Source organism: Dipodomys spectabilis, unplaced genomic scaffold (genome assembly GCF_019054845.1).
Source record: "Dipodomys spectabilis isolate Male_0828 unplaced genomic scaffold, ASM1905484v1 ptg000007l, whole genome shotgun sequence".
NCBI lineage: Eukaryota > Metazoa > Chordata > Mammalia > Rodentia > Heteromyidae > Dipodomys > Dipodomys spectabilis.
Window position 1 is genome coordinate 1511666 of NW_024870684.1, and position 144179 is coordinate 1655844.

Sequence of the window (144179 nt, forward strand, 5' to 3'; positions counted from 1 at the left end):
CCCTTCAACCACCGCCTGGACTTTTCCAACGATTTTGGGGGGTTGAGAGAGGAGAGGGAAAGCGGAGGGGCCCAACGGGGAAAAGCGAAGAACACCAGCGTCTGCGATCGGAAACAGGCAACGCGGCTGCACCCGAGCCCCGCCACCCCGCCGCCCCGCCACCCCGCCGCCCCGCCACCCCGCCACCCCGCCACGGTCCCGGGCCGCGGCGGCCGGGCGCGACTCGGGCGCGTGAGTGCTGCGCGTGTGCGTGTGTGGCGATCGCGGTCTCGGGGCGTTCTTCGCGGGGCCCGGAGGCTCGCGCCGCAGCCAGCGCCATGCAGAACTACAAGTACGACAAGGCGATCGTCCCCGAGAGCAAGAACGGCGGCAGCCCCGCGCTCAACAACAACCCCAGGAAGAGCGGCAGCAAGCGCGTGCTGCTCATCTGCCTCGACCTCTTCTGCCTCTTCATGGGTGAGCCTCGGCCCCCTGGTCCCCCCGGCCTCTTGGTCTCCGATCGCTCCCCAACTTTGTCCCGGCCCGGAGTCCCTGCGGCGGGGCTCGCGCTACGCTGTCAACTCGGGTTCTTCCTCCTCCCCCCCCCCCCTCCCCGGCCCCGAAATCTTCCTTCCCTGCGGCTCTGGACACGGGGTCCCCGCCCCCTTTCTCCTCGGACCCCCAACTTCCCCCTTAGCTTCCCTGCCCCTACGGCGAGTGTGTGTTTGGACGCGTTCGCGGGCAGCTGGAAACCAGCTTCCACGCCGAGATCCCTGGCACAACCCCGCGCAAGGGGTGGGTTCCATCTTTGAGGACCCCCCCTCCTTCCTTGCACACACACACACGCACACACACACCCGATCTGGAAGCAGAGTGTAACCTGGCCGTCCTGCTGCGCTTGCAGGTCCACTGGGTGATGGTGGGGATCTCGTCCCGGAGCCCAGCTGCCTTGGCCCGGCGGCTGCACGTAAACATCCAGCCCTTCCGCCACGGCAGCCCGGCCCGGGCCAGGCCGGACTCGCAAGCTGTCTTTTCTGTACTTGCTGCTCTCGGATCCTGTCCCCCATTCTCCCATCTTCCCTCCCCCCTCCCCCCTCCCCCGCAACACACACACACACCCCTAACTTTGGGACAGTGTTCTTCCCGGCTGGAGTGCTGGGTACCACCGAGTCAGCAAGCACTTCTTAGGCGCCTACTGTGTGCCAAGGTGGGAGGTGGCTTCACGGGCGTCTGGATTTGACTAGCCCTCTCGCCAAGCCTGTGCAGGATGAGGATGAGGAGCCCCAGTGTGTGTGTGTGCGTGTGTGTGTGTGTGTGTGTGTGTGTGTACCTGAGGACACTGAAGAAAAGCTGCGATTGTGCCTGATGACCACAATTGAATTGCACGCCCCCAGAAAGTTCTTGCCAGAGCCCACTTCTGTCCAGCAAAGTAGTGAGAAGCCTGGAAAGGCAGTGGGAGTTGGAGTGGGAGGGTGAGGATTTATTGAATTCGGGGAGGGCCAGGGGAAACTATAGACGCCAATCTACAGGACTTCAAAGCTGAAGTCCTGTGGAAGTCGCATATTATTATTATTATTTTTTAAAGTGGAGCATGGTGTCATGGAAAGCACACAAACTTGTCACCAGAACACAGGACACTCTGCCACTTGGTGGGTGTCCCGCAGGAGTGTCTCTGTGGCCTCAGTCTCCTCCTCAGTTGAGTGAGTGGGTTCAAGTAGATGCTCTCCAAAGGCCCCTTCCTGCATTAAGAACTCGGATTTGGTCCAGGAGCTGTTCTGCCAACTCTGCTAACTGAAGAAACATCTGTGTTCCTAGTTCAGTGGCCTTAAAATAGAACTCCTGCTTGGAAAGACTTAAGTCCCTTTGAAATGGATTTGTCCATGCAGATTGTGCAGACCTGAGACTCAGGCTGGAGTTACACTTGCCTGGGTGGAAGACTCCTCCTTAAGCAATGTCCACAGTGATGCAGGGTGAACTGTCCTTCGCCTGACTGCCCACTGAAAAGTTTGAGAACCAGAGAAAGATGGGCTTCTTAAAGAGTCTAAGAATGGCACCCTTCAGATAAGGAGAGGCCACTGAAGGTGAAGTCCTGGAAGGGAAGAAAGAATGGATCCTATTCCCTGCTGTCTTAATATGAATTCAACTTTAGGATGCTATGTAAAAGAATTGTCACTGGGGGGCCTGCCTTCCTGGTGGTGACTTACTTATCAAGCACAGTAGGGTAGATTCGTGCTTGAGGTCTTGTAATGAAGCTGTTGAATTTTTTAAAGACCCCCGCTTCCACTTTCTCAAGTCCTGGGGGAGACTACAAGAAAACATAAACAAGTGGAAGCTATTTGCTATGAACTTGCCTGAGCTCCCCAGTGCTTACTTAGGTGAATTGCTGGAGGGAGGGGTTAGAGGGCCAAGCTCTTTCTAGGCTGCTAGTGTAGACTACCTCCTGCCTCCTACTCGATTCATGCAGCAGTTAGGGCATGCCTGACAGCTTTGGTACAAATTCATTGTTCTCCCTTTTACTTACCCTCCTGATTTCAAAGATGGTGTGTTCCTTTTTTTTTTTTTTTTTTTAATAAGGTGTGAAAGAATTTTCAAAGGGACATAACCATCAGCTATAGTTAAGTCAAGGACATAGCAAACTCAGAGTATTCTGTTTTACATTCAAGGTGAAAGCCAGGTGTGTGTGTATATGTGTGTGTGTGGGGGGGGGGGGGAATTGTACCTAGGCTTTTCATTTGCTCCAACTATTCCCATGTGTCTCCAGATCTAACCTCCTAACCTGTTGATTGTGCTTGTTCATTGTTGGTCTTATATTTGAACCCATGATTTTGTTTTCCTCAAAAATCAGATACCAAGACCGTAAGAGGCCCATGACTACCTTGCATAAGGAGTATCTGTCTTGCCATTAATATTGCAACATCGAGGTCATTTTCAAAGTCACGTATGGACTGGTGTCTCCCTTAAGCACAAAACCACATTATGGTATCACTAATTATGTGCCTCCTAATAACTTTAATAGAGAAAACTATCTGTAAGATAAACAGATACCTTAGAATAATTATGTAACCGAAGTCCATTTGCTTTCCAAATGAAGAATTACTAACACAACATATGATTTTAATATTCTACACACTACAGTTCCCCCCCAAAATGTTTCTACTTGGTTCACTTTTTGCCTAAGATTGTTATCATCATTTAATTTTTATATAACTTATTGATCATAGGGTCTGGATTATAGACTACTAATACATTAAGAAGGAAGACAGTTTTCTGTTTATGTCCCCACAAAAATATATACCAAGCTTCATCTCCTAGATTCTGGAAAAAGTAAAAGCTGGTGTGCTATCTAAGTTTTATGTAGATGGAAACAGGCAAGTAGTGTAACTTGTTTCACATACTTGTGGCATGTTAAAGTCTAGGAAAAACTAAAAATTAAAATTCCACCCTTGTTTGAAGGCCAAATGAATCTGACATCAGAGCACACCATTGGTTACTTAACCTCTAATTAAATAGCTATCTTTGTCAGTTGATTGCTTTTACATTAAAAATGATAAATCTTTGCATGGTAATTTTTTCCAGATTTTTTTCTTATTTTGTGTTTAAATCAAATGTCCATACTCCTTATCCCCTCTTGTTCTTTCTGTTTGTTCTGGTGTGGTATGTGTGGTTTTTGTGAGAGAGACAGAGACAGTCCCAAGGCTGAAATAGAGAACCACTTGCTCTGTTAGCATTTTCAGAAAAAAATTAATTTATATATTTTTCATTTTAACTCTATGAAGATATCTCCGTCTGATAGGCCAGAAAACTAAGTCTCAAGGAATTGAAGAGTAGATCACATTAAAACAGTATGAAGTTTATTTCTAATTCTCAGTCTTGTGTAGTAGAGTCCTTTTTCTCATCTGAAGAATCTTGAAACTCACATCCTCCTCAGACAATTCTGAAGCTCAGTTAGCAGAGCATTCTGCCTCTCCACAAGATTGGTGTGCAGAAAGTTTGGCCTGTCCACATTTCTCAGTTATCTAGTCATGCCAACGCAGGTAGATAAAGTAAATCAGACTCTTCTGACCAGTGATCACAGAATTTGGGTGGTTATCTGACACGCTGTTTAATTTTGTTGTTCTAGAATGTTTGGGGATATTTGTTTTTTGACTAGCAATCAAATAGATAAGAATGTGTTTTAGTACTGGTTGCATATATGAGATACATAGGAGTCACTGTGTACTAATGTTAACTATTTAATCATGAGCGTGAGAGTAATATGATGATAGACAAGAGAATGGGATACTAGGGAGTTAGAAGCTTCAGATTCCAGATTAAACAATGTCATGGTTTCATGGTTGTGGACAAGTTAGTGTTCTGTGAGTTTCTGTTTCTCCACCAGCAAAATGGCTAGTTGAGTAGGATTATATGCAAAATCTCAGGCAAGCAAAAAGCAGGTATTGAAGCAAAGCCAGGTATAGAAGAAGTATATATGTCTCTTAAGCACGTAGCTTGCTGAATTCTTCACTGTACATTAGCTCTGGGGACCATCTCAAAAAAGGAGTCCAGAGGTATGAGTTCTAAATCTTGTGTTGATGTGTTAGGGCTATGTGATTTGGAAAAAATTCACTTGACCTTCCTGAGCTTTGACTTTTTTTTTCATTGCCATTGAGAGGGACTCAATTGGCTCTGACTCCTAACTCTGACTTCTTTGTGAGTCTATACTGATAGGTTTCATGATGTAGAGGCTCAGTCATTGCTTCTTTGAGACCATTTGTCATTAATCAAATTGTTATATGTTTGACCAAAGAATTAATGTTAATTAGCCTAAGTTGGTGTTAATTCTGGTGGGAAGGTAAGCATTGTTTTCATAAGAGTTAATCCAATATACTTAGGAACTGGCCAGATTTCCCTGGCCAGATGTGTCTTTTCACTCACTTCTGAAATTGGTAGTAATCTTATAAGCAAACATGTAAGCAAGCAAAACAGGTGGCTCCCTACCCCCACTTTTTTTTGTCAGTTATTTCCTTCATTAAGTATATGTTTTAAATAACCCAATAAAACAGTTTTGGTCTTGATTAAGTAAAGTAACATTAAACCACAGAATATAGAAACAGATTTTCATTAATCAGTTAATAAACATGAAAGCAATGTGCATTTAATAGATAAGCTCTGCTGACTTTTCTGGAGTAGTAGAGAACCTTTATTTCTCCATTGTACAAATTACTAGATTTTTATTATTGTTATTATTATTCCTGTATCTTACAGTGATTGGAATAAATATGAAGGCAATTTGAATTTAATGGATATACTCTGCTGGCTTTTCTTTTTTTTTTTTGTCAGCCATGGGGCTTGAACTCTGGGCCTGGGTGTTGTCCCTCAGCTCTTCAGCTCAAGGCTAGGGCTCAGCCACTTGAATCAAAGAACCACTTCCGGTTTTTTGGTTGTTTATTGCAAATAAGAGTCTCTAAGACTTTCCTGCCGGGGCTGGTTTTGCTCTCAGCCTCTTGAGTAGCTAGGATTACAAGTGTGAGCTACCAGGCCTCTTGTGGTTTTTCTAGGGTGGTGAAAAACCTCTTTCCACATTATATGAATTACTAGGTTGTTTATTGTTGTTGTTATTATTATTATCCCTCCCCAGTTTTTTTCTTCCTTAACAATTTTTTATCTGCAGCTATATTTAAACTATTTAACTATTTGCCTTTGTGAAAGACTGCTAAGGCCAGAGATGAAGGGCCTTTCTATGGGCCTTTCAACTTCTTGCCCTTTTAAATTCTTTCTTTACCCCTTCCTGTGCAGTTGTTTGGTCTGGCCATCCCAGTTGGTGACAGCATGATGCTAATGAATCATAATGAAGGACTCAACCCCAGGTAGCCATATATGTTTATGGAGGAACCCCATCTTGTGGGTCAACTCAGGACGCATTATTTGAAGGAGTAATCACTAATTTGTAGAGGGAAGCATGTCTATTATGTCAGTATTTCATGAGCTGACTTGATAAGGAAACCATCTGGTATGAAATACAGATTTTCAGACTCCCTCCTCGGAAATTCAGGTTGCATAGGCTTTGGACTAGGACCTAGGATTCTGTATTTTATAGAATCTTGGCTGATTCTTATCAGTCTAATTTTACAATCACTGTATTGTTTTAACAGCTGATATCTTAAGGGCAATTGAATTATGTTGTGGGCTTTTTGTCCCTGCACTGAATGTTCTAGCACTTTCTTTATTGTTGTTTGTGGCCAGTGTAGTTGCCTTTTTTGAGTGACATTGAAATTTGTGCATAAGAGAAAGGTGAAATCAGTAAACTATATTCCTAGGTAGAATCTTCAGTAGTTCTCAGTTAGGTTGGCAAAGTATGGTAGGAACAATCTGAGATTTGGATTTACTTATATCTGCATTTGCCTGTTGATATAAAGTACACACTCCACAGGAACAATTTAGACAAAAATCATTCACCTTTCCAAGGTTCAGTCTCCTAAACACACTGAGAGCAGCTCTATGCTGCAAAACTGACATGAAAGACTGAATCCAAAGCACTTTCAGAAGTTCCAAAGAACTTTGTTATCACCAGGCAGTATTATTATTCATAATGATCATCTTTTCCATGCCTTTCTAGTTTCCTTGACCCCACACTTCTGTGAAATCTCTTCCCTTTGCTAGCCAGAGAGTTTCCGGAAATATATTAAAAGGTAAAAATCTTCGGAGAAGCCAAAGAAGAAAAGCAGGCAGAGTGGACACAAATGTTTTCTGTTAGCTGGAGAAACAAGGACAGGTTCTGACCCCATGTGGGAAGGTCAGAGGGCAGGAGCCACAGTGCCCTTTGGTGGCTGTAATTCTCCTTTAAAAGGAAATGGGCCATATTGTCTTAAGAGCAAGACTGGCCATATTGTCTTAAGAGGAAGACATATCTACCTTAGGAAGGGTAGGGAGAAGTTGGACAAATGGTCTGTTTTAGGGCCAGCTCTTACAAGTGTTTTGTGACAGCCAGGAGAAAGATCTGACTACCTAAAAGACAACAATATTTGGAAATGATCAACATGCTTCTTATGCAGGACATTTTCCATGTTTGCTTAGAAAAGGAACTATACTTCTTGTCCTGTTTATTTACTCAGGCCAGGCCAGTCAGATGCTATAGGCTCTAGGTATGTGTGTGTGTGTGTGTGTGTGTGTGTGTGTGTGTGTGTGTGTGTCTGTCTGTCTGTGCCAGTATTGGGCCTTGAACTCAGGGCCTGGGCTCTATTCCTGAGATTTTTTTTTGCTCAAGGCTGGTATTCTACCACTAAAGCCGTAGCTCTACTTCTAAGTTTTGGAGATAATAATCTCATAGACTTCCTTGCCTGGGCTGGCTTTGAACAATGATCTTCAGAATCAGCCTCCTGAATAACTAAGATTACAGATGTGAGCCAGTAGTACCCAGCTAAGATGCCTTTTATAAAATGGGTACTAGAGTTCAACGAGGTTAAGTAACTTGCACAAAGGAACCTAGTTAGTAATTAGGCATCACCAGAGCTCATGAAGTTTACCTTGCTGTCCACTGTTCATTGCTATCAATATGAAATTTCACCCCTTTTTATTTCATTCAATTTCATTTCAGTTTTATTGGGTCCAAATATATATATTATATTAGTATGCTAATATATATTTATATATACACATATCTATCCTATATGTAGATACTAATAAATATATAGAACATATACATAGATAAGACACAATATAGGATGCAGATAGCACTCTTCAAGATCATATTGGCCAGTGGAGTTGACTGAATTCTACAGAAATAAGTGTGATGATTAAGCCTCTCTGTGAACATAATACAGAAAATACCACTGGGTTAATTCTTCATTGCTTGGATTTGGAGAATTTATACAATTTTTATTATCAAAAATATAAAGTTAATTTTTTCAGACAGGCGCTAGTGGCTCACACCTGGAATCCTAGTTACATAGGAGGCCGAGCGAGGTCTGTGGATAACAGCTCAAAGCCAACTCAGACAGAAAAGTTGGGAAGACTGTATGTCTAATTAACGAACAAAAAAATCTAGACTGGAGAGGTGCCTCAAGTTGTAGAGCATCAGCTGTCGGTGAAAAAGCTGAAAGTAGGAGGGCCCGAGTTCAATGCATCACACACAGAGAAAAAAATTATACCAAAGTTTCGTGTTTGCTTACATTCCAGCGAGGAAAATAAGCTTTTTGTGAATGAGCAAAGAAAGGGGGAAAGTTTAAGAGGAAAAGAACAGGCTCTGCCAGGAGGGGATAGAGTGTGCTCACCATTACCATTTGTGACTCAGGATGATAGATGCACGGTGACCGTGAGGACAGGCCTGGTATAGTGCATGGCACAAGACCCTCAACTAGTGGCCATTACTGTTATCTTCATCATCATCATCATCATCATCATCATCATCATCATCATGTTCTGACCAGTGAATGCCCTTGTTCACAGATGAGGACTCAATGTCCAGATTGGTTAGCACTTGTCCCTTGATAGTGACGGAGCAGGATCTAGAACCAAGGCCTTGCTTTATGTCACTTGCTTTTCTGATGTCTGCTTGTGGGTTAGAAGTTTCCTATCATTGATGAGGTGCAGCTCCCTGGAGAGCTGTCTTCTCTTTCTTTGTCAGAGGAAAGAGGAACAAGACCAGTTTTCATTTTAATCCACATCACAGGATGCTGGGTGAATGGGTGAGGCCAGTGATGCACAGGGCAAATCTGAAGGACTAGGCAGATTTTGAAATATTCCTTTTCTCCAAATAGGCCCTTGTTCTAGAAAGTGTTTATGGCTCAAGATCTCTGATGACTCAACAGAAGAGAAAAAGAAAGAACCCGTGTCTTCAGATTTTGCATTTTAAAAGCTTTTCAACCACTCCAGGTAGACATTATTCTCTTCAGCTGAGGACAAAACTGAGTCCAGGATGAAATCATTTTTGTTGTTGTTGTTGTTTAAATCAAGATTATGCACTATATGTCTTGCTAGGGAAGGAAGATTCTAGAAGGTTCTTGTGACATTATTCTTTCCTCAGTTCCAAGTGAAATTATAAATCGTGATCTACATGAAAATCCCCAACCACCCACAACATAGGTTGGAAACCTTTGAAAAAGCTTGTTGATTTCTGTGATCTCTCAAAGTATATATTGCAGTCAGAGTTCTGGTGGTGTGTTCCTGAGGTTTGTCACAAATTAACCAAATTATATAGCTAGAGAGTTTTGCCGAGAAATGCAGATCAGCATAAGCACCTCATCATAATGAGTAGTGTGCTTTGGTTCCTGTTTATGTATCCCTGAAGGGCATAATACATATGACTACATTGATACGAAGGAAGCCATTCTCGTTGATGTTCTTTTTATATTGTATATCTGGACCTCCAAATTAGTTTGCAGTATCAATCAGTATAATTTCTAGAGAGTCTGTTTTAATGAAGTCTGGGTTTGTACCTGTCTTTCAAGGGTAAGTCTTATTTTCTGCAGATGTTCGGGCACACCTACTAATGTGCCAGGCCCTTGTCACCAGAGTTGCTTGTGAGGAATTGCTAGGCTGGTAGAATAGCCTATCAAGTCTGATTTGATACCTGAGCCTCATTGAGAGGCTTTGGCAGCACAGTGTAGGTGATCACTGGGTTTGAGGGTAGGGAACCTGGGAGCAGGGTGAGAACTAAATGTTGTATGCTGAGGACAGACATGGAGGAGAAGACCATGGGAAAGATATGGTGGATACTTGCTGATCTCCTAGGTGGGAGCCTGGGAAGAATGGTGGAACCACCCCTTCACAAACATTGTAAATGTGTGATTTGCCATTTGTAGACTTAAGAAATACGTGTTGTATATACATGTATATGTGTAGTTGTATGATGCCTCAGTAGGCAGTATTCCTCTCTGCCCTCTAGAATTAAAAAAAAATTTCTGAAATAGAAACCCTCTCAGTTTGCAGAACGTTTTTCTTGGGTTTTAATGAACATTAAAAAACAACTACATAGAGATATAATTCACACACATACACACAGTCCATCTGTTTAAGGTACAAAGTGTACTGTAGTCATTCCCCCAACTAATTTTAGAATATTTTCATCACTGCAGAAAGGAAATGTAGTTCAATGATCACTCTTCATTCCCATCTACCTCACACATCTCATAGCAACTACTGATTTTTTTTTCTTTCTAGATTTGCTTATTCTGGACATTTTAGGAAAATGTCAACCTATAATGCATGATCTGTCTTCTCTGACTGGCTTCTTATACCTAATGCTTGTGAAGTTTATTTATAGTATATGTTAGTATTTTATTCATTTTTATTGCAAAATAATATTCCATTGTATGGATATACCACATTCAGTTTATACCTTTTTCATGTAATATGATCTTTGGCTCATTACTTGTTTTGCTATTAGGAATAGGACTAGTCCAGTTATAAACATTCATGATTTTAATTTCCTTGGGCATATATATTTTGGAGTGGAATTACTAAATTATCTGATGACTCTGTTTAACTTTTTCAGAAATTGCCAAGCTATTTCCTATAGTAGTTTTACTATTTTAGAAATTATTAATTAAATTATGTAAGAACCAAAACCACAGAAGCGTCACCAAAGATCTTAAGAATTAACATATTCATGAAACCACACTAGTGTCCCTTGGTTTGTTTCTAGAAAAGTAACCAAGTTTTGAATCAGTTAACCTGTTAAAACTGAGTTTGCAGAGACGATAAGCTGACTAAGACATAGAGTCTTGTGGTCAGCTAAACCTGCTCACCCACAGAGTAACTTTCCCACAGAACCACAAAGCCATGGGTGACTTGAAGACTCTCATTTCAGCAAAATGAAAAACAGGTCTTCAGTGAGCCTTAAAACTGTTCCAAGTGTAGATCTAAAGGTGGTGTCAATGGCCCACACCTGTAATACTACTTGGGAGGCTGAAATAGGGAGGATTGAAGTTCAAGGCCTGCCTGGGCAGAAAAGTTTGTGAGACCCTAGACACTGGTTGCGTGTTCCTGTCATCCCAGCATCATGAGAATTGTAAATAGGTGGATTGAGGTCTAGTCCTGGGCCTGGACAGGAAGGGAGAGCCTATCTAAGAAAACATCAGGCCAAAAAAGGCCTGGAGATTTGGCGTAGCAGCAGAGGATCTGCATGGCACACATGAAGCCTTGAACTCAAACCCCAGTTCCAACAGAAAGCATTGCAAATACTCCAAATGTTTACTAAGGCCATGCAATAGAAACACATCTATTCAGTTTCTGTTAAGTTATTTTTTTTGGGGGGTGGGTCCGGTCGTGGGCCTGAACTCTGGGCCTGGGCGCTGTCCTTCAGCTCTTCAGCTCAAGGCTAGCACTCTACCACTTGAGCCACAGCGCCACCTCAGGCTTTTTTCTTTTTTCTTATGTGGTGCTGAGGAATCGAACCCAGGGCCTCAGGCATGCAAGGCAAGCGCTATACCACTGAGCCACCTTCCCAGCCCCAGTTTCTGTTAAGCTTGAATATATTGGTATACACCTCATATAGTTTGCATACACCATTCTTTCTCCTGGATATTTACCATACCAGAAATTAAAATCACTATGTATCCTTTAAACTCATGTGCTACATACCAGGGGTTATTAAAAAGGAAAAGACATAAGCACGAATCTTTAGAAATTAGTTGGAATATCAAGCTAAAATGCTCTAAAAATCAATTTATAAGTGTGTGAAATATTGGACTACAGCTGTTAGCGGAAATTGAAGGAAAGATACCATTATTATTAGTTGCTTTACAAGATAGCCCAGTCTTTCTAGTAGCAAAATGAGGTCAAGGATAATAACTTCATTTTGCAGTGTAGAGAGTTAAGACTGAGATTTAGACTCAAGCCTGTTCAAATGATGATAGTTATTTATATTTATTGATTTCTAGCTATGTGCCTCTCACTATTCATATATTCTCTCCTTCTCTGGTTTAATCCTCTAAGGAGTCTGTAAAGTGCTGATCATTGTTATCTCATTTGACAGAGAGAAGAGAGGTAAAAGTCACTTAATAAGTTTGGGCAGCAAGTAAGTTTGAGGGCTGGAGTCGTAAGTTGGATTAGTGAGACATTATTATTATTGTTGTTGTTGTTGTTGTTTTGTGCTGCTTCTGGGGCACTGGACCTTCCTGAGTACTGTCCCTGAACATTTGTTACTCAAGGATGGTACTTTACCAGTTTGAGCCACAGCTCTACTTTCAGCTTTTTTGCTGGTCAATTGAAGATAAGAGTCTCACAGACTTTCCTGCCAGAGGTAGCTTTGACCTGCATTCCTCAGACCTCAGCCTCATGATTAGATAGGATTACAGGTATGAGCCATAGGTACCTGGCTCGTGAGGCCATTCCTCACCTCTAGTCTGTCCTGCTTATGTCTCTTAACTGCTTTTGAAGCCCTGGCAGCATGGGAAGAGACAGTTGTTTAGACTGAGCTATACTTCTGATCCTACTCTTGAGTTCTCTGAACTGGAAAGGGTCTGTTGGGGTATTCTAAAATATCTAATGTATACTAAACTTTGAGTAATGATTAGCTGTCCAAGACCAACTCAGAATATCCATGCCAGCTAGACTAAAACTTTGGCATTCTAGATTTATGATTTGATTTATTGCAGTTTACTGAGGGTCTGGGGAGTTTTGTTTATATTAATCAAGTAATACAATTGGCATTCTCTGCTTTGTTTTAAAAAGTGGACAGATGATCTAAAAATATAGTTTACTTTGCAAGTAAAGATGTTTTCCAGAGGGCACAGTGGGGTACGAAGGTAATTAGAAGGATCTTCATTGGTGAAAAGGTTAAGACATCCTCTAATAGACAAACATCTCTGAATTCATAAGGAAGGAAGACCACTGGTCTTGGAGTCCAATGAGAAGGCTTCCTAAGGAAGGAGAGCCTTGACTAGGCCTTTAGTCACTCCCATCAGACAGCAGTAATGGGTCACTTCTGGGCTCAATCTGATGTAGTGTGGTTTGCTATGACCTTTGAGTCACATTGAGAAATGTGGTTGTGGGAGCAGCTTGCTCATTAAGTGTAGTAGCTAGAACTTCTACTAGTAACCTCTTCCCCACAAATGACCCACATTGTTGTAAAGTTAGCAACCACTGACAGGAAGTGGCAGAAATGCTTCTCAGCCACACAGCAGATTTCATTAGACACTTGCCCAAAGGAGCAGTTTTGGTCAATTTGGCCTCTGAAGGTTTCCAGGGAGGAACTGGCTATTACATTCATCTCAGGTTGCAATGGTGTCATCTTGCCCTTAATGCCTGTGTTGATTAGATGCACAGCATGTTTCTTTCGCAGTCACTGTGCATACTGTGCTGAGGAAGAGACCTCTAAATACTGAGATTTTTAAAAAGTATCTCCTACCTGGGTACCAGTGGCTCACACCTGTAATTCCTAGTTACTCAGGAGCCTCACAGCTGAAGGTGGTGGTTTGAAGCTATCCTTGGCAGGAAAGTTTGTGAGACTCTTATCTCCAATTAACCACCCCAAACCCAGAAGTGGAGGTGTTCTTCAAGTGATAGAATGCCAGCCTTGAGCAAAAAAGTTAAGGGACAGTGCCCAAACTCTGAGTTTAAGCCCCAGAACTGGCATGCACGTGCACACGCACGCACACTTCCAAAGATTTTTACCAAGTTATGACAAGTCTTTTAGTGGGTTTCTCACTGAAATCTGCTTAGGAAATACAGTCCAGTGAAACACGGAGGGGGGCTGGGCGGCTCTGACCTTTGTGCAGGAGAGCTTTGAAAGGTCTATGCTAAAGGCATTATGTGACTACAGAACTCCCAGGGACTGTTGGGAGACTGAAATAGATGTGTTGGATCAAAGTATTCAAAATCTAGGCTGGGCTCTTAATCCCAGGGGAAAATAAGCTGTCTTTGGTTTTAGGTTTAATTTTCCCAAGTCCATTGCTAGAGCGGAGGAAACTTTAATTATGATTGTTGCCTTAAACCAGTAGCTTGCAATTGTGCTTGTCCCAGCTGTGAAGCCAAGGGTTTATTGCCCACTGATAATCTCTTAAATTGAATAATTCCACCAAATGACAATGTAGGCATCCAGAAATTTGAATTTTAATGTTGTGGCTTTCCTCAGTTTTTCTTATTGTAGTCCTCCCTAGCCCCCCAGCCCTACCTCTAGACAAACAAAACACCCAAACCACCACACCCAGAATAGCGGTCTCCTCCTCATCAGCTGGAGAAACACTGGAAAGAAGACACTGCTGTATAATCAATCAGACACACTCACAAATCTCAGCAAATCTTACAAGCAGAAGGGATTATGTCCCTCTGACTGATATTGTAGATGAAGCAGTCACCTGTCAGAAAAAAATTGATTGGCTTTGGTACAGAAAAGGACATTAATCATGGACAAAATCAGACCAACACCTACATTCTTTTTCTTCAAGAATGAAGACTGGCGTCTGAATTTCCACTGAGTGTTATTTTCAATAACAAACATATGCAGAAAGCAAGCCAGCCAGACTGTTTTCCAGAGAAATGTGCAGGCCTTGTAAAAATGTTCAGGTTTGAAATGAGGTTTAAAGCCTGCTGCCCATTTCAGTATTTCCTGTGTCTTTGTAAATTCTGAAGAGTTTTACAGGTTAGACTCCAAACCTTTAGACTGGAAGAAGGGCATGAACTTTTCTGAATTCTTCTTATATGGCAGGCAGTGAGCTAAGGCGCTTCATGCATTATTAACTTACTTGAATTTCACAACAACTCTGTGAAGGAAAAGGTTAGAGTTCATTTCAGTTTTCTCCAAAAAAAAAAAAAAAAGCTTCTCAGCAGTACAGGTCTTTACTGCTATTGGTGGGTGGTGACACATTACATTAATAATTCAACTCGTTTCTAACAGAGATCATTTACTCTGTGTGGAGCTGGTCCCTGGATCCTGTGTCCACTTTTATTACAAATACGCCAAAGTGACTCTCAAGTTGAAATCAGTGAGGCCTCAGAAGGGAAGGGAAGAAGAAATAGTAAGAGAACACTGCCAGTTTCATACAGAGGTAGGATGACTTTCCTACAGAGAAACAGTGGCTTCAGACTGTGTTGTTAATCCTCCTTCTTATCAGTCTTCTCCAAAGGAGTTAAAAAGCCAGGGAATGAAACGGTTGAGTGAAGCAGTCTGCACTTTGGAATAGGGCCCTGTGTGTTTCCCAGGCTATTATTGTAGGGTTCCTATTCAGACTGGATTTCAATAGTGACGTGATTAGCATGAAACCAAGTGTATAAAGTAGCTCTTTTTCCCCCTGGTTCCTAAAAGAAGTTTTGTGGCATTTCTCTTTCTGACAGAATTGGCATGAAGCTTTGACAAACACAGACCCATGGAAAAGCTAAATAGGACTGAGAGCAGACCTATTTTGTACATATCCTTTGCGCTTAAAATGTAGAGCAGTGGAGCTGCTGTCAAGAGGCTCCTCAGACCATAGGAATCATAATAACAAGACTCTTCCTGCACTGAGGCTGTGGATGAATGGGACATACCCACAGAGCCATTGGGAAAGTGAATCCCTAGCTGTGGGCCTTTTCTCTTTTGTCAGAGAGTCATAGAGAACATTTCTGAAAGTCAGTTGTGCATCTTCTGACTCCCTCAGCGTTGACTGATATAAATCCAAAGTGCCTGCCCTCAAGCGACCGGAGAGAAGACAAGAAGGTAGATACACAAACATTCAATGGGGAAAGAAGTCATAGCCAGGTGTCTTTAGCTGATAATTAAATAGAATGATAAAAATAAAACCAAAGAGTGCACGAGACAGTTTGTTGCTGTCCTGGGCTTAGGTCCCAGATTTGCTATATTAGTTGGATGACATTGGGCAAATTGATGCCTCTTTACAAGTGATAAAAATAGGGGTGATTAGTTTCCTACCTTCCTCAAACAGCCATTGACAACAAATGTCATGGTATCCCCTCTGACTGGGAAGATATTTTGGAACCGTAAACTCCTGTTTGCCAAATGATTATACTATTTTGCATTTGACAGGTGCTTTCTTCAATCCGTTCTGCCCATTTTTTTACTCCATGTTGAATGTGAGTACTTGCTATCAGGCAGACCTGAAAAGAAATTCTTTTTTCAGATGTTATTTTTTGGCTGATAGTTTCTCCACCCCCATATAGCCTTACCCAAGAGTCATTTCCCAAAACTGAACAGGACTTCCATCTCCCCTTAGTGACCACAGAATACATGGCTGAGTATATTAAAGCCCCCTTAGAATCTGACTCCAACCAACGCTTTTATCCCCTGTCTTTTCTACTTCTCATTTTCTTGCTGCCTGTCCACTTCCTTCCCTCTCTACATACCAAAAAAAAAATTCTACTAAAAAGTATATTAGAAAGTACAGACATAAAACAGAAAGAAAAATAGAATTTTTGTTGCCCTATAATCTCATAACCTTGAGGTAGCCATTGGCACAGCAGTTCTTCTTTCTATAAATAGCTGAATTATTGTTAACTATAATTATAAAGCTTGTGCTGGGTGCTTAACACCTACTCCCTGTAACTCAGTGTGATGAAATGGAAAAAAAAAAAACTTGCTAGAGTTTGCACAGCCCATAATAAAGTATTAAGGAGATTTGGGAGTATATAACTCACTAAAGAACACCTAGGTATTTTAATTTTAATTTTGCATTACTCACATGACTTTTTTGATCTTGATCAACAAACTAAATGTTGTGTTGACTATGGTGTTTCTTTTTACCTGTTGGAAATCTCTTTTAAAATGATCTATATATGGATCTTTGGTATATTGGTGTGGTCTCACTTCTCAGCATCATGAGTGGGCCAAGGCTAAAATACCCAAGTGTTTGGTTCAGAAGAGGAAAAAAGCAAACATCATAGAATATCTGTTGTGATCCTGATGTTTTGTATGTTTTATTCAAACTCCATATGATTCCCTAGTGTAATTGGTCATGTGACTGAGGGATAAAGTGTTAACTATTAAAAATTAACCTTAGTCCTTCATTTCCTGTTTCAAAGCTCAAGTGTCATTAATATTCAGTCAAGGGCACAGCCCTCTCTAAACCATTCATTTGGGGATAACCCCAAACCTCTGCTTAATATTTCCAGTGAGAATAGATTTATTTCTTGAAAGGAGTTCTGCTCAAAAGATTACACTGACATAAAAGCAGCCATCTATAATTTTAACCTAGCATCAAGTATTTGGCATAGTGTATAAGTAGTTAATCGCATTAATGCTAATAGTATCAATCAATTTACAATTAGAAGTTCCTGAATAAGTTGTGGCATTGAGTCATTTCAAAGAACAGTCACCATATGCCTGTTCATGTGCCAGTCAGTATCCGTGCAGGTTTGGGGATCTAATGATGACATGAATGTGGTCCCTGCCCCTATTGTCTCTCTTTGGGAGCAGATTGTGGGCCGATGCATGTCTAGAAATATACCATATCTGTACAACAGCAAGTAGCAGGGTTGATGGGTTTATTAACCCTATGTTGAAGGGTGTTAGAGTCAAGGCTTCTGAAGTGAGTACCATCACAATTGTTTGAATAAACAAATAGGGAAATTGCTATTAGGTGGCACTGCCAAGAATAGGGCTGCAGTGACTAATTCATTTAAGCAGCATGCCTTTTTGGATTTTGATCAGTCCCATGTCAATGGCCACTCTTTAGACAATCTCAGGATGCAGGAATTAGAGGACCAATCATCAAGAATTTTCCCTTTTCCATCTTTATTTTGTAGATGGACAACTAGGCTCAGAGAAGTTAACTGTCTTAGGAAAATGTAGACTCCAGAAAAAATAAAACTCAAAGAGGTTTGAGTTCAAATCCAGAAAGCAAACAAAAAACTAACATACTTTGAAACACTTTCTGTGGTATAACCCAGATATTGGCCCCATGTGTAGTATAAGCCCCATTAGTAGTCTACAAAGCCTTTCAAACCTTAATATAACTTTCCAAAGCACAGATATATAGATATAGATAGATAGATAGATATAGATATACATATACATATACATATACATGTATACATATATATTTGTGTGTGTGTGTGTGTGTGTGTGTGTGTGTGTATGTGTGTGTGCACTAGTCCTGGGACTTGAACTCAAGATCTTGGTGTTGTCCCTGAACTTCTTTTGCTCAAAGCTAGCTCTCCTACTTGAGCCACAGCTCTACTAATGGCTTTTTTTTGGCGGGGGTGGGGGGGAGTGATGTTTATTGGAGATAAGAGTCTCACAGATTTTCCCTGCCTGGACTGTCTTTAATCCATGATCCTTAGATTTCATCCCCCTAAGAAGCTAGGATTACAGGTTTGAGCTACCAACATCTAGGCACAGTTTATTCTTTAATTTTTTTAAAATATGATTATTTTCAAAGGGATCAGCCCTCAGTCATCCCTTTGTATTCTACTTCTCAGACATATCTATTTTTAAGAGTTTGTGGTTCTTGCCAGTCATGTTTTGAGCGAACAGATGTTCTTTTTGACATCTACCTTATGGGAATTTGATTTCAAGATACAGAGAAGCCACATTTTAAGAGGTTGTATTAGAAAGCCAGCAACTGCAAGTGGATACATGTCCCCAGAAAACTTGCAGCCTTGAATACACTTAGTACTGTTAGGAAACTGAACCATGAGAGTGGTAAAGAAAGAACAGAAAACAATCTCAACACACCAGATCAACTCTAATGGAGAGTTGAGAAGGGACACCACGGTGACCTGAGAAAAGCCAGGAGACAAGAGGCATGACGTGATAGTGGCAGAGGTCCAGGGGGCCTAAATAGGATCATGGTCGGGGGGCAGGGTCACAGGGAGCTAAAAGTTCAAAGGTCCTTGGGAATTCATAGTATAGGTCCGGGAACCTATTGCCCAAGTCCCTGCCCCTGCTTCTAGGAATTCAGGCAGGCCTATCACCTGTAGGTGGGAGAGGGACTTCACCTCTTGAGTTTTCGGAAAGTCCCTATCATCCACCAAGATGCCAAGATGGCACCAATTAGACCCAGTATCCACATTTTACCTTCATATTGGTCTTATTGCTTTCTGGAAAGAGTGTAGAGATGTCTGAATGCTGGTCTTCATTCCTACTCTTCCACCTTCTTGTTTTTCAGTGGGAAGAAAATCATTATTAAAGGTGATTTCTGCCTATCCCACTGCCTCACCTCTTCAACTTGGGATACTTTTACCACCTGATCTCATGCCATTCAAACTCTAATGTTAGTGACCTTAAGTCACTTACACTCTATCTGGTTTACATTTCCTTACCGGAGTAAGGGGAACTTGCTTTCGATGGTCTTGAAGATGCACAATAGTGCCTCAGGGGTAAAGGAAGGCTGCACTTCTGGCTTAGTGCTTGGGTGCTGGAGGTCTTCCCTGTTGAACTGCTGAATGCTATCACAAGGTGCTGTCTAGAACAGATGATGACATTCCCATAGTGTGTATTTCCACAACAACATTAACTATAGTCATAAAAATTTTAAGCCTTAGGAGGCAGAGTGCCAGCTGGGTGTGGTGTGACAACTGTAATCTCAGCTTTGAGAGGCAGAAATCATGAATGCTAGGTCAATTTGGCCTACATATTGAGACCCTGTCTCCATTAGATAGATAGATAGATAGATAGATAGATAGATAGATAGATAGATAGATAGATAGCATTAGATAGATAGATAGATAAATAGATTGATAAGCAAAGAAATATAGGCAGTATGCCACAATGGGAGGATGTGTTTTAGACAATTCTGAGTTCAGACATGGTTCTGACATTTGAAAAGCAACTCTGGAGTCCTTCCAGAGAATCATATAGCAGCTGTGCTAGGGTAGCTACCTTTCCATCTGTGCTTGTTGAAGGTGTTTTCCAGTTGGGGGCGGGGTGGGGTGGTGAGAAGCATGTTGGAAATTGGTCTCTGCATTCCAGGGTTCTGATGCAAAACCTGTCTGAGAGATTGAGCAGAGCATATTAACCAATATCATTTAGAGTTGATTAAAACTATCATCTTAATTAAACACAAGAGAACAAGAAGTTCTCAGTCTTCTGGTAGCAATTAAAGACTAAAGAGTCGATTTGAAGTTGTTTTTGCAACTCTTAAAATAATACTCCACCCCTCCCTCCCATGAAAAGAGTTTCTTAGCTAGAGACATGGCCTCACATTGAGGTTTGTGAAAGCTGTTAAGGACCACAAACCTGCTGGCAAGTCTTCTGTGGCCTAGGCTGCACAGTTCTCAAAAGCTAAGGGTTCAAGCTCAGGATACAACTGATTGAGAAAGAGAGCCCAAACAAAGGGTCTTTTGAGGCAGGAAACTGGGCTTTGGCTTCAGCACAGAGCAGTGTGGGACTGGAAAAGTGCCCTGGGACTTGCCTGAGGAAAGAGGGACTATGCAATCCATGGAGGAAGTATAAAGTTTCTCCATATAGCGAGGGGTTATATTTCAAACCCCTCAAAAGTTGGTTTCAGAAGCTATTGTCTTCCTTCTGTCAGCCTGACCAACAAGCATATAATATGTGAACTTGACAATATTGTATGTCCTTGAGTAGAAAAGGGAAATAACCCCTGGGGTCTATAGACTTTACCTTTCTAGTAAGGATGTCTGACCTAAAGGCCAATGTTGGGTTTTTGTTTGCTTGATTATTTGTTTATTTGTATGCTTTTTGAAACAAACTCCAAAAGTACCTGTAGTAATTAGGATATTCAACTACACACATTTTTGTACAACATGTATTCAGCACTTGCTGGTGGCTAGCGTGATGTAGTTATGAAGTTAAAAAGATACAGTTCCCATTCGAGATGACTAGACAATAAGAATGACAAGTAAAACGGGCAGATTTCTGAATGAGTACTTCCCAATGTAAGTACTCATGTTCGCTTCTCCCAAGTTGGTGTTTAATTTCTGCCTTCCCTGATCTAAAATGTCTCATGTTTATCTCCACAGATGTTCTAAAGGGCAGCAAAGTGACCGGTCAAGCAGCCTAGCAGGGGATATGGAAGAAAATTCCATTATGTTACTCAATGAAGGAAAATCATTTAAATGCTGGTAGATTGTAGTCTCTCTCTCTCTCTCTCTCTTTCTCTCTCTCTCTCTACTATATATACATACACATATATATATATATATATATATATTTAATAAGCAAAAAGTACCACGATCAAAGGGGAGGAAAAAAAACCCCAAAAGAAACACTTGTCAAGTCTTTCTAAAGTTTGGAGGCCAGGGAACAATAAGAATAAGGAAGAAAAAGGGATGGGTTTGGCAGAATCATGGACAACAGAGCTTAGCCTGAACTATCTGAGCACCGAAGCAGAAGAGCAGAAGCTGTGGTCACATAATTGAAAATTAATTCCTTTGAACAGATGGGGCTTACTGCCCCCAAGTATGTATCAATAACCAGCAAGTGAAAGCGAAATACAAGCTGGGCTGTTTAAGCTGTGTCCTCACAGCTCTGCAGTACAGAAGGTTGATTAAAGAAGGGATCACTTGAGGCTTCTTGCCATGGGGTGCAGGCAGTTGACTTTGTGCACATGTGTTCCCTCTATATTCCTCTTGTGTGCACGTCTGTGTGTGCATTTCCCATTTACTAGGACATATCCAGTCATATTGGATTAGGATCTACCTTAACATCTTCACTCCACTGTTTTGTAAAGACTCTACAAATGAGTCCATTCTCTGAGGTCCTGACAGTTGGAACTTCTATATATGAGGTGGGTCAGGGGACACAATTTAACTCATAACTGCTTCTCACATATGTGAGAAAATTGGGAGTTCAAGCCTGGTAGCTTGAGATTTGAATTTAGACCTGCCTGGCTCTGCCAAGGTACATTTTACTTCACATCCTTGTTTCTTACTCACAAATTGCAAAGACCATGAGCAAGAAGGGGGGAAAAGCCCTATCTACTTTGGTTCAAGCTTGATTCATCTGAGAGAGTGTTTGATGTTTATTAGTGGTTGCATTTAGTTTGACTAGTTGAAACTTGCACCAAGATAAGTACGTAGCTAGAATGTTTTTTTTTTATTGCTATAAAGCTTAAAGCCTGGTGGCTCAGACTGTTCCATTCTTATTTGGAAGATCTTAGGTACTAGAGTGACCTATAGGCTGTTTGGCAGCCCAGTAAGTCCCTGGTAATTGGACCAACATTCCATAGCAAACTTAGTCAATGTTAGCTGTTGTTTGTTAATTTTTTCTTATTTTTGTGTCTTTATAAAATAGATGTCTTTTAGTTTTTGTTTTCTTCCTCTTGCATAAGAAAGAGACCGTGGCCAACTACATATATATTGTATGTACAAACACAACCCAGTAGCCCTAGGAGAAGCTAGAATGAAGATAAGCAATAAACAGTGAAAGTAGCCAGCTGTCCCTGCTCCTTAGGATGCCCATGTTCACGAGGTAGATGAAAGAAGATCCTGCCGGAGCTGCTGAGCATAGGTGTTGATGGTGTTGGCTCATCTTGGAGGTTTGGGAATGGCACGAGTATCAGTTCCAGCTCAGGCTGAAAGCAAAGCCTGAGAGGGATGCCCCTGGGTAAATCACCAATCCTTTCTTAGTTATATGACCTCATTTTACAGGTGGCCTTGAGAAGCATCCCACTTGCTCAGTGACAAAAGGACTAAAACAAGAAGTGGATCAGAGCCGATGCTATGTTCAATTGCACATACACACCCCAATATCAATTTTAAAAAGCTAAAGGCTTATAAACGTCCATAGTACATGTTTAGTATCTATATGTGAAGTAAATAATGAATCTTGTCCTGGGCCAAGATAACACTGGTCCCTGCCCTCACCTAAGGGACATGATCCTGTCCCATACTTATGAAAGTAACAATGCTAAGCCTTTTCTGTGTGCCACGCATTGTGCTTACAGAGCATCTTCACACTTGTCCCTGGGAGAGGTCAGGTGACTTGTTGGAGGTGAGAACCGCACCCTGGGAGCCACACCAGGCCACCATTTGCCTGCAGAGAGAGTGTCTCCTGTAGCCATTTATTTCTGATGTTGACCTAGGTATACACTGGAATCAGTGTTCAGATCACCTGTGAGAGTCTGCTTAGAGCGACTTCAGCAGTCAGGCTAGAGAAGTGAGTGAAGTCAAGACCCAGCCAGCCCTAGACACTCCTGGACAGCAGGCAGTGTTTATTTGAACTGTGCTCTCTAGAATCTGGTGTGGCTTGGTGCCCCAGAAAGGCCTTCATCCCCTTCATTCCAGGAGGATGGGGTATGTCTGAGAATGCAAGAAGCAGTTCCTTAAGCAGGTGGCAGGAGCCAGCTGACTGAAGTTCTGTGGGTACCTTCTTCCACATGGCCACCCGAGTGACCTCTCTACACATGGCCTGGGGGGCCGCCCCCTCCTCAGACATTTTCATAATTGAGTCTCCACCAAGTATGGTGTACTGCAGAGAGGGTAGCTATTAAACATTGCCCCTCCCAGCTAGGAACTCAGTCTTGCTAAAATTGCAAACTGTATATACAAAACAGATTTTTAGAACTGATTAGAGATGATTGAAGCCAGCATTTCTTGAAGAATCATCTAGATCGCTCATGTTGTACTGGGTTGTTCACCTTTCAAGTGAAAGTAGACAGTGAACTGGTTCACTGGTTTGGTGGGGGAGGATAGGGAGTTCCTGCTGAACTTGCTATAGGAAATAACTAACAAGTCCCTCTCCTCCCTTTACCAGAGAAGAAAGTTCAGAGAAAAAGGGCACTTTGTTAAGTCCATGAAGGAACTCTCCAGACAGGATTCTTCCACCTGCTCAGAGACTGGCAGCTTCACTCCTTACCCTGTCTGCAAACCAGGCATATTTTCCTCCTGTATCTAGAAGCCATGTGTTGCTCAGGCTTTTCTCTGTTCTGAGATAGGTCTCTGATGTCTGGTATCTGGAATCATCCCATTTCTTTCTTGAAAGCTTTACAAAAGCTTAGTATAACTAGGTACATGGTAGGTGCACACTAAAATACCTGTGATTCAATGTGGAAAGTTTTTTGTTTTGGCTCTTTGTGGGGTTTTGGTGCTTGGGATTAGCACATACCATTTGGTATGCCTCTATTTTGCTTGTTTGCTTTTGTTTGTTTTTGAAGTCTCACTACCTTTTCCTTGGGCTGGCCTGGAAGATTATCTTCCTTCCTCTACCTCCAAAGTACCTGGGGTTCTACCATGTACTACCATGCGTGGCTTCAGTGTATTTATTTGGGGTATGCATATGCAAATTATATGATATGTATATGATATAGTGATTTTCAAACTAGTTTTTAATTCCAAAGTGAAAATTTTTTACTTTCTAGAGCAGTTATTCTCAGATCAACTAGAAATAACATAACCTGAATGTCATTAAAAGTAAGAATTCTTGCACAGACGGTGATAGAGGTCTTGCCTAGCATGAGTAAAGCCCTGATCTCCAGAACTACAAAAGGAAAAAAAATTCTCAGTCCCTCCCTGTAAATTCTGATAGAGTGTTTGAGTAGATCTGGGCAGGACCTAGAAATTTATTTTTTTATTTACTTCCTTGATTATTTTCTTTGACTGAATTTGAGAATCATCACATAAACCATAACCTTGTTCAATCCCAATTTTACTCTTTAAGGCAGACATAAAAATAAGCACCAGCCTCAAGTCTGGAATATTAACACAAACAAACAAATAACAACAAAAACCCAGTATGCATAACAGTTGAAAGGGTCTATCTAGAGCGATTGGCTGCTGTACCCTGTGTTGGATTGTGAGAGGCAATGGAAAGAAATGATTTGCAAGCCTAATTAGACCTGCACCCCAGTTCTCAAACCTGCAGTTCTAAGCCCCCTGCTAATTGGCAGTCCCTTAATAGATTAGAATTTGGCATGAGGTTTGCATGTTATTATAAACCACACACAGAAAGACCCAGTGGCTGAGGAACTCCTGCCAAGCCCCCGGGTTTTTGTGAGGCTTTTGAAGTGCTCTGGTCTTTCAGTATTTTGTATAGTCAGGGTACTGAAAGGCATCACACAATTTCTTTAGATGGGATTTGTGAAGGGCAAGTTTGTTGAATAATTAATTCCCTGAGACCCATTCTTGATAGACAAGCAGCAGTCCACATATCCATCCTGCTCTCAGCACTACTTAGAATATGATAGAGAGATTCTTTCTTATTGATACTGTCCTGTTCCTACAACCCCCCCTTACCCTTTTGTGCTTGGTGGGGGAAGGGAAAGAGGAGGAATTGGTGTGCACCTGCTACCAGGAAATCCCTGGGGCTGCCTTTCAAGACTGCCGACCTGTTCTGCAGATGAAGCAGCTCAGGTCCTGAGAGTTCCCTAGCCAGGTGTCACACTGTCAAGACTTGGCAGGGGTGGGAGAGACTTGTATTTTGGTCTACTGATTTCACATTGCCACACAACCAAAGCAAACCAAACCTGGAAAACCATTTTTTTTTTAAATTTTTTCTCCTTGGTTCCCCAGTGATTGAAGGGATCGTGGCATGGTTTTCTTTGATTTACACTTGTTTTCATCTTTGGATAATGTACTGTAAGTTTTCCCCTCCCCATTTCACATTCTGTATCTCATTCTGAGGTAAGCAAACCAGGACAGAGTATAGCACCTTGCAGAGGGATGGCTGGAGTCCTTGGCTTTGAATGCAGTTGCAAAGGGCACACTCCGCCCCTCAGTCACGGATTCCGCATCTTTGAGCAGTTCTAGGGACCTTGTTCATCCCTCTTGTCCTGTCAATTAGGTTCCACGTGGAGATTCTCCCATTTCCTTTCAAGTTCATTCACTTCCACCGAGAGGGAGCGGTAGCAGAGTATGTTTTCACAAAACATACCAGGCAGCTCTCATGGCAATAACCATGGTGAAGGAGAATAACGTTATTTGGCGTTGTGCCCTTTAAAAAAAAAAGTGTGTGTGTGGTGGTGGTGGTGGGGTGTTGGTGGGAGGAGCAAGAACAGCAAAGAACAGTGTGGGCTTTGTAATGTGCTGCAATGGAGGGGTCACATGGGCAGGGTGGTGAGGGGAGGAGTAGAGAAGGCCTGGACACCACTCCCCCTTCTTTAGGCCGTGCTACCCTCTTTGCCTACTCTGCCTGATTCACACATCTTGAGCAGTTGTGAAAGGGAAGTTAGGGAGTTTTTATGTTTTGATTTGGAAGAATGACTAGACATTCTGTCCCTCTGTAGGGAAGCTGGCTCCTTGCTGCTTTGCCAGGATTAAGAACCTGGTTTCCAGAACCATGGGAGAAACAGCCCAGGAGGAGCTACCCTTTTTCTCTCAACAGCTGAAAAATGCATCTCAGAGCTGTGGCTTCCTGGAGAGCTTTGGCAAGAGTTTTGTTCGCCCTGGAACAATAGGGTTCCTATAGCAAGCCACCTAGGAGGTACTGTCTGCAGCCAGCTCTCCCTGGGGCATCTAAATGCTTATGTTTTGTTTGTTCCCTTCCTAATAGGGAGAGGGAGGCACTGCCAAAGCAACTGAAGGTGGCTGCAGAGCACCTGAATTGCTACCTGTCCTAGATAAGATCCTCCCCTGGTTCCAGTCAAACACCCAAAGGTATAAACCATGATGGCCATAGATGTCTGGAAAGCCAGCCTGACTCCACATTATTCCCTAATGCTGCAGGATCTTGTCTGAGCCTTAGTTCTTGCTTTTGTAAGCAGCTCCCACTGCTTCCCTGAGAAGGGCTATTGGGAGACATACAGGGGTGCCCCTTGGAGAAGTATCCACTTGGCAGGAGTACCTAGTGTTCCTTCTTGTAGCTCCTTCCCTCTATTTGTGCTGATGCCTGCTATTTTAACAGAGCCCAGAACTTTGAAAGCTGAATATAAGGTTGGGCATGTTTCTGGTGCTGTTCTTTATAAATGATCATCGTTGAATTCTGCATCTCCCCTTGTAAACTGAACAGTGATGTGCACCTCACTTGGCTAGGACTGGGGTAGGTGGTGAGACACATCTGTTTTATGCAGCAGCCCTGGAAACAAAGGCTTTTGTTTCCATACCCCTAATATTAGAAAGGTCCATGAAACACTTGATCAAACTACTTTGCTTATATTGCACATGAAGAAATGGAGACAGTGGAAGTAAAAGTGTGGCCCTGTGATCACAAGGTTGGGGGTCAGCAGAATTGAAACTATGACACACAAGATACTATTAGCAATGGCTGTTGATGATTTAATTTTTTTTTTTTTCTTGGACTGTCATGAGGCTTGAACTCAGGGCCTGGGCACTGTCCCTGAGCTTTTCTACCCAAGACTAGTACTCTACCACTTTGAGCCATATTGCCATTTCTGGTTTTCTGGTAGTTAATTGGAGACAAGAGTCATGGACTTTCCTGCCTGGGCTGGCTTTGAATTGTGATCTCAGCCTCCTGAGTAGCTAGGATTACAGGCGCAAGCCACCAGTGCTGGGCGATGATTTGATTTTTTAACAGTGTTGGCCACATAGTCCTGTAGTCAGTTGTATAATGGTATTACTATCATGCATTTCTTCCACTTGAACCAAACTCTAGCACTGAATTATTTCACTTTCTGAAATATTGTCAGAAAAGACCGTCTCAGACCCCTGGAGACTCTCACCCTCTGGAGGACCAAGGTTGACTAATTCGCTTAAACCAGATGCAAAGTGGACCAACTCTACTAGAGCTATTTGGCTCCATTTTTTTTTTTTTTCATTGCATAGTAATCTCAGCGAGGTTTAAGTAGAAACTCTTATCCCAAGTAAGGAAATTCTTCTGGACTTTAAGACAGTTTATTTAAACTCCTAGGTGATTTCCTTACTAGCAACTAATTTTTTTTTATCATCTGTGTTTTAGGAACTACATAAGCACCTTCAAACTTATCTTCTTTTCTTTCTTCTTCCTCCCATTGATAAAGACCAGGTAGGGGAGCAGTAGTTTTGTTACCTTCTTAGAAAGAATACATTTCAGTTATGGATCTTTTCCTCCTTTCTCCCCTTGATTCTCCCCCCTTCCTCTCCTATTCCCTCCCCCCCTTTTTTCCTGAGTACCTCTTTGGCATTCAGATAACAGCAAAGAAGCTTTGAGATAGATTTACTAGACTAGTCAATAAACAAGTATTGCACACCTGTTACTGCCGAGTCATGTGCCGATAGATGTGTTCATGATTCCAGTTTTGTACTGCCACTATGCAAGTTCCTGTCACCTCCTTAAAGCATTGTTCGAGGGCAGAGACCACGTCGTAATTATTTCTGAATTTACTTATTCACAGAGCCTTTTCCTCCCTCCTTCCTTGCCCACCCAGAATCGTTTTGAAAACTCAAAAGTCAGCGAGGCAAGAACCAAGCCTTCGATATCTGGAAAAGAACTTTGAGTCCTTGCTTTAATAAGGTGTTCTCTGCCATGCCATTCACTCCCTGGATACTTCTAAAATGACAATGTAACCTGTAAGTACAGCACCCAGAGAGGAAATCAACAGCAAATTAAAAAGTGATTAGTGAGCTTTTAGGCAGAGAAGGTCAAAGGGATTATTTTGGACTTCAAACTTTTCAGCTTTCAGGGCTATATTCAGTTACAAAATTACATCTCTGAATTATTTGTGCAGGTGGCAGCTGTCAGATTTGAAGAAGGTTTCTGTATTTTACAAAAGGAACATTGACAGGGCTGGGAATGGGGACTGGGCTCCTGGGGTAAGAGTTGCCTTCTCCACAGGACTCCAGCTTGCCCAGTGCAAGTCTTTGACAGTCTTTGCTGAGCTGATACAACCCTGTCCAGGTTAGTCCAGTGACCTTATTGAGGAATCCAGTTAAACCACTTGCCTTGGCATCATGTAAACAAGAGAATGGTAGATTTTTTTCCCCTTCTTCTCAGCATTGGAAGGGAGACGATCTAAGTTTTGTTAAATGTCTAACCTATGAAATTTCATCCTCGTCCCTCTTGTGAGTGGATATTGGTGTCTCTTTTAATAGTTGAGGTTCAGAGCAGTTAAGCAACTTGCTGCAGATCACATAGATTATAAGTGGCAAAACTGGTTTTTCAAATTCAGGTCTGAGTTACTTTCTTAAGATCTCTAATCTTTCTCTTACTTGGCACTTTTCTTTTGGATAGTGCTTCCCCAGAGGATCTTAGCAGATGGCTGAGGGATGCTGAAATGGATCCTTTAGCCCTCAGAGCAGCTGGATCACTGGGGGTGACTTCCTCTACCTCTCAAGAGCCCGATAGAGTATTTTTCTAATAGTTTCAATACCAGAAAAAGGCTGAGAAACTGTCAGGATGAAGGATTTTGAAGGCCATCCCAACCTAACCACCTATCCTTCATTCATGTGGCAATATGTTGTTTGGAGAGAATAGGTTAGGATATAACTGGTTAGGAGAAATAATGAGATAAACAGGTCAGTTCATAGAGGGTACCTGGTGGGGAGACAGATCTTCTGAATTCTGGGTTGTTTCCTAAACATTTGTTCAATATACCTTTGTTGAGCACCCATAGCAGCCACTATATGCTAGAAAATTTTCTTTGTGCTGGGGATACAGAGATGAATAACATGAATCCTTTCCTGAAATGACTCAGCTAGTGAGTGCAGCAGGCTTACAAGAAAGGAATAATTGCACGAAGTGATTATATCTAAGATGTCATGAGGTTTCAAACATTATATCTTATTATTGTATGAGCCTAACACCATTATAAATAAGGTTTGTGATGTCAGCAAGTAGCTGATGGGTTTTAATTCCATTCACTTGGCTTTAACTCTTTAGGATTAATGAGCTTCTAGAGGAGGAGGCGGTTTTTGTTGTTGTTGTTGTTTTTCTTTTAGGTAACTACTGCTTTTAAAAATAGAACTCAGATAATACTACTTTGTAACACCTAGACAGGTTTTAAGTTATGTCTGCCTAGGTCCTCTGAAGCATAACCTTGTAATTTGTCAGGATACATATTGTTTATCTAGCCAGTAAGCAGGAATTCCTGCTAGCCCATTCGACTCATGGGCATCTGTGCCGAAGCTTTTGTAGGTGCACAACACTTGTCTTCAGATCCTTCTTCCTGCTACTTACTGGCTGATCATGAGCAATTCATGTAGCTTCTGAGCTTCCACTTGTTCAGCTATGCCCTGCACTTCTGACTTGATGTAATCCTTAGCCTTATAATTGAAAACATAAAGGACTCATCTTTGCTTAAGAATAAGACACATACATAAACACAGCACACACAAATTCATATATCTCATGTGGCCACTACTTACTATAGAAGGTAGTGATGGGCTGGGAAGGTGGCTCAGTGGTAGAGTGCTTGCCTTGCATGCCTGAGGCCCTGGGTTCGATTCCTTAGCACCACATAAGCAAAAAAGAAAAAAGCCGGAAGTGGGGCTGTGGCTCAATTGGTAGAGCGCTAGTCTTGAGCTGAAGAGCTGAGGGACAGCACCCAAGCCCAGAGTTCAGGCCCCACGACCAGACCCTCCCCCCCCCCCCCCCAAAAAAAAAAAGTTGGCAGCTAAATGAGATGTCAGCTAATACACAGTGTCAGGGACACAATGAATATTGGTGGTCCCTGGAGAGCGTGTGTAAAGTCAGAGGAATGCAGCCATGTTCCATGGCCCTTACTATTACATGCAGTGAAGTGCGCTTAAGAAGCTAGAAATTGGGCAGGTAATGAGTGCTTGCCTAGCATGCATGAAGCCCTTGGTTTGATTCTTCAGTACCACATAAACAGAAAAGACCAGAACTGGCACTGTGGCTCAAGTGGTAGAATGCTAGACTTGAGCAAAAGAAGCTCAGGAACAGTGCCCAGGCCCTGAGTTCAAGCCCCAAGTCTGGCAGAAAAAAGAAGAAGAACAAGAAGCAGCAGCAGCAACAGCTAGAAATCTCAACCTTATTTGAGACTGCCTATTATTAAATTTAATATGGATGTTGTAGACATTACCTTGCAGAATGTCAAATGTGATGTGTACTTGAGAGCTCTGAATTGCTAGTACACATAGTAGGAGTCTTTCAGTGCCCTAGCTCCTACAGCCATACTGTGAAGGAATACTGGGTTCAGAAGAAAGACAGACGCCCAGGCTGGATCTGTGGACGTTAGGGTTAGACAGTTCCATCTGATGTCCTGTTTACTCTTATCAGTAAAGTAGACACACAGAAATTACAGCCTGCGGAACCCTTGGTTCTCAGCTATATGCTAGCAGTTAACTTAAAGGATTGTTTTGAGAATCGAATCAGTTAATACAGTCAAAGCTCTCAACATGCATTTACATTACATAAATGTAAACATATTCCCATTCGTATTTTAAGAAGCCGTTGAGAGGACAGAGGTATTGGAAAGTACTTCGCTTCACCTAAGGCAGAGGGATTGCAGTTCCTATTTGTCTGGGGGTTGGACTGCATTTTACTGGAAATAAAATACCTCATTTGCGACATATATGAGAATGACAAAAGAAGTATGTGAGGAGCTCTCTCAGTGGAAGGAAGGAATGAACCATTAATGGCTGGTCAGTTTGTTTTATTAGCAGGTAAATGTGTCAGCCCTTTAAAATCCAAGGTCAAAACACCCAGCCTTGGAGGTTTTAAGAAAGCTGTTGTTAATTAATTTAAAGAAAAAGGGGTTTGGGATCTAGCCCAGGAGCTACACAGCCCTTGACTACCATGTACAAGGCCCAGAGTTCCATCCCAGTACTGGAAAGAAAGGAAAAAGAGGGGAAGTTGGATTGGGAGGGAGAACCTAAGAGTTCCCAAATATGAGAAGTCAAATGCAGGGTAGCCACTTGCTCACCTTTGTGTTTCTATTCCTTAATTCTGGTGCCCAATAATCAATACAGATTGTTGACCTCACCTAAAGACCATGCACTTGAGATCAGGAAACACAGTCATCAAAACTAGATCTACAGTCAGTTCTTCATTTCTACTGTATAGTTGCTTTTAGTTCCAACAGTCTTTTTTTTTTTAAATGAAGAAAGGGCTTGAACTTTCTAGCATTGAAGAATGAGCATTTGTCAGGGAAAACCTCTAGACCTAGAATATTCCAGGTTCATACCAGCCAACAGCAAGTGTTTTTCATGGCAGCCTATTTGAAAGGTGAAGAAATGCCTTCATAGTAAACTTAGTTTGTCCCATCTGGATTATGTCCAGTTGAAAAATCTGGACAAATATCATAAACCAAGGAGAGTTTGCACACTTCGAAGACCAGTAGCAATTAATTACTTTAAATAGAAACACAGTCACTTACAAGCAACATAAATATTTGTATGTTGAACCTCTAAGTAACAGTTAGGTTGACCATTCTGACCTTAAGTGATTAAAAAAAAAAGCAACCTCAATTGATCATATTTTAACAAGGAATACATTTATAAAAGAAAGGGTCAGGTCAGGGAGGAAAGAGCAGACCTGGATTCAAATTCCAATGACCCATTTACTCAGTGGAGATGCTTGGTTACAGATCTTCTGGTCTCTATTTTCCATGGAGTATAAATAAAAATAATAACTTTTCATCATTACTGTGGAGATTAGATAAAATGATTTCCAAAATAGGCTCTAAACCTCCTTAAAAGTAGAACTGAAATGTCTTCTGTCTGTATTTCAGATTGTGACATTTGCTAACGGTATGTTTCAGACATGCTACTTGACATTTCCAATTCTCAGTTATCATTATTTATAAAAATAGGTAGAATGGCCCCCACTTGTGACTCTGTACAGTAATAAGATGCATGAAGTTCTTGACCCAGAGTCTTTCTAGCTTTTTTGCCATGGGCAGTTATGCTATTCCATCTACATCTGATACGTATTCTATGTCCCTTATTATTTTGTGGGTAGATATATAGGCTTTCAGTAGATGTTGCTTTCATTATTACTCTCAAAGATCCTAATCTTTGCTTATTATAAGATAACTACAGATTGGTTTAAGTGGAAAATTGGACAACTTTTGACAAAGACACTGGAAGAACTTGGTATACAGGAAAGGTGGGATACCCTGCTAGGCCACCCCTATCCCCACCATCCCATATTCTGAATTTTGGTCATGTGAACAGTGCTGTCATTTCTCCTTCATCTTCCCACTCCCACTCTCCTCACTTCACCAAGGGTTTTCCAAAAAGTACTTTGAGAGGAAGAGCCTGTGTTTAATTTTGTACAAATATGAGCCATGGCTGCAGGGAGCAGGCTTTGGGGCTAGGTCACTCTGCTAACACTTCCCACATGATTTGATCAATGGGTGGGCCACGAAAACTTATCCTGTGTTTTTTTACACCCCACCCCCAAACCACCCAACCTGCCTAACTGTTAGTTTTTCAAAGCCAGTGAAGTTTCAAAGGGCTGAACCCAACACAGGGGCCTTTCTTCTTGCTTTCATTTTTTGCCCATTAAGTGTTTGTCAGTGAGTTCGTGTTTCGCCTCCTCTGTAGCCATTTATACATCCCAAGAGGTCCCTAGAGGTTTAGGAAGTTAATTGATCCTTGATTAAAAGGAGGAGAAATGCTTAAGTCTGTACTAGAATCACTACTTTATTCTTGGCTATGTGTTGCCAAAAGCTTGTAATGCATATTTTATTATCAATAAATCTAAATTCCAGGATATTGGTTTCAGAGTTTTGATTAAATTAGATACGTGTGTATCTAATTAGCATGTGTGTGGTACATGGTGAATGTTTGGTGAACATTAGTGGCCTTGACTGTTCCAAAAGGATTCCCCCCCCACCCCTGCCCTGAGGAGTCCATGGACTTACTGAGCTTCCAATAATTTAATAATTCTCCTAGGTGCTTCATTCTCTCTGTCAAGTGATTCATTTTAGAAAACACCCAAGCTTTAAGTGTCAGGTTATTTGAACCTCATCCAAACCCACCGTTTACTTGCATAGTGACTCTAGAAAGTTACTTTAATCCCTTTGAACCAAAGCATGGCTTAACATATTAGTCTTTGTTGTTGGTAGTGGTGGTAGTTGTGGGGCTTGAACTTGGAGCTGGGTGCTGTCTCTGAGCTTTTCATTCAAGGCTAGCACTCTACTCCTTTAAGCCACACTGCACCACTTTGGGTTTTCTGGTAGTTAATTGGAGATAGGAGTCTCAGGAACTTCAATGCTTGGACTGGCTTTGAACCACAATCCTCAAATCTTTTTCCTGAGTAGCTAGGATTATAGGCATGAGCCACTGTCTGGCCGGCTAACATTAGTTCTTATGACTTTTTCTCTATGAGCATTAAGAGATAGGACTTAGTCTTTTTCATGTCAGTATCCCTCCCAGTCAATGCCTAGAACATAGTAGGTAGCCAGGTTATTGGATGGATCATAATAGTTTAGAGATCTTGACACAATTTGGGTACATAATAGTTGTTTAGTAAATGCTAGCTGTTAGTCTTTGTGTTGTTGTACCCTTTTTGCCATTCATTGCTTGGCTATCTCTTCTGTCATTGTAGCAAAATTTAACATTCATTTCTATAATAGATGTCAGCTTTGTGACCACTAGTACTGAAACCCTTAAACGGAAATGATTTTTTTTTTCATAGAGGTATATAGTCTGTGGGTCCCAGAAACTTCCCTTATTCATGGAAAGTTCAATCCAAGCCTTCTATCCCCTCCCCCCATGGGCTACCTTTAGTGTCCCTGGAAGAGTTGTCTGCTTTCATTACCCTCTGCACAAATGTCTGTTATCACAGGAGTGACATTTCAGTGTACCCGTGCTGCGACATCTGCACAACTCTGTGATCTTCAAGGCTGGGGTTATGATGTCTTTGCCTGTAGCATCTGTCTGTTGCTAGTTTTCTAGCGAGAAAATAGTAAATGTGTAGGATGGTATGTAAGATGGATCTATAAAATGGAGATCCTGCTTTGGATCTTTTTTCTCTGTGCTGTGCAGACGAAAAGCAAGGTCCTTTGTTTCTTGAGCTGCCCAGTTAGGGTAATGTTTGTGAATTTTTATGGCGGGAGGGAAATCTGAGGTTAGACTCTCCCTGGAGCAAAGTCAAAATTTGACTGGCACCCATCCTACCCCCTCCCCCACCCCTAATAATACCACAAGTTAGTAGGGAAGACAGAAAAAGCCATTGGGTTTCTAAATGCTATCTACATGCCTTTCAAGAAAATAAACAAGAGTGTTCAGATTCAATTTCTTGTCTGTTTGTGGTCATCAGCCACATAATCAGAATCGGAAACTCTCCCCAAGTCATAGGCAAAGAAAGAAGAAAAAGGATTTGGATCATTCCCAGTTTCAAGAGGGCACAGAACTGGCCAGACAGATTTTCTTTCCTAAGCCATCACTGTGGGACCTTTTTCTCTTCCCTCAGAACATTTAGTGAGTATCCACAGTGTCTCTTAGCCTCTTTTTGCCCAGTGATGCTTCCTTGAATTTCTTCCAAGCTTCAGACACTGATGGACGATTTGAGCCTTCCTGAACTGGATTATAAGCTCCTTGAGAGCAAGGCTTGGGTCATCTTTGTTTGCTTGTACTTAGAAGAATGTATTAAAGAGTGAATAATGTTTGTTGAATAAACAAATGAATAAGTATACCAAAGTCTTAGATCATCCCAACAATACTGAAATTAGGCCTCTTCTCACAGAAAGATAAGAAAGGAATCTTGGGGAGATGTGAAATGAGTTAAGTCAAATCGTTGTGGAGCAGAACTGAGATCATTAGCCAAGTTCTAACTCTAAAGCTCTTTTATATGTATTTTATTGTCCTTAGAAACATATGTTTTACAGGCCTATCCTGTGAACACTATTAAATATAGAAGCCGGAGGCCTGAGTGTTACACAAATGTCAGGCACCCAAAGTCTGTTCCTCTCCTGAGTTTATTAGCCACCCATTGGCCCCCAGTACCTCAGAGACTACAGCCCAGCTCCGACTCAAAGCTCAACAATTTTTTTTTATCACAATTCATGGAACTTTAAAAGCAGACTATTAATATCATAGAGTTTGGCTTCTCTTATACTTTTCATAGCCAACTTGGTTGCATTTTGAAATGTTTAGGCTGTGAAATTGAAGATGATTTTGGCCCAGAGGATGTCTCTTCTAGGCCCCTAACCTCAAAGATCACCAGACTTCTGTCCCTTCAAAGCAGAACCCTGATTCATGGCTTCCCTGCCCCCTCTACTCCAATGGTGGGGGCAGAGTTTCAAAAGCCAGTGGTTATTGCCTTTTAGGTCCCCTCTGTGTTTACTTTGAGAAGGTCAGGCACAATGCTGTGGTGTGTTGCTGTTCTTTCTTTTCAAAGCACCAGTATGAATTTGATAAAGTAAATTGTTGTTCTAGCAGGAAGCAGTTAGGGGGTCACAAAATAAATAGCCGTAGAATTCAAATAAATCCAAAGAATAAAACCAAATAAATCCATGTGCGTAGGAACAGTGATAGATAAATACACTTTTTAGAAAGTGAGCATTTTTATCGCTGCTGGTCTGGACCAAAGTAATTGAAAAATTGTGGAGTTCATGGTACATTTTTTTTTTTTAAGAGGCAGTCTGGGGTTTTGAGCAACGTGACATGAATTTAATTCTTTTCAAAAAACATGAAAATGGAATTTTATCTTTTATGGAAGCACTTATCTTGGTTCCCTCCCCCCCCCCCCACACACACACAAGCTAATGAATTTCATATTTGTTGGAAACCAATTTCAAAAGTGAAATGAGAGATTTAGGTACTTTCATGGAGAGAAAACTAAAAAGCCCTGAAATGAGTAAAACATTCTAAGTCTCTGTTCTTTTTCTCTTAAAGATAGGAGAGGGCTTGAATGAGCCTTTCAAACGACCTCCAAGGATTATTTCAAGACTCAATGCAAAAAAAAACATGGATAAAAATTTTAACACTTTGTTGGTTCACCAATTTTCAGATCTTTCCTGTTCTTGAGATTTAGTAAAATATCAAGTGGCATCATTGGAGCCTGTTGTTGACCTTAAATATTAGGGAAGCAAGCAGGTTAGGGAATAGCCTGAACCAGATTTCTTGAGGGCAGAGACTGCAGTGGGGGAGAGGGGGTGCAGAGGGAGGTAAACAGGGCTTGCAGCAAGCTGTAGAGGAGAGGTTCAGGTCCAGTGAGCTTCTGCAATCAGCCTTAGAGACCTCATCTTTCCCTGGGTAATGGGGAGCTGTTGAAGGCTCCTTAGCAAAGCAGTAGCAAGCTCATCCTTCAGGAAGTAAACTGGTGGATATATGCAAGAGGCCTTGGAGACTAAGAAACCTATTAGGAGGTTTTTATCGAAGTGTCTGGGCATGTGCCTTTTTTTGCTTTATGGTTCAGAGGGACATCTGGGCAGGCAATGAAATCCATTAGCCATTAGGCCTTTCGGGAGAATGGCATCTGAGCTGGCTGGGCCACTGATCACCAGCTGCAGCTGAACAGGCTGCCTGGTGCTCCCTCTGCCCTTGGGCTCCCAGCCAGGTCTGCAGGCCACAGGGCTCAGCTTGGTTCTGCTCAGTCTTGTCCATGACTGATCAGTGAAAGTGGTACTGCACTGGGTGTCTTATATGCATTCATCTAGTAACTAAGTGCCACAACTGATTTTACTATAGGGAAAGAGGATCACGGAGATGAACTGAGAAAAGGGATCATGCCACTAGGAAGTGGTGGATCCAGGATTCTACTCTGGTTATCTGACTGAAGGCCTGCCCTACTCTACTCCACGCAGCCTGGCCCAAAGATGGGCTTCTCCCAGAGAAATGCTTAGGACCTAACAAATGAGTGTCTTTGGGCTGGGAAGGTGGCTCAGTGGTAGAGGGCTTGCCTTGCATGCCTGAGGCCATGGGTTCAATTCCTCAGCACCACATAAGCAAAAAGAAAAAAGCCGGAAGTGGCGCTGTGGCTCAAGTGGTAGAGCGCTAGCCTTGAGCTGAAGAGCTGAGGGACAGCGCCCAGGCCCAGAGTTCAGGCCCCATGACCAGACCCAAAAAAAAAACCAACCAAACAAACAAACAAATGAGCGTCTTTGAAGATATAAGGGGCCATACGAGTCAGTATTCCAAACTATGACAGTTACTGGATTTTCATTTTTCCCTTCCTCTTACCTCCTGGGCAAGAATAAAGCATGATACCACTCTCCGCCCAGGCCATGGCAGGATGGAATGGCGATGCCAGCAGTAAAGGCTGTAGGTGACTACAAATGGAAGGAATTCCTCTGACTGTCAGTGTTATTTGGGGTGGTCTTTGCTGTAGGCTTTCCTTCCCTAGCTTCCTTGCATTGACGTTTTCCTGTTTCCTCTTCCCCTGGTTCCAGCGGCCCTGCCCTTCCTCATCATTGAGACCAGCACCATCAAGCCTTACCGCCGAGGGTTTTACTGCAATGACGAGAGCATCAAGTACCCTCTGAAAGTCAATGAGACCATAAATGACGCCGTGCTCTGCGCCGTGGGCATTGTCATCGCCATTCTTGCCGTAAGTGTCTGAGAGCTGCCAGACTGATCCTATCTGATTCCCTTCTGTGTTCTGAAATCTCAGCCAGCAGAGAGTGGTACCAAGTGGCCAGTAATTACTCCAAGCAGAAACCAACAAAGCAGCAGGCTTGTCCCGAGTAGAAATGGATCAGACATTATTGATTAAAACCATTTACTTACAGATAAGCAGTGCTCTTCTCAAATATCCTCACAACAATCCACTGAAGTCTAAATATTGTTCCTCTCTTTCTTCTAGAATTTAAGAAACAAGGTCCATAGGGTAAGACTATTTTTTGCCTAAGATCACTTAGTTAACAAGTTGTAGAGTTGAGATCTGAACCTCTACTGTGCTATAAAGTTGAGCCCCCAACATGAGAAATACGTTGTTAGCTCTTCCAGGTATTATCTGTGTTTTTGCCAGTCCTTGGCTGAGCTTCAATGACAATAACCATGCCACTAATGTCCTATGGCATATTGTGCTGTGCCCAGTGGCTGTGGTGGCAAAGGAAATGAGACTTGGAATCCAGAGAAATGGGTTCTAGACCTGCCCCTCCACAGGTCTTTGACACATGCCTGTCTTACTTCACAGTGTTGTAATAAAATGCAAAAGGCTCATGAATATTGAAATATGCAAAACTCTTAATTGCTCAGCAAACCACTCACATGCAGGTATAAAAGTCCAGATTGAAATGCCCAGGGCTTCCCTTCACAGGGTTCAGCCCTCACTGAGGATATTGCAAGCCTGTTCTGTGGACTTCGATGTTCAGAATTATTCTGAGCCATGGAAGCCTATTGAGAATTTGGGTGTGGCCTACCTGGGTCTTCTGTGGAAGGTCACCACCCTCTTTTAGTGTATCTATTTGAGGCACAAGAGGGGTGGGTAGTTGAAAGCTGAACTGGTCACTTATGAGCCTTCCGTTTTCACAGCTGTCCTTTCTAGCCCTACAGTATTTTCTAAGTTTGTTCACTGCCCTTAAACCCCTGCCATGTGGGTGAAAGGGCAGAGAACAAACTTAGAAAATTCTCCCTTGTAGATGTGTAGATTGCCTTTCTGTAGAGCAGTGCCTGGACATTTCTCTTTAGCCTGCATTAGGAGTAAGGCAGTTAATATTAAGAACACTAGATATGGCCAGGCTCCTACCTGGAATCCCAGTTATTTGAGAGGCATAGACAGGAAAATCATGGTTCAAGACTAGCCTAAGAAAAAAGTTAGCAAACCCTATCTCAAAGAACAAATCAGTATAGGTAGAAGAGTATAAGTAGAAGGATTGAGGTCTGAGGCTAGCACAAAAGTAAAAATCACAGGACCTTTTTCTAAGAAAATAACTAAAACCAAAAGGGCTAGAGATGTGGTCTAAGTGGTAGAGTTCTTATAAGAGGTACTGAGTTTAAACTCCAGTACTAAGAAAAACCAAACAAACAAAAATACTAAACATGAGATGTGCACTATTATCCTTATTATATAGATGGAAAAATCTAAAACACAAGGGGAATAACTGACATGCTCAGAGTGTACAGCTCATAAAAACTGGGGATCAAGCCTATGCCTGGTTTATTTCAAAACCCCCTTTTCATCTTGCAGCCTTATGTTTCAGGATGACTAACCTATCCAGATGAATTGCTCAAGGGGATAGGCAGTTAGCTTATCTTCCCTACTCTGGGCCACATCTTAGCTGAAAGTATGTGAACCACACTGCATGTAGCTATTTTTTTTCTTTTTTTCCTGACTTGCTCGCTCTGGGGGTTACTTATAAACTTTGAGACCCTCTTTGTTTTTTAATAACATCGTAAACCAGGCACACAGTCAACAGTTTGAATTTGGGGAGCTAGAAGGAGAGGTAGTAGAATTCTTTCCAACCTTTTAAAGAAAAACAGTTCATTTGGCAACTGTCGTTCTTAAAGGTGGACTAAAGAACTTTGTGTGGGGAAAAAAAAACTGAAAAGTGAAGTCTAATTTTACTATTTGCTCAAAATTGAGAGTTACAGGATTGAGTTCTCTAGGAAAAATGTTTTTTTCTAACAAAGGCATTTGTTGTGGGAGGCAAATAATTGCACAGTATCTTGTGCTAAGGTTTGGACAGGTGTTTTTGGCAGCCAGAAGATCCCTTAGTTGAATACATGAAGGAGCACAATTTAACCTAGGAGTACAGTAAGGGGAGAAGAGCCTGGGGACAAGTTGGCCATCCTCTGCTCTCTCTCCACATGGCATTATTCCTGGCTTGCCTGACAGCCTCCAGGTACAGCCTGGTGGATTAAGCACCATTCTCAAAGTGAATTTGGTGAATTGTTGGTCTCTGTAATCCTCACTTATTTCATTTGTGAAATGGGAACGGTGTTAACCATCCCACAAGGACATGGTTTGTAGGGATCAAAGTAAGTGAGGTGTGGAAACACAGGCTGCAGCAGTGAGCTACATAGAACAAGCAGATCTTAATGACAGGAGTGGTTCTGGGTCTCTCCTTTGGCACCGGGATGAGCAAAGGAAATGTTACAGGGGTTCCTTTGAGAGCTGTGCTTTTCTCCTAATCCTTCCTTCCATCAGGTGCACTCAGGGTTCAACAGCTCTGCCCGGCTGCCTATCCAGGCCAGTATGTGTCCCCTACAGAGGTGCCAGCAAATCTGTTGTTCTCAAGAGCTTAGTTCCCACCTCTTTCTGCATGTCATGTTGATGTTTTAATTAAAATGCTCCCTGAATGCTGAGGTTTTCTTGAAACAGTCGTGGGGCTGGTTAAGGAACCATGTTGCTTTTTTCCACCCATACAAGGTCAGCAAAATAGGTTTAGCTGCAGCCTTACTAATTCAGGGAATCCAGTCACAAAAATATACCACAATCTTGCAGTCTTTGAGTTGTAGGCCTGGAAATTTTGTAGACCATGTTCACCGAAATGAAAATTCCCAAGAACTCATTATTCTTACTGTCTAGGGTTAGTTTCAGATAAGAGTCATCTGCTCTGAGCTCGTCTGCTATTGACTGAGTCTCGTTCATTGAGCCTCAGTAGTCTCATCAGTTAAATGGAGAGAGTATGTCTACTTGTTAGAGCATACATATATCAACTAACTCAGCTCCTGATACAATAAATATTGATTCTTTTCGTTACAAATCAACATGAAGAGTCAAAAAAAAAAAAATTGAGTCAACTTAGCCATGACTGTATCTGACAAGAATAAAGTCAGGAAGAAACCCAGCCCCTGGCTATATGGGTGTTATTCTCTCCCCTGACATCCAAAGCCTCTTAGTTTCCTTTGCTGTAGAACTTTTACTGAAATGCAATGACAGCTAGGGGCGTGTGCTACTGAGGTTGATTAGTCTGCTCACCTGCCATAGCTACTGAGCAGACCACGAGTACTGCTTCATGGGAAAACATAAAACAGAGACCTCTCTTGGTCTCTGAATACCTCACTGGTTGCTCAATGTGTAGATGCTCTGCACTTTGCCAATCACAACATCACCATATCTCCCATTTTCCCATCTGGACTGGCTGCCGTGAAGAGCCTGGCTGCCTTCACCCAGAATCAGCAGGTGACAGAGCTGGAAATTGTATCCATTTGCTACTGGCTTCCCTGGGCTTTCTTCTGCTGAATTTCAGGGTTTTTTTCTGCTGAATTTCAGGTTCCTTTGAAATGGCAAGAGAAGCCCTTGGTCCAGTTTGGACAGTCCCCACAACAAAGAAATGGAGTGAAGGTGAAGGAGAGCAGGGCGGCTTAGAGATGCAAATCATCAAAAGTTATAGAGAAAGCAGGCACCTTTCTGTGGCAGAACTTATGGAAAAACCTGGTCATTTTGACCAGTTTTTCAGATGTATCTCAGGTTTTGGAATTATAGCATAATAGGAATTCCTTCCAAATCCACAAAGCAATGGTTCCTAGCCCTGCCTTTGCAAAGGCTTAATGACTCTAACAGCGGTGAGATTAGCAGTTTACAGTAAAATAGCCTCTCCTATCTAGGCCGCTTTTTGCTTGCACCTTGAGCTATCTTAGAAAGTGTGTTATGGGGCGAAGATTTTCATATAGCAAAAATCCCCAATATTTTTTAATAAACATAGGCTTAGTGCTTGCCTTAGCCAGATACCAAAAGGAGTTTACCAAGGTTCTTAATCTGTAGGAATTGACACATGAGCAAATCCTCTCTAGCCTTGGAGGAGCTGCTTCCCTTCCAAGACCCCACTAGAATCTACCCCTGTAATAATATTCCGAAGTGAAGAAACAGCTTAGACCTTGGCATCATCTGACTCAAGTTCATGTCCCAGCTTCTGTGCTCCCTTGTTTTTATTTCTTTTTTAACGTGTCCTAGCAAACCACTAAACCCTTAAGAGCTACAGTTTCTTGTTTAAACTGGTGGCCATGGGCTTGTGCTATTCTTCAGATAAAGTGATAATTATGTCTGTGATTCGTGAGAGTCATGCTGGTCATCTGTGTGATGATGTTGCCTCATTCAGAGAGTGACCTTTTTAGGTACCTTCTCCTATGTGTCCCTGGGAGTCATCCTTGGGAGGCGGACTGTGAGAAATGAGAGACCTCTGGGGTTCAAGGAAATTCAGAGATTCTCCCAGAACTGGCAAGTCCAGATCAGAGGTCCTCTGATTCTGAAACCAAGGTTGTTTTTTTTTTAGTAACGGTAACTCTGCAGTCTGACTTCCTTCCATAGCTACTTATCAGGCAGCCCTGGGATGCCAGCTGTGGGGGACACAACAATGATCCCAGGCCAACGGACTCTTCCTCCTCTGGTGCAGTGAACTACCAACACCTGCTCCATCTCAAGTGGGCAAGTTGGCACCTTTAACACACACTGCCTTGTAATGGGGATCCTGTCCAGGTTTTGTCTCCCCAGCTAAAAGGCAAGTTCCTAGGAGACAGAGGCCAAGTTTTCTCCCCTGACACATGGTAGATATTAATTACACACCAAGAAGACATCTTCAGGAAGCTTTTCTTGGATGCTTTCTCTCCCCATCTTCCAAAGGTCCCTAAGAACTCTGGGCCCACCTCTGTCCTTGAGATTCCCATGCTGATGATCTTGCTGTTTATTTGTCTGTTTCACACCTGTCCTGTTAGCTGTACAGGGTAGGAATAGATCTGATTCAATTTGTTATTGCTGTGTCAAACATATTTTGGCCATGGTGCCGAATATATGTTTGTTAAAATCACCAGAGAGGCCTTATGCTATAGGCATAAAATCAAACTCACGAAGGCCAGAAGATGTTCAAGAATCTACAGACCAGGAAAAAGTATCGTATTTGTGTCTCTAAAATCATAACTATTCTCCATGTGGTACATGGGAACACACTCTGTACCACATGCAAATTTCTTGCTGGAGAGACAAGAAGAAGAGCTCAATACCTCCAGGACTTGTTTATTCAGTATCAGGCTTCAGTTTGCCCACATCTGGACTTCATTAGTTCTCCCCCCATCGACTCCTACCCCCATCTCTCTTTATCTACAAGAGCTCTGCCAAGAAAACAAGGTTCCCCAACATTGCTCCTCATTAAAGGTTAGTCAAGTTTTCAACTCCGCAAAAAAGTGAAGCCATGCTGGCCCAGCAGTGCGTTAGTGGGAGACCCAGTCCCTGAGTTTACAATCCGCTCCATCTGTGCAATTACCAAGACCACCAACAGAGAGGGGCCACATTAATCCTTCAGTTATGCTGTCCTCTGATCAGATGGCTGCAGAGTTCTTCAGAGACCTTTCTGTCTCTGGGGGATGGAGGCAGGGGGCATTCATTTGTGATTTCACAAACATGTGCTGCTGTGTGCTATCTAGGATTTTATTTATTCTCTGTCCCCATCATTCTGTAATCCCCAGAAGACAAGACTGACAGCAGGTGTTTTCTAATTACAGCCCTTAGGGTCCATGATTATGCAAAATGTATGTACCACAAAGGTGACAATAGTCTCCATCTTGAGAGGTAATTTTCAGGTGGCTGAGGAATCCATCTGTGCTTCACAGTGTGTACCAGGGATGAGTAGAGAACTTATAGGAACTATCTGATGGAGAAGAAGCGTATTAGTCTTATCTTCACTCCTCTTCTGCAGCTGCTGGAGGTAGACATTTACAGGGCAAGCAACTCACCAAAGCAAAGTGATTAGTCCAAGGTTACTATGTTGAATGCAGTGGAAAGCAGTAATGGAAACTCAGGTCTGTCCAGCTTTTAAAAACCCAGCGTTTTAATGGACATTTATTAAAAGCCTACAATGGGCTCAGTGTTATGTGGAGTGATCTTTATTTAGCTAGCTATAAAAGCTTTTAGTTCCCGGGCTTGGAAAGATGCATGTATGAAGACAAAGTGTCCAGGCTGCCAGACAAATGACCTCCTAAGATGACCAGGGTGCAGCAGTGGTGGTATGTGCTTTGGGTAGAAAGTGGCAGCCTGCTGTGCATAATTAGATGCTTGGTGAGTTCTTGTCTGTGTCACTGGAATATGGTGGTAGGTGCCATGGCTCTAAGCTGATGTATACAACACAGGTCTTGACCTTGCAGCTCATCGTATACAGGAGAAGTAATACAAATACACGACTGACTACACTTAGACTCTCTTGAGTGATTATCCAGAAAGTAAGTTAAGTGTCAGAGCAGTGTGCAGCCACAGATTTTAGGGAAGAGAGAGCTTCGAAGACAAAAACATGTCAAAACTTCCTATCCCTAGGATTTAGAAATAACCAGAGAGAAATGGTTCTCCATCATCAAGTGCTATAGATGGTGTGACGTGGGAATAAAGTTAAGGCTAGGCTATTTCCAACTCCAAAGACCACAGTGGAGATGGCTGCTGCTGCGTCCTCATTATCATCACCATCATTGTCCTTGTGTAGAGAGAATTTGCCCATGTAATTATTACAACAACCCTTAAACACATACTGGAATCAGCCGCATGTTTACAGAAAAGGAAACAGACTTAGAAAGCTCAGTTGTCTGAGACTAAGAAATGGAAGAACCAGACCTCTCCCTACCCAGCATTTACTTCGGTCACCACTTGAACTCTTCCCTGAGGGAGGGGTGGAGTTTTCCTCAGAGATTAGACATTCCAGGCCCAGGGGATTGATGCAACTAAAGGGAAAACTTTGCAACTCTGGTGTGTGGAAATGCACCACAGACTTGTTTGGCTGGAGAAGGAGGCCAAGACAGCTGACAAAGTTCAGGTATGAAAATGAGATCGAGGAAAGATTGTGGAGGTCTTTGCGTGCTGAGGAATGCTGATGAATTAGTTGCTAAACACCGACGGAACTATTTATTGGTTGATTGGTGGATTGTTTGATTGTATTACTAGAAATTGAGCCCAAGGCCTGGAATGTGATGCGCAAGAGCTCTACCACGTGAGCCATGTCTAGCCTTTGTAATTTGTTTGTATTTCATTGTTTGTGAGATCACTTTTACTTGGCCTATCTTCAATGGTTCTTCTACCTTCAACCTCCCCAATGAGGTTATTATAAATCATCATTTGAGTTTGGTCTTGTGAAGGAATGGATGTAGCCTGAACAATGCTGGTGGCAACGTAAGGGGAATAGAGTGGGGGGAAAGATGGAGATGAGAGACTTTGCTGTAGAAGAATGGACAGAATTTGATGACAGGAGGAGGAGGAGTCTAAGATTTCAGGTCTTTGGTTATACCTGGTACAGAAATAAGAGGAAGCTGGGTACCAGCAGCTCATGCCTGTAATCTAACTAATTACTCAGGAGGGTGGGGCCTGGAAGATTGAGTTTTAAAGCCAGCCTGGACAGAAAAGTCTCTAAGACTGCTCCAGGAGTGTGGCTCAAGGTGAGTAGAGCACCTTAAAGTAAGAAGACAGAGAGACAGAGTCAGAGGTAGGAGAGAGAAGCAAAGTTTGGGGTGGGAATAGAAATAATCTAGATATAATCTTAGGTTTGATTTGTTTGACATGTGTATGGCAGAAGCATTGTGTCTATTTGGGAGATGCAGCAGAAGACTGGAACAGAACTGGGAGGAGAGCTGTCCTTTGCAGAGGTCATCTTATTGGAGCTGGTAATTAAGGCTATTCAAGCAGCTAAAGTCACTGCAGAAAATCACTGATCCAACTCTAGGGAAGACCCCTATTTACTGAGTAGAAGCCAGATGTGGAATCAAAAATGTGGGAAAAAAATGTTTAGAACTAGGGGGGAAAAAAGGATGATGTCTCAAGAAAACCTGGCATCTATATCACATCAACCAGGAGTGAGAGGTTGGCCATGGACAGTGCTACGAAAAGAACTGCCAGGAGACTCTTGTGCACCCTGATAGACCTGGTCTAGTTTTCTAGGCCTGTGGCCATGCAGTAATGATGCCTCCTGCTTCAAATTATCTTCTTCATAAAGCCTGTGGGCACTGTGGATTCCAACCATAAATAGCTTCCGTGGCTTCTTTGCCAGCCATATCTGAGATGTCAGTCTTCTACCCATAGAGTCCAGTACCTCTACTGGTGACCTTGGACGGATTTATGTTACCTTGTTACCTTGTCCAGGCAGAGAGTGACTGATCTTCTGCCAAAATGCTGAAGATAGCCAAGTGAGAGAAGAACCAAAGGTTAAATTCTTAATCACTTCTTCCTGCTTAATAAAGAGACTTCACTTCATTGCAGCTGTTGAAGCTTCAGAAAATAGATCGCTACACTTCTGTTTCCATCCTTAGGATCAGGATCCAGATAGGCGCATATATATATAATATATTATATATAATAATGTATTATATAATATAACATGTTATATAATATATTATATATTGTATATTTCTTTTCCCTTGGGACTCTGAATAAAAATGATTCTAATGCCTTATAGGATTACAGATGGGGGAGCTTATGCTCTAGGCACTGTCTGCCTGTCTCTGGGGATCCAGATACTGCTCCCTGCTGGGCTTAGAATAAGGAATTAGAACAATGAGACAAGGAGGTGGGCTTCAGGAACAGTGTTGTCAAGCTGTCATGACTGTTTTTGATGGAAGGTGGCAATGTGACCTTCACCACTCATTATGAAGAGTTGGTAATAACGGAACAGTTGATAGGATATTATGAGAAGGAAACAACACATGGTTGTAAAAGTGCTTTGTGCACTGTAGAGTGCTATGCAAATATTTTTATTAAGGCAGAACGGAACATAGGGAAGTCTATCCTTCCAGACTCACTAGGGAAAGATGAATCTTAGTCTCCGAAAGAGAGTTTGTTGGGATACAAGTTTTCCTGAGGTAATATATAAATAGTGTGGGATGTTTAAAATGAGATAAAACAATAAAGTGTGGCCCTTTCTGCCTTAGGTTTCTTTCCTTCTGTTATTCTGAGACATCGTCAGTGAAATGAGCAAACCAGCATCATCCCCACACAAGTTTTCTGCTTCTACACGGAGGGGTTTATTTCCCAAGTCTTCAATGTGGAATGTGCTCTTCCAAGGAGATCTTGGAAGAGATACTTGCTACAAAGTGTATGTTAGAATTTTGTTTTTCCTTTCTCCAATGGAAAGATTTGTTTTTTTAATCCACAGACTTTTTTTCAAGTTCCAGCCATTTTATGTGTCACCTATAGATTTCCCTGCAGTCCCACCACAGCAATATTATTAATCTGATATTATAGATAGAGGGGGGTAGGCCAGAGATGCACCTCGGCCTAGACAGGTGAAATCACTTGACTTAAGTTAATAGCTGGAATCTGATTTTTTTTTTTTTTTTTTTTTTATGGCCTTCAGCTGGATGCTTCTTTCTCTGTCTTATTTTCTATCCTTTCCAAAAAGTCAATCCAAATGTTTCTCCAAACGTTTTCTCTCCAGAACAGAGAAATATTGTGTAAATAGGTAGGCAGTTGCACTGTCTTTCCACCAGGAAGGGCAAGGAGACACCCCCCCCCCCCCAACCCCCCAGAGCACTGCGGCTGCTCACTAGCTCGGAGGCTAGGACTGTCCCCTTGTAGCTTAATTGCCATGCTTTCCTCTTTATGAGTTTCCAGACCCTGTGCCAAGCTCTTTAGAAAGCAGGTAGGGGAGAATTCTCTGCTTGCCTGGCAGCCTGCCATCACCCCCAGATCTGTCGCCAGCTGTTTCAGAGGGGGATCAACGTGGAAGGCATTTTTCTCAGCAGTGAAATTTACATATCAGAACCGTGCTGACTGAGGCAGAACTGCAGGCCCAGGGGGTGCGGAGGACACAGCCTTTGGAGGGGGCTGGAGAGGGAAAAGCTCATTTTATGGCCCAGGAATGAAAACATTGTGTGTAATGAATAAAGTCCGAAAGTAGTAAATCTGGGACTCCGGATCGAGGGGTGTAACTTGTGGGAGAACAATTCAGGACCTTGCCTCTCTTTTAGAGGTGCGGCTTTTGGGCTGTCTCTCAGCGCCTGAATCTCATTAAATGGCCTTTAAGGGTTAGGATTACAAGAAGCCAAGTCCGGCTGGTTCATAATGATGATTTATGGCTGTGTGGTCGACTCCTCGACCCTTCTGTACAAGGAGATGGAGAAAATACATAATTTGCTGCTCATTAACTCCAAAATCTGTCAAGGTTGCCCCAGAAGTCATGTGGTCCTGGAGTCATGTGTCTGCTAAATGGCTTCAGGCTGGAAAATACACAATTGCTATTCTACCATAAAATTTTAAAAAAAAGGTTTTACTAACAATGGTGAACCTGAGTGACAGAGTATCTGGACTCTGCTCATAACTGTCACTTCCTAGCTTTTTCCTTGTTGTCCTTCTGTTCTCCCCAGCTTTGGAATCCAAGTATAGAACTGGCTTATCAATTCTACATGAGACTAATAATGCATACATGAACTATAAAAAATATCCTTTTTTGTGTATGTGTGTGAGCCAGTGTTAGGGCTTGAACTCAAGGCCTAGCACTGTCTCTTAGCTTTTTCGCTCAAGGCTGGTCCTCTACCACTTCAACTGCAGCCCTGCTTTTTCTTTTTAGTGGTTAATTAGAGATAAGAGTCTCACGGACTTTCCTGCCAGAACATCCTAAGGTCAACACCAGCCATGTGAGGTATCATAAAGTGTTCTTTTTAACTCTTTATCTTCCCTTACAAAGAAGGGAGGATTTCAATTCACCTTGTATTATTTAAAGGTGACATTACTGATGGTGGCTATTTTAGAGGGAGGGAGATTAAGGGTTTAAGAGTCATTGCATTATAATCAAACCCTTTCTTATAGACTGAAACAGAGATAACTCACCTGCACGTTTCCAGTAAGTTCTTATAAGACACTAATTTGCAATAGAAACCCATGCATTCTTTATCAGCATCAAATGGGGTATGTGGATTGATGCTAAAGCCAGTGCTTAGTTTCATCTAAGGCAGTGTCCTGGTTTTGAGAACAATCCTGGTTTTTAGGAGCAATCCAGAGGCAAGCCCTGGGTCTGCTCCTTGCCTGCAGTGTTATTCACAAATAACTAACTACCTGTGCTGTTTACATCTTACCTTGGCTTGATTGGGAAGCTAGTGGTGGAGGTGGAATAAATGTCATTTGCAATTATGAAGTAATAAATCATGTCGTCTGGGGCCATGATTTTGCAAATAGAGAATGTGATTTGTCCCCAGTTCACTCAATGAGTTGAGGACTCAAACTGGCCACTTGACTCCTATTTTCAGTGTTCTTCCTCCTGCATATAAAAACATGTGAATATGATTTATAAATACAGAATAAGGAAGAGCAGGAGAACACGTGGTGATTGTGGTAGTAAACATCTGGAACCTGTTAGCCTGTAAGGTTACATAGGGTGAAAGTATAAACAGGTTCAAAAGGGGAATTAGAGCATGAATGGTAGGAAAGAATGCTGGGTGGGGCATCAGTACACCTGGGTCTAATCTTCAGATGTGAGTTATTTTGGATCTCAGTTTCTCCTGTATATAATGGCCTCTTTCATTTCTGACTTGCTGTGCTTCCCGGGTTTTAATCTCTGCAATGTGTTAGCAAAGGGCCCTTGGTAATGTTTAGGGGATATTTCCAATTTTGCAAGGAGGCAACTCTGAGGACTCCTCCCCTGCTCCCTGCCATTCACTTTCAGTGACAGTCCCTGTGTACCTGTGCAGGGTTAGACATTAGACCTGCTCTCTCAAGGAATGACAGAGCCAGGATATTTTGCTTTTTGACCACAGCTTTCTTCTGTGAATCATACTTGACAAGATCTCGGAAAACCAAGTGGGGTACTTAGAAAGGCATCACATTTACCAGCTCAGGTACCTCGGTCCTCATTGGTGATGGTAGGAGCTGTTCTCATTCCTGTACCTGCTTGTCCCTGGACCCAGTTGGTGATTCCATCCTACACACCATGCTTCTCTAACTTTTCTCCCTTGAGGACCTTTGTCAGGGCCCCTGCCTTGATGTCTTCCCCCTCCGTAAAGTAGTAATAGAGCCTCCAAAAAGATGTGTCCGGATGTGTCCATCTATTGCTTCCCTTGTGGTCACAAACACATTGTCTACTCGCTGAAAGTGGCTCCTCATCCTCCCTGGAAGGAAGTGTGAAAGGGACCCTTGTGGTAAGTGATGAGCTTACCATCGCTGTCTCTGGGCTGTGGTTGTAACCAGGAAGTCGCCCCAACTGCTGCATCGTGGAGTTAAGGAAGGCAGACAGTGTGGTATTGCATCACCACAGCCAAGGAGGTGTGTACATGGAGTTTATGTGTGTGTGTAGACATGTATACACATATATACGTGTAGACGTCATCCACATTCACCTTCCAAGCAGCAACTGGCCCTGAGCTTAATGGATAACCATTAGGCCACTAGTACACATGATGAGCTAGGACAAGGATCTGACCAAGTGAGACTCCATCTCTGACCTTCAGGACTCGAGGAAACAGCACAGACTGACTTGGAAAATGCCAAACTTTGCAGGTAGCATACTAAATATTTCTCCGTTTTTAGACAAGTCTCATTATTTTCATTTTTGAGGCAAATCTCATTATTTAGTCCAGGCTGTTCAAACTTGTTATCTTCCTGCTTCAGCCTCCCGAGTATCTTGGGTTGCAAGTATAAACCACTGGCACGTGGTTGTTCATCTGCATTTCTCAGTAGCTAAGGGCTTATTTGTGTCTCATATATATAAACTCCATGTACATTTTTTCTTGTTCCAAGGGTATTGCAGGGCTATGTTAGGCTTTCTTAAAGAAAAGAAATGATGAGGCTGGGAAGGTGGCTCAGTGGTAGAGCGCTTGCCTCGCATGTGTAAGGCCCTGGGTTCAATTCCTCAGCACCACATAAGCAGAAAAAGTTGGAAGTGGCGCTGTGGCTCAAGTAGTAGAGCGTTAGCCTTGAGCTGAAGAGCTGAGGGATAGTGCCCAGGCCCAGAGTTCAGGCCCCACGACTAACACATACACACACACAAAAAGGAAATGATGACTGTGTTTATTCTCTCTTGGCTTATTCCTTCCTTGCGTATTTGTGTCTTCATATTTCTTGCATAGAAAATTGGGATTTTGTAAGATTATAACCTGGACTTAAATACTGAATATTTACCTGTGTCGCTTAAGTGTCCTTTGCAACATTAGTTATGACAGTGGGTGGTAATCCTGCCTAATTTCTTTATTGGTTTCTTTTCAGATTATCACAGGGGAATTCTACCGGATCTACTACCTGAAGGAGAAGTCCAGGTCGACCATTCAGAATCCCTACGTGGCTGCCCTCTACAAGCAAGTGGGCTGCTTCCTCTTTGGCTGTGCCATCAGCCAGTCCTTCACAGACATTGCCAAAGTGTCCATCGGGCGCCTGCGTCCTCACTTCCTGAGTGTCTGCAACCCTGATTTTAACCAGATCAACTGCTCTGAGGGCTACATTCAGAACTACAGGTGCAGAGGCGAAGACAGCAAAGTGCAGGAAGCTCGGTGAGATGCCACTTCCTCATGGCCATAATAGGGCAGTTCAGTGAGCGCTGACGGAGCACCTACGAGGTGTCAGGCTTAGTGCTGGGCTCTAATTTAGATGAGGTATAGGCCCTCTTCTCGAAGAATTCACGAGACAGCTATCTAAATAAAGCCTTATGGCATAGCACTGGTAAGTCCAGTCACCCACCCATTCTTTTGTTTACGTATGCATGCCTCCAAAACATTACCAAGTAGAATGCTTAAATGAGGAATACACAGTGGCTGTTGTCAAGGTCACAGTGTAGAGAGGGAAGGCAGACAGATGAGGGAATATCAGGGATGTGAATATGGCCTTTTCATGGCATGCTCTTGCTCTTACAGGAAGTCCTTCTTCTCTGGCCACGCCTCCTTCTCCATGTACACTATGCTGTATCTGGTGGTAAGTACTTGCTTTCTGGTGCCAACACAGTCTAGTCACAGCTTGAGTCCCTTAGAATAGTTAAGAGTAGATTTCACTGTGAAATCCTTGCAGAAGAGGTCAATGATGAAAGCTGCTTTTCATTCTGAGTTCTGCCATTGGCTTAGCAGACCTGTTTTTGCTTTCCAGGCCTTTTCTGTCTTTCGAATGAAAATAGTATATATCATGCTGATTGATAAGGATCGTGAAATTAGAAAGTGACATTTGGGCCTTTATGGTACTTGCACTGCTTTCTGAAAAATTCATGTACTCAGTGATCCTTAGGATAGCCTTGTGTTATGAATAATAGCCTGAGTGTTGTGGGAAAAGATGACTACTTAGCGCTCAGAGAATCTGAGTGAACTGAATAGATTTGTATAAGCAGCAGAACTGCTGCTCAGATGGAAGACTGCAGATCCAATTCCTACAGTGTTCACCCTAGCAGTTCTCTCTACTCTTCTGATGAAAGGATGTTAAGGATAATAATCATCTGGACACTGAGAGTGATTTTGAGTCTTGAAAAACACATCCCTAAGGGACACTTGTCCTTGTCCCTGTTGCTTGGATGCAGAGACCAAGAGCCACAGACATTAAGGAGCATATTTGAGTTCCTTCAGCTAGTAGAGGAACATGATTTGAATTCACAGGTTGCGCTTTCTGTGGCTGTGTCTGCTCTGATTTCCTGGAGTTGCTTTGACAGTGCAGATGGAGAGCCCTCCTCCCCTCCAGCTGCCTGACAGACAGTGGGTTAGTGTGTTTTTCTTTGTCAGTTAAACCTGGTCGTCCCTGCCTTTCCTCTCTCCTTGAATTAGGTCCATGTGCCAAAGCACTTCCTGTGTTTGCTGCTTCTGCAGAGTTCAGAGCTGGAAGGTGTGGAGAGGTCAGACATAGCTCAGAAGAGCATAAGCTGTTTGGAAAAAGAACGTTTTCATTGCAACTCATTTAAAAAACATAATTAGGAATTGGAAAAACCAACAGAGAGGTTGTTTTGTTTTGCTTTTTCCCCAGTCCTTTCCAAGTTTGGAGGCCTCTGGCTTCCTGTTGGTTACCTAGGGCGCAAAGCTAAAAGGTGGGCCTCAACCTATACGAGCATTCTGCCTGGGTCCTATGTTGTATTTACTCGCCAGTAGTACCTCATTTGATTTTTTTTTTTTTTTTGGTTTTGCTCTTAGGAATGATAATTTAGAAAAGATATTTAGATTCCTGCCCAGGGCTGGAAGCAATTTTACAAGAGTAATTTCAGTGTTTTATAAAAATGCTTTAAAGAGTTGGGTATGTGGTTTTTTTTCCATGTCCTTTTATTTTAGTCCAAGAGATAAATATCAGATGGGGGGAGGGGTGTCAAGTGCACACATGCGCACGCATGCACATTTCTACTAGAGCTTGAACTCAAGGCCTGAGTGCTGTCCCTTAGCTTTTCCACTCAAGCTTTTTGGTGATTAATCGGAGATAAGTCTCACAAACTTTTCCCAGGCTGGCTTTGAACTGAGCTCCTCAGATCTCAGCCTCCTAAATAGCTTCAAGCCACTGGCACCCAGCAATACTGGATTTTTTTTTTTTTTTTTTTTTTGTCATAGGGCTTGAACTCTGTCCCTCAGCTCTTTAGCTCAAGGATAGCGCTCTACCACTTGAGCCACAGCACCACTTCTGGTTTTCTGGTGGTTTATTGGAGATAGGAATTTCATAGTCTTTCTTGCCAGGGCTGGCTTTGAACCACGATCCTCAGTTCTCAGCCTCCTGAGTAGCTAGGATTACAAGCATGAGCCACCAGCGCCTGCCAATACTGGATATTTTTATAGCCAACATTGGGAAGGATGTCCTTTACAGTGAAGATGCTAAAATGTTTGGGGTTTCTGACATGTACCAGGTCCTGTGTACAGCTACCACCAAGTCATTTCTTCTTCCAGTAGCCAGATGAGATGGGTTTTTATTATCCTGCTTCTGGAAACAAATGAACTTGGATGAAAGATATTCAATAACAACATAATACAGCCAGTATCTCCAGGTCTGCTGTGGATTTTTTTCAGTATGCTGAGCTAGTATTGTTAGTCAATCAACAGACAAGCCTTCCTCTACAGGATACACTTAGGGAATATAAGCTTTTAATTTCAATCGAAAAAGACTTGACTTTCTTCAGATCTGCTCTAGTGGTTGAAATGTCCCCTCTACCTCTCCCAACCCTACCCACCTCACACCATCGCTTCCTTTTCCAACTATAAATTGCAACGAAGAATCTCTGCAAATGAGTGAGTAGGGAGTATATTTTATTAGAGGTTTATCTGTGCTTCTGAGAGAGGATTGCGAAATGGAAGGATTGGGAAAGAGGGAAAAAAGAGAGAGAGGGAGAGTCGTCTTAATTTTTCATCTCCTAGATGTATCATTGCCCACACACAAACTCCAGCTCTGTTTAGACATATACCACATGCTCTTTGGAACTCTTGCAAGCATATACTCATTCAACATTCCACTTGTAAATGACCTGCATATACAGACTTATACACCTAGCTCTGTTTTTACCTCTAAGGTGATCTTTCCCTAAAACAATATGCATCAAAAGACAAAAAAGGATATTGGTACTCTTTTCCAAGGATTTTCTTCATATATGTGTCTGCATGTGTGTGTGAGAGAGGGAGAAAGAGAGAGAGAGAGAGAGAGAAAGAGAGAGAGAGAGAGAGAGAAAGGTATTACCCAGAAATCTTCACTGCTTTAAAGGTGTTATTTGCAAAGTGTTCTGAAGAAAGTTTGCTGCCTAGGAGAAGGTGAGAAATCTTGCAGTCAGTCAGAGAATCCCTTGGCTCCTCCACCCCAGTGCTTTCATGTTGTGCTAAGGGAAGTTCTGAATGAAGTTGGGCAAATATAGTGTGGTCTTCCCCAGCACGTTTGCTAAGGTGACCCGTGATTCACAGCTTTCCTGGAGTGTGGGGAGGGATTGCATTTGATCTAGCTAAGTGTAGCACTGACAACTTTTGCCCTCAGAATCAGACATGTGTGAAATAAGATTTGGATTACGAGCTGCGGGGCATGAGAGGGCACTTCACTAAGGAGTCTCAGGGTACTCCTCTGTACAGTAGAGACAATCATGTCTGTTTGTCATGGTGGTTTTTCTCTGTATCCCACTTTCTCCAGCTATCAGATGAAACAGTGAGATTTGATGGTGTCTGCTTATCTCTCAATCTCTGTGGTACTGTTTGAAAAGGAAGATGGGAAGCCACAGGGGACACACATATGCCTGTATTACCATTGAGTTCAAAGGCAGTGGCCAACCAGAAGTACTAGCCATCCCCACTCTAGGCCGTTTGGCCACAGTGGCCATCTGCAGCTTCTACAGCTGTAAAGGGCACTGAAGACTGGGCTTGGATTTACAAAATAGGTGGCTTGGAAAAACCACCCCAAACACTAAATTAGCTCTGGGCACAGCAGCTTAAAGATGAGGTTATGCTTGTTAGAGATTAATGTTAATTCTAATAAGAAAAACCTTGCAGCATATGTAAGTATAAACTGGATTTTGTACCTCTGACCCCAGCCTACTTCCCAGGGGACCACTTCATGCCAGAGAACCACATCTGGATTGGATGTACAACTACTTGTTCCGAGATCAAGAGTGATGTGGCTGTCTGGGTAAAATGTCAATATCAAGGCAGGCATCAACTTACCTGGTGTCTCTTCTTTGGGGCCAGGTTCTCTTACTACCTCCAAGGCTGCTAAACTGAATCAGACTTGGGCCCTGCCTCAAGGAACTCACTGAGGAGTGAGTTTTCAATGAACATTCAGCACTCAGCAAGTATTTAATGAGGGCTCTATACACCAAACAGGAGCAGCAAGGGAAAATGGACATAAGCAAGGCATGATCACTGTTTCTGGGGAATTTAGATATAGGCTCAAGTAGACAGTGGTGGTATTACCTTGTGAACAAAAGGGTGGGGAGGAATGTTAGATGCTGGATGCTTAGAACAATAGCATCCAAGCTAGCCTACAACTGAGGGAGGCAGAGCCAGGGAAGGATTCCAGTAGGGTCCGGCATGTGAAGACAGGAGAGATGGAAGAACTACCCATGTGTCTGTGAAAAGAAGACAGTTACATTCAGTACTGCTTTGGTAGCTAAAAGAAGCAGGGAAGGCACACTTGAGAGTTGTTCATTGACCTTCAGGATCATTAGTCTTTGCTTATATATCATTTTGCAACTCAGATTAGGCCACAACAGGTTGCAGTCAAGGCCTTGCCCAAAGCAGGGCTTTCTCTTTAGAAGTCTGCACTTTTTCTTGTTGCCTTTGTTTCAGTCTGTGACCATCCTGATGAAAATGACAGCCCATCCTCCACATTGATCCTTTCTGTCCAACCTCCTATGTAGCCATGCCCCTCCCCCAGTGTCTAAGGATCTGATATATTTGCTTGTTTGTCTGCCCCATCTAAAGTGTAAGTTTGCCCCATCTAAAGTGTAAGTTCAACAGGGCAAAGATTTCTTTTTGTCTCGTGGTTCCCAAAACAGTATGGATGAATGCGTACATGAATGAATAAATGCTTACAAAATGTGTGACCAGAGGAGCCTGTTGCTATGTCCTTGCTCCTGAAGAAACCAGAACAAGAGACCACTACTGTGGGTGTAAAAGAGAGGTTTTTTTTTGCCTCCAGAGACTAGGAAGTTCTGTAGGTAGATAATAAACACAAAAGGGAAAATTTTGCAAATAATTCCTGGCTATGTGTTCCTGTGGCTTCTTCTAGCCTTGATCTTTTCATCTGTAAAGTGGACATGCTGATATCTACCTAATAAGAATACTGTGAGTAACATAAGGTAAAACATCTAACATAGTGGCTAGAATAGTATCGGCAAAAGGATTAGTTTTCTGTAAAGGAAGAAAAAGAAGTCAAATAAGAATTCTTGTTCTGTTCTCACAAAGTGGTTACATAACTCTACAGTGAAAAATTGTAGGTGGACATTGTGTCGCCTGCCACCAGGCATAGATGGGAGCCAGGGCCAGAAGGGAGCCATGGAGGAGACTGAGAGAGGGGAAAAAAATCTCTCAGGAATGGTGTGGGTGATCTGGACCAGCTTCCAGGAAGGAGGGTAGGCAGGGACATAGAGTGGACAAAAGCCTCCTTTTCCGTCTTAGCCCACCTGTCCCAAGAGCAATGGAAATGAGTGAGAAGACAGTGCAGACCTGTTTCACTAGTATGCAAATCATGTAATGAAACACAAATGACTAAGCAAGAATGAGAGTCACACACACACACACACACACACACACACACACACACACACACACACATATCTAACTTAACTAGTTCAGAGCAGCAGTAAGCTGCTCTGAATTTAGTCTAAGGAGGTTTTGTTGGAATTCCAATGTTTCAAAACCCCAGTAAGGGCCAAGTAAGAGACGAGAGCTTGTTTATGGAGCAGTTTCTGTATGGCAAGGACTCTCATATACAACATTTTGAGACAGGGGAGGAAGACATCTACCTTTTTATTGAAATCATTGTTACCTACACAGTTCTATTTTAACAACTGGAAGACAAACTCTTTGAAGAGAAAAGGGCTATAAGATTATTATTATTTCTTTTTTTTGTGACAAAACTTACTTTATTCATGTGTCCTTTGGAGTATTGAATATAATAGATGTTTGCAACATTTTTTAAAGATAAAATTGCCAGGCTCTGGTGGCTCATGCCTATAGTCCTAGCTACTCAAGAGGCTAAAATCTCACGATCAAGATTCAAAACCAGTAGCCAGGCTTCAGTGGCTGATGCCTGTCATCCATGCTACTTTAGGAGGCTGAGATCTGAGGATTGTGGTTCAAAGCCAGCCCCAGCAGAAAACTGAGAGACTCTTATCTCCAGTAAACCACTCAGAAAAAAAAAAACGGAAGTGGCACTGTGGCTCAAGTGGTAGAGTGCTCGCTGAGGGATAGCGCCCAGGCCCTGAGTTCAAGCCCCATGACCAATGAGAAAAAAAAAGAAAAGAAAAGAAAAAGATTCCAAACCAGCCTTGGTAACAAAGTTTATAAATAGACTCCTATTTCCAATTAATTACCAGAAAGCTGTAATGGAGCTGTGGCTCAAGTGGTAGAGCATTGGTCTTATGGGAGCTAAGGGACAGTACCCAAGTTCAAGCCCCAGTACAACACAATGAACAAAACAGGAACATAATATTAAAATAATAAAAAATAATAAAATAAACCTTTATAATCTGTTGTGAGAAAATAGAAAGCCAGAGAAGTGGAGTGACTTGTCCATGGCTATAAGCTGGTGTACAGCCAAAAGGATTCTAACCTAGTTTCTGAGACAGGGTGAAACACATCTCTACAGTGGCCCAAAGAGAAGTCGACACAGATAGGACAGGGTGTCAGGAGCAGACTGTGACTATGAGAGGTCAGGGTGACTTAGGTTTTCTGCTTTTGTCTAGCTTGGTCACCAGCCTTGCCTGCCCTGCACCTTTAGATGCCTGGGGCCTCCTGTTGAAACCTCTCTCATACTGAGTAGGTTGGTCTTCCCCTGGTCTTGGGAAGGACTGGAACCTGCCAAAGTTATTGTCTGCAGACTCCAGAGTATTCTGGGATCCTCTTGAGGCCCCTGTGTCCCTGCTGGAGCAATAGAGGAGCCTGCCTGATTCCCTCTCGGCAGTGAACCAGTATATACAGAAAGGATTAGCAGATTCTCCCCTCTGCCTCAAAGTCTACTTACTGCCACTGCGTCAGATGGCCACTGGGTCAAAGGCCATTGCACAACCTCCTTCTTTAGTAATGTACTTGACATGACGAAATTGCCATAGTTCTAAGTAAAGTACACTGATCAAGGGAGAGGGGTCATCTCAGCTGTGGGTGCCAGCATCCATCTTGACCCAAGGCATTGCTCCATGGATTATGGGGGAGCAACTGCATGTATCTGCCCGTTTCCATTCCCAGTGTGATTACTTCCCAAAGGAATTCTTTCCCATGGCCCCTACTCCTTTCTCATTCATAAGTACTCCCTCCCTCCCTTCCTGGTGCTATTCTGATGCCTCCTGTTCCTGTGGGAGGGTTTTCCTTCATGGAGCTCCTAGCCTGAAGAATCTGAGTCAGTAGCTTGAAGTGGGCCTTGTCCGGTTGGGAGACCCACCCTTCCTTTGCCCGACCCTGGTCTCTGAGGCCTGCAACCTAAAAGTCTACATGCCTTGAGTTGGAGGAAGGGCAGGGGAGTTTTGAACAAGTATTGTCTGACAACCTGAGCTTTTTTAAATGAGAAAAATAGGAAAACATTGCAGCTACTTTAAGAGAGGTGTCATAAAACAAAATGATTGGCTTACTGAGTCACACATTGTCCTGTGTCTTCTCCGGCATCAACCAATCCCCACCATAGCCTCTGATAGTCATGATACCTCTTTTTACGGTTGAGGAAACTGAGACACACAGAGAGTTTTCTGATTAAAACCTGTGTCTGTTATCCACTTCACTCCCCTCTAACTGCCAGGAGTAGCTACAGGAATTGGGCATAGACGGGTCCTTCCTGAGCTGAGTTGGAGCTAGACCAGCATCCTCACTAAAAGTAAGGAATTATTGGATCCATGTCAACAGTTTTCTAGGAGATATTTCATCAGAAAGAAGAATGTAGCCTTAGGTCTATAGCTCCAGATTCTCTGTTGCTTTTAGTGACCCAGCTATGCTCTTAAAAAAAACAAAAAACAATTAGTTTTTATAGTACCCCCGTGCCTTGCTTAAAAACTATCAAGTTTTTCGCCATTACCTGCAGCAATATTTTCCAATGTGATTCATTAGGTAGGTATACTGTAAAAGTAGTGAATATGTTTAAAGACCATGATTGTTTTTACAGAATAAATTAAGTAAGTAATTAAGAATAGGCTTGGTAAACAAGTCTTTTTATCCCAAGTAGTTGAGGATTCCGTCGTGGACACTGCTCTTACAGAGTTCAGAGTTCTTCTGGAATCTTCTGTTCCCTCAGATCTGGTCCTTGGCATGTTTCTCCTGCTCACTGAAAGGAAGGTGTTCATTTGTCTCAGGAAGGGCAGGGTCCTGACACTTGTCTGTCTTGGAGCAGGAGCCCCTCCCTCTGCTCTTTCCCTTTTTCCTAGCCTCTCCCAGTACTTTGATTTGTAGTCGGAAGTTCCCCCTGTCCCCTTGCTGCTTCCCCCTCATTTCCCAAGTTCCCACAGGAACCTGCCAAGTAGGTTGTGCCCAGAGGTTAGAAAGGAAACTCTCCCAAGATAACTCAGAGGGGACAATACCCAGTTGACGTCATTTCAACTTCTTGCCTACAGACAGAGGTGATTGGATTTTTTTTCTTCTTCTTCTTCCTTTTTTCATCAGGTTACTCTTAGACTCCACCCCATGCAAGTGTCTATCAGCCTCTACTTGGGAGTTCTCTGGCATTGTCTGGCTGGTGTGTGTGTGTTTCCTTACTAATTCAAAAGCCAGAGAGGGTGACTTTGAAACTTGCCCTTCAAGGTGTTGCTTCTTCTTGAGTATGCCAGTATTAGGGCTCTCACTTGGCTTTTTTGCTCCAGGCTGCTATTCTACTTCAGCCATAGTTCTACTGCTGGGCTGTATATCTGGTAGCTAATTGGAGTTAAGAGTCTCATGGATGTTTCTGCCCAGGTTGACTTTGAACCATGATCCTCATATGTAAGCCTCCTGAGTGGTTATGATTACAGGCATGAGCCACCAGTACTTGGCAACATGGCTTTCTTTTGAAACAGGAGCATCGCATGGTGAATATCTCAGTATCTCCCCTTCGTTGTTGTCTATATTAGTTCTGTGTAATGGTGAGCAGCAGGTCCTGTGGAGATGGTGGGTCTATAAACCCCATAGAGACTCACAAAGGTATCGAGTGGGTTATCAATTACAAAGCAAAGCTTTTACTGCTCTTGGTTACTCCAGCATAATCCTAGTCAATAAGTTAAAAATTATTATAAAGTGCCTGCATACTATGTGCCAAAAGAGTATGAAAACCATTTTATGTCTTATTGTCTTTCCCAACTCTCTCCAGTTTGAATTCTAAGGCAAATTCTGTTTCCCTGGGGGTTGATATGAAAACTAAACCATGGCATTTAACTGACTGGGGGTGGGGGAAGGAGGGTGGTGGTCATGTCCAAAATGGATGCCATTATATCCACACCATGCCACCTAGGGTCTGGATGGTTCCACCCAGCAAAAGTGAGGAACGTTGTCTGTATGGTGTCCATGACTGAGGAGTTATTTAGTGTCTGTCCATTTTGTCTCCTCCCTCCAGCTATACCTGCAGGCTCGCTTTACCTGGAAAGGCGCCCGCCTGCTCCGGCCCCTCCTACAGTTCACCTTGCTCATGATGGCCTTCTACACAGGACTGTCCCGCATATCTGACCACAAGCACCATCCCGGTGATGTACTGGCAGGATTTGTTCAAGGAGCCCTAGTGGCCTGCTGCATAGTAAGTAGCCTCTTGTCCTCCACATGAAAGCAAAGGAACTGTTGCTTGTTAAAAGTTTCCAGCTGGGTGACTAAATCCGGAGCTCCTCATTCCTGCTCTCTTCCCAGTGTCCGAAGAACCATCCTTCCCCCTCTTTGCCCCCTCCCCCAAAAAAACACTCCCTACCCCATCCCTGCTCAGTAACTAGAACAACTCCTCCTTCCTTCCAGCCTGTGCATATTCTACGGGCTCTGAAATTCTCTTCACAAACACTGGAGGTTTGGGTACATAGAATTTTATGAGTGGAAGAGACCTTAGGTATTGTCCAGATTATCTGCATTATGAGGACGGTCAAGCCAAAATATTGCCCAAGGTCACCTATGAAGTGATTGGCAAAGTTGGAGTCTCTTGATTCACAGACACAAAACAGTTGAGCTGTTCTGCGTCTTAGAAAATGTCCCCCTATCCGTGTGACCCCTGGGGCTTGTGGTCAGTGCTGGCTAGAGCAGCGTTGCTGAAGACTAAACTCTCCCCAGACCAAAAGCCTCATTCAGTTCACGAGGGACTTGGCTAGGGACTGTTATCCCTAAAAATGAATATACTCCCCTTTTGTCATTCTTCCTGAAGCCTCTTAGTAAGCACAATAAAGATAGGACATTCTATCTCTCAGAGCCTCCTTCAGTAAACTCTGCTTCTCCTGCCCAAGGAACATTTTGGTAGGCTTCTTCAGCAACCATAACTAGGCACCTATTTGAATATTATATTGTGTCTTCCTAGGCCCGCCTCAGGAGTTCTCCCAGGCCAGCCAGAGGCCCTGAAAATAGTGGCAATACACATGGAGGTTGTATTGTCCTTCCTCCTTCCCAGTAAGGATCACAAACAACAGAGAGATCTAAACCCTCTGATTGCCAGCCCTCATTTCTAAACCTGGATGTGGTCTCTACTCCTCTGTCATAATACCTGCCCCTCCATGTTGCATTGTCGACCATGTGCATGTATTACTCCCCCTGTCTTACCACAGCTTCTCAGGGACCTGAGCTCTGGGGGAGCGAGTATGTGCTTGACAAGCAAAAAAAAAAAAAAAAAAAAAAAGTCATGACTTAATCTAACCTTTTTTAGGGTCCCTGTAGGGAGCATTCTCTTGAAGACCTAGGGATCAATAAGCCTCAGCCCTTGCTCCCAAGGAAATTCCATTCAGGCTGCATATACAACCAGGCCAAGTACACAAAGTACAGCATTGAAGGACTGTATAGACCCTAGGACTAGGAGCTTCAGGGAGTGGGCAGGGCTTAATAGTATATAGCCCTGTGAGGCAGAGAGTGCGCCCAGAAGCTCAGAGTGGACAAACAGAGGAAAGCAGAACCTGAGTAGCCTGCAGCCTTGAAGGGGAAGCCAAACAGACTACTGTCCTGATAACTATCAAGACTGCTTATCTTCATCTCTTGCTTTTTTCTTTCTTTCTTCCTCCTCCCCTCCTTCTCTTCCCTTCCTCCCTTTTTTCCTTTTCTCTCTTCCTTCTTTCCTTTCTCTTTTCTTTATGTCTATCTATCTAACTGAAGAGAGAAGGGAGAAAAAATTAGGGGAGCAAACCGTTCATGAAAACAGCTGTCCGTGTCAAGCTTGTCCTCTGGTGCCTGGCTCTTTAATGTGGAGTGACAGTAAGGGTGGACCCTTGCGTGGAAGGGTAACCCTTTGCTGCCTGTGTCCTTCCTTCATTGCTTTGTGCTCAGCAGGAGGGCAGCCCTTGCAGGCCTGCTACTGAGTTTCCTTCGCCATGGCGCCACTGCCCTAATTGGAGTCTCCTGTACTCCCAATTAAAAAAATTAAAAGGTGTGGGGATCATTCCCAGCCTTCCCCTCTTTTATATTCTAGAGCACTGGCCATGAACAATTAGACAGACTATTCCAGAGCACCAAGGCTTATTTTTTAAGAAGGGAAGTGAGAGGGTCTGACTTTTATCCTGTTTGGCTCTTGTCAATAGTAGCATGGGCACAGGAATTTGATCCTGCTTTGTGAAGCACCTACTGTCTGCTGGCCCCTTGCTAGGTCCTTTGTAACCTTTGTCTTCTTTTAGCTCCATCACGGCATCTCATAGATGAGGTAACTCAGACTCAGGGACAGGATTTAAGTCAGCCAAGGCCAAAGAGCAAGTAGACAGCTACTCCCAGGATTGAAATGATTCCACCATGTCCTGTGTGCTTGGCAGGAAGAGGTGGTCACTAAGCCAGGCCATCCAGACTTAAATGAAGGCATCAGCTGCATAGACAGCTGCTTCGAGGGTGTCATTTAAGTGTATCGCTGGGACCTTCCCAACCTTTGGGCTGATCCAGTCCTCATTTTGAGTCTCAAAACCTGTGTGTACAAAGTTGAGATAATTTCGGATGAGCTGATGAATATCTTTCCCTATCTTTTGCCCCATATTGCTGAGAACAGTATGGACTGGAACTCACTTATAATTTTTCTCTAAAGACTTAACACTCAGCCTTGTGCACAGCAACACCTCATGGTCCCAGTTGGTTTGGAATCACAACACGGAATGATCCAGTTTCCTTAAACTATTTGAGAGGCAGAATGCCTGGAGGCTGCGTCGGCTCTGCAGAGAGAGGGGAAGGCAGAATATCTTTTCCCGTTGAGGAATGCCTAGATTCAATTGCCTGGTGAAGCTCAGGCCTCTGGGTTAAACCAGAGATGATGGTTCAGGGGGAGATATGTGACCAAGAAGCTATCTTTTGAGGATGCTCCTTCCCAGAAAGGGGAGCTGTAAGAAGGATGGAAGTTCTCTGCCTCTACTTTTCAGCTTGATCAGCATCTGGATCATCTTGTGCTCCCTGCCACAGCCTCTATCCTCTGTTGTGCTAGTGTCACGTGGCAGAGGATGGCTATCCCCAGGGAAAGCCACATGTTCCTTTGTTCTGTAGATGTGGCTGTATTGAATGGTTCTTGAATCACAGAAACATCCTGTGAGGTCAAGAAGTTGGAGAAAGGCTAAGTATGGAATGTTACAAAAAAAAAAAAAGCCACAGGGTACCAACATACCCAGTACCCACCCACTTCCTGCTCTGCCCGTAAACCTCTTGAGCTGCTCCTTGGTGGCCTCCTGTTGCCGGAGCAGAGCTTGGCATAGAGTACAGTGTAGCTTCACTTCATCTCTAGTAAAACTTTGTGTATTAGTTGCCTGTGGCTGCAGTCATAAATTGCCATCAATTCAGTTGTTTAGAGCCAGATCATCTTTGTTTTCTGATGCTTTTTAAGTCAGAACTGGGAAATGGATCTCACAGGTGTTGGCAAGGCTGTGTTCCAGGTAGAGGCTATTGGGTGAATCCATTGCCTATGCCTTTTGCAACTTTCTGGTGTTACCAGCATTCCTTAGCTCATGACCCCTTTACCATCTTCAAATCCAGCAGCATAGAATCTTCAGACCTTTCATACTGCTCTGGTCTCCATTTTTATTGTCACAACCCTTGTGATTCTGATCCCTCTGCCTCCTCCTAAAGGTTCTGTGATTACATTGATAGCCCAAGGTCATCTGTCTGTCTTAAGATCCTTAATATCTGCAGAGTCTGGTTTGTCAAATAAAAACCTTGCAAGTACTAGAGAGTAAGATGTTCCCATCTCTGAGGAGCCATTGCTCAACTCACCACACATTCCCTAGACCCTGAACCCAGGATTGTCCAACATTCTTCTAATGTTCCCAAGGACATTAGAACTTCTTTCATGGTTTTTTGGCATATTCTGACAGTTCCCTGCTCATACATCTCTTACCCCAACTAGATTGTGGATACATCAATAACAAAATCCATAGCTTAATTTTCTGTTTAGTCTCTGTGCCCGTAAGGTGGCCAACATACATCAAGTGCTTGATAAGCACTGGGGAAATCATGAACGATGAGTTGTCTGTGGCTTCAATGAGATACTTCCCCTCTGAGCCTAGTTTCCTCATCTACTTGTAATTAGAGGCTCTCCATTTCCATGACCTTTCAGCATAGAGATTTTAGCACTGACTTTATAGAGTTGAGATAGGCCTGTGTTCTCTGGTGGGAACATCTCCCTGCAAAGCATGTCAGAGTGCCCTGTCTTTGGGGATCAAGTACTGCCCTTAAAGCCTGCCCTGGAGTTGCTTCAGTCCCTGTAGAACCTTGAGCAACTAGCTATGACAGTCCAATGCTTCCCCTCCCCCCCCCCCCCCCCCCCCCCCCCCCCGTCTGTGGAGGCTAGTGTTGTCATAGTGAGCAGACTTGTCTAGACAAAAGTCACGTGCTCAAGGGGAGCAGGTCCAGTTTCCTCTCCCATTGCTCACTAATTGAACCCCTTCCAGAAGAGGAAGACAGAGGAACGTGATGAGACAGAAAGCTTACACCATCGACTCAGCACAAAGGCACGGGTGCTTGAGGCCTGACAGAGCTGTGCACCTACCAGTGCGCAGACATGGCCATTCCATGATCCACAGCCCAGACAGACTCAGAAGTATCTAGACATCCAGCCTTTCTCATTTGCAGAATTCAGAACTCCAGGCACACGGGCTGGCAGAGACAGATACAAATACAGGCATTTGTTGGCCCTCATAGCTCTCTTACCACCTGTATACCCCTAAAATCACCCTATCAAAGATGCACACTCTACAGTTGGACTCACCCAGCCACTGGACATCAGTTCATTTCCTGTCTACTAACAACCTGCATAACCTCCTTGCTGGTCTGCTAACAGATGGGGGAAAAAAAAAGGAGGTTCTGGGAGGGGTCAAAGGAGGGCTAGGCTGCCATGGCTGTGGGCTCTGGAGAGGAAGCAGCTGCCCCTGAAGTTCATAAACACACAGCAGTCTTTCCTGGTTTTCCTCTTCCCTGGGGTGGGGCCCTGCTCACTGTTGCTCTTTGTGCATTTCTATCTTCCTCCAGGATGCTGGGAAGGGCAAGGGTATTCTTTGTTTCTGCCCCAGGGTGGTGACCTTGGGAAGAGAGACCAAAGAATGCTAGTGTGAGGAAGAGTTCAACCATGACAAGCCTTGCAAGAGGAAATGGGATTTGCAGAGAAGGTGGAATGCGCCCAGCTCACAGAGGCAGAGGCAGAACCCTATTCCTTGTCTCTTGATTTGTGCTGAGAACTACTGGGTCTCATCTGTACCCTTTGAGTGGCTGATTCCAGTGAAATAGATAAACCAGCTCCCTAATATGGCCCTGCAAAAGCCTAATTGTGAGCTGTGAGGAGGAGGGCCTCATCATCCAGGTAGTGAGGAACACAGATGTGGTAAGAATTAGAAAAACTGGAAGAGGTGATCCCTGAAATTTTCTGTAAGATGCAAAAGATACCAGTGGGAATTCATGCAAAAGGAAGAGCACAGAGACTAGGAGATGAAAGAGAAAGAACATAGGATTGTTGTAAGGTGAATCATCTCAGAAGCCACATTTTAAAATATAGAATATTAGAATCTTTATTATACAGTTAACAGGCTGCAGGCCACCAGTTGTTACAAAGGCCTGTAGCACACAAATACACATAACACAGCTAGGACACATGCTAAAGAGGAAAGAAATAACAAGAACAATACCAACAAACCAATTCAGCTCCAGTGGAGAGCTGAATTGGGACACCATGATGACTAGAGTCGGCCCAGGAGACAGGACACAGGACACGATCACAGAGACACACGTGGTATGGAGTTCTGGCGGCTAGGCTGGTCCAGGCCTCAATAGGTCTGCACAGGGGGCAGCTCCTCAGGAAATCCCCATTCCCAAGCACTAGACTGACAGATTCGGTAACCTATCCACCAAGTGCCTGCCCCATTACCTGGGAGGCAGGTGATGGGCTGAGGTGAGGGGGGAGGGGGAGGGGGAGGTTCCTTTCCCCAGCATGAAGACAAGATGCCAGACCCTACCATCCACCATGTGGCCAAAATGGCACCGGCCAGACCTGGCCTCCTTACTTCAGGATAGTTTCTCAGGACTGCAACTGGTGAAATTTGATGGATAGTGGGGGGAAGTGAGCTCAGTGAATGACAGTCACCTGCTCTCTTTTGGCTTCAGAATTGGGAAAATCCTGGGAGTGAGACCCTTGCCTTTGTCCATTCCCTGTCATCTATGAGGACCCAGTTTCTGAGTTCAGGCTCCTGCACTCTGGACCTAACACACCACTGCGGTCATATAGCCCACTGTGGGCCTCCTTCTCTTCTTGGTTTCACCTACCATATCTTCCTAGCAGGTACCTCACAAGGTACAGATCCCTGCTCCTCTTCAGCAGGGCCCAGCTTTTCTCTCATGCTCCACAAATTCTCTTCTTCTGGTTCTGGCACGAACTTCCTCAGTGGCAGTGATATTCTCTCTTCCTGATGGTGGGTGGATGACATAGGATTTGAATGGACTCTGGTAGGTCTGCAATATGCTTCCACTTATATCATTTAAACTCTACAGTAACTATAGAGTAGTTTATTTTTTATAACATTTGCACACAAATACAAGGCATCTGGAATCCTAAAACTGTTTCATTTTGTGTCGGTTCAGGACCACACAAGAGTGTGAATTAGCCTGGGTCACAGAGTAACAGCAATATGGGAACTAGATCCTGCTGCATGACCCGTATGACACTATTCCTTTGTGTCTCCTCTCATATGCACCCTGGAATTACAGCATGGACTCTGTCAAACCCACCAAGCCAACAACCACTGAAAGCCCTTTACTGAGGTCAAAAAATTTGTGATTCCCACCAGCTCCCAAGTAGTCAAAAGTCCAGCCTGCCAAAGATGGTTTTTCCTTAGACGGCACTTATAGAACCTGGGCATAAGGGAGATTCCGTTCCCAGAGCTTGCTTTCCCCCTCAAAATTCTTCTTTCCTTAATCTGTGAGATTGTTCAGTATGATATATCAGGGAGCCAAAAAGGAATTCCAAAGGGCAAAGTGGACTGGAGTGAAGGCAGAGGGAACAGCAGCTGTGGTCTGTTCAGGCACATGGGGGCTGGACCAGATTTACACAAGGTTGTAATTTCTGGGCTTTGAGCACCAAGATGACTCAACACAAACCATGCCCTTGAGTAACTTGTCATCTAGAAGGGAAACATGACATCGCATTTAAAGCACCATGCATCAAAGCCTATGGCCTTACCCTGGAATGGAAGGTCATTAAAATTTCAGTATGGGAACCAAAGAGAATAGGAAGTTATCTGTGGGGATGCTAAGGGTACTGAAGGTTACATAGTGTGTGATACAATAATGCAATGACAGAGGGAGACTTGAGCCAGTTTGTTCATCTCTGTAGACTCCTAACCTTAGTCCACATAGCAAAACCTTATATCATACCTGGAATGTTTGATAAGATGTAGATCTCAAGCTACACTCCCGGTTAATCTGTCATGGGTCTAGGAATGTGCTTTGACAAGAACCACACAGGCAATTCTGAAACAGGTGGTTTGTGGTCTACACTCGGAGAAAATACCAGAAGAAATAGCTCAGTTTCCTTCTACTTCTGAGATTCTAAAATTCCCTGGCTTTTCTAGTGCTAGTGTCTAAGCTCAGTGGGAGATTATGCAAATCTCATGTCTGAGTACAGGATGCCTATCTTCAAGGAGTCCACTTACACACTCTCAAGCACTCCAGAAACATTTAAAGATAATTTGCTTGTCATAATCAGCCCTTAACAAAATGACAGTCAAAATTTGCTGACTTAGCTAGCCATTTACCCCAGCAGAAGTAAAAACCTGACTTCCAGCCAGCTTCTTTTCTTTCTGGCTCACCACAAGGCTCATGACAGCATCAGCCTCTTGAAACTCAGGGCCAGGCAGCATCCCAGCAGCCCTTGAGGTTGGCTAGTATCTCTTTAGCAGGTGAATGTTGAAGATAAGTCATCAGAAGCATCTTTTTTCTTTCAATTCACTGACTCACTCTCCAAAAGAGCCCAGAAATTGCAGGTCTGCGAAAGCAGATCCTATGTGTGTTAGGGGAAAATCCCATCATAGATCCAGCCAAATCTGTGTTGGCTCGTTCACGTTCTCAGTCATTCTGCTCTGGTCTCCAGCTTGGCCTTGAACTTGTGCTGGGATTGTAGGTATGTGTCACCATGCCCAGCATGTCTGTTCTTTGGCTGGTTCTCTCTCCTTTTTCTTCTCTTTCCATATGTGGGGTGGAGATTTTAGAAGAGATTTTATTTTATTATTTTATTGCTAGGCCTTGAACACATGAGCCAGTGGCATCTGTTCCCATAGGTCTGTCTTAATTTAAAGAGCAAAGGCTTTTACCAGTACTGCGTGGTTGGGGCGTGGCGTGGGAAGAGGAAAGGGTGGGTGGAGCAGGGATGCGAATAGAAGATGGCAAGTAATGGTGCTAGAACAGTAATGTCAGCTACTCTACCTTTTACAAAGAGACTCCCTGTATATGGTTTATCTCCTCACTTCAGAATAGAGTCCCTCTGGCATCGTTTATGTGTAGTCTCACTCTTAAAGAAGGAGAAACCTTCTCCAGAGAGTTTGCCTAAATCAGATATTGCATCTGGCCACAGAAGAACTTGACAGTCTTCTGGGGTCACAACCACTTTCCCCAAGACACTGTCACAGGAAGCCAAAATACTAGAAAGTGGAAGAAAGCTGAACTATCATTTTCCCCCTAGCCTAATTATCCCAATGGTGAGAGTTTTTTCTCTCTTTTTTATTTTTTTGGCCGGTCCTGGGGTTTGAACTCTGGGCCCTGGGCACTGTCCCTCAGCTCTTCAGCTCTTGAGCCACAGCGCCACTGCTGGTTTTCTGGTGGTTTATTGGAGATAAGAGCCTCATGGACTTCCCTGCCTGGCTGACTTTGAACCGTGATCCTCAGGTCTCAGCCTCCCGAGTTGCTAGGATTACAGGTGTGAGCCACTGGGGCCTGGCTGGTGAGAGTTTTTATGGGAACCAGCGTAAAGATTTGTAGACTAGAAAACAGAACTGGCAAGAAAAACATTACTTCCTCCTGAAACTCAACCACCACCACTACCTCTTTGTTCCCCATGCTCCTGCCACCTCTGTCTGCTATAGTCCTATCTGGAGCATTTCAGAATCCATCTCTTCCTGTCTTCATGGTGGGTTGGTGATTGAGAACTATGCTCAGAGCCCAGGTAAGTCCACCTTCAGGCTTTCTGAACTCTCCTTGACTCCATTTCCAGTTTAGATTCATACACTACCTTAAATACAAGTCTTTCCAACAGGATGCTTCTTGTTAAGTCTTGACAATGATTCCTAGGGCCAAAGGGATGATGTTTGACTTGCTAATATGGCCAAGGGAGGCTTCTCCAGACCGGGCCCTCTGCTGTCCATCTCTATGGATCGCTCTGTCCTTGCCATACTTGGTACCCACAATTTCCAAACATTCTGTCATCTCATGCCTCAGTCTATGCACAAGCTGCTCCCCCAGCCTGTATCCGTATATTTGGTCTTCACCACCTGGCTAGCTCCTCAACCTTCAAAGCTAAGTTCATGTATCTATCTTTTGAGGCAAAACCTTATAAGGCCCGCTCCCACTCCCTCAGTCTGGGTTAGGTGCCACCCTCTCCAGGCTTCTTTAACACTGGCTTCCTGTTAGTGTGTTCCTTAAAACAGATTCCTGATTGGCTTTTACCCAGCTCTCTCCCTAACTAGCTTCGAAGCTCCTGGAGGGCAATGAACTCTGCTTTATGGATGTATATTCCTTTTTATATTCTTGGGGCTTAGCACACAGCAAGGATTTAATCCATGTTTACTGATTGTGTTTATTCTTTATACAAAAGAAGCCCATTTATAGAACTTAAGGATTCAGAAAAATAAAATGAATAGCAAATGTAACCTGGCACTTTAATTTAGAATTCCTCTTGGTATTTGGGTCAGGTTTTATTATTTGTTGAGACTGTGTTTATTGTCTAGTATACTCTTTCACTCAGCAGAGAAGAGTGGTGGAGTAGGTCTGTGGGCTGGAAATGAGTTTGTTTCATGGACCTGGATAGCTGGGAATCTGTGTGGAACCTTCCCAACCTGGGCCTCTGGATTCCCTTTCTGGGTGAAGATCATCTTCTGTAGAAAGTAGAACTGTTCCAAAACAAGACATTTTTGCTTTTCCTAGCTCTTTTGTGTGTGTGTGTGTGTGTGTGTGTGTGTGTGTGTGTGTATTCTACTATTCAAGCATCAGGAAGACCAAGTCCTGTTTGAATCTTGAACAGACTTATTTTTCATGATCCCCCAATGTAAATGCATAGCCTCCAGCCACTGTGGACTCGGAGAACAGCTAGGGGTGAGGTTTTCCTGGGCCTGGCTCAACTTTTCATCTTATCACTTGGCTATGTGCATGTGGTGTTTGACTATGTAGTTCATCTGATACCTGTAGGTGCTTTTTATGCCCATAAAGACGGAGGCCAGAGAGCTTGTTTCCAAGTAAGGGAGAGAAAATGAGAAATTCAACAACTAGCATTTGGGCAATTCCTAGTGTATTTGGGGCCAACCTAAGTGTATAAGTTTGATATGAGGCCATAAGCTCTGGAGCTCTATCTTCAAGAACCCACCCACCGAGGCGGTGTAGCCAATCAAAGCTTTAGAGACCTGAGAAAGACTTATCCTAGGCCCAGGAATTACTCTTGTGTCCAGAACATTAGAGGAAAACCTACCTTTTGTTGACATAAGTATAAGATAAGAAGGGCTTAGAGACAATTCTTGAGACAATTATTGCCTTTGACCTTCATATTATGCCAAATCTAATGTGGATTAGATATGAGCCCAGACAACTAGAGAGAAGATAAGCCAGTAGAAACTGGGATAGATGGTTCAGAATCTTGAAGGTGGAGGTGTTTCTTTACAGGGTGCCTTGCTATGTTTGTGGGTGGAATTAGGTCTGGGACACATTCTCTGGGAGGTCAAGGATGTGAGAGTGAGGATCATGTTTTCAGAATCTCTGCTAAACAGGAATAAGTGGAGATGAGAACCAGTGATGGGGGGGAGGGGGTATCCATCCATCTTCCTGAGAAACAAAGCAGAAAATGAAAGGAAGGGTAATTTTCAGGTAGAGAAGAGGCCATTGTCCACCCCTGCACCTTGTCAGATGATAACAATGGGTTCAGTACAGTAAGAAGTAAAGCCACTGGGAAGATAAGGTAAAGTGTGGAGAAAGGCTGGGTTGAGTTGAAAAGTTTCAGTATCAAGCACGTTGAACTTTAATCCTATCTGTTAGCATTTCTTTATAATGGGAGCAGTTGGGTGCTCTTTCTTCCCGCTTGTAAGGGACTCTCTAGCAGGGGAGACCCAGAGCTTGCTGGCAAGTGATATTCAGGCACTTGCTTTTTTTGTTTTCAAGTTTGACTGTGGTTAGGAGAGCTGGCTTCTCATAGCACAGATTCCTCCCCCTATCCCCACCATCCCTCAGACCTCCTTAGGGAGGGAAGGGAGAGAAGGTTTAGTGTTTTTTTCTTGTGCCAAGATGGTACTTTGAATGGCTTTCAAGTTGCCAGTATATTAAGGTGTTATAGTTTCCTGGCTACTATTTCATTTTCTTTTAATAACATAAAAATAACTTAGCCTTCTTTACTTTTTTTTAAAACAAAAAGAAAAATAAATAAACATTGGAGTAGGTATACATATACAAAATCGAAAAATCCATAGAGAACATTTGGCCTCTATCACAGCTATCTTCTGCTCCTAGCTTAAGTGAGATCACCAGCTCTTGCTGTGACTTCTAGGACACCTTGTTGACCTCTCTGTTGCTTCAGAAAGGACACTGAAAGAGAGAGAGAAAGAAATGGGCTCAACAAGTAATCCGAGACTTTACTGTAGTCAAGGCTGGCTGCTAGAGCCTTAGTGCAATGGAAGTCTTATTAAGAACTCCATTTTCTTCTTGAGAAGATAGCCAGAATGAAGTCACAGTGCCCTCATTATTGTCTGTCTGTGATACAACTACTTTTCAGTTCAGAACGATGAAAGATGAGGGACAGTGAGACTCTTTCCCACTCTGTCCACTTCCACCTCCATCCAGTGCTAGGCATCAAAGCTAGGAACCTTGTGCATGCTGGGTAAGCACTCTACTGGGAGTCACATCTCCACTCAGAAACTTTGAAAGTGTTTTATTCCCTGGCTGGAACCCAGCCATGTATTTCCTGTAAAGTTACATGACTGGCAGCTGCCATTTATGATTAGTTAATACAAACTTCCTATTGCTAAAGGGCTCCAAGGGATAGCTCCACCTATTTATCTTGCTGTCTAATACAAAGCATATGTTTTTCCTGACTCCAGTAGCTCTTCAGGTTCTTGAACCTGTCAGCATAGACTTTGAGACAGCAACCCTCTCTGCACCATCCTCCACACTGGCAAGTGGGTGTGTGTCCAGTAAATGTGTTTCAGTGATTCTGAGAAAGATTCACAAGGTCACAGGCCAGTGAGGAGGAAGAAGACTGGGAATAAGGACGGGAGATTTTTTTTTCCCCCTTGACATTTGCTCCGAGTTAGTTGCTGACTCCTCAGTAACAAGACCCTGACTTGTTGACCCCCATTCCATGGTGGATAGATATCACAAGGTTGCCTGGAAAAACTGGTTACCACTGCTTCCTTGCCTCAGCTCCTGCTGATAGGCATTCTTACTGGCTGATCTTTTTAGTTACACCCTGGATTCCTTTGTGAGGAAAGGGAAAGTAATGCGGATTGACAGCTGACTAATTATGACTGGAACTGTGACTTCCCTTGCTAGGAGCTTATCTTCTGTTGCTCTAGTGATACTGAGAAATAAGGAAGTGTGGGCTACAGGTAGAGCTTGGAACCCATGTCACTGTCCTCCAGGCCTCAGTTTCCCTATTTGCTCAATAAGAGTGAGACTGTGTGCTCTCTGTGGTCCTTACCTGTTCAAAGATCTGTCATTTGAGGCCCCCTTTCCCTCATATTTCTATCCCTCCCCACTTCCCTCTGCCTGTCCCCAGGCCCTGGATGAGTGTTACTCATTTGGATCTCTGATTTATGCTCCTAGGTGTTCTTCGTGTCAGACCTCTTCAAGACCAAGACAACACTGTCACTGCCTCCTGCTGCCATCAGGAAGGATATCCTGTCACCCGTGGATGTCATTGACAGGAACAATCACCACAACATGGTGTAGGTGCTGCTGCCTCCGGAGCTGTCTTTGTAAAATGACTGCTGACAGCAAGTTCCTGCTGCTCGCCAATCTCATCAGACAGTAGAATGTAGGGAAAACCTCTGTGCCCAATTGATTTTTTTTTAATTATTTTTAATGCAACAAACAAAGAAAAGTCTTAACCTTGTGGCCTTCCAAAATAGGTAGTCTTCACCTATGTGGAAACAAGCAAACAAAAACCCAGCAAACTTAACACCAAGTGCCGGAGTCCTGGATGTGCAATTGGTTTTTAAGAGTTCATGTTCTCTGGGGGTCATGGGCTTGTTCAGGGCCATATGCTCACCTGATTGAGCAGAGTCTGCTGGTCAGTCACCTTGTAGGACCTGAGTAATCCCAGGCCTGGGAGGAAAGCTCAAATTTTTATTGTAAGCACAGGATGCCAGAAACAGCACTGAATCCAGAGCATCCATCGCCAGGGAGGGCATCCCCTCTTATAGCCTCTGTCCATCCCAGAACCACAGCGGGCATCCCCTCTTACATCCCTCTGCCCATCCGGTTCTGTTCTCTACTGTGACTTTGGTTCAGGAAGTTTTGTTTTGGTCTTGGAATATAAGAGATGAACCACGTTGCACAGTCATGTGATCAGATCCTGAATCCAGATTCCACCCCCCCCCCCCCCGCCCCCTTCCTGGTCCTTAGGCCTTTATCCTCTTTCCCCAGCTCACAAATCAACACTTTAAAGATTAGGAGACTCTTTGTGGAAGAGTGAGCTTCACAAACAGCACAATTTCAGAGGAAATGGAGACTACAGGTCCTCATTTGCTTCTTTTGACGCATCATCCTGTGATTCGGGGAAAGCTGATTTACAGGATGCTGAATACATCAATCACTGGGCACTTTCACACTTAGAAATGGTTAGACTTCAGTTATTGCTGTCTCCTTTGAAATCCTTGCTATGTACCTACCAGGATTCCCTGTGAGGTCCAGGGATGAGCAAAGGCATGGTCTGCCTCCGGCTGATGGAAAGCAGCCGCTGTTCAAGAAACAGGGAAGGGAAAAGGGGAAGAAAGAGAATCACACCACCCTTCTGGGTACTCCAAGTCAGAAGGAGCCAGAGTTAGCAGCTGAGCTGATGCTGGCCTGCCAGAGAGGCTACCCTTGACAATAATGGAGTGGAGAAGGTCTTTTTGGGAATTGCTCTTGTTAAGCTGTGTAAAACACTATTGTCTTGGGGTTGACCCCTGGGGCAGTTCTTGGTGGGTTCTGCTGGGCAGAACACATGGTTTAAAGCTCTGAACAGAGTCGTCCTCATCCTCTATCCGTAAGTGTCCTTCAAGCAAGGTCCCACTGTGGGCGGTAGTAAGGGGCCCTCTTTACTGAACTACCAAGGAAAGGAGGAAAGAAGAAATGCAAATCTCTTGGTCTTGGATGCAAATCTCTCAAAGGGCTACATGAACCCTATGACAGACCACGTGCACATCCCACCACAGACTCCGTCCTTTCATTTCAACGTATAGCAAGCTATGATTTTTATATATAAATATTATATAAATAATGTATAAAACCTTAAAAGTTAACTATGTAAAATATTATTTCTGAAACAATTTTAGCTATATCCACTATGATTATAAACTGTGTCTCGACCTGTGTCATTTACTTTAGCTGCTTCAAAAAGCACCGAGTTAATTTTGTTGTTTTTTTTTTTTTAATCTCAACTAAAATATCATAGTTCTGTGGTAGCTATCATTTTACAACAAGAGAAATAACTGCAACTAGAGAAAAGTGTATAAAAAAACATTAAATTGTCAGTATTTTTGTAAGGCTCCATTTTTGTAAAGAGAATAATATTCAAAAGACTTTTGTAGCATACAAAGTGAAAACTTGTATCTGCGAAACTATACTTGTATTAAATGTGCTTTTTAAAATAAAAGCTCATAACACAACTAACTAAGGCACTAGACGCCTGGAGTGTTGCAGGGATGTTTGTGTGGAGAGGTGGGTAAGAAGAGGCCTCTCCCAGTGGGCTTGCCTGGGCTCAGGGTGTTTGGGCAGCGCCTCCAGATTGTCTCAGTGGAAGCCTGGTGTCTGTGATGGAGATACTGATGTCTGAGCTGCGCTTTCATCTCTGATTGCCTGTTTGCAGAGTGAGGCTCTGGCTCTGCTTTCAACTAGGCTCTTCTAAAGAGCTTTTGTATTCTAAAGGGCTTTTCTCATGGGGGACGTAGGAGCTGGAAGCCCCCCCCCCCAAAAAAAAAGAATAAAAGGAGATAAGGAGTCATGCTGTAGATAAGGTGTGCTTGGGGAGCTTATGGGGAGCCCTTCACATCAAAGGAAGGGTTCATTTGGCTCCTGTGTTTCTTCCCTGGATGTTTTCTTGCCTAGAAGAAAAATGGGAACTGGAAAGTTACATGGGCAGCGGACCTATATCCCATCCAGTTCTGCCTGTGTGTTTCTGTTTACCCCTACAGAAGTTCTCAGATTAAGGAACAGGGAATGCTACTGAATTTGTAGATGAAGTGACTTTTCTAAGATTTTTATTCAAGAAGTTGCTGGGCAGTTCTATCATGAGTTGCTGCTATTAGCAAAGTGTGGAGATTAGAAACATTACACATTAGCTTCTCAAAGCCACCTGCCCTTCTAGGTTGTGGCCCTCCTTCTCCATCTTCTAAGACAACAGTCAGGCTGAGCCCTTCTCTACCTTCTCTTTGATTCTTCCTCCTTTTCTATAGGTAAAGGTCTGGGTGATTGCCTGGACCCTTGCATTATCTAAGATATTCCTTCTATGTTAGTCAGCTGATTAGCAAACTTAATTCTATCTGCTATTACATTCCTGTTTGACATACAACAGTGTCCAGATCCTAGGAATTTTGCACATGGACATCTTTAGGGCACCATCTGTTAATCTATATGGTTCAAACAACAACAAATACAGTGATGGTTCAGGTATAGTATGACATTCACAGACACTCAAAAAGACAGAGGCTCCAAGTCCAGCCCGGGAAGTTCCTTCCCATTTGATTCAAAGGCCTGGAGTCCAACTGTGTGACTCATAGATCAGAAGTTGCTTTCTTGCCACCAAGGTTTGTCTGCTATTCTTCGTCCCTCCCCCCTCCCCTGCCCTTGCCCAGCAACTTTCCAGCCCTTCTGTGGTGATGTACCTGAGGCTCTCAGGATGCTGCTTGGGGAGACCCTCAATGCCACAATCCACATTTTCATGTCAAATCTGAAGAACAAATAAAGGTCCAAAGAGAGGGGTTGGGGGAGGAGAGGTACACAGGAGTGGAAGAACTGGTGGTGGCAGACTCCACACTCCTGACAGTCATCTCCCTTCCCCCACCCCCCGGTACCCTCATCTTTCTGTGTTGCTTTTCCAAAACTGCTTGACTAGTGAACTAGCCTCAAGAAGAAACAGCCATGGGAAAGATGGCCCTGATGTCAATACCCATGCACCTATGACAAGCAGCCTCATGACTCAGGATAGTGCATGGGCTTTGGGACTTGGGCCCAGGTTACATTCTCTGTTCTGTCACTTACTGGCTATGAGTTGAGCCTTTGGACACTTTTTTTTCTTTAATGTCTCTGAGCTCTGGATTGTTTGTTGTTCTACATTTCTTTGCTCGTGCCATTCTCTCGGCTTTGACCCTTGATTCTCAAAAGTAGATACATAACTATGTATGGCTGGACAACAGAAGCAGGAACCCCCTCTCCCTTACCACACATACACACACTAGACCTCTAGAACCTGAATCTTCTATGAACAAGACCCCCAGATCACATGTACATATGGATTCCCATTCTCATGTGCACAGTAAAGTTTGAAAAGGACTCCAGCTCTTTGACTCCTTACGCTGCAGATTCTGGTCAGGTGTGCACATACCTGGCCACACCCCTAGAGGTGACACTCTTGCTTGACAGATGTCAGTAACCAGCTCACCTTATGGGCTAAAATTATGTAAGTAAAGATCCACATCAACCGAGTTCAAGCCCCACAACTGAAAAAATAAAAAAAGGGAGGGGGGGAACCATATCAAGACCATAAGATGCTCTGGAACAAGAGCAAGACTTCCTTCCTCACTGCCTTGTCCTACCTTCCTGTCTGGCATTGAGTAGTTCCTGATACTTGTTGATTCAATCAGCATTTAGGTCAGAAAGTCACATGACTTGATAACTACCCAATTGACCAGACTGCAGAGACATAAAAATCAGCAAAACTTTTTCTTCTTTTCAAGTTAGGACATACTCCGACCCTCACCCCCAGCCCCGGTGTGGAAATAAAAAACTTACCAGCCCACAGTCTGGGTAAGATTTTCTTCTCCTAGTTGGAATGAATTCATATATTCATTAGCTTATTCACAAATATTTCCAAGGGACTGTTCATATGTAAGCATTGACATGGGAACTTCATGTGATTTGCTTCATTTAAATCCCCCCCCCCCCATAGAGAGAATGATCTGATTGTTTCTATTCTACTGAAACAAGAACTGAGACTCAATTAAAAATCTTGTCAGGCTAGATGTGAAGATCTACCTACAATCCTTCACTAGGGAAGCTAAGAAAGGAGGATCATGAGTTTGAGTCTAGGCCTGACTACATAGTGAAACTCCATCTCATCAAAACCAAACAGAACCTTGTGGACCTGAATTCAGATCCCTTCCAGTAATGACAAGTATGTAGGATATTTAATATACTTAAAACATACCATCACATTTGGACCCTCCTATGTCATCAAAAAGAGAGCAGTGAATAAAAATTTAAAAATCCCAGATAGATGAATAGCAGTATCCAGAATGCTTTGGTTGTTTTAAATCCAAAACAGGGTAGAAGTAATAAGAAAAAATGAGACAATCTAATTTTAAAACTTTAAACAGAGGTTATACAAGTGGGAGATGATAGATTCTCAACTTGTTAGTTGTGAAATATCACAATGCATCTAATACTGTTATAAATGAGAGACAATAGTTGAGGTGATATAGATCGGAACTTTGGAGATCTTTTCCAGTACCTAATGAAGCTGATATTATCTTCTAAAAATTGTACTTTCAAAACATACCCAACAAGATATATGCATGCTCAGCAAAAGGCATCTACAAGAATGCATGTAGCAGTGCTATCTAAAACTGGAAACAATCTAAATTCTCATCAACACAGCAGATAATTAAATAGTGGAACTTGCTGTTCACACAAGGAATATTACTGAGCAATGAAAATGAACAGACCAGCATACTTAAAACTCCATGAGTGAGTTACACAAAACACCTGTGGAAAGAATGAACCCAGATATAAAAAGAATACAAACTATGCATTCCATTTTATAAAATGATAGCAAGCAAAGTTATTCTATGGTGATAGAACTTAGGTCTGTGATTACTTTTGTGGCATATGCTGACTGGGAGAAGACCACTTAAGTGCCAATCACTGAATGTAAATTTATTAAGCTATACACCTGTGGTCTGTATTCTTGTCTACTTGTCATATTTAAACTGCAAATGGAAGAATAAAATAGCTTATTTAAAAAGACAAAAAATGTTTTTTTGTATCTTTTGAGATACAGGGTCTTATAGTTCAGACTCAAACTTGTGTTCCTCCTGCTTCCGACTTCTGTGTTCTGGAATTACAGGCATGAGCCATCAGAGCCATCTAAAAAAAAATTTTTTTTTTTTTGTAATACCAAAGCGGGGGTGGGAAGAGACTAACAACATCAGCATTTTGTTTTCGGAATAGCTTTCAAATTCAGCATTTCTTTCAACCCACGGACCTCCAAGTTATGCCAGTCTCATGAACTTCTTTCCCATCTTCTTGGCACAGCCTCTTCCTCAGGTCTCCATGCCTCTATTTATCCCCTCCTAAGATTTACTCCCTGCAAGGGCAAGGAAAGTTTCTAAAGAACAAACCTGTACATAACCATGCCAGTCACTTGCTCAGGGAAGAAAATCCTTAGTATAGTATTTGTTTACTTAGCTTTGTTTGTTGTTGGTGTTTGTTTGTTTTGAGACAGGGTCTGTTGTGAAGTCCAGGCTAGCCTGAACCTCTGCCTCTATTTCCCAAGTGATAGGATGACAGGCCTGGGCCATCATCTTCAATTAATCCTTACTTTTAAGTTTCACTTTATTTTGAAAGTATACTATTATACAAAAAGAAAGCATGATAACCATATGTTAACCACATTTTTAATAGATAAGCATTTTGCCCCATTTTTTCCTGATGAAATATTATTTTGAAATATAACTGTTGTGGCATGAATTTGGCCCAATCATTCCATTCTACACAGATGTCCCCAGATAAAGACTATTCTGCATTCTGGCATTTGGATTTCAGGTTTTCTACTTGTACTCATGGACATGTGTATATCCATGAGCAAAAAACAGAACTGTTTCTGAGTTTTAACTGTGTTGAAGTATCCATACTATAAAAATAGTATTTTTAAATCAGCAATAACCATTCAATATTGCATTTTCAGTTTAAACACAGCAACACAAATCTAGAATGCTCATTGCAAGCATTCTGTGGCATCATTGTATATAAGTACACCATCATTTAATATTGAAGTACATTGTTCTTTTTTAATACCATATAACAAACAATGAACTAGTGGATACTGTGTTTTTCTTCTTGCTCAAGTAAGAATTTTAGACTTACTATACTTTGGAATGGAATCAGTAGGCAGTATGTGGTATCCAAAATATGTGTATCAAGTTCATACTTTTGGCCTCAGTGTATGAGATTGCCAGTTGATTTCTATCCTCCATTTTAGTATTGTCAGACTTTTAAATTTTAACAGTATGATCATTATGAACAAGTAAAGCCCTTTGGGCTTTAATTTTGGCGTTTAATGCTAAATATCTTGAGTGTGTGTGGTTTGTAATGTTTTATTGTGATCTTATCTACATCAGGGCTGGTGTTTTCTGTGGGAGCCCAAATGCCTTAATCTCTAGAAAGCAGTTTTGTGTTTGCACCTGACAGATTGAAGTCCCAGGTCTCTCATTGGCCTGGGCTAGAGAAATCTAATTATGGCATTCTCTTTCAAAACCCTCTACAGATAACTTTCAGTGGGCTGGTGCTAATGTGTCATGCCTGTAATCCAAGCTACTCAGGAGGCTGAGATCTAAGGATAAAAGACTGAAGCCAACTGGGACAGAAAAGTCCATGCGACTCTTATCTCTAATTAACTAGCAGAAAACTATGAAGCTCAAGTGGTAGAGTGTCGGCCTTGAGTGAAAAAGCTAAGGAAAGGCCTTGAGTTCAAGCCCCAGATTGTCATAAACAAACAAAATCTTCAGAAGGTGGTTCAACCTCCTTAGCAGACATATAAGACTACATGATCTTCCCTCTGTTTACTTCAACTCTAACTTCAGCCTTAACACAATACCTTGTTTTTTAAATACTCCATTTTCATTTCAGATGGATGGAATTCTCTGCTCTGACCTATATATTAATGGTAAGGGGGCAACTGTTACATTCTACCAGTGTTTCTTTTCTCCCTTGCTTGTTTTAGTTTTAGTTTTCTAAAGGAAGTTTTGCCTGGGATTGCTTCTCTAATTGGTTTCCATGTACTTCCCTTCCCTCTTATCTCCTAAAGTGGGCCATGCTGAACTATCTTCAGGGTCCTACTGCCCTGCATATGTGGTTACATCTTTCAGTAGTTTTCATGGACAGGTCTACCTCTGCCTTCCTGGGAAAGCTGAGCCCTAAGGTTAGATTGGCTAGTTTTACTATCCTTCCATTATCTCCTTGTTCCACAGTTGACTGCTTGTGTGTCTTATATATCTCATTTATTGGCTGTGAACATGTGAAGGCAAGCCAATATCTTATCCCATATATATCAAATATATATATATATCATTATATATATGTGTACACACATATTTTTGTTTATTTTAGTGCCAATCCTGCACTGTCCCTGAGCTTTTTAGGTTGTTGTTGTTCAAGGCTAGCACTCTACTCATGTGAGCCACAGCTCCACTTCCAGCTTTCTGGTAGTTAATTGGAGATAAGAATATCATACACTCTTCTGCCTGGACTGGCTTTTAGCCATGATCATCAGATCTCAGCCTCCTGAGTAGCTAGGATTACAATCATGAGCCACCTTCCTGGCCTTCCCCTTTATTTTCCCTCTTAGGATGGAGCACACAGTAGGCCTTTGATAAATGTTCAACTAAACAGATACATAGAGTTCTTTTTTTATTTGATATGGGAAAGCCTATGCGTGTTTAATTCGATGTGAACATTTGGATATGCATGTCCAAATCCATGTGTGTATGTTCATATCCACTCTGTTTCTTTTGCGTGGGTGACACAGACCATTAGGTGTCACTTGTGGAGACACTTCAATGTTTGCGGTGAGTGTGGACAGGAGAAGTGAAGGATAATTGCCACTTTGGTGACCAAACTGTGGAATATGTGGTCCAAGCAGCTCCCAGACAGAAATTCTTACTATGGGAAGTATCTGTTATGAAGGGCAGCATCTGCTGTAGCTGAGGGAATGTCACACTGCTTTTGGGTAGGAGGTATTGGAAGGAGGGGTAGAAAGACATTGGACCTAAATAGGACAGCAATGGTTCCTATGGGTTTCATCTTTTTAAAAGCTAACTGGGGCTTGTATGCTAAATTTTCACTTTTCCTTTTTTTTTTTTTTTTTTAATTCTTTGAGGTCAGAGCTTGCCACACACACTAGCCTCTTTCTATCTTGTTAAGCCTCTGCCTTCTCTGTCTGGTGTCCTTTCCTCTCATTCTCTGACATGAGTGGGCAATCAAACATCCTCTGCTGGTACTTTCATGAACCCTCTTTTTCATTCTGCTGATTTCATGGGAAGCTGTCTGGCGTCCACCCTTTTTAGCAGAGGACTTTTGTGACCATGACATCATCGCCCCTGCACAGTTGGGAGACAGCCCCTAGCATGAATTAAGACATCATCAAGGGAAATGAGTGATGATCCCCCAAGGAGACAAACTCATGATGTCATCACTAGTAACAGCAAAGGAAATGAGGGAAAACTGAAGTAAGAGTGCAACCTGTGTTGGTTACTGCTTTAGGCATTCATTCAGTGATGGTCACTGAGTCCTAAGCTATGAGTTAGACATCATCCACACCCCAAGGAATTAACGTCACAGAAGAGAGCTGGATATGTAGACAAACAGAAAGACAAAGGCAAGTCCGGGATGCTAGAGAAAACCCAGAGGAGAGGACTCCAAAGGACAGAAAGGCCAGGGAAGGAGCAGATCACTCTGATGCAGAGCATGGGCGTAGAGTTAAATACACAAGATCTTAAATCTTAACTCTGCCCCATTCACTACCTCAGCCTCTCACGAATGGAGCATTCATTTCTTCAGCTGGATATTGAGCATGACATACCCACCCAGAAATGTTGAAATGATTAAATGACTTGAGTTTTGGGCATAGAGTCTGACTCCTGGCCAACACTTAATTGGAAGACATTTTGTTATACATTTTATGTAATTGATGCCAAATTCTCAATTTTGAAGCAACAAGTAAGAGTTGGATCCATGAAGAAAAGGAAGCCTAGTTTCCAGGCAAGGAACACAAGCAAGCCCCAAATTCTGACACATTTCCTGAATGTGTCACTCGTGATGTGGTTGAGGGAAAGGGCTCTCATGCAAGAGAAGAAGGCAAAGTCAGAGACGTACACAGAGGTCATGTCACACAGTCACACGCTACACCTTCCTGTGAAGCCTAGAATAGTTTTGCAAGTTCATTTTTGGAGATAGAAAAAGGATAATAACATGATTTGATTGTTTTAAAATTATTTTGTGACACCTGGCAGGAAGAATCAAATTTGTAAAAATAATGTAAGCTAGTAATTTACTTCTAGCAATTTATCAGAAGTGGATAATCAGAGATGAAAATAAAAATTATGTACAGTGTACATTGACACTGGGTATGGCTAGGGTAATGTTGTCAATCCAGTAATCCTAACTAGTTACGAAGAAGAAATTGGGGGATCATAGTTTGAGGCCAGCCCAGGAAGCCAACTTTGTAAGACTTATCTTAATCAATGGCTGAGAATAGTGGACGCACAAGTAGGAGGATCACAGCCCAGGTTGGCCCAGACATCACATGAAAAACTCGACCTCAAAAAGGCAAAAAGGAGTTGGGAATGTGGCTAAAGAGACTAAGCAATCTGCTTGGCAAATGTGAGGCCCTAAGTTCAATCCCTAGTACTGTCAAAAAAAAGGGATATGAAAATCTGTCTTATAAATGCAAAACAAAATAAATACCAAGTAATCAGAAAAATGAGGTAATGGTGATGCATCGATATATTCATTGACAAGATAGTTTATAGTGAATGTGCTCAACCCTATCTCTATGCATAGCAATGCATTAATCATAAAATACCAACCCCCCCAAAAGTGAAAGCTTAAATACATTGATTCAGTTCGAATTCATACCTTGTCTTCATACAAGGAAATACGTGTGTGCCTAACCAAACTAATTCGGAGAAATTTTACTCAGTCCCACAAGACAACACTGAACCATAGCTAATATTGCATAACACATATTGGTGATTGCCATGCTCTTTTTGAGTTTGCACTACCTATATTTTGCAAATGAATATATAACTTTTACAATTTAGAAATAATTTTACCGTTTTCATTGTATTTGATTTTTGGTGCCTTGCATCTGTCTATATTTTTCTAATTTGGGGAGGGGAAGGAAAAAAACAAAAGGCTTGAATAGGGATACAGGTTGACCCATTGTAACAATGAGATGTACAAGACACTATGTTGAAAACAAACTTTACAACTTGGGGGTGGGGTGGGAGGGAGTAGGGGGGAGTAATTGGGGAGGTGGGGAAGGAAGGGATGGTAGGGGAAAAAACCAAGGAGGAGGCATCAATGCTCTATAGGAAATGTACTCATTACCTTACTCATGTAATTTCTCTGTACATTATTTTTACAATAAAAATATGTAATAAATAAATTAAAATAAATTTTAAAAATAGAAATAATTTTAAAACGATCAGCTCTAGTAGGAACTGTACAGAATAGATGAAACAAGGCTCCTATGAGAGAAACAGAAGGCTAGGAGAGTGCTGTAATACTGGCGAGAAATGATGCCGAGTTTAGCCACACTCTGGGGAAGTAAGATGGTGAGGCAGGCATTGATTCAGAAAAAAACAAAGAATAAAAAAATAAAGCAAAGAAAATAGAACTGAAAAAGGTCTGCATCTGTTGGGTATGGGTGAAGACAGAGAGAAGAAATCAAACATGAGGCCCACATTTCTGACCTGGGCTATCTAATAAGGGTGTGTGCTGATCTCTGAGAGAGGGAGTAATGGAGGATGAACTATAGATGAATCCTGCTTTGAATATGTTGAACTTGAGAAGCACTAAGATGGGGAAATCCAGTAAATGATGGCCAGACAAATAGATTCCCAGTTTATTCACTAAACAAATATTTATTGAGCATCTCCTATGTACCAAATAGCCTGGCTATTAAGACAGCAATGTACAAAACAGTAGCACTGGTTGAGAATGTAGCTCAGTGGTAAAGTGCTCACCTAGCATGCATGAAGTTCAATTCCTCACTACCACATACAAGAAAAGCCAGAGGGGGGAGGGGGGGGTATGGTTGGGTGGGGGGGAGGGGGGAGGCTGGGAAGGGAGGTCAAGGGTTAACAAAGGAGGAGGCTGCAATGCTTGGTAAGAAATGTATGCATTATCCTGCCCATGTAATTGTAACCCCTCTGTACAGTATGTTCTCAAATAAAATAAAATTAAATTAAAAAAAAAAAAAAAAAAGAAAAGCCAGAAGTGGTGCTGTGGCTCAAGTGGTAGAGTGCTAACCTTGAGCAAAAGAAGCTCAGGGACAACATCCAGGCCCTGAATTCAAGTCCCAAGACTGGCAAAAACAAAAAACAAACAAAACAAAACAAAAAACAAACAGTAGTACTTACATTATAAAAGCAAATGGGGGCTAGAAGCTTTAACCCAGAATAAACATCTGGGCTAGAGAAAAACTGTCCAGTCAATACACAGTGTGTGTGTGTGTGTGTGTGTGTGTGTGTGTGTGTATTCATACTTCTTGGCTTATTGTTCTTTACTCAAGGCAGACTGTAGAAGCTCTGATCATCCTTGGCTTTTTGTGTTGGAGCTGACCATAAAGAAATTCTCTGACCAGTCCTGTGCCTCACTAGGTCATAAGAATTTCCTCTTTCTGCAAGGATCCTGCCCCATATTCTGGAGGGAAGAAAGCGTCAGAGGCCCAGAACAATGCTGAAGCAGACAAGCTTCATATCCTTTTTGTCCAATCATGTTTAAACAATGTCCTTTTCATCCAATCATGTTTGGACAATGTCCTTTTTGTCCAATCCCATTTTGTCTATGTATTCAGTCATCACGCCTGGGCAATGAAATCATCATAAAACTCTAAAGCACAGGATTTGGGGCATCCAGAGAGCCAAATACTGGGGGTTCCTAGAGGCCAGAGCATCCAGAAGGGTGGAATTGTTTCCCTGAGTTCTGTGAGGTGCTAGAGAAAAGTAATAAATTCAGATGTGGCTCTTGCGGGAACCTCTGTTTACAGCTGGTCCATCAGATGGACCAGAGGCCCAGGCTCAAGACTGAGTATGAAAATGGATGCCATCTTGGGGGCTGAGTCCTTAACCTATGCAACCTCCCATTGTGTCCAGTTAGATAATGTCAGAGCTGAATGTACTTATAGGACGCACCAGACATCCAGCCCACTGCAAAATTGCTTGCTTGCTGGTAGGTGAGGAGAGATCCCTGCAGCTTTTGAGGTCACACAAGTCTGCTGTGTTGATGATGGTAATGAGAGAGGAAATTATGGATTGTTTTCTCCAGCACAAGTGGAAGCCTAGGCCTTTAAGACTGTAGCCCTCATTCTAATGACAGCATAGTATTTCTCTTATTATTGTCCCTCATCCCCCAATTAGGATGTGTCATAAGGATCTGGGTCATTGTTTCATTCTTTGTTAGAACCTCATCTCCAAGAACAGAGTCAGGCACACAGTAAATAAGCAATAACTTTTGAACTACTTTCAAACAAATGTTGAACAAAGCTAAATAGCTTAAGAAGTAAACAATGAAGAACAATGCTTAGAATTGGGCATGGCAGTACATGCCTGAAATCCCAGGTATCCTGACATACCATGGTGGTAGGTAGATCAGAGTCGAAGTCTAGCCCCAGGTAATAGTGTAAGACCCATCTGAAAGATAAAGACAAAAGAGAAGGTTGGGGGCATGACAGGGTATTTGCAAGTGGGAGGCCCTGAGTTCAAATCCCAGTACCATCAACAAATAAACATACAACCTCCCAAACAAAACCCATTTAGTAGTTACTTGGCATTGCTATGTACTTGAAGTAGTAGGATTACAAAAGTGAACTATATTTTAGTTCTTTGGTTTACAATCTCATGAGAGTTAGACATAGACCATGATTATAAGGAGTGAGTACAAACAAAGCAGAGGTTGGAGTTTGTGTGAGGAAGAACCTGAAGACTTGATATTCTTTCAGAGGATGCATCCTGGGATTCTTACTGCCCAAACTGGACCTTTGGGGTTCCGTGGCCAGCTTCATATTCAGGTTCAAGGACTTGACTGATGAATTAAAAATGGGATAGGAGAGGGGTCCACTTTGAGATCTACACTAAACTGAATTTTGTATATTTCTAGTTTGTCCTGCACATTCAGAGAATTGATAGGTGCTTAATAAAAAGTTGAATGAACCAAAACCCATCTCAGTGTGAACTAAAATTCACAGTTTGCATGTGTATGCAGTGGAATCTCACTCAGTCTTGAAAATGGCTCTAATGCCTACTACAACTAGAAGGAACATTGAGGATATTATACAAAATGAATCAATAAAAGACAAATATGAGATGGTTTTACTCATTTATATGAGTAAAGAAAGGAGATGTGAAACTCACAGAGAACAGAAAACAGAATGGTAGTTGTTCAGAATCAGAGAGAGAAGGGACTGGAAACTTATTTTACAGAATTGGAGTTTCAGCTTTGTGAGATGAATGTAAATATTGTCAGTACTGCTGAACTGAACACTTACAAATAGTTAAGGCAGTAACTGTACATTGTGTGTATTTTACCACATTGGAAAATAACAAAAAACAAAAATTGTAACAATCATAAATTAAAAATTCAGCTTGTAGTCAGGTGCTAGTAGCCATACCTGTAATCCTAGCTACTCAGGAGACTGAGATTTGAGTGGTTCAAAGCCAGCCTAGGTAGGAAAGTCCATGAGTCTCTTATTTCCAGTTAATACCAGGAAGCCATAAGTGGAGCTGTGGCCTAAGGGATAGAGTACCAACCTTGAGTTGAAAAAGCTACAGGACAGCACCCTGGCCTTGAGTTCAAGCTCCAGGACCAGACAGTGTATGTGGCTGGTGACTCTACTACACCTGGACTTGTTTTGTTTTGTAATCTTATGAAATTGAAGAATAGAAAAACATTTCAGGAGGCTGTCTGCATTCACTGGCTTTCTAATGAAGACTCCCAATTTGACCTCTCCAAAAAAAAAAATCTGTTTCTAGACATCCTACCTTCTGATTCTCTCACAAATGTATGATAGGATGAGCAATAAAAAATTTCACATCATGTAGTCTACACTATTAGGCAAAGATTCTGGGGTGTGTTGTATGTGTGTGTGGAGGGGATAAGTTAAAAGATAATATAAGATCCAAGAATAAAAAGAACTCTGTAAAAATTCAGTAGCCAAAGAAGAGCTTTATCCTGTATTTCTTAAGGGAACACTTCCTGAAAGATATTTGAATCTAACTAGACACACTTTAAAGATGGATTAAGCACTTTTATTTTAAAACGTCGATGTTTACAGGTCACCATAATTGTTTATGCAAATATGCAGAACACGCAGAAGCTGGCCCTGTGGCAGGGCCATGTCGTGCTCACAAACATACTCACCATTCTTGGGCCTGAGGACAGTGACAATTTCAGCTATAACTTGAAAATATGACTCAGAGTTTATCATATTCCAAATTCCTTTCCTCTGTAAGTGGAGACCATTGGCCTAGGCAACCCTTCATGAATTAGTTATCCTGAACTCAGGAACTGAGAAATGGGCTGGTGAGCTGGAGGAGGATATGAAACCAGAAGAGATGTTTGATCTTGCTTAGGTTAAGGTTTGCTTTTGTTTTCGCTTTAAAGATGGCAGAAATGATAGAATGTCGGTATGCTGAGAATGACCCAGATAGGGGGAAAGTGATATTGCGGGAGGCAAACAGGCAGTGCTACAGGCCAAAGGGATGCAAGTATGAGGAGCATGCAGAAGCTGAGTCTGTGGCAGGATGGTGTCAGTGCTTACAAGCACACTCACCATTCACGGGGCTGAGGGTGAACTGCACTTGTAGGGGCAGGAAGGCTGCAGATTGGGTGGATGGGGATGGCTGGTGAACTTTCTGTTCTGATTGGATTGACTTCCTCAATAAAGCAGGAGCAAAGTTAGTAGGCAAAATAAACTAGAGGAAGGAAGTGATGGGGGTCCAGAAAGAGAGCAAAAACATGTAAAATACATGTTTACAACAGCAGGGAAGAATCCACCAGATAAGTGCAGCTTGACTTTTGGCATCAAGAACCCACTCAGACTTGTTGTCAAGAATGTGTTAGGACATGTTCGTGAGGCTGTGTGCTTTTCAGCTGCAGGTTGAGGGTAGACAGAAGTTGTATTTGACAGATGTCTCCAGAGACTCAAAGATATGAAGTGGCAAAGGTGAGGATAATGAGCCAGGAAGTATGGTGTGGGACAAGGGTGGCCTGGGGCTGGTTATGGCTCTTTTTTTTGTTTTTTGTTTTTGTTTTTGCCAGTCCTGGGGCTTGAACTCAAGACCTGGGCACTATCCCTGAGCTTCTTTTGCTCAAGGCTAGTACTCTGTACCACTTGAGCCTCCATGCCACTTCTGGCTTTTCCTGTTTATGTGGTACTGAGGAATCGAACCCAGCCAGGGCTTCACTTATGCAAGGCAAGCACTCTACCACTAAGTCACATTCCCAGCCCTAGAGCTCCTTTTTGAATCCTTGACTTGTTATTGCAGCAACGCAATGATTTTGCTTGTAAATTCCACTATACATTCCCCCCAGCCCTTCTGATTCTCCTACCAATGCTCCTCTTTCTTAATCTCAGCATCATTTTTCATGGTGTCCTAGTGATGCTGCTTTCTTTGAGTGTAGCATTGCTTTTGGAGTGAAGGTGGGTTGCAAGTCCCCTCTGCCCTGGCTTTGCTGTGGATTTGGGTCCCAGTTTCCTGGCTGGCTGGCAACATATGAACAAGGAATTGGGGCGGGAAGGATGAGGGTGAGGAGAAGGGAGGAGGAAGAGAAGGCTGGCATCAGAAGCCAGGGCTGGCCTCTTTCTGCCTAGCACAGCCTCTCTCATTAAATGGATAAGAGGAGAAAAAAAAAAGAGTTGAAAACCTTGTTCTTGGCAGTCTTTTTGTTTTGGTGTTGCTTGATTACATTTTTTAAAGAATGGTTTGTTAGGAATCTTTATTTTATTTGTCTATTTTTGGTGGTCCTGGGATCAAGTTTAAGCCCCTGCAGCATTACAAATAAACAAATAAGTAAGTAGATAAATAAAATCTTACCCTTTGTAGGCAGGTACTCTCCCATCTGAGCCACTACATCAGATTTTGTTTGTTTGTTTGTTTGAAACACGGTCTCACCTCAAACTGGGTCAGCTTCTGGGTCAGCTTTCCCAGTGTTGGCATTTGCAGGTGTGGCCTGCAGCATTTGGCTGTGCACAGTCTTTTACATATTTCGTGGACAGCTGTGCCTTGGGAGTATTGACTTCCACAGGCAAATAGCTCTAGCCTTGGCCTTATCGCATGTCTTTAGTTGACCTGCTCATATGCCTTTCTGCCCGAGTGGCAGAGCAATGAGCAGAACCACCGGGACCTTGTTGCTGCCTGGGGAATGTGAAGAATTTCTACCCTCTGCCTCACTTTCTCCTGGAGAGCATGTCATCAGAGGGTCTGGATCACATTATTCCCAAAGACCAGAATGTTAAAGAGAAGCTACTTGGTAAAGCAACTGGAGGTTTTCAGGATAAGAGTGGAAGGGGTAAAGCCAGGTCAGGACAGCAGCATTAAAGGCATGGGCCTGCTTGAGCTTAGTTAGCACCTCTTAAATCTGGGTGAAGAGTGACGAGCAGACAGAATTATGAATTGGAGGTGGAAAAATGAGTCTCCCTAAATATTTCTTTATGCCAGGAACCCCCAGTGACCTAGTGAATAAGATGCATGACAGTGCTCAGAATTGATGAAGTTCATCTGACTTGTCTTCAGCATGAACTGAAGATGTCCCCCTGAGGGTTTGGCTTCTACAAAAAAATACTTTGGAGGAGGGTTCCACTGCAGACAGAGGCTCTGGAATAGATTCCAGGAGGTTGGGAGATTCCAGCCACTTACGATATTGACTACGTGACTCTCCCAAAGTCAGTTCCCCTCTCTAGACCTTGGTCATCATTTATTCATTCACACACTCACTAATTCATTTATAATCAATTCTGTTATTCATTAAAATGTTTCTTGAGCTCCTTCTGTAGGCCTGAGGGGTGAGGTACTTCTCAGAAGGTCAGTGCAGAGGTGGTGAGTACACATGAAACTACTCTGAGGTATGAACAAAGTTCCTCTACTTATTAGGCCCACACTTAGCCCTTTGGAGCCTATACAGACATTTCAAAATCTCCTCCTTTGTTTGGATATTTGTAGCCTCATGTCAGTACACCCAAGCCTGCAAGCTGAGCACAGGCAAGTGTACCCTCTCAGGATTCTTTTTCCCCTAGGTGATTGCTCTTCCCTGCTGAGTTAGCTACTGCCCCAAGTGCCAAGACTGAGACATAAGGATCCAGCAGAAGGCCAAAGCAGAGAAGCCATTTCATCCCCAAGTTAGGACATACACAATTATCACAGGCATGAGCAAAAGCTCCCTATACTGGGCACCTGAGGGTTTCTCACTGTGATTAGAAGGAAGAGTGAGTAGTATATTAAGGGATTTGAAGAGAGATGACATTACAACTTGAACGTGTCCCTTAAATTCATGTGTTGGAAACTTAATTCCTCTCTTAGAACTACAGTCTGGCGTGTATATACTAAGAGACTATGGGAATGAATAAAGAAATAATAAATGAAAACCTGAAAAAAAAGAACTAAGGAGACAGTCCAACAGGCAGTTGCAGCAAATCCTGAATATTTCCCCCTCCAGTAGAAGTTTAACATAATATTCTCTTCTCATCTTATGGCCTAGGCAGGACTCAGGAAGAAAACTTTCAGAAAGAACTTAATGTCCAGTGGAAGTTTCTCACCAATGATCAAAAGCCAGTCAACTCACACTGTTATAATTATCTCCTTTCCTCTCCTCTCCCCTCCCCTCTGCTCCCCTCCCTTCCCCTCTTTTCCTCTCCTCCCCTCCCCTCCTCTTCTCTCCTCTCCTCTCCTCTCCTCCCCTCCCATCTCCTCCCCTCCCCTCTCCTCCCCTCTCCTTCTCTCTTTTCCTCTCCTCTCCTCTCCTTTCCTCTATCCTCCCTTCCTTCACCCTCTCCTCTCTTCCCATTTCTTCTCTTCTCTTTTTAAATGTTCTCTTCTCCTTTCTGATTTCATATGATGTCATATTTTTCCCACGCGGCTTAATTACAGAACCTAGAAGACTGAATGAACTTAGCATCTGATACATTCTAGGTTCTCTATAGAAATACTTAGTTCGCAGATAGTTTGCCTGGACCAGTGAACTTCTACTTCCCTTTACTAGTTTTGCTTGTTCTTTAATTAGACAACTACAGCTCTTCTTGGGTTTCCCCTCTGACTGACTCATTTCTGGACCCTAACGTGACCCTTCCCCCTTCCTCTGTGTGACTTCTCAACTCTTGAAAGTATGCATATCATTTCCATGTTTACTGTGGCTGTTTTCTCCTTGTGTTCAGATACAACTTGCTGTGAGCATCTGAGGATGGGACGTGTGCATCTGTACATGAGGTAGTGTCACCCAGGAGCTGCCAGGAGGAAGGGTTTAGTATTTTCTCCTGAACGTGGATAAACAGCTGTTACTGAAGAGGATGAGTCAGGGAGGAGGCGATGGAGAAATCCTCTATTCTCATCATCCCACTTGGAGATTAACTGCCTTTGAGCAAGGTTCCTTCTGCGTTTATCACATACCTGGTGAGAATGAAGGAGGAAAAGAATGGAGGCAAGGAGGAAAGAGGAAACAAGATGTGAAACTCTCAGTCATGAAGCAATTCGAACACCAGTTTTAAGTCAGTGCTGTCTCACTTCATCGCACTTGGTATCACACAGGGAAGAAAATGTCTTCCTCTTATCCTGGAAAGGGAGGAATTAAAGGCTCAGAAAGGTGCAGCAGCTCACGTATACTTCAGTGCATACAGTGTACACAGAATACACAAAACAGACTTCCATCTCCAACCACTAAGCAGTCAGTCACGGGCACAGACAAGTGTGAGAATTAAGTGCTCTATATGAAAAGCTAGAACAGTCAAATTCATTCCTTGAATCACAAGAATAACAAAGTCAGGCCTTGAGAAGTTCTTTGATGACTTTGGGCTTCAGTTTCCTCATCAGTAATAAAAGGATGGACTCAGAATGCTAACTCCTCTCTTGAGGGCTGGAACGTAGCCTGACTGTGGAATTCCTTGTCCATCATGTTAGCCATTTTAAAATGATAGATGCTTCCTGAAGGAGCCATGTCTTTTTAACTGGAATCGTCAAGGTCAGGCCACATAAACTTGTTTGGGGCTTTTGGTGGGATATGTCTTAACTGATTGGGGTGAAGAGTTCACCAAGAAGTTGGAGGACTGACTTTTCAGCTCTAAGCTGGTAGAGCTGGGGCCAGACATGATTTGAGGTTGTCTTTTAATGGCTCCGCTCTTAAACAGCTAACAGAGAGGCCTTGGCCAGAGTCCCACCATACTCCCTGCAGAATAAAAGATGACTGAGCAAGAAATCAAGATGCTGCTTTGGTCACCAAGAAACTGTGTCAAATTTCTGGGGCTTTCCTATGCTTTAATGTACTGGCTACCTGGCAGGATTTCAGTGGTGTGTGTGTGTGTGTGTGTGTGTGTGTGTGTGTGTGTGTGGCAAAGATACTTCATTTTTATTATTATTTATTTTTATCCACAAGTGGTTGTACAAGGGCTTCATTCAATGTGTTAGTTTGTGAATCCTACCCACCTTGATCAGTGTTATCCCTCTGTCATTCTTCCCTGTCCCTCCCAAACCTACTCATCATCTCAATTTTCCCAGTTCAGTCTTCACATATAAATTGAATATTATAAGTGCATTCTATATTTAAAACATATAGGACGGTAACAATTTTTGAAATGTTTGCTCCTCAGAGTCTAGCTAAGAGTTGTTTAGAAATCTGTATTTTCTTACTCTTTGTTCATTTAAACATGCTTTATGAATAATAGCATAAGCTATCTATGGATGCTGGATGCCATTCCTAAGCTACTAGTCTCTAGCCCTGTGTTCTTCTCATCCACAAATTACTAAATACTATTCATGCCCAAGCACTGTTGGGGATACCAAGCAGAAAAAGAAATAAGGTAATACTCTTTTGTTTATGACCCTCACTTTGTAGTGGTGAGCACAGACAGTAACCCAGCAAGCACATATTTAATATATTCCCAGGTCACCTGGTCTTCAAATCAGCCTTTGCCCAGCAGGTACCATAAACCCATTTTACATATGCAAGAATAGTGACATACAGGATTTAAAGTCAGCTTGTGGATATTGAGGTATTTTTTATTGTGTTACGTCCTTATTGTGCCTGTCACTGTGAGAGGTGGGGTTCTCCTCTCTCTAAGGCCAATAACTTGAGAAGAAGGAGAATGATGGAGGGAGTGATCCTGGACAAGATGCATTATACTTGTAAATCGATATGTTGATGTAAAACCCCCTTGAATAATTACTTAAAGATAACTCAAAATAAAAGAATAAATGCCTAATAAAAATACCGAAAGAACCAATATGGCATCAAGGTGACAGGTGGAAGATGGAAGATGGAAAGCTGTCACCCAAATCCCAGAGGTCACAGGTACAAAGCTTATATGATGTTTCTGGGGAGCTAAAAGTTAACTACAGCCAAGTTGGCACTGCAATGGCCATTAATTCTTTCAGGAATCCACTTCTTTGACATGTCTTCAATGTGACGTGTAGGCTATAGGAACTCCAGGTGTTCCTGTAAACCTAAGTCAAGATTGCTGAGGAGGTCAGATGGCTGGTTTTGTTCTGTACTGTTTGTCCTTACTCTGCCTTTCAGCAAGGCTGACATTATAGGATAACTATTTGGGAAGTGAGTCAAAACAGAAAGTGTGAAAAACACACGGAGCCTCCAAGATATGTCTTTTGCACATGCCCCTTCCTTCTAAATTCACTTCATATTCTAACTTTTAATCTTCTTCTTAATGAGAGCCTTACCATATTTTGTCAACCTAGAGTCTGATGTTTAGGACTGGCCCTCACTGAATTTTGGGGTCTGGTATATTACAAATGCCTTCAGAAACCTGTAGAAGAGATAAACATAAAAACAAATTGTCTTCATATTCTGAGTTAGGACCTACAATAGAGGTATAATGACCTAATGACCTCCACCACCAATACCCTATTTTATAGAGGAAGAGTATTAAAGTTAAATGAGCTTTTAAGGGTAGAACATAGGCTTAGAGTCCTGGAAAGAAAAGAACATGACACTAGAGAGGCAGTGTCAGAGATACAAGACCATGTAAGGACACAAGGTAAAGGTGGTAGACTGAAAGCTTAGGAGGTAAGCTTTCATCAGAAACTGAATTTACAGACACCATGTGCGTGGACTTCCAGGCTCCAGGACTGGACAAAATGAATTTCTAAGTTCTAAGCCAACCAGACTGGGCAATTTGTTATGGGCTTCCATGTGAATGAATCCAAGGGGCTGTACAGGACAGATGGGTTTGAGGATGGGATAAGAATTCTTGGCAGAGGAATTTCAGCCAAGATATAGAGACTTGAGAGAATACAAAAGAGGGGTAGAATCATAACTAATAGGTGAGCTCCTGTGGAGTATGAAGGCTGAAGGGAAATGGCTAGATGAAGAGGGACAGGTAGATGAGAAAAATCCACAAATGGTGTGGTAAACAAGGTTGGGGGGTTTTACTTAGTAGGTTTAGGGTGTCCTGAGCTGCCTTTCAACAGGGGAGAGTTGAAGTCAGAAAAGTGACTGTGCAGGGAAGATGGATAAGAGGAAAAGAGACAGATGAGTAGTGCAGGAGCCCAGGTAAGAAAGGATATGGTTCTGAAATAGGCCTGGGGAGAAGACAGGGACTAAAATGAGAGAAGGGAAGCCAAGAGGTAAAGAGACAGTCGCATGTGGGTTGTTCATCTGTTACTTGAGTAGATAGATGGTGCTTGGAGTATTTTGAATATGTCTAAAGTGACTGGATGCAAACATCCATGAATTTAGCCTATTTGTGAGGAAAGGTACTTGGGATTCATATTTCAAAGAACTATCAGGTAGAAGCATGCCATGGTCCTAGATCTGCAGGCTTGATCAACTTCATTCTCTGCTCTTTGGGACCCAGCCAGCATGTAGAAACAGGATGGTCAGAGGCAGGGAGGATGCATTAGCAAAATCATATTTCTTACGAAGACATTGGTTTTGTCTACAACTTCCTTTTTAGTATTTAAACTTGAAACTTAGGCCTGAGAGGTTACAATGTCTTGATGGAGTCATGGTCAAACCTGGGTCACAAAAGACACCTTTGTCTTGACCCAAGTCTTGGTCCTCAGCTGACTTGCTGTGTTGTCTTTAGGTAAATCATTTACCTTTTCTATGTCTTGGTCTTGACTTCTGCAAAATGAACCACTTGGATTAAACACCCTTTTTGTGGTAATATTTCAGGCCATTAACATTTAATCAATTTGGATAAAAACTGCATAGAAATTAAGACATGTGGGAAGATGAATGCCTCATTTCCACGGATGAGTCCTGAAATATCAAGCTCTAGCTACCTGCCATTTCAACACAGGCTGGACCCATAAACTCATGGACAATTCTAGAAGGAAGTGGATATTTGGAAAGCATACAGTTTAATTCCTTTATCCTACATTTGAAATGACTGAGAAATGTAAAAACAAACAACAAACAAACAAACAACAAAAAAACCCCTATGATCCAAGGTCTTGCAGCTAACTAATGCAGAAGCAAAACTTGAACTCAGGATTCCAGACTAGAGCCACAGAGGGCATAGTGCCAAAGAATGGGCACCATACTGCTTCAAAGACATCCAGATAGTGGTCTTGTGCAAGGTAGAGCCCTGCTCTGGTCCCGATTTTGGCAGTCACACTTTGTCTCATTGGATAGAAGGCCTCCTGTTTCGTTTAGATACTTGGCACACTCTTTTCTCCTTTATACCTGCTTGGCAAAAGTGTATTGATTCTTCAAAGCTCTGACGGTGTATTTTTCCCCTTGTGCCTGTCTCTTTGGCTGTATTTAACAAACACACTGTCTAGGAATGGTTTCTTACCTGTCTCTCCATCACTGATCCAGTAAAAATGGGAAGTATGTCTTACGGACTTCTGGAAGGTCTAACATCTTACACAGATGGTGAGTTAATGGCCACAGAATGGACAAATACAATGGATGAGTGACAAGATGAATATAAACTAAGGTCTTGGAGAATAAAGACTCAAACACAAAAGGCCTAAGGAAGCCATGTCCCTAGAGGTGTAAATGAGACTAGGATTTTTCTCTCATCTTGTTATTTCTTGGATTTAGGGGTCATTACCCTCATTCAGGACAGCTCCTCTAAGCTGTGAGCAGGAAATGCCTTCGTATCAGGCCCAATGGCCCATATTGAAGACATAATCCTTTGGCCCATGACTCACCGATGGATTCCAGAAGGCAGAGTGTGGGTGGCCTTCCTCTATCAATCAAGGGTTGGGCGTCCCTGCCTGTGATTGGAGCTCTTTGCCACCCAAGCTTATAGGTCTTTCAGATCCAGCCTGTATGGAGACCTCTGACCATCAGGCCTGCTCAATTTCTAACCACCCACCTGGAGACGTGGGAAGCATCCATAAAAAAGCCCAGCTTTTATGGCTACTGACACCCCCTAGAGTATGGTCATTCTGATTATTTAGTATTTATGAGACACCCCTCATGCAGTGGGATCAAGGGCAAGGCAATTTGGCAGTGTTGACACAAACGGATGTTTCTATATAACCCCCCAAAGGTGCTCCCTCCTCTCCCTGAGATCCATTTAATTTGTAGCCACAATCAGGAGCTCCTAGAGGCCAGGGCAAAAGTCACCTTCTACATCCTGTGTAATATTAACCCAGGCATGTCCAAGGGAGCCTCACTTAACCAAACCCCAACACAGGACAACCTTCCATGAACCCAGATTTTGTGGTTTGCCCTTGTATTGATTTGTTCTCTGAGAGATGTTGCTGTGCAAAGTCCTTCCTTCCTTCCTTTGTTGTCACTCAGAAAAATATTTAGAATTTAGAGTTTATGCCAGCCGCTGTGTTTGTCCTTGACAGCATAGCGATAGATAATACATGTGTCCATAGACAACTCAGATCTGTGGAGATGATGGCCATGGAAAACAACAACAAACTATTATTACAGATGATATGCAAGAGTTAACTTTCTAGGAGCGTGGAGGCCTAAGACGGAGGTAGTCAACCCTCATCCCTGGGCTGGAACAGGTAAGGAAGAATCTGCAGGAAGAAAAAGCTCAAGATGGCACTTGATGGATGGAGACAATTTTAGGATGCTTGAGTGTGGACCTTACTGCAGAGGGAGGTGCTGAGCAAAAGGGTGGGAGGGCTGAAATGGTGTGTTCTATTCAAGGAACCCAAACCCTGCCAACAGGCTGGCACCTCTGTGAGGGCAGGCTGGAGCGGGATGGTTTAGAATGGGAGGAGTTCTGCTCATCAGCCATTCTTCGCAGAGTACTCTCTGCCTACATTTGAGTGACATCACATCTGTGAAGCAGCTCCCATCTCTTTGGAAACTGTCCCTTGTCACTTGCAAGGGCTCATCTGTCTTCATCAGTTCTTTAATCTCAGGGCTCCAGCTTCACTATTCTTCTAACACTGGATCCCCCTTCTGAGGAGTTTACCTGGTCCATGGTGAGATGATACTGCACCAGAATTCTCTCCTGAACCCCAGAGATGGACAGAGACCCAGTGCCTTGTAGACATTCTACCTGAAAGAGGCAGCCATCTGCTTCCCAAACCTGTGCTCATTCTGCAGTTCCTATGCTCACAAAAAGCATTCATATCAAGCCACTCAATGTATCCTCAACATGTGCCCCTAGACAACCCAGACTTGTGGAGGCGATAGGCATGCAAAACAACAACAACAACATATTACAGATGACAGGCAAGAGTTGTTTCCAGTAGAGTGGAGGCCTAAGAATCGGGGGAGAAGTAGTCAACCCTCATCCCTGGGCTGGGGCAGGTTAAGAAGACTCTACAAGAAGAAAAGCTCAAGATGGTACTTGGTGGAAGTTTTTCTAGGCCTCTCACTCTCCCTCAAAAGTCACATCAGGTTTATAAACCATTGATTCATTCATTTATTCAGCATTTTCCTCCTCCTCCTCTTCTTCCTGCTCCTCCTCCTCTTCTTCCTCCTCCTCTTCCTTCTTCTCTGGAGCTTTATCTGGCAGCAAGTGATATAGCAATGAATGAAACAGAGTCCTGGCCTTTAAGGATTTCATAGACAAATAAGAAGCAAGCCACATGCATAGGTGACTGTCACTCTGAGTGTACACTGCAGCTTTAAAGGGCTGTGGGAAGCTTGACAAAAGAGAGTGGATCAGGGGAAGGAGGGCCAGCCTCAAACAATAAGGAGGTGTTGGCAGAGGTAAGGGAAAGGGAATTCCAGAAGGAAGGAGTAACATGAGAGGAGGTGGGGGAGTGACCAGTAATTGTATTATGTAGTTTTAGCTGTAAACCAGGACAGAACTTCTGGAGTGAAAGAAAGGAAAAAAAAACAACAACAAAGGAAGGCAGAAGTAGTTGGAGAGAAGACAAGGAGTTTGGTTATGCAGGGCCTTGCATTCCCCGATAAAGAGTTTGGACACGTCCCAAGGGAAAAGGCATTCAATCGAACAGTAGACCGACTTAATTGCACAGGAAGATTGTGCATGGCAGCAGGTAGGAGAGGAGAGTGGGCAGCTACAATGAGAAGCCAGGAGAGAAGTACTGGGCCCCAGCCAGGGCAGGTGCTCTAGGCATGGAGAGGAAGTGACACTGGGCAGGTATTTCCTAAGTACAGCCAGCTGCCTTTGCTCATTAGTTGCACATGGGTATGACACCAAGACAGAATGAAATCCTAGCTGATTGACAGGTGACTATTGGTCATTAATTGAGAACACAGAGTGGAAGCTGCCTTAGAAAAATAAGACAGTGCCTCCATTTTAAAACCAGTTTTGACCCCAAGATGCTTGATAAGTGTCAAAGATTTTGATTTCACATAAGGACAGGACAGTTGCTCCTGGATAGGGACTTTGATCTCTCTGGGTCAAATCCCCATGTTTAAAGTTTGCAGTGTCCCAGTACAAAACAGCTGACCGTCAACGTGGACCGACTGCTGGGGTTGAAGTCAGAGCAAACACCACACGGTGGCTCCTCCACTTTGTTACCTTTGCCTAAGACTGCCTGGAGCCTGGTAGGTCTTCTGCTCTCTCCAATCTCCTGTGGGGAATGCTGGGCTGTTTGAGCTCCACAACAAATCCCTGTCTATACCAGAGGTGGGGTGTGGACTTGATGAACTCTGCCTCCATTCCCTGCCACCTCCACATCCACCTCCATGTGTTTCTCATTTCAGGGTCAACGGAGGGGGCTGCTGTGGTTGGTAGATTTATCATCATTCTGTCCTCCCCCAACGCCAGCCTCTAGCAAAGCTTGTTGTCTTAAGGGGAAAGGGGCTTTAACAAAAAAAGTGCAGTTCTTAAGGATAAAGAGAGTTTAGGGATATGTTTAGATATTTGTTTTTTGGGGCTTTTTTGGGTCCAGTCGTGGGCCTGAACTCTGGGCCTGGGCGCTGTCCCTCAGCTCTTCAACTCAATGCTAGCGCTCTACCATTTGAGTCACGGCGCCACTTCCGTTTTTTTTCTTTTTGCTTATGTGGTGCTGGGGAATCAAACCCAGGGCCTCATGCATGCAAGGCAAGCGCTCTACCACTGAGCCACCTTCCCAGCCCATGTTTAGATATTTGTGTCCTTGTCCTTCCTTCCTTCCTTCCTTCCTTCCTTCCTTCCTTCCTTCCTTCCTTCCTTCCTTCCTTCCTTCCTTCCTTCCTTCCTTCCTTCCTTCCATCTTTCTTTCTTTCTTTCTCTTTCTTTCCTTCCTTTTTTCTTGCTTCCTGTTGCTTTGTTTTGTTTTCAACTATATATATGTCGTTGAAATATATATATATGGGAAGAGCAACACCTCTGGCATTTTGGGGGAGCAAGTACCACAAGGCTGGCATGGTTAGCAGTATGGTACCATGGAGTCACCCATCCTGAGCCCCTTGTCCTTGCCAGTCAGGGAATGGTGGCTGCTGTGGTTTTAATTTGTACTGCTTGTTAAGTGGATGTGTCAGTACTTTTGTGGCAAAGCATCCTTGTTCCTAGAAGATCCAATTCACAGCAAGCAGGGCAAACCTGGCAGCAGTTTGGACTGCTGCCTCCTGTTCACAAGGGTCATGTACATGTTCACCAGCTTACTCAGCAGGGCCCTAGAAGCCCATGTCTTACAGAAGGCCCTCTAACCTGATCATTTTTCATTTATAATCCAACAATAGGTTTCCTTCTGTGCTCTGATAAACAGGTGATCATTCATGAGTGATTATCAAGGATGGGTGGGTAGAGGTTCCAGAATGTTTTGAATGTTTCCTTTTAGGGTCATAACCATGAAGACATATTTGTGACTAATGAACTCTTGTGATAAAATATGGGAAAGGTAGCAGGACATAAATAGCAAAGGAAACCAAGATTAATGTGGAAATGTCTCTGAGATATCAGAGTAGGAAGGAGCCAAGAGGGCTCCTTAGAGAAGGAGCTGGAAGTCAGGAGAGGAGTGAAGAGGAGGTAGTGGGGTCAACTGCCTGACATGGACCCAGCCTCTGCCACCACCTAGCTGTGGGATCTGAGGCAGCTTATCTCCCACTTCCAAGCTCAGTTGCCCCAATTCAATAGTATGGTACGAATAGCATGAGCCACACCACTGTGAATGTGAGAGCTATGCAGAGTTGAACAGAACCTGGGACTTTAAAGAGCTCTGTTGATGGTGGTATAATAATGATGGCTCACAGAAACCACATGCTTACGATGGGCAAGGCTTTATTTTAAGTGATTTAACCCATGAGGTCAGTGTAATCTTGAAATTGACATGGCATGAGAACACAAGTTTGGAAGGTGTAAGTAAATGCCCAAAGCCACCCAGCTACTAAGTGGTAGAATGGAAATTCAAACTTCTGCCCTAGATGTTTGAATTATCTTTCTTAGGCTATATGATTTTATGCATAATTATAATTGATGTTAATACTCTATCGTGATAAGGGGAGGATATGAGCCTTTATCAGCCAAGAGAGGAAAGATAAATAACAACAGTTACTTTAAAATTCCCAGGTGCCAAGAAGTTAAATAACTTATACCAGTGCCACTTAGTTAACTTTCATGTTTGGCTTGGAAATGATGTATTATCACCCGGATTATAGAAACAAAGAAATCAAGGGCCAGAAATATTTCACAACTAAGATAAAATCCAAGTCCGTCTGAGCCCAAAGTTAATCCTCTCTCTGCATTATCCTGTAGCCTATAGGAAATCTATTCCAGGCCAAGTTATAGGGTTCATATGACAACCCAGAGCCTGATCTACAAGGGGTGAGTAAAATCCTATGAGGCTCCTCCTTATCTCCATCAGGGAAGGGGGATGACGTTCAAGTTCACAAGATACGGGGTCCAACACACATAGCAGCTCAGACTCCCAAAGGAAGTCAAGAGGGCATTAGGAAAAATACTGCTGGGGCTGGATGTCCATGAAGTGCAGCGGAAACATCATTGAACAAGGAAGATGGATAAGAGAGCCTATATTTAAAACTGGCTCAAGGTAGGGAAGGAAGAGATCAGCTTAATTTTAGAAAGCCTAAGACGCCAAGGATCCTGATGTTGGAGACATGGAAACTTGGGGTGAAGATTATTTGCCATTTCTTACCCAGTGGCCTCCATAGAAGCTGGGGCTGATCCAGCTTGAAGGCTGTCAGAGTAGAAACTATGGCTTTGAATTCAAGTAGATCTAGGGGTGAGCTGAATTTGGGTCAGTGATGTGAGTGAGTGAGTGTGTGTGTGTGTGTGTGTGTGTGTGTGTGTGTGTGTGTGTGTGCACACCAATCCTGAGGTTTGAATTCAGGGTCTGCATGTTTTCCCTAAGCATTTTTGCTCAAGGTTAGTGCTCTACCACTTGAGCCTCAGCAATCCTTCTGGATTTTTGGTGGTTAATTAGAAATAAGAATTTCACAAACTTTCCTGCTTGGGCTGGTTTCCAACCCTGATCCTCAGATCTCAGCCTCCTGAGAAGCTAGGATTACAGGCATGAGTCACCAATGCTCAGCTCTGTTTTATCATTCTTAATCTTGATTTCTTTGTGTTATAAAATACTACAATTATATCTGACTGAACTTATTGTGATTGCTATTAAGAAGGAAATGAGAAGACACTATAAGGGCCCAATAAATTGTTTGGCCCATGTAAACTCACATTTAATGTTCACTGAATGACTCCTCAGGAGGAGGTAAGATGTTTGTATGTTTATAAGGAAGTCTTCACTGAATCAAATAGTGTTAGGTTGCTTTAATTTCTTCTTCTTCCTCTCTCTCTCTCTCTCTCTCTCTCTCTTTCTCTCTCCGACAGTACTGGAGTTTGAACTCAAGGCCTTAAACTAGCTAGAAAGGCAGTCTAACATTTGAGCCATACTTCCAGTGCTTTTTTGCTTTATTTTTCAGGTAAGACCTCTAGTTTTTTCCTAGTCTGGTTTCAGAACATGATTCTCCTACCTATGCCTAACTCAGAGCTGGGATCGTGACCATAGGTGTGCCAAAGTAGACTTAGTCCCCCAGACATATCCACTTTTATATATACCTACTTCTAGATTTTATTATTTTTCTCCAGTATATATGTATGTTGCATTCTTTACATGAAATTAAAAAATGTATTGTGACATATTTCAAGGCATAAGAATAACATCAGAGCCAGGCACCAGTGGCTCATGGCCTATAATCCTAGTTATTCAGACAGGTGAGATCTGAGGATTGCGATTTGAAGCCAGCCTGGACAGGAAAGTCCATGAGTCTCTTATCTCCAATAAAAAAATTGTAAAAAAAAAATAGAATAGAATAAAAAACAAACCTGGAAGTGGAGCTGTGGCTCAAATGGTAGAGCACTAACCTTGAACAATAGAAGCTCAAGGACATAACCCAGGCCTTGAATCCAAGCCCCAGAACCAGCATAAAAAAATAAACAAATAATAAAAAGAATAGCATCAGAAACATCCAAATAGCTATTAGTTTGAAAAATGACACATTTCCATAGCCAAGCTGAAATGCCTTATGTATTTCCAGTGTACCTTCAACCTTCACTCTTATCTTCTCTCTCTCTCTCTCTCTCTCATAATGCAGGGGCTTGAACTTAGGGCCTCATGCTTGATAAGCAGGCACTCTACCACTGAGCTATATCTTTAGCCCTTTTATACACTGGTTATTATTTAAATAGGGTCTCATTTCCTGCTTAGGTACACAGCTGGACTTTACCTTCACTTCATAGCTGGGATAACAAACTCATGCCAGCTTTTACCACTGAGATAGAGTCTCAAGGTGTTTTCTGTCTAGGATTTTTCTTGAGCAATGATCCTCCTGATCTCAGCCTCCTAATGGTTAGGATTACAGCCCTAGACCACTGTGCCTGGATTCTTCTGCTCTTTTAATTACCCTGTGGCAATTGAGATTCCTCAACTAGAAAGTGATCCACAACCCCAAACCGCACTTCCCATTCTTTATATACTCACTCATATAATTTCAATGCCTGGAGTGGAACTTGCTGGGGGAAGGTCCCAATGAGTCATGTGAACTCTGTCTCTCTCAGGTCCTTCCCCTCCACTTTGGTTCCATTCTCACTCCCCACACAGTAGCAAGATAGTGCCCAGCAGCACCAGGCCTGTGTTCTCCAAGTTCATCAAGAGAGAGAGAAAAAAAAAGTTTGTCACACCCTCCCCCCCAGTAGTTCCCACAAGCCCTTTGATTATATTAACCACAGTATCACGCCAATCATGACAAATCTACTGTGCATTTTTCATCTGGAATCTATCAGGATCCTTTTGATGCTCGTTTATAGCGTCTATATTCAGAAAACAAACCTCGGGGGATATGTACCTTTTCTGTAAGGCAATTCCTGGCTGGAAAAAGTGAGAAGATAACAGGGCTAATGTTTTCTGAGTACTGCAGTGTTCTGAGCACCTTATTCGGTCTTCCCAGTGACGTCTGTGAGGTAAGTATGATGCTCACTTTATACTTGGGGAGAAAAGAAACTTGGATAAAGAGCTTTGAGCTCACATAGTCTGTGTGTGTCTGTGGGGTGTGTGAATGTGGGGCGGGGGGACCTGAATCGAGCCCTGGCTTACTCATTGTAATTATGTGAATGCCATCAGTCCAATAGTGACAGAGCCAGGCTATACAACAGGCCTGAGTTTACCTCACCAGGCTGTTGTAAAATGTAACATTAAAGCATGTGGTCCATTGAAGTGAGTTCTAAATCACTTGAACTTATTAGTATAACCTAAACACATCTCCTTCAAGTCCCCAAGACCAATGGAGGGGACAAGTTTGGTGGTTGATCCAGTAATTCTGGTATAAATAGATTAATAAGGAAAGAATAGGACAAGTCAACCCCATCCCCAAAAATATGTTTCTGAAAGGACATCATGATTGCTCAAATTTTTAAGAATAATATAAAACTTCTTTTTTCTTTTTAGAAAGTGCATCTATTCAGGGAAAACTAAGTGTTGGGAGGCACCTACAAAGTATAATAGAAAGAACTAGAATCCTGCGTGGACAGGTTTTGGATCAAACCTGCCTCTGACCCTCCAGTAGGACTTAAGGCATAACTCAGTCTCCTTACAGGCCTCTCTCTCCTCCAGTGACATGGATTAGGTCATTTTCCATCCTCAGAGTTTTCATCTACAGAAAAATTGGGGGTAGAGACAGTTAGGAGATGATGATATCCCTCTCTTCCCCCCCCCAGATTACGTAAGTGTCAACTTGAGAGTCTCAGAAAGAAAAGAAAAGCTCCCGTTGGTTCCAGAGCTTGTGCCTGTGGGCTGAGGAGGAGCTGAGGAATACGGAGCTTGGGACTTTCCTGTTTCTGGAAATGCTGTTAGCTTTGGTTATTCCCCAGCCAACGCTGCAAGACTCCTACAAGATGCTGCTTGCAGGATGTGAAGAATATGAATTGTTAGCAAGAGACTTCAAGGTCTTGCCAACTGGCTTTATGAAGAGTGATCACTCCAGCATAAAGAAGCTGCTCATGAGAAACCCAGCCTCCTTCAGTTAGTGGTAGGCAGCGTGTGCATAGATGCAGTGTCCGGAGGGATCAAAGCCTAGACTGAAGTCCCGGGCATCCAGTACAGCTGTCAGTGACCTAGACTACTTCTCCCTTGTCCTCTTTTTTTTTTTCACCATGAGGGTAGGACTATGTGCACTTTTGGGGCTTTCCAGCTCAGACAAAGGACATTCAAGGAGATTAAAACATGGATGGAGGGCAGGACCACTATGCCGAGTTCTGATCCAGTTCTGTCCCTTAAGTGATGTATGTAAACTCTGTGCTCCCAGTTTCCTCCTCTGTAAAATGAAGGTTCTTACAGGTCTTACCACCTGAGGTTTTGTGGCAGTTAACTATAATAAGGTGAAAACAATGCCTGGTTTAAAGTGTATGGAACATGTCTAAACCATCTTGGTGACTACTATAGTGACAGGTATTCAGAAATCTCACTTCATTTTCCTCTGTTCTCCGTACTGAGGAAAGGAGGGGACCAGCAGACCCTCTGTCATTGGGATTCCAGGCCTGCAAGGCTGGGGAGATGTTTTATGTCTAAATTTGCCTATTTGGAATCCTACAGGAGATGCCCTGTGCTGAGGATACCTCCCTGGGATCAAAGTCTTAGACTCAGAAATCTGGTAGCAGGAAAGAAAGAGAGAAAAAGGAGAGACAGAGGAGTCAGAGTAGGATGAGTTCAGGGTCAGACAGGGCTAGGTGAACATGAAGTCTTGGCTGTTGTAGTTTGATTATGGTTGGAGTAGGTCTCAAGCTGGGTCCTCAGTGTGGCAAAGAGGGGAGATGGCGGAACCTTTAAGAGGTAGAGCTTAAGCCAGTGGCTCATGGTTGTCATTCTAGCTACTCAGGAGGCTGAGATCCAAAGGATTGTGGTTCCAAACTAGCCTGGGCAAAAAAAGCCCAGAGTTTCCATCTCTAAAAAACCAGCAAAAGAAAAGAATGAGAGAGAGAGAGAGAGACAGAGACAGACAGACAGACAGACAGACAGACAGACAGACAGAAAGACAGACAGGCAAGCAGATGGAGGGGGAACATGGAGCCTAAGTTAAGTTGTTAGGGATTCCATCTCGTGGGATCTTGGTTAGTTATGAAGAAAGGGCTGCTGTAAAAGAGTATACAAAGCTGGGTGCTGGTGGCTCATGCCTGAAATTCTAGCTACTCAGGAGTGGGTCATAATTGGAAGCTAGCTCCAGCAGGAAAATCTGTGAGATTTGAATTTCCACTTAACCACCAAAAAGTCACGAGTGGACCTGTAGCTCAAGTGGCAGAGTGCTAGCTTTTAGGGAAAATAAAAGCTCAGGGACAGTGCGTAGGCCCCAAGTACAAGAACCAGGAGTGGCACTAAAAAAAGTGCTGGCCTTTTCCTGTGCTTGGATTCCAGTTTCACAACATGATCTCCCTCTTCCATCTCTCTCTGCTCCCATCATGAAGCCATTCACCACGCTGTGACCTAGGTAGGTGGCTCTTGCCAGAGCTACTGCCATACTGTTTGGACTTTCACATTTCCAAATGAGGAGCTACATAGATGAAAGTTTCTTTACAAATTACTCCAGGCCTCAGTATGCAGTTACAGCAACTGAATTGGAGGCATGCACTGACTGTGTTGCTTTTTTGCTGAGGAAGCCTTGGGTGAGTGGTTGAGTTCACTTGCTCTTCATACTGCTTGTGAGAATGATGGTGTTTGGAGAGTGCGAAGAACATCACACAGTGAGAATCACAGAACACGTCAGTACCAGGAGGATACTGAGTTGCTGGGGTTGAATCTGAATCAGGCTTGGCAGCCACAGGACAAATGTAAGGGTGTAGGTTTTTGTTGTTGTTCTTGTTGTTGTAGGTGATGGTAGTGTATACGCATCCATCTATGTGTTTCAAAGGAGATAGGAAGGGAAAAGAAGAAAAGTTACTTTTTTTCTTTTCTTTCTTCTTTCTTACCTCCCTCCCTCTCTCCTTCCTTCCTTCCCTCCTTTCCTTCCCTCCTTTCCTTCCTTCCTTCCCTCCCTCTCTCCCTTCCTTCTCTCCTTTCCTCCCTCCCTCCCTCTCTTTCTTTCCTTCCTTCCTTTCTTTCATTCTTTCTTTCTCTCTCCTTCCTTCCTTCCTTCCTATGTAGAAAATGTCATACATGCTAAGCAAGAGTTCTGTAGCTGAGCTATATATACTGCAGACTCTGCAATTTCTTGAGGGTTGGGAAGGCCTTTCCTTAATGAGACAAATCTCTTTAACTCACATGCCATCTCAGGATGGTTCAGGCCTGCCTCCCCTCCTACCCCGATGCCTGCAGAGTCCTTAGCTACTCACCCACCTCCAACCTCCTCTGCTTTCATCCTTCACTGCATCGTGATCAGAGCCCTCTGTCTTCTGTGGATGTCACCACCTTCATGATAGAGAATACAGCCCTGAACACAGGTCCTCACATTACTCCTGCCAGTCCACCATCCTCCCCTTTGACTCTGTTCTGTGTCCCCAAGATGCTGATCCATGTCTGGTGTGTCACTGTTTCCATTTATGTTACTGTCCCAGTTGGATTCAGCCAACAAGAGGAGGAAAGGAGGAGGAAGTGACCAGAGCTTTTATCTCCCTCTTCCCTCCTGCCTTGTCACCATGGCATCCCTGGGCATTCTTGTGCCAGAACCAACTCTGCTTCTTCCCCCCACCCTCAACCCACAGAGTTCAGAATGGCAATAACCATTTTGTCAATTTTTGACATAAATCGTGTGCTCAATATGCAGAGCATGAGTGGATTCTGTTATGCAGATAATCGTTGCACAATACTGTACTTCCCCCCCCCCCCCGCCCCTTGTCACACACAGCAGTAATGGGGAGGGGGTGGGAGGCTTGAAATTCTATCCACTTTTCATGGATGAAGAGAGGGAAAGTTGGAGGGACTTACCCAGAGACCCACAGTGAGTCCAGAGCCCAGAGACAAGTAGAACTCAAGTGTTTGGGTCACTCCTTCATTAGGTGCCTTTTCTCTTCGAAGTCTGTGATTCAGCCTTGGCCCCTTCTCTTGCTCTGGGAAGGACCTGGAAGGCTTCAGAAGGTAGAATCCAGGGATTTAATGGCCTCAGCTCTGGTCACTTTCCCTGAAAAATGTCTGAGTCACCTTTGGGATTTTCCAGGCCGAAAGCTCCTGGAGGGTGAAGCAAACAAAAAACTCCATGACATCACAAATTCTGAAAGCATTTACAGGTATAAGTTCTGCTGGCCTGATCAGACATCTGAGAAATGAGGGAATTAAAGGGAGGAGGGCGGGAAGTGACTGTTATAGGGAAATGCATCCTCATGCTTCCAGTAGCAACAATAACGATACTTCCACAGATTTGTAGTAAGTGTCTCTGCTGTGACACTGGGCAGGCTGTACTTTGAGGAGGGCATGTGCTACTGTGGTCCCCATCAGCACAGTCCCCTTCAGCTCAGTGCCTGATTTCCTGACGAACCCCACACTGGCTATTTACATGGATATAACTGGTGTCATCTTTGGCCACCACACAACTCCATTTCACAGGAAAGAAAGCAAGGCTTAAAAATGAACCCCACTTTTAGGAAAGTAAGATCCCAGAGAGGCAGCCTGTGCCTACCCCTCTATCCCTAGCCATCCTGTCTGTGTCTCTGGGGCTTTTATCTCTTAATTGACTGTCACTTGAATGCATGGTGCACTGACCAAGGTGACACTTGTAGATCCAGTTCTTCCAGGAAAACTTCCAGTATAAAAGAGAGGAGGAAATGTTTCCAAGTCAAAGAGCCTCGGGTTCATATTTCTAATCTCTCAGCTAACCTGCTCCGGGAGTTTTTCTAAGTTTCTCCACTTCTCTGAGCCTTACAGGCTGTATTGGTGAAACAAGAAGAGTAATAGCAGATATTCCAACCCCACCGATGCAAAGTGTTGCTGTAAGTGTTGCTCAGATCCTTGTTCTTCGCCTTAAAAAAATCATTTGCCTTATTACTATGTACAAAAACAACCTGTGTTATGTCTGATCATTGAATATGTGTTGGCATATAGCAGGGCAGTAACAAATCAACGCTTTTCTTTGTAGGGGTGAGACAAGTATTGGCTGAATCCTAGCTGGTCACCCAGGACTGATTTTCTTGCAAAGCGTTCATGGAGTCCTGACACTTGTCCTAAGCATGGGCACTGGCTTTACGTCATACAATAAATGCCTGAACTTGCTTACCTGCCTTTAATGCCTCGACTTGCTCAATTCTGCTCTCAGGAGATCAAATCCAAATTGTTTAAAGTTCAGTGGAGGAAAGATAATATTGGCTAAGCAGCACCTAAATCAGAATTTATGGGGTGAAGCTGCTATAGGCCAGCCCTCTCCCTCCCCCGCCATGCATTTCTGTCTATTCTGTAGTGATTGATGGAAGTCTGCCCAATGAGGACCAACAGGAATGTCTAGCCTCATGCACTGTATATTCAAGTGACAAGCATCAGTCAATGGTTGTGATCAATGAAGAGATAAAACCCCGGAGACACAGGGATGTCTAGGGTTAGAGCAACAGGCACAGGCTGCCTCTCTGGGACCTTTCTTCTCTAAAAAAAAAATTGATAGATTTGTTAGGCTGAGTTCACTACATTCCAGTGCAGAGGGTCAGTTGTCTGAGCTTAGGGAATGTCCCATACCAGAGAAGGGTCTTAATAGTCCACTGGAGACAAAGGTACATTCTACTCTGTAAATACTACAGAAATTCCTCGGAGATGAAAGATGATTCCACAGACAATATCTTAAGCCTGCAAACTGCATGCAGACCCTGGCTAGCCTGGCTAGCTATCTCCTTAACATTTTAGATTACAGTGACTGCCATGCAAGGCAGTAGAGGCCAGATAATAGGGTTTTTTTGTTATGTTTTGTTTTTTGTTTTTTTCAATTCGTCTTAATTTTTAAAATTCCTTTTTATGAAAAGCACATTTGAAAGCTAGGAGGAGGGCACCGAATCAGAGGGGAACAGGGGAAAAATTACAACAGAGGGCCCATCAGCTGCACTGGACATTGGTGAAAATGAACTAAGCAACTCAAGGGCAGCGTTGGGAGGGAGGGAATGCTAGGGAAAGAGGGAACAGCTAACACTAAGCAAAAGGAAAGCAATGTACCTATTACCCAATGTGGAAGAAATAGCTGTATTGTCAAAACTTATAGATCTCATAAACTTGATAGATCAAGACAATGACAATTTGCCTTATAAAGGGTAAAATGTGTTTGTGACTTTAACTAAGTATCACTATCCTACCCTACTGTGAAATTTGTGAAATTTATGTATTCACATAATCTCAATAAAAATTATTTTAAAAAAGCACAGTTGTACATGCAATCCCAGGAAGGTCACCTCATCAGTGAGTTGGAGGAATACTCATAAAATTATTGGGCACTGGGGAAAATGGTACATAAAGTACATAGATATTTAAGTAGCATCATTGACCACGGTCTAACAACAACAACAATATCAACAACAAAGCAATGGAGAAAGACCCTTAATTCTGTCTTGCATTTTTCCTGGAAGACATTCTGAGATCATCTGGTTTATCCTCTGTCTGCCTCTACTGTCTCTACTATATATTGGACAGATGAACACCCCACTTCTGAATATCTAATGTAGCTAGTGTTCATCAGTCACAATCAAATGTTAAATAAAATAAATACCAGAAACTGATATCTAAAAGATGGGGAATGGTTAATCTGGGGCGGGGAGATGTAGATGAATGAAAAGAAAAACAAAAGTGGGGAGAAGAATGCAGTTACAAAATTGAGAAAATTAAGGGGAAGAATTGGGTTGGGAGGGATGGGAGAGAAAAATGAAAGGGATGACATAGATCAAGATGCATTGTATTCATAGCTTTTCTCTTGAATGTCAAATTCCTTGTACAACTACTTAAAGATAATAAAAAGATAAGTGAAAAAATAGGGCGACTCTTATATGTCAATCCATATATTAATTGTACATTGCCTCTCCCCCTCTGATAGGTCTTACATAGTTTGAATCTGTCATGACTTTTCCAAGGTCAAATAACCAGTAAGTTATGGAGCAGGAATTTGAACTTAAGCCTGTCCTAGGGCAGACCTCCTGTATTCACCTACCCCACCACACTTTCCTTTTATACTGATTGAAAAGCTTCTTGAATATCTATGCAGATGTCATAATTCTGCCCTTCGTGGCTGCTGGGGACAGGCTTGCTTTCTTTTCTACAGATTTATCAGCCTGGCAGATGCTAAGAGACATTTTTGCTTTCTAAGTCTTCTCTCTGAAAAGTGGAGACTTTGTGGTTGCTTTATCCCTTTCAGAGGATCTGACTGTCAGGTAGTTGGGTAGTTGCTATTCCCATCATCTGCCTCCTGACCAACATCATAGGTAGGCAGGAAGAGCAAGGGACTTGATAGCTAAAAACATGGACTCTGTTTTAGTTCTGGGTTTGACAACTGTATGTCTTTTCTTGGCTCCAATAATATATGACTACTTCATAGGCTTACTACTCACTTCTTAAGATTGTTTGCAGAATACAGCATCTGATATTAAGGAAGCAAGATTTCTTTAGAAGAAAATGGATAAAGTAGATGAATGCCCCAAGTGGCATTTCAGATGTCAGTGCAACAAATGAAAGAAAATGAATCCACAATAGAAAATAAAACAGAACCCAGTACACATTCACAGCAAGAGAACAGCTAAGTTAAGGCTGGAATGTCAGTTTAATGGAGAACTATGCAGCATTTGTCTTTCTCCTGGAAAAAAAATGTCTGTGATAGTATACAGTTAAAAGAGCAAATTAAAAACAAAACAAAACACTTTACATCAGAATGATCTTAACTTCCCCAAAGTCAAAGTCATCTTTGGAGGACAAGTTTATGGATTGTGTGGATGTGTGTCTTCATAAAGATAAGCATATATTATTTGAATTTTTATATTTTCCAATGGATCTGGATCATATTGAAATATTAATGCAAAATATGGGCTCATAAAGGGATACAAAAGAGTTCTTTCCCATTAAGTCTTCATTGGCCTAAAGATCAATTAGCATTGTTTCTTTCTCTAATTTTTTTTCAGGGCCAAAGCACCATTTCAGCATCTCTTTCTGCTCACTCATCTCTTTAAGCCTCACTATCTTGATCTGACTGGGTTCAAAGAGGAAGCAAATACAATAGACTACAGCCAGTCTTTAGGAACTGTGTAGGCCCACAAATAGGATGTACTGATAAAACCTTAAAAAAAAAATAAAACCAACCACTTCTGTAGCATCTCACTGAGCATCTCACAGCTCAACAAGAAAGTTACCTCAAAGGTAATAATTTGGTCTTATCATCTACTGTTTAGAGGATTAGCTGTCTTAGACATGCCAGGGCAGGGCAGGTAGCCAGAGGAATGAAGTTGGCCTTAAATACTACTGGTCAATCTGGAGACAAATAGGCCTTATCAACATGGCTCCTTCAGTCAGGAGCTGGAGAGTGTCGTAAGTCACTGGCTCTTGGAAAACCTCTAGCTCCCACTTTCCAGGGAGAGCGGTAGAGGAAAGGGAAGGCCAGGGTGTCTTTTTTAGAGTTGCTTCCAGTCACATGCTCAGAAAGAGTGGCAGGAAAGCTAAGCACCCTGAGATCAAGTGACTCTGCAAATAGCAGGACCTTTGCCTCCTTTCTGTGCTGCTTGCAGCATGAGGAGTTACATTAGAACTATATGAGAAGAAAAGGAATACAAGTCTTATAGCCGGGAGGTGGTGGTGGTGGTGGTGATGGTGGTGGTGGTAAGGAAGGGACAGAGTCTCCTTTATATGACTGAGGAACAGGTATCAAAATCCTGCTCAGGTCATCCAAGCAGCAAGAATGAGAAGCTAAAAGCTAGGGTATTATATATTCCCTGATTGTTCTGGTAGCACATAGGAATAAAGTGGTGGTCACCCATTACAAAATTCTTCCCCATGCTATCAATGTCAATGACACCTACCAGCTATCTGATGTCGCTCTGTGCCAGACTCTGTGAAGAAATGTAGGTACATTTTTCTAAATTCTATTCTGTGAGGGCCTGAATGGCATTCCCCAAAATTGATATATTGCAGTGCTAATTTTCAGTATTTTAAAACATGACTATAATTGGAAGTAAGGCCGTTACAGAGGTCATTAGGTTACAATGAGAACTACAGATGGCCTTAATCCATGTGACTGGGGTCTTAGAAGAGGAGAATGGTGCATAGAAAGAACAGCATGGGAAGACACAGGTGAAAATGACCACCTGCACCCAGGATGGAGGCCTGGGAAAATACCAGGCCTGCCCATAACTTGATGTCAGACTTTCAGCACCAGGGCTATGAGAGCTCGCCTAGTATAGACTCTAAACACCTGCTGTGTAAGCCACCTTATCTGAAGGCATTTGGCTATGGTAAGTATTCTTTTTTTTTTTTTAAATAAGTTTTTTTATTGTGAAAATACCATACAGAGGGGTTACAATTACATGAGCAAGGTAATAAGTACATTTCTTATCAAGCATTGTTGCCTCCTCCTTTGTTTTTCCCCTACCATCCCTGCCCTCCTATCTCCACGACTACACTCCCCCCACCCCCACCAAAGTTGTAAAGTTCGTTTTCTGACACATAGCATCTTGTACATCTCATTGTTGCAATGGGTCCACCTGTATCCCTGTTTTTTCCCTTCCCCTCCCAAATTATACCAACATCAAATACAGTGAAAATAGGGTTATACTGTGGGGGAGGGACATACAAAGCAACAAAAAATTCACCTTATAAATATGTTAGAAACAATAGCAAGCAAGAAAAAAAAAAACACTTGTGTCCTTATCTTGGGGTTCATTTCGCCTAACATCATCTTATCTGGCCTTTTCTGCTTGTCTCAGACATATACTAGTTATTGCAAATAAGGGAAACCGTGGGACCTATGTTTCTTTGGGCCTGGCTTACTTCACTTAATATAATTTTTTCCAAGTCTTTCCATTTCCTAACAAATGGGGAAATGTCATTCTTTCTGATGGAGGCATAGAATTCCATTGTGTATATATACCACATTTTCTTGATCCATTCATCTACTGAGGGGCATCTGGGTTGGTTCCATATCTTAGCTATGGTAAGTATTCTAACATACTACTCCAACCATTGCCCTACTAATAGGAAACACCACTAACAAAGAGGAGGGTAGGTCATTCAAGGTCAAAGTTACTAAGAAGACTTTATTAGAGTCCAATTGTCACTGTCTTTAAAATGTGCCACATAACCTTTGCTCTTAAAAGAAATGAGACCATTTAAGGAACATTGCAAACTGAAGGTGGTTGTTGAATTAACACACCTTAAGGCATCAAATGCTGCTTTTGCTGTGGTAAAAGCAATCCTTTAATAGGAAATTGCAGGTCAGCTCTGGTTTTCTAAAGAGACATTTCCCAGGGATGCTTTGCTCTGTAATCTCAGGGGCCTAATTCTGGGCAAGGGGTGGATCTTTCCCATCCACTAATAATGCAGGTCAGCAACCTGAAACCAGGGCTATGTTTGTGTCCAATTGCCAGAGTATGGGAGTGACCCCAGGCAAGAAGTACAGTCTTTAAGGGCTTTTAAAATGGACTTGATTAACTCTGTTAACTTCTTTGCTAGGACTGGGGCTTGAACTCAAGGTCTCATGCTCTTGCTTAGCTTTTTCTGCTAAAGGCTTGAGCTCTATCACTTAAGCCACACTACCACTTCTGATACTTTTCTTGTTCATTGGAGATGAGAGTCTCTCAGATTTGTCTGCATGGGCTGCCTTCAAACTGGATCCTAAGATCTAAGCTCCCTGATTAGCTAAGGTTATAGGGGTGAACCTCTGGTGCCTGGCTTACTCTGTTAATTTCTGATACCAAGATTTTTATGGGCATTTTAAGTGAGCCTCATTGTTTCCCTATAGACAATTATTTCCCATTACATGTTACCAATTCTAACATAATTTTTGGTCTTTTTTGTCCTCCATCTGTTGTGACTCTTCTCCTAGATCTTAGCTTAGCTATCCTTTTTTTTTTTTTAAATAAACACATAAAATGTATTCATTACATTTTTCTTTTGAAAGAATTCTTTTGCCATTATCCTTTCTTTTGAGAAGCCATCTTAGCTTAAACCAATGTCCTTTTTACAGACTAGGTTAACTCCATTAAAGATGCTTCCCTTCCAGAGCTTCAAACACGGCCTCATATGTTGGCTCTCCACAAATACAGGTGCATAAAGTAATGTATTTCTTAGTGTACTCCCTTGTGCTTTTCTTTTCATGGCATTATACCATACTTTTAAATAGTGTAGTTGGTTAGTATCTATCTCCCTATCTCTGGTTATTAGTCTGTGACCCCACGAAAACAGGAATTTTGCAGCTTGAATATTGCAGTCACTTTCAAAACGCTAGTTGATAAATGAAGGAAAGGAGGCCTGAGTAGTTCTGAATTACTCAAAACATACGGTATTCACATACATTTCCAGGCCTTAGAAGGGCTAGCTCTCATTGCTTTATTCATCCCGCAAACATTTACCTTGTAGTCCTCTCCTGTGCTCGGCAGTGAATTTACAAAATGATTAAGAAATTGTTCTAAATTGGTGCCCTGTAATCCTACCTACTCAGGAGTTTGGGATCAGAGGATCTCAGATCAAAGCTAGGGCAGGAAAGTCCTTGAGACTCTTATCTCCAATTAACTACCAAACAGCTGAAAATGAAGCTGTGGTAGAGTGCTAGCCTTGAATTAAAAAGCTCAAGACTAGCACAAAAATAAACAAATAAATAAGTAAATTACAAAGTTGTCCTGGCCTCCATGTGGTCGCAGTCTGGTGAAGATGGCAGTGTGAAGGTGGTATTGATAATTCAGCGTGACTGGAACTATAATTCCCAGCAGGAGCCCAGTTCTCTCCACAACAGAATGCAATGGATCCAGGCTCCAGTCCCAGAAGGCTGAAGGGAAGCAACTTGCTATGGCAAAAATACTAAAGGCTGAGCAGCCGCAGTGAGGGGAAAGGAAGAAAAGGCCTGGAGTGATGGCCTAGCAGGTGAAAAGACCAGGGCTCACTTGGGAAAGGGCAATTAGGCTGGTTCCAGTTCCGCCTTGTGGAGGGGGTGGAGGGGGAAGCAGAGGGAAGGTGAGCCTGGAAAGGTGGGGTGGACCTCAAAAGGCCTGCAGCCTCTTTGGGAGCCTCTGTGAAAGGAGAGGGAGAGCAGGTTGTCATTCCTATTCACCCAAGGACTCAGCTTTTGTCCCCAGCCTGGGCCCAGATCCTTTGATCCCCAGCAAGGCCATTGTTAGCCCAGCAATGGCTTCTCTGCTTCACAGGGGAAAATGTGGCCTTTGTTCTGAGACTTTTTATCCAAGTCTTGTCCTGGTGGGGACAGGGTGGGAGGGGCTTCATGGTGGAGGATGCAGTCCCTGGCAGCTGAGGGACAAGGGCAGCTCCTGTCTCCTTTCCTCCGCCTTGCGTGGGAAGCACAGAGCTCTCAGAATCCTCTGGCTCAGTACAAACCAGGCTGTGTCGGGAGTGGAAAGGAAATTATGGGCCAACAGACTCAGTTGCTTTATTTTTGGGGGGAAAATGCCTTTGTTAGCATTTCCAGCCTGATTGCAACATACATCACATGTAGGGAGGCCCAATGAAACCTGGGTTTGAATCTTTGCTCACGCACTAGCTGTCTGGGTAGCTCTGGGAGGACATTGCAGCTCTCTGGGTCTCACCCAATGAGAAAAGCCCATAAGAATGGTCTTCTCAGGAAAAGTCTGGAAAAGAACAAGATTTACCCCATAGCACTGCCACAAGATGGATTGATGGGTAGATTGATTGACTCATTCGATAATCATCAATAAGCATCTATCCTGTTGAACACTGTGTTGAAGTGCTAAAAGAACTGCAGAACCAGAGACTTGATGAGGTCCAGTTGGGCCCCACCACTCACCTTACAGGAAACTTACCAGCCAAAAAGGAGCTGGTGTTGTACCTCAGTGGAAGTGTGCATGCCTAGCAGGCATTTGCCCCTTGGTTTATGCATTTAGTCCTTGGTTTGGTCCTCAGAACTGCAATTATATAATTATATAATACATTATATATATAAATTATATGATACATATGTGTATGTATGTTTACATATTTGTGTGTGTATATACTACATATACATACCTGTAAACATGTACTGAAAAGAAGTTTAGACTGAATGTGACAGGGCTTCATCCAATCTTGGGGGGATCATGGAATGTGCTCCCAGAAAACCAGTGCTCCATATTGAGATCTGAAAGACCTAACCAAAGGAGCCAGGAGTGGGGGAGGGTCTGCAAACTGTCCCCTCCTTCGTACAGGGGACAGTTCTCTCCCTGACACCTGCTGGGCATGAGTGGAATTAAGAAGCTCTCCTTCGTCTCCCAGGCAAGTTAGCTGAAAGGAAGTGAATTCTGGGAACTGGTTTCCAGGGACCTGGAAACTGATGGAGACACATACAAGGGAATGGACACGGGGTGAGCTGTGATATTTTCTGTGTGCCTTCATGAGAAGCACCAGGCTGGGCTGAGACTATGTTACCCCCAGTGCTGAAACTTTGGGTTCCCTTGACAAGGCTTCAGAAGGAGGGGTCATCGCCTAGACTTTAGTGCTTTATGCAAGGAGAAAAAATAAATGAGTCTGTAACTGGATCGAAGCAGCAAGGGGGCGGCCAGAACTGGGAGGATGAAGGATAGCTGGAAGGCTTTTCAGGTTTTCCAGGGGGAGGAGTCAGCCTCTACCCCTCAGCTGACTGAGCCCCCTTTCTCAGACAGGTGGGCGGAGCCACTCTGGGTACCTAGGTCTGCTTTGCTTGTCTGAATTGGGTACCATCTAGGAACCGGGGACATTTACAGAGTGTGTCAAGGCTAAGCCATGTGGTAACCCTCTGTGCTGGGAGTTATTTTATGCACACACACACCCTCCCTCCATTTTGCAGATGAGGTAGCAAAGGCCTAGCAAAGCAAACCAACTTGCCTAAGGCCACTTAGCCAAGAAGGATGGAAAGGAGGGTCACTATCCAGTCTTGCATGGATTTAAATCCATATTCTTCCCTTTCAAGCAGGCTGGTAGGTAACTTTTGGACACTATCTTCCTCTGAGTTTTCTACCTGTATTAATAAGAATAAGTACTCCTGTGTGTGGTATGTTTTACAAAGCACAGGTCAACATGCCATTTCATGGAGTCTTCATTGAGGCTGCCCTGTGAGGCAGAGTTAGGAGCTATAAGGAACCTCAGAGCGGCAGTAAATCCCTTACTGCCACAGAGCAAGGAAGTCAGGGAGCAAGGGGAAGCTGCATTCTCCACCCTTGTCTTGGGGCCCAGGTAAGCTCCTTAGATATCCATCCATCTTCAGAGCCTGAAACTCAAGAATCTCAAACACACACAAGTGCAGTCTTCCCTCTGTTTCTGATTTTTGATAAACCAACAGCCAAAAATCCTCTTTTCTGAGATCTTCTTTGTCTAAGGAGTGTGGTCAGCCTTGTGGATCTTTATTTATTTATTTATTTTTTACTGGTGCTCCTACAAAGAATGTGCATATAATATGAAACATGTGTGGTTATCTGCTGGTGAACCTCCACCCTGTGCCTCTCCCTGCACAGCTGGGAGCTCTTGCCCTGAGCAGAGAGGGGATGGAGCCAGGCAATGCTAGAAAGGTTCCAGCCTGACAACCTAACTCCAGCAGACAGAGCTGGGCCCTGGGTCCTCCCTTTTGGAGGCTCTGCTGCACTGTTTAAGTAGGAAATGAGGAAGACCAGACTTAAAGTCAGGAGTGTTGGAAATGAAGCTGGCAACATACATAGCATGTGTGTCATTTGTACCATGTAGTAAGTTGGAGTGAAGGTTGGGAGTGTGGTTCAAGTCATAGGGCACCTGCCTAGCAAACAAAAGGCTCCAAATGCAAAACCAGGTACTGCCAATAAAGTAAAAAAGTACACACACACACACACACACACACACACACACACACACGAGTGAATAAGAGAAGTACCATCCTGCCTCTTTCTCATTACAGTGGTTATACTATAATGTTTGTTGGAGGAAAGAATAAGTAAATTGTGATGGGGGAGGGCTTCACATTGTGTGTGTCTCTGGAGAATTCTGGAGCTAAAGAATTGCTATGCCATTCTTGTTGTTCTTGAGAGATAAAATTGTTTGGTACAGTGTTTCATGAACTTGAGCCTGTGTTAGCACCACCTGGAAGGGTTAGTTGGATCCCTAGGTTTCTGATTCTGGTGAGTTAGGAGAGTGGCTGGAGAATTTCCATCTTTACAAGTGTTTGGCTGCTGTCATGCTTCTGGATTAGGATCACATTTTGGGAACTGCTGGTCTGTAAGAGGAAGGATGGAAAGGTAAGTGGGGCTTGTGAGCAGGTAAGGTAGGAAATGAGTATGGACTCTGCTCAGAGCTCTCTTCCTAAAACTCAAACTTGGAGACAGGACTAAGAGCCTTTAGTGCCTGTCCAAGGTCTTCACTTACTTTAAGATCAAGACTCAGATGCCTCTCCGGACATGCAAGGAACTCTCTGGTCAGGCTCTACCTTTATCCCTTCATCTTAAGTCACTTCTCTCCTAGATTCTTTACCCTCAGGACAATGAGCTTCTCATTCTTTTCTATAGATTGGGGCCCTTTTTCCTCCTTCCCTGTTTTTGTTAATGGCTACTTGTCTGTTTTCGTCACCTGTCTCTTAAACCTAGAAGTTTCTTTCTTTTCTGAAAAGACCCATCAACTTTCAGTTCCTTGACAATCCCTGATTAAGTTCTTACTCCCTTTTCTGTACTGATCCAACCCTATAGCCACATCTCTTCTCATGACTTCATCTTACCACTCTGAAGATCTCTTGTCTCCTTAAGCCTGGGATCTTCTTGAGACGGGGAGTTTTAGTCTTACCCATCATTCCATTTGGGGACAGAACCTAGTGCCTGGTTTGTAGTAGCACTGGACAAGTGCTAAGCACAGAGTGGCTTGATGGTGCATCAGTTAAGAGGTTGCAAGGTGAAACAAAGAAGAGGAGGATAATCCATCGCAGGTTATTCAGTCATGCACCAGTCCTGGGGAGACACCATGCTGGGTGAATAAGGATGTAACTCTGAAGAATGGAGGAAACAGCTTTGGCTCTCATGGAATTTATTGTCTGAAGGAATAGAAGATAGGCACTCACTGGTTAACATCAGCTGTGATAAGGTAAGCTGGGGAAGCACTGGGTAAAAAAGGAAGTCAAGGTAGTGAAACCTAATTTGACTGGAGTTGGAGGCAAGGGTCAAGGAGCTAATGTCTAAACTGAGGTGTGCAGGACACAGATGGGTGAGGAGCAGAGCTTGGCTTATTTGAGGAACTGAAATAATCATGGCAGAGTCCACAGTCCAGGTGGCCTGGACTGGGGCTTTGAAGTGAGGCCAAATTTGGAACAGGTGGGGTTGGGGGCCTCAGGATGACACAGGGGAAGTACAAAGCCAGATGGTCTCTTCTGAGAGAGGTGAGAAAGAAAAACAGCAGAGCAGGAAAATGTAGAAGATGAGAGTGATAACCTTGTGGTGAGGTCTCAGGTGTGATCTCCCGGGAAGACCCGGTGATGTCCTCAGGACAGGAAGTCATTCCTTGGAAACACAGTAGTCAAGGATGGGGGAAGATGAGGGAAGGAAAAGGAAGAAGGAGCCTTGGGGGTGAAGGATGACTAGAAGGAAGGCAGCAAAGGGCCAGTGGTCCAGCCTGGCACATCTTTGAAGAGAGCCACATCTGTCCTTGACCACCCACCACCAAGCCCTGCAAGGCCTCACAAATGGCCTCAACAATCCTACAGGCCAGACAAGATTCCCATTTTCTAAAGGGGAAAGCCGGCACAGGCAGACCTGGGAACTACAGAAGTTGGTCGCAGAGCCCAGTGGAATGGTGGTTTGTTTTCCTGTGAGAGCTGACCTTTCCCCTGCTTTCAGAGTTCTCCAATGGAATGATGGGTAAGACTAAGCTACTTTTCTAGGGATGAACAATACAGCTTACTCCTTGGCAGGCATTTCAGTTTCTAACAAAAAAATCAAGATTCCCTCCCAATTTAGCACTTAAAAACATCATCAACACAGAAACCACCAGTGCTCTCCTTTCTGAGTGGCTGTGAGTGGCCATCTCTTCGGACACCTTGTAAGGATCATGAATAGATGGTAAACATGACAGGAAATCTCATTTAGACCTGGGCACCAATGACACAAATACATTAATAGGTAGGGATATTGAAGCTCAGCAACCTAAAGCCCCTGACCTGAGTTCACATTGTGAGGTTGGTAGAGCTGGAATCCAATCCCCAGGTCTGTTTGATCTCAAATGAACAGAATAAACAATACTAGTTGGCAGGGCAAAGCTTAGAAACTAGAGCCTCTACCTGAGGGTCAATATTCTGTGGGAAAACATGATTTAGGAACATGATATATTCCTTTATGCTCTCCTACCTTTATATATCCAGATCTCCCTCCTGCATTTGCCTATTTCCTCTCCTCGCAGCTCCTGTTCATTCCTCATGAACCCTGACAGTGCTGTTGAGGATCCCTATCTGGGTCAGGAACTCCTCTTCCAACTTCCCATATTACACCTGCTAAGGAGTACAGAACTTTGCACCATCTCTCTGAATGAATGTTTTTCTAGGTGATCCAAGTGATCCAAACTCTAACCAACAACGGTGTGTGTGTGTTTCATTATTGTTGTTGTTTGTTTTATAATTCTGACTCTTTGATGACTAGTACAGTATGGTACTCAGAAGATTGGTGGATTCTTGTAGTCTAAATGAACAGATGAAAGAATGCATCTTATCCTCAGATTCATTTCTCCATAGTTGGTCTATGACTCCCACCCTCTACCTTAGTCCTGAGAAGATTGAGAACATGAAGAGACAGGGCCAAACAACACCAAAGTAAGCAACAGCCAAGCTACTGCCCTCTGTCCCACAATACAGATCTGTTATCAGGACTCTTGTTTACTCTCTTAAGATCAGCCCTGGAATTGGAGCAGATGGTTAGCTGTCTGCCAAAATCTATTCTGCTAATATTTTCTTTCTTTCTTTTTTTTTTCAGTTATGGAGTTTGAACTCTGATCCTGAACACTGTCCCTCAGTTCTTCAGCTCAAGGCTAGCACTCTATCACTTGAACTACTGTACCACTTCTGGTTTTCTGAGTGGTTTATTGGAAATAAGAGTCTTTTTCCTACTCCGGTTGGCTTTGAACTGCGATCCTCAGATCTCAGCCTCCTGAGTAGCTAGGATTACAAGTGTGAGCCACCAGCACCCAGCCTCTGTTATTATTTTCTAATTTAAATAAATAGGGAGAGCAATAAATATGCCCCTTAAAATACATTTCCTTGGCTCTTCAAGGTGTGGCAGTTAACTTAGTTTTGTTCAGTGTGACAGAGGAAAGGGGGAAGGAAGAAAATAACTCATACAAGGGCTAGTTCTTTCCTTCCTTCCTTCTCTCCTTCCTTCCTTTTTTCTCTTCCTTTTAAAATGTACAATATACTGGGCATGGGTGTCTCATGCCTATAATCTTTGCTACTCAGGAGGCTGAGATGGGAAGATCATAGTTCAAAGCTAGCTAGGGCAGACAAACCCATGAGACTCTCATCTTTAATTATCCAGCAAAAAGTGGGAAGCATAGTTCCTTTGAATATACACATAGATATCTCTCAAGTTCCCAGTGTAGGATGGCTATCCACATTTCTCAGATGAGGTTGCTGAAGATCAGAGGGGCCAGATGAGCCATCTGACAAAGAGCCAGGCCGCCCTTAGAACTGTGGCGGAGAAACTGAGGTATGAGCTGAGGTTCACCAGAGCCCTACAGCAGAATTCTAATATCTGTTCTTTCACCTTTTCTCCTCCCACGTTCTGAATCAAGACTTCCCACAATTCGGATAGATAGACTAAGGAAGTACTTTCATTCCATTTTATAGATGAAAGAGGTTTGGAGGTTTGGAGAACTGGTGGATGTCTTAGGGTCACAAAGACAAGGCAGTTTCAACTTCCCATGCCTTGGTAACATTTTCTCTAGTCATTTCCCATGTGAAAGACAGATCTTGGGAAAGACAGGGAAGATATAGCCATCCTGGTAGAAGCCAGGTGTCACAGGGGCAGAGAGAAGTTAAGTGCCTTGATTGAAGGGACTATACTGACAGGAAAAGTAAGAATCTCGGCTTCTCAATCCCTTGTGCATTGCTCCTCCTCCTCGTTCCTCCCCAAATTCCTCAGCCACAAGCAATTCCAGCTTACATCACTTCCAGCCATATCAGCTCCAGACTGGAAATGAGTCTGTCTTATCTGCTGCAATACTTTATTGACTAGAACAGTGTCTGATTCAATAAGCATTTATTGGCTAAACGAGGGGTGGTCTATTTCATTCTCTCCCCTTCCCATCTTTCTTCTTGCTTCCCACAGTCGCTCACTGAAGACTCCCCACTCATATGCCTACCTTGGTGCTGTGGTATGGATGAAGCAGGCCTGGTCCCTGCCCTCTAAGTGGAAAAAGGAAGATGGGACATACTGATGGATACTCTAGCTAAGGACCTAAGCACCAGTTACAATGTGCTTCAAGGTTGATGTATATTTCTCAGAACCCATGGATGGCCAGGTGTGGAAAACAAAGATAAGCATGATAGAATCTGTATTTTCAATCAACCACAGTTGAGAAGAGTCATGTGACAATGGTGTTCATAGGGAAGATGTGTGAGTCATCATGGAGCTCAGAGGATGGAGAAGAAGGAGCCATGGACTTGCTTTGACATTTGCGCTCAATCTTTAACCCAGCCAGGGATGCTCATCTTCATGTGTCATGCACCATTGCTTTGAGGAAATAATTTTTTTTAAATGTTATCTCAGAATCTTTATGACTAACTTGTGGAACCCATACAATGGACTCCATTTGTCTGTTGAAGGACCTGAGGCTCAGAGAAGTGAAGTAACTTACCCAACATAGCTGGCAGAGTTCAGGGCAAACCCAGCTTCTAGAGCCCATGATTCTTTCAAGAGAGCTCACTACCTCTACAAAGAACACAAGAGAGAGAGTGACAAGTGACATGTGATGATACACCATCTACTTTTAGCTCCTACATTGGACAAAGGCCCAGAAACTGTCCCACCGTGTCACATCTGCTCAAGCGTGTGGGTGATCTATGGTGCTTAGGCTTAATCCAGTAGGAGGATTTAGTAACATGGACTTCCTGGCCTCTTGGTGGGAGAGCTGGGTAATCCTCCGAAGGCCTGTTGTTCTGGCTCCATCCCTCAGCCACACTGAGCAGAGTGGAGCTCTGAGCCCCACTTGTGGGCTTTTGAGTGTAGAATGGCAGCAGTCACGGAGGTTTTGCTGCACATGCACTGAGCTTCGCTCAAGCTTAGGTGGGGCATGGGGCAAAGCTGTCTGTCCCAGGCAGTGAAGCGTGCAAAAGCAGGTGGGACTCTTTGAAGCCTTTGAAAGAAAGGGGAAGGAAAGGACACGGATATTGAGTGAACACACTGGGCCGAAGGTTTCACATACATCGAAGAGGAAACTTTTACCCAGAGACCGAAAGGCCTTGAAGCAAGCCACGAAGGCCAGTGTCAACGAGACAGTCACCTCCTTGCCATTTTTCTTGCTAGAATAGCAATGACACAGGAGAAAGCATTCTGCCAGCTAGGGTGTGTGTGTGTGTGTGTGTGTGTGTGTGTGTGTGTGTGTGTGTGTGTGTGTGTGTGTGTGTGTGTGTGTGTGTGTGTGTGTGTGTGTGTGTGTGTGTGTGTGTGTGTGTGTGCGCACATGCACATGCCTGGCTGCTGTTCCTTAGCTTTTTCAAGCTGACATTCTACCACTTGAGACACTCCTTCACGTCTAGCTTTTTGCTGGTTAGTTGGAGATACAAGTGTCATGGACTTTCCTGTCCAAGCTAGCTTCAAACCTTCATCCTCAGATCATAGTCTTATGAGTAGCTAGGAGTAGCCACTGGAGTCTGCCTTATGCAGAGAGAGGAAGTGATTCAGTCATTGGTACACTAGAGACATAAATTTAGGTCCTGGACTCTAGGAGACAGAGACAGAGAGAGACAGAGAGAGAGAGAGAGAGAGAGAGAGAGAGAGAGTGCTCTGAGGCCACTAACCCTCACAAGGAGGCTGAGGTTGGGAAGACCCAAGCCAAACACTGAGTCAAGAGCAGATGGGCTGAGCAGGGTTTAGAAAGCCACTCTCACAGAGCTGCTTAGAGCTCCTGCTCTCTCTAGAGGCGCCAGTCAGCTCCTGGCTCTGGAGGGCAGACACCATTGCTTGGAGAGAAAGGCCTCTTTCTCTTAGGAAGCTGCATCTTTCAGAGCTGTGACCATCCAGGCCCCAGCCATAGAATTGGACTGCACCAAGCAATAAACAGTTCTCACAGATGGGGAGACACTTTGACACAGTTTAATTTGGCATAATTATAAGTTCCATCAACTCAATACATTTTTTTAAATTGAGTACATTGTTGTTTCAGCAATTTTTTTTTTGCTGACAGTGTTTTTTTTTAAATCATGTTTTTTAATGGTGATTTTTTTTTCAGATTTTCCTTCCCCTGGGGCTAGTTCCTTTCCACATTCACACACTTCAGTGACAGGCATATCCTGGGGCTACGTTTTCCCCTCTTGTTAGCTTATGTTGTGGAGAGAGAGAGAAGCCCCAATTATATGGTAGGATTCTATAGGAAGAGAAGTCAGAGGAAGGCTGGTGAGGGAGGGAGGTGAAGCCTCCTCCTTCAATGGGGTGACATCAGCCTCCTGATCAGGATTGTGTCTGCCTGGGACCTGGGCGCATGTGCATGCGCACGCGTGCGCGCGCGCGCACACACACACACACACACACACACACACACACACACACACACACACACACTGCATGATCTTCCCCATTTGGACACCGAATCCCCAATCTGACAGTTGATACTTGTGTGACATTGGTCCAGGTACTTGACTTTGCCTTTTCTTGTGATCAACTGGGCTTATTTTCCAAACAAGATTCCTGGAAGAAGCATCTTACTGTGTCAAGGGCTATCAACTCACCCCATCAATAAACGTGGCATTTTCTAATACCAGTTATATCAAAACAGTGGTGGTGGCATTGGTATACATGCAATCAAGCCAAGAATAATGCAGTGCGAATATTACAGCAATTCTAACTATGAAGTCAAAGGGACTGTCAACGGCTCACCCATGTTTATGGTTAACCAGAGGACTTCAAAAACATATAAGGTTTGTTCTAGCCTACTGTGAATCTATCCATTTTCTTTCATTGTCTTTTGCCTAGACAGCTAACTGTTTCTCCTGTAAAATGCAGAAAGTGTTGACTGGTTGTGCACCATGGTGGGAGGATGTATTTAAGCCACTCCAGGATTGGTAGTGAGTTACAAGAACCTGTGAAGAAAAAAACAACAACAACTGGTGATTTGGACTTTGTTAGATTCAAATATTCTGCTCAGTGAAAGATCTATCACAGACTGGGAGAAAATACCTGTAAAACAAATGTCTCAAAAAAAAATATCCAAAATATACCAAGAGAGCATATAAAGTTAGCAATAAGAAAAATAATTCTAATTATAAATGAGCAAAATGTCTAGACAGATGCCTCAACAAATAAGATATACAAAAGTCAAATAATCATATGGGAAGATAATTTGTCATTAGGGAGTTGCAAGCTAAAACAACAACAAGATATCATCATACAACATTTGGAATAGCCAGAATCCAAAACATAGATATCATCAAATGCTGACAAGCAATAGGAAGTTTCATTTATTGCTTGTGGGAATGCAAAATACTATCATCATGTTAGAAGACATTATGCCCAATTGTTTTTTTTTTCACTGAGATGGTATCTCATGAACATTTTATCCAGGCTGGCCTTCAGTCCTGATCCTCCCCATCTCTGCCTCCTGAGTAAATAGGATCATAAGTGTAAGCTTCTGTGTCTGTCAGTAGTATTGGATTATAGTACAAAGTGTAAAAAATATCTGTGAGTTTATTTATGCTGGCATAAATAAATAATTGAAGAGATAAATCATGTTCCCATGCAAATAAATTCCAAATAATGTGCTAGGTACCAGTGGTTCACGCCTGTAATTCTAGTAACTCAGGAAGCAGTTCAAAGCCAGCCCAGGCACAAAAGTCCATGAGACTCTTACCTCCAATAAACGACTCAGAAAACTGGAAGTGGCACCGTGGCTCAGAGTGCTAGCCTTGAGCTGAAGAGCTGAGGGACAGCAGTCAGGCCCAGAGTTCAAGCCCCACCACTGACAAACAAAGTTCCAAATAATTTCTGTAGCTCTTCTGCTCTCAAGAAGATGGAGCATGGTTTCCTACACCTTAAGTGTGGACCATGCAGCGACCTCCTTCCTGAGGATATAGTTTGGAAAGAAAGAAAAAAAAGAAGAACTTTACAGTGGGAAAATTCAGCAAACTTGTCCTCAGTTTTCTCAAGAAAATACTTCCCCAGCTTCCTCAGCCAGAGGCTCAAGGTCAACATGAACCACTTGGTTCATGAACCAAGTCATGTTAATATTTATAGTATGTATATCACCCTCTACCTCCTCCAGTGCTCTGTGTCTCACTATGCCTGGAAACTCTATGTGACATATACTTGATATAATGTAATCTGGGTAGTATTGCTCCTCTCAAACCCAAACTCCAGGCTATGAGTGTATCAGATCAAGCCTAATTAGGGTAGAGATACTCCACAGAGTACTTGACTAGTGTTTGGTAAAGCTGTCAAGGGAAGGGGAAACAAGGACAGTTTGACAAACAGTCCTAGGCTGGAAGAATCTGGAAAGGCATGGTAACTAAATGTAGATATGGTACTCCATTCCTGGGACAAATAAGGACATTTGTAAAACTAAGGATATCTGAAGCAAGCTTTGACTTCAGCTATTTATATCAACATCAGATCATTAACTGTAATGCATTTACCATATTCTTATGTACTGTTAAAACTTGGTAAAAACTGGGTGGTAAATAACTGAGAACTCTTCACTATCCTTGCAGGGTTCCCCCCCCCCCGTAAGTCTAAAAGTATTTTAAAGTACAAAGTTTATGATTATGATTATTATTTTGTGCCAGTACTGGAACTTGAACTCAGGGCTTTTGCTTTATCACTCAAGGCTAGCACTCCACCATTTGAGCCATATCTCCATTTTTGGCTTTTCCCTGGCTAATCAAAGAGCAGAGTCTACAGACTTCGTTGCTGAGGCTGGTATTGAATCCTGAGTAGCTAGGATTAGAGGCATATGCTCTGGATACCCAGCTACAAAGTTTATTTTTAAAGTAAGATAATACCATAAAAATCACTTGGAGTATAGCTGGTATGCAATGACAATAAATGATTATAATAATTAGATATTTTTGATTCAAGTAAGTCCTGCACCAAAACAGTACTCAAAGAAACATCCTTAGAAGGCTGCTCCTCCAGAAGCTGAAATTCCAAGGACGTGGTATTGGTTGTTGCCAAGGTTTCAGAGAAGGGGACCATTATTCTTCAAAAGACAGGGAAAGATCTCCACATTTGAAAGGGTGGGGGGAGCAGAGTCAAACAATAATGAACAGTTACTGAGCTCTGAGCTATATGAAAAGTGCTTTCTTTATCTGTCCTCAGTGCTTACCATCTTTGAGTCTTCCAGCAACTCTGACACATGGATCCTATTCTTCCCCTGAGTAAAAGGAAAACTGAGGTATAGAGAAGTTAAACCCTGCTCCCAACAAGGTATATAGCTGTTGGAGGAGAGAGAGGCCTGAAGAAGTTTGGCCCAGCCACAATGGTCTCTTTGAGGCATTACCATGCAATATGACACTGCCCTAGGACCCCTTAGTACTTATTAATATTTTTAAGTACCTTAGATGGGTGGCCTGACACATTTTTATTTGGGTAGAAAGCAAGAAAGGAAATGAGTATTTGGTCTAGATCAATGTAGTGCAAAAAAGTGATGGTAGATGGAGGAGGCTAAGACAGAGAATTTTTTTGAGAAATAGAAAAGATCACTGGATGGGTAACAAGGCCTAGTTAAATGGGAGGAATAAGTTCTATAGTACAGTAGGCTTGATTATAGTTCAAACAGCTTATATATTTTATAAAGAACTAAAAGAAGGGTTTATGGACCCCAAATACAAAGGAGTAGTCAATGTTTAAGGAAATGCTAATAACCCTGAAGTGAGTCAGTTGCTGGTGGCTCACACCTGTAATCCTAGCTATCTGGGAGGCTAATATCTGAGGATCACAGTTTGAAGCCATCCTGGACAGAAAAATCATAAGACTCTGATCTCCAATTAACTACTCAAACAACCAACCAAAAAAGCCAAAAGTGAAGCTGTGGCTCAAGCAATAGCCTTGAGCAAAAATAGCTCAGGGACAGTGCACAGGCCCTGAGTTCAAGCCCCTGAACTGGCATCAATCAATAACTCTGACTTAATCATTACACATTATCTAAAAGTATTAAATTACAGACTGTACTCTATAAATATGTATAGTTAGTATGCATAATAAAGAAGAAAAAAGAGATCATAGGCTGACTTTGGACTACAAGGGCTGGTGAGAACTTGACAACTTTGCCTAGATCACTGAAGAGCAGGACAAAGGGGTGGGTGGGGCCTGTTCTTACTGGATAACATGATTATTATTACTATTTGTCAGCCCCTTCCTGCCCCCTACCTACTCACTCCCCACTCAAATACCCCGGTGACTCCTTCAATCTGGGCCACTTCCTCAAGGGAAACAGGATGTCTTCTACACACACTCCAGCCGGTTCTCTGGGGGATTTGGGTGGGAAGAGGCTGCTTCATGGATGAACATGGAGCTAGGCACAGGAGAGGAAGCCACGTTTCCGGGAGTTGAGGAAACTGCCATTTCCTCCCCAGCAGGAAGTGGCCTTGGCTATTTATTCTCAGCTCTCCCGGTTTCGGCTTTGGCCTGTGGAGCAATGGAAATCACAGCCTGGCAGTGTCTCTGCCTTGCCTCCTGCAGTTTCACAATCTCCCAGTCAAAATAAACTGCCTCCTTAGTTCTCTAGAGCATGGCTAAGGTGATAATTGAGAGAGACAGACAGACAGAGACAGAGACAGAGGGGGGGACAGAGGAGAGACAGAGACAGAGACCAGTGGCACAAAGACACCAAGCATCCTTTAAAATGTATGGCTGGGATTGGGTGCTAGCTCCTCCTGAAATGACATAACTGAAACATTATGAAGACAAACCAGCGGATTCATTGATGGTATCTCAAGTTGCTAGTCACTCTGTGAAAGAATTTGAACAGACTTGGATAGGGGACGAGAGTTGATACTTGAAGAAAATGTAGGTAAGTTTTCAGAGGGAAAGCTGCATGCTTCAGCAGGAAAGGAGCTAGAGAAGGAATGAGAACATAGACTCCATATGACGGCTCTAATGAGAAGGCTACATCAGAAACTTTAATCTCCTCCTTTGTGGTTCTCTCTACCTCACTTCTCAAAGTCCAGTTGAATTCTTCTCTGGCTCTCTGGTTCAGAGCCTGAGTGATTCATTTCTTCCCTCTCCTGTCCATCCCTTCATTCTATCCACAAAAGCTTGTTAAATACTTAGGTGAGGTCTGGAAGAGACTGCTTGGGATGCAGCAAGGAGTGGAGTGGTTAACATTCAGATAACAAACAAGGAAGCACAGGCACTCGAGGTCCTTTTACATTATGATGAGGACAGTGGAGGAAATAACCATGTGTTGTGGCCAAAAGTGGTTATGGGAAGAAGGATTGGGTTAGATGACAGAGCTGGAGGCCCATGCAAAGGTCATGTGTGAATGGTTCCTAACCCCCTAACTGATAAAACAGAGCTCTTTTAACCCACACCTAGATCTTTTGCCTTCCTACAATTCACCCCACTGGAGTCACATTCATTGTGGCCTAAAACACGATGACTCTAAGGCCCTCCCCACCTGTGAGAGTTCCAGCTCCTGCGTTTGCTTGCCCAACTCGACTCCTTTAGGCCTCACTGGCTTCTGCTCTAACGAGAGCCTAAGGGTCAGAGACTCAGCTGATTGCTGACCCCAATCCCACATCGATCTTCACAAAGAGAGGCTGCACGAAACTGATGCTTACCAAAGTACAGCCATGTACAGGGTAGGAGGGGCAATGGATCCCTAAGGTCTCTCTATCCCCCCACTCCTTTGCTTTTGGAGGCAGATAGCATACTGAAGAGAAATGGTTCACTCATTACCAAAGAAAAAAAAGTGCATGTGGGGGAGTGCTTGCTGTATGCTAAACTGGGTCTAGCAGACATTAGCAGTATCCTGGCCAATGAAAATGTAAACCTGACTCTATTACTTATTGATCTTAGAGGTTAGTGGTCTTTAATACAAAGGTAGGATGTCCAGATGCAAATCCAAGGGCGCTGGCAGGCATTTGAATCACCCAGAGACCTTCTGTGACAAGTTACAGCAAAACTAACCCATGTGGGCTTATGTAGTAAAGTGGGTTTATTGGCTCCCTGTAAGCATGAGGTTGAAAGGTAGGGAGGCTTCAGATGTGGTGCAGTGAGGCTTCCATCCTGAGTCTCTTTGATGCTCTTGGCACCTTCTTCCACCTGGGATGGTGGAAGTCAGGCACCTTTCTTACTGTGGCTTTTCTTAAGGTTACAAGTTGGCTGCCAGCAGGTACATGGGCTGAACATTCCCACTTAAATTCTGGGATGTCAGAGAGCCAGAACATCACCCCCACAACCTCAAAATGCAAGCTTGAGCACCAGCTGACCACCTCTCCTCACATCTGCCCAACATCTTCCGTGAACTTCATGCAAAGCTACGAAGACCAATTCCTATCAGCCAGTTATGAAACCTCTTTTTTTTTTTTTTTTTACCTTGTCCCCAGGGATTTCTGTCCTTGGTCCCATCAGTCGATGTCTCCCCTTTGGGGACAGTTTGTCATGTTTTCTTGTCCACAAATATTGACAAAAGAACAAGGGTTAGCTTAATACACTCAGATGAGGAAGAACAACAACAAAACGAACGAACAACTCACTTGCTCAATTGTGCAGGAATGCTTTCCTGGACCGAGTGCAGCGTGGATTTTCTTCCCCCTTCCTTCCCAAGTCCAGAGCCCCAGGGAAACCTCATGCTTATCGATGCCACTCCAAAAGGATTTCACCAAAATTAGTGCCTTGAGTGTTTTCTCCGAGAGCTGTGCTTGTGTACAGTATACATAACACTCAGCTTGGAGAGGACATAGGATTTTTTTTCCTGGTTCAAAGTGAGTCCATTTTCAGAGGAGTTCCAGAACTTTGGTGGGATGGGGGAAGGGAGTGGATCTTATACTTTCTCAGTTTTTCAGTTATGTTTCTATACTGGGGTGATAGAAATCGATGAGGCTGGGGTTTTAAAACCTGGGTTTTAATCTCATCTCTGTCACTCATTAGCTAACAGATGGGTCATCACTCAAAACAGGCCAGACATGAAATAAAAACTATAACAACACTTCCAAAAATAAAAAAAAAGAAAGGAAAAAAGAGTAATGGATACAGAGAAGCAGATTGTGTGTTCTGTGCAAGGAAATGAAAGTAGAAGGCATGGAATCCCATCTTGCTTGGGGAGGAAGGGAGAAAATCATGGACAGCTTCCTGGAAGAAGGTTAGAAGCTTAGAGCCTCTACCAAGAAGCATTAGGAGGAAAAATCAGTAGCTTTCAGTGAAAGGACAGCAGGGAGGTGGTGTTCCAGGCAGAAGGAAGTGCCTACAAAGTCCTAGAGGCAAACATGGAATGGAGTGATCAGGCAGTAGAGGAGCCCAAGCAGGCTTAGAGCTGAGTGAAGACTCTATAAATCACTTCAATTTCTGGGAGGATAAGGGGAGCCATGGAGGGGAAAGGCATGGCATATACTCATTTTGAGACATTTGTATGAGGAATAGGCTGAAGGGAACAGATCAAAGAGCAGGACAAAAGAGCAGAGCCTGACCCATCATATAGGGGAGAGAAGCCTGGTAAAGGCTATGTAGTTGCCATGAAATATGCATGTATGGAGTCCAGGGATACTAGGCATGTGCTACTTGAGCACACAGAAAAAGAGAATATTCTGAGCCATGTGCTGGGATTCATTATTTTATCTCATAACATCCTTGTGAGGTAGGGGTAGAACGAGATGTTTAGTAGCTTGTCCACAGCCAGCAGTGGTAGTGACAGAGTTTGGTGCTGTCTGTCTTCAAACCTAAGATAGTAGTGACTAGATTTTTTTTTCTACCATGGAACCATGCTGCTTTTCAAAGTCAAATGTAGCAAGTTATTGAGAATTATATTTAACTTAAGAGCATAAAATGTTATGAGTTCTGAATAATTTAAGCAAGGTGATAATCAGAGATAATGAGAAGAAAGTTGTAGACTGGCATCGTTTGGATTATAACGAATATCTCTCTCCATTTATCAAAACTCACTGAGATGAAGATAGCAAATCTGATTATGGCACATTGTATACATGAATAAACATATCACAATGAATGTCACCCCCTTGTACAACTAATATGTGTTGATAAAATTGTTAAAGCCAAGTTATGGAAACAGCCCAGATGCCCAGATGAGTGAATTAATAAAATGTGGTGTATATATATATATACATATATATATATACACAATGAACTTTTGCTTATTTATTAGGAAGAATAAAATTATGTCATTTACAGGGACATGGATGAACATAGAACAAGTCATGCTAAGTGAGGTAAGCCAAACTTAGGGTGACAAAAGACATTTTCTATCAAATGTGGAAGCTGGATCTAAAGTGTAACTGGACATGATAACCTATACAGAACTCTAGGCATTCACACACAGCCAGATTAAAGGAGGACACCCTTAGGGAAGAAACACAAAGATGTAAATTCTCTGAGCATTTTAAATACTATTTATTGAAACAAACTCCAAGTTATGGAAATATGTTTTTGTCTGCTGCTGTTATTGTTGTTGTTGTTGGTGGTGGTGGTGGTGATGGTGGTATTTGACTTTGCTTTGGTATTTTTTTTGTTTTTGGGGTGGTAAAGAGGGGTACAGAAAGAGAGGGGGGAAAGAGTGAACCGATGCAATCATGGTATTCAGTATCCACTATGTGGATAACTGGTGATGGAAGGAAGAAACTGGGGGAAAGTAAAAGGAGCGATACTGTCCATGAAAAGAAACGTACTCATTACCTGGCTTATGAAGTCATAGGCCCTTGGACAACACATTAATAGCAACAATAAATTATTTTTTAAAATAAAATGTGAGCCTTAAAAAAAATCCTCAACCACCACGCTCTCAGGGATTCTGACAAAGTCAATTGTAGCTGTCATGAGGAAGTCTCCTTCCTCATCAGAATACCTACACTTCTTCCTCCCTCCCTCCCTCCCTCCCTTCCTCCCTCCTTCCCTCCCTCCCTCCCTCCTTCCCTCCCTTCCTCCCTCCCTCCCTCCCTCCCTTCCTCCCTGCTTCCCTCCCTCCCTCCCTCCCTCCCTTCCTCCCTCCCTCCCTCCCTTCCTTCCTTCCTTCCTTCGTTCCTTCGTTCCTTCGTTCCTTCCTTCCTTCCTTCCTTCCTTCCTTCCTTCCTTCCTTCCTTCCTTCCTTCCTTCCTTCCTTCCCTCCCTCCCTCCCTTCTTCCTTCCCTCCCTTCTTGCCTTCCTTCCTTATTGTCTTCCTTCCTTCTTGTCTTCCTTCTTTTCTTCCTTCCCTCCCTTCCTCTCTCCCTCCCTCCCTCCCTCCCTCCCTCCCTCCCTTCTTTCTTTCTTTCTCTTCTTTTTCTTTCTTCTAGTAGAGCTTGAACTCAGGACCTTTCACCCTCACCATTTTTGTTCAGGGCTGGCAATCTATCAGTTGATTCGCACCTCCATTTCCTGCTCATTACCCTCTTACCCATACCTCTTTGCAAATTCACTTGCCCCACTGGCCTGGCTGCTGCTGAGGGCACAGTCTGAGTTCTATTTCATCGTGGAATTCTTAGTGTTTATCTGGGGATAATATGCTTATTAAATATTGGGTAAATGAATGACAGAAGCAAAATCACAATGGGCCAAATGATAGGATCTGTTTGATGGCTAGGCTTCATAAGACAGAAAAATGCCTAGTTGATGACTTCCATTTCACTTTACCTATTTCTACTGTTGTTGTAGTTGCATACCTTAGTGCAAACATAGTGTTTTGCACATGCTAAGCACACACATACACTACCATTGAGCCACACATCCAGCTCCTTTATGTCAAGTCTTCTTCCTTCTCTTATCCCGTGAAAGGGTAAAGTCTAGGTATGGGTACCTCTTCCCCCATGGAGCCAAGCCAGTGAGCCTGTGGATGTATTCAGTGGATCTTCTCCCTTAGCTGTGCTCCAGATTCACAGTAGAAATCACAAGTTCTTTCCAGCCTGGCTTTAATCATCACTACCTTGAGTCTTCAAGCTCTCTGCCCTATCTCAAACCAGTGCTTATAGGACCCTCTTTCTTCACAAGAAATGGTGTAATTTTCATAAACATGGGTTATGTTTTCTTTTATACATGTGAGATACTAACTAATCTACTACTTGACAAGATGGGCCAGAAGCAGAGAGAGGCTGTGGACAATAGTATCTTTTTACTGTTTTGTTTTTTTAATTTCTGAGGAGTTGTTCTCCCAAAATATTCCTAATGTTTTATTTACTTCAGCATTGGGTTAATTTTAGTTAGGATGTGATTCTCATCTGGGTCACATCCTGGCTAGTTATTTGTGACTTGCTTGAATGGCTCTGACTCTTCCAGAGAAGAGGCAGGGACTGGAAGCTGTCAATTCTCGTGGGTAATAGACAGAGATGAGGGACCCATGGCGTGGCTGGTAATATTCCCCCCGGAAAGCCCGCACGTCCTATTCTTCAGCACTATAGACAATGTCAGAAGCAAAGCAAACCTAATTCAGATTTTATCATTGATCTATTTCGGGGACTGATGTGTCTCATAGTTTCCAACATCTGAGTGATTTTGTGACTATTATCAATCCAGACACTGGATGATTAAAACCACCAGTGCTGGGAATTTTCTCATTTCAGGAAATTTTGGTAGTGAGGTATGCTGGAACTTTACCAGCCACTGGACACAGAGGGGAGGAAGTCCAGATAGAGGGCAGGAAAGGACTGTGGGAATGGCTGGAGTCAGTGCAAGCAATCAGATTGCATGTCCTGCCTCCCTGCCTCCTTTGGTAAAGCAGACAAGAGAACCGAACTGGAGAGTGCCATGCTTGGCATGCAGCAGGGGTCCGGATGCAAAGTCTCCTTCCTTTTTTTCTTTTCTTTCCTCAGAAGTCCAGTCAGTGTCTATGGGGATGGTTGACATGAGGTTTATGTCTAGTCCTTACTAGGTCTGGTTTGGGGGATGGGGTTGTTACTGTCCAATAAACCAGAGCCTGTAACTCAGGGGATTATTAGGGGCTAGCCAAGGTCAAGCAGCTCATCCCTATGGTCTGCATGTAGAACTGGACTTTCATCTTAACTTGGGTCAGGAAGGATGCTCTTATAGCTGGAGACTCAGCCTAGATAATATTGCTTCTGAATGAGTTCTGAGGACCTTGGTGGAAACGGAATGACTTCCAAGGGTCCATATGTGTCACAACTCATGGCGACTGGAGACAAGAGAATAATGGACACCAGACCAGGGGTCCTGAAGTATTCTGCCAGCTCCAGGTATCCTGGGTCCATTTTAAATTGGGTACAGGGGCATGCATGCAGAGAGTGAGGTCACAATTTCCTTGAAATCACAAACACCAATCATGTGGTATATTCCCACTCACGTGATAGATAACTCCTTTATCTTAAGAAGCAGGTATAAACAGCAAATAACACTGTTCGCATAGAGTTTTGTCTATCCCCAAGTTCCCAGAAAGTTTGGTGTGTGGAATTAGCCTACACCCAGTATAGAAATCTGAATTCCCATCAAGCCAGGACCAATTGACCATTTTGAAAAACTCTCAGCATTCTGAGAGTTCTTGGGAGGAGGCATCCCAGCCTCCCAATGCTTTCAGGTCTCACAGCTTGGCCTTTGGGGGTTCTCACACATATGATCAGAGTAATTTTTTGTTGTTACTAAAATGTTATTCACTCTTTCACTGGGTTGATGTCTGAATTGAGGGTGTAAAATCAACACCGGCTAAAGCTCTTAGTGTTTTAATTTGAGTCAACTTAGTATCGAACTGTGGTTGTCATTGTCTTATTTACCACCACAGGTGCACAAGGAACACAAAAGTTGGTTTTACTTAAGAAGGCTTTTAATGAGGCATTAAAGATAATAAAAATGATTACATCTTTTCAATGATTTGTGTGAGGAAATGGGACGTATGTTTTAACTGCTGCTGTTGTCTTATCAAGTACCACAATAGCCTTTAGGAGGAGTCTGAGAGCAATGGTTCAGGTTGGAAGTTGAACCTAAAAAAAACATGGAAAGAGTGATTTAGACACATGATTATTCAGCTCTGGTAGGTAGAAGACTACTAGACAGAGAGAGGGAGAGAGAAAGAGAGGAAGAGAGAGGCCATTGGAGTTTCCATGTAAAGGACAAGTGGCAGAATTTCCTGCCAATAATAAAACCTAAGTGTTCAATGGAAACAGAATTTTGAAAAAGATATCTTTACTGTAAGATGAAGCTTTAGTATATTTCTGCTGCTATAATTAAATGACACAGACGCAGAAATTTTAAAATAATAGAAATAAATTTGTCAAAGTTCTAGAGGTCAAGAAATCAAAGTTAAGTCATCAGCAAATTCCATAATCTGGTGAGTGCTGCTCTCTGCATTTCAAGATGTGTTAGAAACAGCTCAGGATTGGGGTAGCACGTAAGAACAGGGGTACTAACTTGAAAGGAACTTGGCAAGTCAAAAATTTACTTCAGAAAGATGGGCCATCAGCCAAAACAGCTGGCACACTGAGCAGACAGCCTGCTCCCTTTTTAATCCCTAATCTAGCAGACTCTGCCCCTCTGCTCACATTGGCTGAGCTTAGGTTCACAATCTGCAAAATGATTCCGATTAATTAACAGTATGCAACTAAAACTCAAGGAGTGTCTAAGAGGTTGCCTCAATTACAGTGCTCAGGAAAAGGATGTATGTAGCTAGGATGCAATTAGCAAGGGCCAAGCTACTTGGTCAAAGCAGAACCCTTCAGAAAAACAATTCTCTCAAAAGTAACAGAAAGGACACTTTTCTCATCTGGAATGCTGTGTTCTCCTGTAGGGAAAGGCAGAAAGGTGCTGTAGTTTGATCTTAAGTATCCCACAATGGTCTATGTGCTAAACATGTGGTGCTCAGCCCCAAACACTATTATGTGGTGTGAAACTTTAAAGAGAGGCAGGACATAGTGGGAGGTTTTTAGGTCATTGGAGATGTTCCCTTGAAGATTTAGGGGCTCTCTTGTTACTTAGATGAAAGGAGTTATTATTGCTATTAAAAACTAATAAATATGTACAAAACTTCTAAATGCTAATCTGTAATTTCACTAAATGTGATCCATATGAACAAAAGCTCTTTAAGAGTCTGTAGTTGTTTTAAGATTGTGAAGAAACCAAATTGAGCATTTCAAGTCTTCTTTCTGACATTAACCAAAGGCAGGATCTTGGACAAGTTACTTAAAACATTTGTGTGGTTTTCTACCTTTGCTTATAAAACAGAGGTTATAAAAAATAAAACAGAGGTTATTATAAATGTATTTGTAAAGATTGTGAGGACTATGGATTAACATATTCAAAGCACTTCCTGGCAACTAACAAGTGCCGTATCAGAATTATGTGATTGTAGTTATTGTCATATAGCAGCAAAACATAATGCTGTCCTCATTTCCCCATCTATGAAGCTTCTCAGAGCAGGGTCTACGATTGATCTCTGGATCTTAGCATAATGCTTAGAATAGATTTAGGCAGTCATAAAGCTCTATGGATGAATGAACAAGAAACTGGAAGAAGGCAAGGTAGAGCCAGACGCATTTCTACTACAGTTATGAACCAGGAGGTTCAATTTTCACATAGCCAAAAATAAGACTAGGAGGGACAGGGTGCTGCTAACAAGAACTGGACTGAGAAAGGAGTAGGAAGGGATGAGAGAGGAAGTCTCATAGTTCCTGTAGGCTTACCATGAGAAGTCTGGGACCCAGTGAGTAGGTATGCCAGGCTGTGTGGACTCAGGGTGTAGAACAGCCCCACCTGCTGTTGGGGCTGGGTAACGTACTATGCCTGATTCTACCTTGGCTAATAACGGATATCACTGTCTATGGCTGGGCTGTGTGAGAATAAGACTTAGAAAAGTTAAGGCTGAAGTGCTAGACTGAGTCTCTACTAATTTTTCATAGCTACATTTTACATGAGTAGGGGTGTATTTTGATCATCTCGTCTCTGTAAATTCTTATTTTGAGATATTTTGATATGTAGGAAAGAAAGTTTAAAAATGTTATTTGGTATGTGTTTTGGGCCAGGCACTTTATTTTCTTTCCTCCTTTGTGGAAATTGCTGTATTTTACATTTTGCATATGAGGAAGCTGAGGCTGAGATGTGTATATAACATCTCCCTTTGCTAGTCAAAAGGAGCTGATATTTGAGCTTAAGTCTGTGCAAATGTCAAATCTGTATTATTTGAAAAAACAAAGTCTCTCTTTTTTTATTATACAAATAATATATACTTACTGTCCCAAATGAGAAAAATGCTGAGAAATGAAATATGAAAATTACCCATAAGTTCTATCAGTCACTGTAGTAACTATGATCATCTTTGTATATCTTTTCAGACTTTTTTCTATATGATTATTTCTAATAGTTTTTCTATTCAACCATATATCACAAACAACTTTTTTTTTTTTTTGGTAGTCGTGGGGCCTGAACTCTGGGCCTGGGCACTGTCCCTTAGTTCTTCAGCTCAAGGCTAATGCTCTACCACTCAAGCCAAAGGGCCACTTCCAGCTTTTTCTGCTTATGTAGTGCTGAGGAATCAAACCCAGGGCTTCATACATGCAAGGCAAGCACTCTACCACTGAGCCACCTTCCCAGCCCCCGCAAACATCTTCTTGAGTCTACAAATATATATCCAAACCATTAAAAAACTGCATGGAATTTCTTTATATGAATTTACTATTTATTTAACCAATCCCTTGTTGTTAAATATTTAGCTTATATCTAGTTTTCTACTCATATAAAAAATGTTACAATAAACTTCCATATAGCCTAATCCTGTGTGTATCTCACTTCCTTAGGATAAATTTCTAGAAGTTGGGAATGATGATTGAAAGTACATCTTGGTTTTAAAGACATCTTAATATAGTAGATTGTAAAACTGCCTCTTTCAAGAAACTTGAACAATTTTAATTCTTGCCAACAGCATGTGAATATTCCCGACTCCGTGTCCCTTCAATGAGAAATGAATTTAAAAAGATATTTTACTTTTGGATAGCCAAACATAATCTATTTATTCAGTAAATCCATCCTCTTCCTTCTTGATCCAGTTGCAGTAATTCTCTGTACTGAGATACAAAATATTTGCTATGTTAGTCAACAAAGTGACAGCCTCCATTTCTACTTCAGCTAGATAGGTGAGGGTAGCCAAGGAGCCAAGTAGAAGGGAAGAGGTGAATTTCAGATGGAGTATGACTACGAAGTGGGACAAAGGAGTAGAGAAGGCTTGGGTGCTAGGAGTGATCTTCACCCATAGTTTCTGGATACAGTGGCCTAACTGCATAAGACACACAGGCCGAGGTGTACATGCTTCCTGGGGAGTTGTGGTCAGTATTCCAACCACAGAGTTGGTGTTTCATCCTTTAGGGCTGGAAAGCAGTAGTGGGTTTTCAGCAGGACATGGATATGTAAGCTCTTTGAACAGATATAGAAGCAGAGAAAATCCCAAATATAGGAAACATTCAGGAATTTACAAAGTAATGCAAGAGAGAAACTGATAAAGGCCACATAACTTAAGGAGCATAACTGGCAATCAACTTTAATGAGGTCTTAGTGTGAGTTGTCCTTGAACAGTATATGATATACATTTACTTCTGTCTTGAGCTCCTAAGATCCTTTCTTGGTATCCACTGAGGTCTCCTGTGGAGTCTGCTCCTAGAGTAGAATTCAGGCTCTAATTAAGGAGACCTGTGGTATCAAGTAGGCTGGGTGTGAGTTCTCCTCTCATGATGTAAAACCTGGCTGCTTCCAGGTTTTACTGAGATTTTTCCCTTCACCTCTTCTCAGTCTCTTTTTGTTCATGGGTGGCTTAAGGCCTCAAGGGTAGAGCTAAACTACTTATTAAAAGAGTCTCTGGCTGGGAGGAGAGAGCTAGAGGAAAGTGATTTCAGTATACATAATTGAGGGGAAGGGGTGAAGGTTCATTTGGGAAGGTGAAGGTGCAAAGAATGATTGAGTAAGAATCTGGTAGGATACAGAGCAAGGTTGAATGACGTGTGGAGGAAGCGGATAAGGACAAATGGAAGACTACAGGCAAGGTTGCATGCTGAGCTCCTTTCACATGGTGCCATGTATGAGCTTCAGACATGGTGGATTAGGGGAAGCATAAAGAGCATTGGACTAAAATTTAACCATATTGTAGTATAATATTTTAAACAATAGTATATTTAAATATAATAATATTTACTATAATATTTTAATTTAATAAATAAGAATGTAAGATTTAGAGTGTTTTAGACAAAGAAGCAGAAAAGTCATGCAAGAAAAGTACATGTTCAGTAAAAAACATAAACAAAATGAAAAACAAACAAAAAACCCTAGATAAGTAGATTTAAACCACTGGAGTTAGTAGCCTATAGTGGCTGGAAACACATAGCTTTTCGTTGCTGTTAAACTTCAAACATCCCATCCATTCCTATGGATGGATATAGGCATAAGGAGAGAAGTAACTGAATATGTGAGCCTAATAGAGTTAAGACTCAGGAAGGAGACGCTGGATGGGGGTTGATGAAATTGTGTACATTAAAACAGGCTCTCTTGAAACTTAGAAAAGACTGTTTCTTTCTTGATA

At 42.9% G+C, this 144179-nt stretch overlaps 1 protein-coding gene across 1 annotated transcript; it reads left to right on the plus strand.

Moving 5' to 3' along the window:
- The first annotated feature begins 211 nt into the window (after window positions 1-211).
- Plpp3 (phospholipid phosphatase 3) lies at window positions 212-76671 on the plus strand. The gene is made up of 6 exons (XM_042699207.1): window positions 212-456; window positions 37965-38122; window positions 51614-51894; window positions 52255-52312; window positions 61547-61723; window positions 74623-76671. The coding sequence occupies exons 1-6, from the start codon at window positions 318-320 to the stop codon at window positions 74746-74748; spliced, it is 939 nt and encodes a 312-aa protein (XP_042555141.1). The 5' UTR covers window positions 212-317; the 3' UTR covers window positions 74749-76671.
- Window positions 76672-144179: the final 67508 nt, after the last annotated feature.

Coding starts and splice junctions, on each gene's coding strand:
- Plpp3 (XM_042699207.1), top strand. CDS start 318: ATGCAGAACTACAAGTACGACAAGGCGATCGTCCCCGAGAGCAAGAAC. Junction 38,123..51,613: donor TTGTCATCGCCATTCTTGCC/GTAAGTGTCTGA, acceptor GTTTCTTTTCAG/ATTATCACAGGGGAATTCTA. Junction 51,895..52,254: donor AGCAAAGTGCAGGAAGCTCG/GTGAGATGCCAC, acceptor TTGCTCTTACAG/GAAGTCCTTCTTCTCTGGCC.